The sequence below is a fragment of the Aphis gossypii genome, chromosome 1 (genome assembly GCF_020184175.1).
Source record: "Aphis gossypii isolate Hap1 chromosome 1, ASM2018417v2, whole genome shotgun sequence".
Lineage (NCBI taxonomy): Eukaryota > Metazoa > Arthropoda > Insecta > Hemiptera > Aphididae > Aphis > Aphis gossypii.
This window is the reverse complement of record NC_065530.1, coordinates 81,945,364-82,089,542: the sequence shown is the minus strand read 5'-3', so window position 1 is coordinate 82,089,542 and position 144,179 is coordinate 81,945,364. Positions and strand designations below refer to the sequence as shown.

At 29.1% G+C, this 144,179-nt stretch overlaps 6 protein-coding genes across 8 annotated transcripts; 3 read left to right on the top strand and 3 right to left on the bottom strand.

Annotated features, from left to right (window-relative positions):
* Positions 1–55,516: 55,516 nt before the first annotated feature.
* On the bottom strand, positions 55,517–69,818 carry LOC114130087 (uncharacterized). Its single transcript, XM_027994979.2, has 11 exons — positions 69,523–69,818; positions 64,025–64,219; positions 62,940–63,093; positions 61,795–61,882; positions 61,520–61,632; positions 59,084–59,224; positions 58,744–58,900; positions 58,553–58,661; positions 57,090–57,279; positions 56,477–56,662; positions 55,517–55,678 (listed from the first exon to the last, which is right to left on the bottom strand). The coding sequence occupies exons 1-11, from the start codon at positions 69,655–69,657 to the stop codon at positions 55,578–55,580; spliced, it is 1,569 nt and encodes a 522-aa protein (XP_027850780.2). The 5' UTR covers positions 69,658–69,818; the 3' UTR covers positions 55,517–55,577.
* Positions 69,819–71,001: 1,183 nt separating this feature from the next.
* On the top strand, positions 71,002–72,779 carry LOC114130084 (uncharacterized protein DDB_G0280579-like). The gene is made up of 2 exons (XM_027994977.2): positions 71,002–71,160; positions 71,623–72,779. The coding sequence occupies exons 1-2, from the start codon at positions 71,073–71,075 to the stop codon at positions 72,231–72,233; spliced, it is 699 nt and encodes a 232-aa protein (XP_027850778.1). The 5' UTR covers positions 71,002–71,072; the 3' UTR covers positions 72,234–72,779.
* A 5,175-nt stretch (positions 72,780–77,954) lies between these two features.
* Positions 77,955–83,698, top strand: LOC126549057 (protein starmaker-like). 3 transcript variants are annotated; one of them, XM_050197430.1, is made up of 7 exons: positions 77,955–78,113; positions 79,394–79,519; positions 79,599–79,718; positions 80,370–80,468; positions 81,905–82,006; positions 82,293–82,724; positions 82,851–83,698. In XM_050197430.1, the coding sequence occupies exons 3-7, from the start codon at positions 79,634–79,636 to the stop codon at positions 83,348–83,350; spliced, it is 1,218 nt and encodes a 405-aa protein (XP_050053387.1). In that variant the 5' UTR covers positions 77,955–78,113; positions 79,394–79,519; positions 79,599–79,633; the 3' UTR covers positions 83,351–83,698. The 3 variants fall into 3 exon arrangements, with proteins under 3 accessions (XP_050053387.1, XP_050053385.1, XP_050053386.1); XM_050197428.1 differs by having other exon boundaries at positions 77,956–78,113; positions 82,293–83,694; XM_050197429.1 differs by lacking the exon at positions 79,394–79,519 and having other exon boundaries at positions 77,957–78,113; positions 82,293–83,694.
* Positions 83,699–89,467: 5,769 nt separating this feature from the next.
* Positions 89,468–105,822, top strand: LOC114128332 (protein stoned-B-like). Its single transcript, XM_027992821.2, is given in 13 exon segments — positions 89,468–89,828; positions 96,776–98,667; positions 98,670–100,528; positions 100,591–100,742; positions 100,817–101,128; positions 101,200–101,426; positions 101,518–101,752; positions 101,818–101,986; positions 102,048–102,162; positions 102,247–102,413; positions 102,494–102,645; positions 102,727–102,937; positions 103,106–105,822. Coding segments are annotated over 12 exon segments (5,604 nt in total). The 5' UTR covers positions 89,468–89,828; positions 96,776–96,801; the 3' UTR covers positions 103,245–105,822.
* A 1,765-nt stretch (positions 105,823–107,587) lies between these two features.
* On the bottom strand, positions 107,588–113,000 carry LOC114128328 (uncharacterized protein DDB_G0283697-like). Its single transcript, XM_027992816.2, has 4 exons — positions 112,560–113,000; positions 112,329–112,472; positions 111,373–111,552; positions 107,588–110,341 (listed from the first exon to the last, which is right to left on the bottom strand). Exons 3-4 carry the CDS (start codon positions 111,476–111,478, stop codon positions 107,922–107,924), a joined length of 2,526 nt encoding a protein of 841 aa, XP_027848617.2. The 5' UTR covers positions 111,479–111,552; positions 112,329–112,472; positions 112,560–113,000; the 3' UTR covers positions 107,588–107,921.
* A 2,141-nt stretch (positions 113,001–115,141) lies between these two features.
* On the bottom strand, positions 115,142–127,587 carry LOC114128329 (putative sodium-dependent multivitamin transporter). Its single transcript, XM_027992817.2, has 9 exons — positions 127,194–127,587; positions 124,978–125,199; positions 123,685–123,909; positions 119,985–120,100; positions 119,684–119,926; positions 119,427–119,601; positions 118,830–119,042; positions 116,986–117,167; positions 115,142–115,613 (listed from the first exon to the last, which is right to left on the bottom strand). Exons 1-9 carry the CDS (start codon positions 127,299–127,301, stop codon positions 115,370–115,372), a joined length of 1,728 nt encoding a protein of 575 aa, XP_027848618.2. The 5' UTR covers positions 127,302–127,587; the 3' UTR covers positions 115,142–115,369.
* Positions 127,588–144,179: the final 16,592 nt, after the last annotated feature.

The window sequence follows — 144,179 nt, the reverse complement described above, 5'->3', positions numbered from 1 at the left end:
ATATACTTTAAACAAAATAAACATTAAGTATTATAGTTTCTAAATAGTTTACCACCGCCTATAATCAACTATAATTAATAAATAACTAGCCTATAATAATAATTCTACAGCGACAGCAAAAACTTCTTGTTTTGTACGTGTAACCATGTTTAATATGCATAAAATCATTTCGATCGAGTTATAGATATTATTGATTATAATTGCGTACGTACCGCGACACAAATAAGACGTAGGTCACGTGTACACTCATACTCAAAAACAATATATTATTTATGTTCCATCTCTATTATATTTTGTGTATAGATAAAAGGTAGGCAGGTATCTAATAAGTGTGAGATAGGTACCCGTATAATATTATATACCTATCTCATGCGATCTGCGCGGCGCACTGCACGCGACGACTGCATGTTGGCGGCGACCCGGCGACAGGACGATGGCAATCTGATGCGACGGTATAACAGTGAAAAAAATCCTCAGGTAATTTATCGTTTTATACGTCACGCGCGACAATTATTATTATTATTATGCGATCGATTATCGTGTGTGTTACTCCCGGCAGCTGAACATATATAACGAGAAGAGGAGAAGCAATCGGTAGGCGGAGTATACGTGTCGGTTGGGGGGAGGGTGCAGGTCGAGATGGCTGGGAGGGTAAGGTTTGGTAAAAACGAAGAAATGGCACGCTGAGCCGCAAAAACGTCGGACAAGAATATTCGCTAATATAATAATAATATCTCTGCAGTCGTCCAGACAATAAATAGTAATAAATAACCGCGATAAAACGACCGAAGGTAGGTATATATACCTACACATTATTCACTGGTATACTCTGTACGTGCGACAGCCGACATAAGGTTACTACATCATATTATTATTATAAACACGCGACAGTAGTTAGCTACCATATAATATGTACCTGCTACACGCGCGTGGTTATAACAATAATAATATATGATTATTATAGTTAAACGACGAATTAATACACGTGATGTGTAAATTATATAGGTACAATATTGTTTTTAGATTTTTTTTTTTCATTTTAGAAAAAGCCAATAAACCGGTCGCCGGATATTATTACTAACCTTAATAATCTAACTAGCTTATTGCTGTGAAATTATTTGGGGTGGAAATATTTCGCGTTCCACCATATATTGCAGGTTATTAAGATGTATAAAATAAACTAGCCTCGTGTCCTCGTTAAATTGTTTAGACTATATAATAAATCGTCATAAATTTATTGAGATATTATATATAAAATCGATATTATTAATTGATAATTATTATTGTTTTCTTATTATTATACATATATGTATATATTACAAGTTAGTTATTGTAAAAATATCGTCTGTAGGTATATATGGTATACACCGTTTTAGTGTTTGAGTGTTTCAGAGAAAACCTGGGGACTAGGACGTCAGCGCCCAATATTGTAACATATAGGTAGGTACTAACGTCAGAGATGTTTGCTGGGTAACTGGTAAGTACTTGGTAGGTATGTAGTAAATAACTAAATATTATGATTATAGCTTATAAATAATAATAATAACTACAACAATGTTTAATAATCGTGTTATAGTGATATATTTTATTAAAAAATGTGAGTTTATTATTATTATTTCGAGCAGCTAGTTCTGCGTTATATTTTATATACATATTTTAGCTTAAGCTAAATGATTAATTTATACATTTTAAATTTTTTTTCTACAAATAACCGAGTATTGGATTAATATATTCTGATAATATATGGTTTTAACGCGAAATTCGGTTGTTCCTTAAAAGTTATCTTGAATATGGAATTTGTTTCTGGTTTTTATGAAACGTTGACAGTACCTAGATTATAATGTTATCCTGTTTTATGTTTACCTATTTGTAAACTGAATGGCAGACGTAATGAAGGTTTAGTATTTCTCGTCAGGTATCCATGTGAAATTTTCTTGGGGGGACTAATACCGAGCCTATATTAAAGTGTTACTGAATTATATTATCTATTATTTTTAATGTGTTTAATATTGTTCCGTGTGCGTCATTTAACAACGAATAATCATTTCTCGGTAAACGTATGCAATATGCATATTATACTATGTTTAAAACATATATTATTAATTTAATAACCTGTTGAAGACTGGAGTAATACCTAATATTAATTAGAACTTATACAATTATTACAACCAAACGAAAATCTATTTTAATCATTTTTTATAAATAAATAGAGCGAAGTGTCACAACAAGGACGTATACCCTTAAAAAATGATGACACGCGGCTATGCTAATTTGAGATGCAGAGATTTAAAAAATAAGCGACTAAAATACAGTAGTGAGAAATTCGATCTAGTAAAAAATTTGGTGTCAGAAACATATACATGTATACACGTATGACTTGCAGAAAATGAATAACGTCTGCTGTTGACGTAAAAGAATCACACCTCAGAGGTATCTTTAAGGTATGCAATAGATACAGGTACCACCTCAAACGCGTACGCGGGCGCGTGTTAACGTGTCGCGGTGTGTGTACACGTAGGTATAAGTATAATATTATAATATTGTAACGTCAACGGGGCAGTATAGTAGCTGCAGCCGGTCGTTTAGGTTATTATATTATATTTTTCGGTCGCCGAAAGAATAAGATATTATATATTATTATTATTATTGTAATACGTACGCCGCAGTCGTGATGTCGGCTCGCGACCGCACAAAAGAGCGCGAGGACCCCAAAAACCGACTTCTGCCGCGTCAACTGTATACTACCTATACACAACAGCTCACCGCTCTCGGGCGGCAGCAGCGACAGTCAATCAGCAGCGTTTCGGGTGCGGCGTCGCACACGTTATAACGATTATATTTTTATATATTATTATTATTATTGCCCGCCGCCATTCGCTCGCGGTTCGGATCACATTGTGTTTTCGGTAGGTATATACATAATATATTTTCCGTGCATTATACTATGTATAATATAATATTATATTTTGTGTACGTACAGCAACCCTCGTGTCGAAATACGACGTTTCGTTGCTGCACACACACAAACACGCTGCGAACGAGTGTGTTTTGATACGTCGGTGAAAAGAGAGGAGAAAAAAAAACCACCGAGCAGAAGTCAATTTATTATATTATACGTCGAAAAATGCTTGCGGATTCCTCGGAACGCCGCGGCTTATCTCACACATAATATATGTATGTGTGTGTGTGTATGGTGGTGGCGGCGTCGGTCTTGGTATGTATACAGTTGTTGTTTTCGTTGCACACGCCCTCGTCAGCGCGCCCCGAGATGTGATGGGGTCCGGTTGTCAAAGAGGAAAATAAAATGCCGCTCGGTCCGAAAGAACAACATAATCGCATAAATACAATATATGTATATAATAAATGCGGCGGCATAATATACCGTATATACCGTACATGTGTATACGACGTGCGTATATAATACACGTATCGCGGATACCGAGAACCGCAGAAAAGAGCGCGCCAAAGGCGGCGGCGAGCCACATGTTTCGGTCGTCCGGCTACCGATCAAGACGTCGGCGGCGGCGGCGGCCCCGGGGGATACGCATTGGTGTATATTTAACGTTTATCTGCATCATTCGGCATAATACAATAATATTCGATATAATATTATCGTTATTGTGTGTTGCGGCCATCTCGAGTACGCGTATCATATGGGTGCGACGAATATATTATAATATTATATATACTTAGGAGATAGGATAATAATATGACGTGATGTGTGCTTGTGTGCGTCGTACGCGATATTGTTATAATAATACACCGCTAAACGTAAAACGTGCATATATCATATCATTATTAGTACGTGGACGCGTCGGAACAACGCGAATATGCACAAGATATGTACGTACTACTTAGGCGGTAGTATCTTAAGAATGTAGGTAGGTATATATTCGCTCCCGGTGCCGGAAAAGAAAGTAGTTTTGAGCAACCCAAAAAAAAAAAAACAATTCGTTTGTGTGCACGCGATCGATGAAGTTATATTTTCTCAAGACGATTACGATGTGGCACATCGCGTTTTTAAATATTATTTTTACCATTATTAATGTATATATTTCATTAGATTCAATTCCATATGTCGTAATGAGAGATACTTACACGCGTAAAACCTTATATTTAACTACACTTATTAATGAATACGGCTGATATTCATATTTTTTTTTAAATGGAAGGGGAATGAAATCCTAGCAAAAGGCTCTATTATTATTTTATAACAGGCCCGGTGGTGCCCTCTATTGGTTATTTTGAATCACAAAAAGTCTAATCAAAACTCTTTTTTCCAATGAGCCAATAATTGCATTTCTTCTCTCTATTTATAGGTGTACTATATTATATTGTATGTACTGGATAATATAGATTTCAATGTAATAATTTATAACATTGTATTTTTTTATCGATTTTAATCCATTGTTTTTATTCCATTTCACTTATATTCACTACCCTAATATTATTTAGGTATAGGCACTTATACGGCAATAAGACTACTCTTACTGATTTTGTTCTAGGTTTTTGAAAACTAACTGTAAACGTGTTAATAAGTGCGTATTTATTACCGTGCAGGTTTTGGTTTAATATAACGGCAAAATAAAATGCTTTTACTGAAAATATACCTTTAATTGTTTACTTGGAATATTTCTTAGAGGGTCGTGTCGATGGATATATTAGCTTCAGAATTTGTTTTAAGGGTGATAAATGATAATAACTACGCAGGCTCTGGCGGCTCTGTTTTAGACCGAAAAAGATGTCGCGTCTGTATAACGATTGACAAAAACCATAATTCATAGAATCTTTATGGTTATTTAAGGAAAACATTTTTTTCTCATAAACAATTCCGGTTATTAGTAATATTTTTGTTTATTTTTAAAATGTCTTTTAACCGTTAGAATTTTATGGACGTGTAATTTGTAAAATATTATAAACAACATTTGACATATTATATTATAAACTAAAACAACAATAACTAATAAATTATTGAAAACGTACGCTTGTTCACAAAACGATTTTAAATTAAATATAGGGTAGGTACATATTTTATTCGTAGGTACCTACTATGTATCTATATAGTATTATAGTTAATTTATCATTTATAAAATAAAATATAATAAGTAATAATTATCAAATTAACTATATTGATTATTAAAATGCAGATACTTATTAATTTAATCTTAAAATAAAATAAATTATTTAATTGTATTTAATATTTCTTACATTTATTATATAAATTAGGTGGTAAATTTTACAACCTAATATAATTATTTAAAATACAAAAAATTATTTAACGATTGGTACAATTTACAGTAAGAAAGCAAAAAAACAAAATTCAAAAAAGATTAACGAATGATGATTTACTGTATTATTATTTATTGACTATCTGTATTTAACCTATACCTACAATAAATTGTACATTAATTCATTTAATTAATTTCTCTAGGTACAGTTACTATAAAAATTAAAATAACGTGAATATATGATATTGATCTTAGTCATTCATACCTACATAATATAAATAAATATACTCGTAGCCTATATATATTATATTATGTACATTATATACATATATTATAATTATTAACTACATTAATTACAGTTTTGTTTAACTACACTAAAAATGACGAGTCAGCGTTAAAAAAACTTGCGCTGCAATTTGTTTAAGTGCATATTCGTAGAGGCTCTTCACATATTATTTTTACAAAGAAAATTGGGACATTTTAACATCATTATTATAGTTTTATTTTTTTCATACTATAATTATTTGTGTTCATATAATTCTTTTAATCCTACCATAATATTATTACCTTAAAATTGTTAATTTTTTTTTTATATACGAGTACAATATTGTTAATACTAGAGAAATAATTTTTATGTAATAAAAAATCAAACATGCATTTAAAAATATGTTTCTCGCCCATATACTAGTAGGTATAGGTACTTCACTAAAAATTACATTTTTCTTTAAATATTTTGTTTATTTCAATTAATTTCAATTATTTTATTTTATTTAATTGTCTATGTACTCTCATCGGTATGATCTGTTGTATATTACGTATTATGAGTATTTAAGTTTGTTCCTTTTAAGTGGATACTGCTCAAAATTAGATGTATCAAGTATGTCAAGTTTATATTGTAATGGTTAAAAATATTAATAATTAATACTCATTACAATGTTTCATAAAAAATATATTATTTGAAATATTTTAATGGATAAATTTGACACCATAAACATATTTTATAATTAGGAATTTATAACCAGTGTTAGAGGTTCATAACTGTAGCTGTAGATACAACACTTTTTCATGATTGTAAATTTACATCGTGCAACTATCTGTAAACATATATTACACTGCAGTATATTTTACAGAAGCATCTACCATTGAACACCAAAATGATTTTCAATTTTACTTTTGCAGATTTATGTGAGCAATTTATGAATACATAGTGTAGTGCTACGATCGGCTTGCGACTTAACGAACCTTTTTCCCCTTGTTCATCCGACTCTCAAGTGGTATTTGACCCGACCATCATTACTGGTTTTTTTCTACATTTTATTTTCGTTCGCGTTCAAATCCCCGGTGTATTCAGTAGGCGTCATATTTGCCGTGAGCGTTATATGATTATTATTATTATTTATTGTGTTTATAGTGTTATCTGCCCACACATCATAAGAGTATTGAAAAAATACAATATTATATACACAATTTTTGTCACCGACCGACTCGTATTACTTACACGCCGATAATGAGAGTCGATTTTCACTCTCAAAACACAACTCATATCGCGTATCGTGCGAGTTATTGCGACGTATTTATATTTATTTTAATAACCATATCACACGGCGTGTGTATATAACCGCTACAAAATAATAATACATCTATATACTTATATTGGTTATTTTATATTTTATGTTGTACGACGTTGCATCATTTTTTTATTCACTTTATATATTATTATTATATTCACTCGAGTCATCGCGTTAATTTCTGATTCCGGTCTATTTACGTCAATCTCGAATCTAAAATGTTCGAAAAAAAAACAGTCTATTATATCTACAATAATAGTAAGTATATTTATGTTTGGATTGCGGAAACGATAAACTCATTTCTCGTGGTGTACCACGAGCAATTGCATCGTTACAACCCGGGATAAAGGCTGAAAAGAGACGTGACGGTCAAGTCGGTCTAAAAAATCTTAAACGACAAGATACCGTGTATAACTGTGCAGTAAACGATGACACTTATATCATCGTATATGTACACTGGCCTGTACTTACACATGCACACACACACACACACATACACACACAAATAGATGTATATTTGTATTAACGGCAGACGGCTCGTGTAATAATATGCCGACGCATGCGCCGAGACCACGCGCGCACGATATCCCGACAATAGGGTTTCTACTGACAAGGGTCCGAAGTCGTATTGTTTTGGACGTCCGAAACTGAAAAAAAAAATGATTTCAACCACGACGTGTTAATGCATACATACATAATAGGTATACACGTAAGCACAGACATTATAATATATACATGTAATATATGATATAATAGCACAATGCAAGTGTATAATATTATAATATATATACGCATGCTACCGCTGCTGCTGCTGTGGCTGACCCCGAAATCGTGTCTGACCGCTCTGCAGTACCATGTACGCGATGACTCGAGCCAAATCGTATTTCGTTTTCCTTCTATTATTCTGTAATAATATGTGTGTGTGTGTGTGTAATATTATTATTGAAAAAAAAAAAACTGGGCACTCGTGTGCGCTCGGAAACAAAAACACACTGTGTTATACCAGCGGAGTATCGAGTGGCGATTACAAAAATAAAATAACGACCGTGATACCTGACAGCCGACCTGTAAACAACCGGGCGCGCTTCTCGAACGACCCCGACGGGCTTCTGACGCTTGCTACAGCATCTTTTGGGGCTCGCTACTGCCGCGTCGATATGTAAACACCGTCGCCGATGACTTAAATATTATATACGTGTACGGTATTTAGTTAGGTAGGTACGCCACTTGACGTACGTCGTCGTCGTCGTCGTTGTTGTGTTATTATTATTTTTTTCTTTTATAATAATAATTCGTACTGTGTTCTATATATATATATACATAATAGTTATAATAATAACCTAACCTGGTGTGTGCGGTAGACAGTGTAAGATTTTTTTTTTGTTTCTTTTATTTTTTTTCTCCAACGTCTACAGAGCAAACACGACGCCGTAAGAAAGTTATCAAATCATGCTATTAAATAACACCGTTCGTGCAGAGGACGAATAGGACTACCAGCACTTTCGACAAAAAAATTCAAATTTAGTTTAAAGTCGCGAGACACGTTATGCGAAAACGCATAGCAATCTAATTGTTTGCAGAGTAAAGAATGTGATTAAAAATAAAAGAACTTTTCTATTGCGTTCACGTGTAGAATTTTGTCTATACGAATCGTCCACGTTAAAGTTATTTAATATAAACCCTGTAAAATGTATGACAATTTTTTCCTTTGTGTAAGTAGGTACCTAACATAATCCCTTGTAGGTACCTATACTTTGGGATCGAGGTGATGCCAAAACATGAAAAATAAATGACTTTAAATAGGTCAAGGACCACCATGTAGGATGGCTATTATTGTGTTTACGATTCGCACATATAATAATAATAATATATTGTTGTATGCAATGCGTTATATGTCCTATGAGTCATTGTCAGGTCACAGCTAGGACGCTACAGCATTTGTTAGTGGACAAAAAGAAAAGGTGTTTGTTTACCCATGTTTGGCCCATAGAGTGGTATAAATATAGATCGTTTAGCTTCCACAGAGCGCGTACCTAGACCGTTTTACACACACAATGGAATCGAAAACGGTCAGAAAAAGAACAATTTAGTATTGTATTTAGGTACCTACAAGTATTATAAGAAGAGGCCGAAAAGAGAAAAAAAAGGAAGTCGCCTTAGGTTTTTCTTATACATAATTGTTTATTTTGACAGCGGGCCATATATAATATACTTAAATCGTATCGAAACGAAGAACCGTTAGGGTTAGAACGATCGTAAAAAAAAAAAAATTCGAAAATCTTCAAGTATCTTCACTACGGGTCGCAATGATAATAATAATAATATATTGTGTATGTTATATTATAATATTATATAATATTATGTGTGTGTTTCGTTGATTTCGTGCAGCAGCAGTACGTGTCTCGGACGCGGCTACCGATATTATTATTTGGCAGCGGCAGACGACTATACGGCATCAAGTGGGCACGGCGCCTTTTTGTTTTTCTCAAGAACGGGCGGACGACGTGATAGACAACAGACAACAAACATAATATACATGCACACGTATACATATAGTGCATTCGTACATAATATATATGCATACATACGCTGTGTGTACGCCGACGGGTGCTGCTGTTATACAGACGTAAACATAATTAGGGCGAAACTATAACTACGTTATTCTTTTTTAGTTTTGATTATATCGTTGTAGGAATACAAAAAACAAAAAAAACACATGCCAAACACAAACATTTCGACTCAAGTTTGTATTCGAGATCGGCACCTATATAATGTACGTGTATTTTCGTGTTCTTGTCTTGTTATAAAACATGATGGAATATGTTGGTGTACACATCGTCTTCGAATCCAAACAAAAACCAACTAGACGACGAAGACGTGTGAAACACATTGAGCAAAATAACGAAAAAAAATACGAATTTATTATCTTAAGCCAAATATATCACGCGTAATGCGTATCGTATATATACTCCTATGATATGCAATCGTATATATAATACTCTATTAGCGAATTGTAAACGATGAAAATCCAAGCATATCGTGTTAAGGGGTTATAGTACCTACAATAATATACTGCGGATCGAAAAATTCGTATGTGTAATATGATAGAACTGTATTTTAAGTAAATATGGTTATAAATGAAGCATATTTTTTTTCAACGTACCTAATATTCGTTTGAAATTTGTATTCTTAATCAACATCAATATTATTATTATTTTCATAAGTTCTTAGGGAAGCGGTTAATGTAATGATGTTACAATGATGTGTGTTTTTATACTCGATAAATAATCGACAAGATACTTAAAGATTTCGAGAGTGGTTTTCTAATATTAAATTAAATCTAATTTTTACATTAAAAAAGTTAAAATTAAAAATTTCCAGTATTTTAAAAAAAATCGCATAAAGTTTTTGAAAAAGTCGATTTTATTAATTTTATTTTCTTGGTGTGACTATAACTTAAGAACGATATTATATAATAAAATATTTTGTACAAAATGTGATTTTCATAATATGCAAATTAATTTCAATATATTATTTATTAATAAGATACACGAATCTATTCACATTAGTTTACGCTAATTTATTTAATTTAAGTATTTGCTAAAATAATTAATAGATAATAATAATGATGGGCAGTAGGTACATCTGTATAACATATTATACAATATAAACAGAAGACATAATATAATTACAGCAGTCATCAGTTCATAAGTTAGATTAGTATGTTTACACTGAAATACCATTTACTCCAAACATGTATAGTAATTACCATAAACATAAAACAAGCAATAAATATCTATTTAAATGAAAATGATTAAAAATTGAAGACATATACGTGATACGTGCGTCATGCATTTGACGCAAGCCAGTTGTGGGCTCTTATTTCTGATTTGATTTTGTGAAGCTTTAAGACGTATATATATTTGATAATTTGTTGTTGAATGACATTATGGCAACAAGTGCATGAATAATTACAATAACTTGCTACTAATACAAATATTCTAATTCTAATCGACTTACTGCATAAAATTCATTTAAAATCAAAAAAAAAATCTCTATGTATTACATTTGAATAATAATAGATGTACACTTTCTATAGTTGTATTTTTGACGCATAGTCATAATTGGTCGAAGTGTGCAAGTCCTCCCCATTTCATTTGGTTTACACCAGATAAATTGTGAGTAAGATGGCTTAATTCGTAATTAATTTGAAATGGATTTTTAAAATTTTGTAATTTTATTGATCGAAGATATAAGTAATAAAATAAATTGTGAAAAGTCCAACTTCCAACACTACCTTCTTCTCCCACTATTTTAGGGAAAGGACATAATATGGTTGTTATGAATTTGTTCCTTTAAGTTAATTTCTTGAGAAAACTTGAGAATTCAAAAAATCAAATTACAATTGCTTATTTACAATGATAAAAATAAAATATTAGTAGTTTATATTACTTATAAATTCTAGAGAGTCTCGCGACTATTGAACTTTAGAGTTCTCACAATCCGTCTGGTATTCTCTGAATACAAATAGTGCGCTATACGACTTGACACGTCTAAAAAGGTAAAACGCTTTCGGAAACCTCGTATGAAATCATTTTTAACACAATGTTTTGATCCAAACTCGATCACGGTTACCCGATCAGCACGTCACGTCAAACGCACAGGCAAACGCGTATAATGTAATATTGTGTATTATAATATACATTGTGTGTATACACGGTCGAGATAGTATCGTCAATCGGTTACCCCGTCGATATTTACGCAGAAATAATACTTGCGACCAAACGATTTCCAGGGCATCGGTCTATTGTGCAGTGTTATTATTATACAATACTTTATTATGCGTGTATGCATTATATCGGATACCCATTCCCATACGCGCCGTTTGCGCGTTAAACCCATCAGCTTCTTCGCAATCACGGTCACAACAATAATGTCACATATTTTCTAACGTCGTATACCTGCCAACTGCAGTGTCCGTCGGTATATATAGGTATATAATATAGAGTTATATCGATGATACGTATGGCAAAGGGATCTCAAAAGGATTTCACTTATAAAAATAATAACGTGTATTATGTTATTGTACACATCGTACATAGCTCCTGCTGCCAGCAGCTACTATACATATTATTATGTATTATGTATACAAACGCGTGTGTTATTATAGTGTGCGCGCGTACCCGGCGATCGGCAGCCACCTCGCGGAGACGTTCGGCTGCGGAAGAAGGGATTTCACATAACGCACATTTTATTATGCCGAGCATAATATAGAGGATACCAGTCGAATCCAATCAAAATATCCGTCGATAATAAAAACCAATCTATAGTAAAAATAATAATAATATTATATTGTATACGCGAGCACGGCTGTATAAATCGTATGCATTGTATTATTATGATGCCGGGCCATTGTGCGTCGTGTGTGTTGTCGTAACTTGCAGAAAATCTATAACAACATTCGAAGACGATTTATCAAAAAAAAATATATAAACGAGAATCGGCAACCCAGGGCTCGATTCCGACGATCGTTCGGAAACGTCGGGAGGCCTTGCCTCTGCGCACAGTCGTGTGTGGCAACAACCGGCGGCTACCGATGGAACGTCTTGCGCGCGGAATTCATTATTCAAAACGCACACATGCCTTGCGTGTACAATATGTATCTAAGTATAACGTGTGTGTGTGTGTGTTTGTGACTTCCACGACCTTACACTATATAATGAATATATATAGTGGTCCGGTTGCGCCAATATTGGATGTTTAATTGTGCGCGCGCGTAACACATCGCTGCAGAAGAATCGGCTGATAATAAATGATGTTTGCACCAGCAGCAGCTCCACCGGGCCAAATAAATCGGTAGGAAATAAGGAAGCCCGCGGGGACCCGAACCAGTAGGAGACGGACTTGGAGTAATTATTGTAACATGTATACGCAATATCGTACCGTATTGTGTATAATGTAATAATAATAATATGTGCACTGCGTGGACGGTCCAAAATCGTTATTATTGTATTACATTGTCGCGATCATTATCGTACATAATGCGATCTACACAGCCCTTAATGGAACCGTGCAGCATGCGATACGCGACGACGACGGTGCGTAAAGAATTCAACAAATTTGGCACATTTATCATACGTACTTGCTACGAGCTCAAAAATGTATATTATATAATATGAACTCAAACGATTCCGATGATTTATATATTATAATATTATATAATATTATATCGTTATACGCATGCGAGCGCACCCCGTTTTCGGCTCGGCCCAAGCCCGAAGTATTGAGAGAGTATTATAAAAAAAGTCTAGAAAATTATTACATGGGTTAAAAATATAATATAGCTTTTTGTGTCCTATATCAACATATAGTAATATATATAATGGCTGTGATGTAGAATGCTCACTATATTTGTTTGTCAGTTGCTACAGTCCAATGCTAATATGTATTTGTGTTTCTTTAGAAATAAAACGTTATGGTTGATCTTACATTTTTCCGTAAGTCATTAAGTTAAAAAAAATAAAAAAAATAGTATCAAAACAATTTTACGAAACTTTCAACCATTATGTACTATTATGTACATACTTTTTAAATTTTTTTTGCTTCAATATTTAATAGTTAATAATGTGGTTCATATTTTTTAATCTGTAATAGTTATAAACATCAGTAAATAGTCAAAATCCTGTAGTAGGTAAACGTACAATTATGTTATTACCATATTGCCTAGATATAATGCTTAATATTGGTTATTTTATTTTTCTCGTTAATACTTCTAAACGTATTGTCAATGGCATAAAGGCACTTTCTGACTTACTCCATTATATAATGATTCAACTACCTATATTTGTTCAAATATATGTAACTTCAAACCGTAAAACATATATTTATGCATATTATTAATTATAATTAATGATATTACACTTTTCCTTTAAAATAAGACATTTCTACATAAATATTAGAAAAATAGAAACTTATTGTCACACACCTATAATAAGAAAATATTAGTTCACGATAGTGTATAATACATTTCTTATAAATTATGCATACTGCGTTATATAATATTCTATACAAAAATATTGCTCATAAGTACAGTGACACTGTGAATTAACTAGCTTAGTTACATTTTAAAACATTAAAAATGTCAACTTTTTATTTATATATACATTCTACACCAATTGAAGTCAATAAATATTAGCAATCTAAATAATTGTAATATATTATGCAACAATATATACCTACGTTTTAACTTATAAATTAAATTGTTATTAATGATTAATGGGCATTTGGTTTTATTAGCTACAAACGTACAAATCATTTATTAATAATAAAGTATTATTAATCAAGCTGAATGATGTTTTTTTAATGTTTTTATGTACAGAATTAGATACCTAACGCACATCCTAATAAAACAGAAAAGTTATATTGATTGTTATACAAACAAAATATTGTATTATTATGAGGGTACGTGATATTTTATTTTGAATCAGCCACGAGATAAACATTTTATGGGTACAACCTCAACTTAATCACATTAAATATTTATCATCGTGGCTTAGATAGTTATATTATATTATGCAGCAGTTATAAATTCAGACACGTGCATGTTCAATATTATGTAAACGAAAGTACATATATATTTTGCAGTACTGGTTTGAATAATAATTTAATTTAATTTACGACGCTGAAAGACGAATACGCTTCACTAAGCAGTTTTATAGGGTACGGGACATCGATTCTCACCCTTATAATAACTGTGGTCGCTGTTGAAAACATTTTATAGTTTTTTTTTTCTATAGACTATAACCTCCAAGTAAGCATTCTAATTTCTAATTCTGCATTTCGTTTCACTGATTTAACCCTAAAGCTGATTCGTCTGAAGTACGAATCCAAAACAGTTGGAAATCTACTCATTGTTTCAGTACATAATGACTTTTATAGATAAATACGTCAATTTTGTTTCCTAGATGACTAGGTTCAACTACCCTAATATGTTACCTTAAGGAAATACATCACGTCAAATCGATTCGCGTACACGAAATTCGACGGCCTATTTAATAATATAGGCAATTCTCGGACGGTTCATCGTGATCCAGGGAAGATCGGTACAGTACGGCTGTCCGTCACGAATCTGAAGGACGCGACCTGTTGACGGGAGGGATTGATTTCTGCGAATTTCTGCAAATACCGGTGGTGAATCGCTGCAAGTGTGCGTATACATATTATAATAATAATTTTGACTTTTGACACCGGTTGCCCAACGATGACGACAACGACGCACACGCACAATGCGATCGCATTGTATCGCGTACAAAGGCTATCGGAAATCGAATGAAAGAAAAAAAAAACATCGAAACTCGTCTTTAATAATGTGTGCACACGCTGCTGCTGCTGCATCGTATTCGGTAAGCATAATAATAATAATACATATTACAGTGTACAGCGGTGGTGGAGGTCGTTCGCATATATTGTGTTGGCGTTATTACATATTGCCTTATATATATGTATATATATAGTAGTCGCAACCCGTTCGTTTATATACACGTATATATCATTACAACGGAAGCCCCCGCGGCGGGTGGTGGCGTGTCCGTCGTCCGATTGTCATGTGTTATATTATATTATTGTATAATATCGTCTCGGCCTCTTGTCGACGAGGGGCGGCTATACGAGAAAAAAAACCCCCGACGAAATACGTTTTACACACGACGAGCGGCGTTCGGCGGGTCCTCCCGAATTATAAATAATAATATAATACACATATATATATACATACGTTTTATGGGAAAACTGTGCGAGACTAATCGAAAACCGTCCGCGCTGCCGAGGACACGTCAATATAATATTCGTAAATAACTTCCAACGCGCGTAGCTATTCTTCTTCTTCTTATTATTATTATTTTCTGGTCGTGACGATTATCGGTTCGATATTATAACACATTAAAATGTAACACACGATGATAGGCACTGACAGTCGCCAACGAGGCAGTCCTGGCTTCTGCTCAGAAACGCGTCTTTGCTACCTGCCTTTTTGCGGGCCACACACACGCACACTCTCCGCCGACCGCGCGATTTGACCGTGTTATACTTCACATTATATACACATAATAGCTGTACGTCCGACGTTGGATTGTCTAATATAGCACGCGCAGTGGGAAGCGCAATCGTATATTCACGCCGCATAATATGTGTACAATGTGTACTTGGCCAAAATCGAATCCAAAGCCCGCACTACCGACGTGCTGCTGTTGGCCAGGAGACGTCTTCTTAAATATTGTCGCGTCCATATATCATCGGTGGCGATTCTTCACGCGCCGCGTTCGATTTCACGCCGTTCACCTGTTGTACGCGCACGTATATAATGTAATATATTAATAACGTATACATTTATATTGATACATTTTAGGTGATATTATAGTATATATGAACGACTCGACCCTTGTACGATTGTATATTGTTAGGTTATAATATGGTATATTAGCCGAATCCGGCCGATAAAAATTACCGCGGCCATTCGAAAGCCATTTTTCATTTCTTGCACGCGATGTTACATTAAATCGGCGATTCCGATTTCCAAAGATTGATATACCTGCCCATACACACGACGATTTAAAATCGATTCGATCGTTCCAGTGATACGGCGCATAAAATTATTTATGCATGGTGGAAAAGTCAATCAGTCGTTTCGTCATACAAACGTTTCAGTATACCTGCACCAGTGGCATAGCCTGTAGGGGAGGGGCTGAGGAGGTGCAGCCCCCAACGAAATTTTAAGAAAATTGAAAAATTATTTTAAGGGTCAATGAAAGTCACTACAAAAGTCTTAATCCTAACTGTCATTAGCATATACTCATTTATAAATATGATTAGAAGAGGATGAGTTATTGAATTTAATCGTATATAAAACAATAATCAAGTACTGTTGTCATCGTGGATTAATTAGTTTTCAACGTGATATCTAGTTGGCACAGGTATGTTTGTTGATTTGCCAAGTTAAAATCTGTGAAACCTATAGAGCAGTTTCTATCAAATTACTGATGTTATTCGCTATATAGGCTGTATAGTACAGTATTTAATGCGCCAAAGCCAACGACTTGAGTACTTGACGGTCGTATGTATATATATTATATGTTTGCAGTTGACCAAAGTTTGAATTTTTTCCTCAGCTATTGTAATAGTAAAATTCGTGTGTGTGCGTGTATACAATATATATGTATATTATAAATATAGATTAAACGAGGAGTTGGCCCCTTGGACGCGTTTATGTGTGCATAGATTTCACTCGGTAATGACAATACGGCGTATGCAGCCATTGTTTGTCGTTGTCAGCTCCACGTCCGAGTCCTGTTTCGCGTATAAAATATCATTATCTTCTCCGAGAACAACTACCCTCAAGACTTATATGTGTACAATATAATAATAATAATATCGTATTATGCAGTGTTGGTCGGCGGACTTGGCTATCGGAAAGAGTGTCCTAGACCGTGACGATACGGATAACGGTCGGCGAACAGAGAGAGAGAGAAAATATAAACGCGCGCACACGCCCGGAATCAAACGAATACGCACTTACCCTCTCATGAAAACGACCCGTTTTAAAAAGCTCATCGATGCAGAAGTCAACCCTCATTGTTTACGTTAGACACTGCGTGCGTATACGTTGTGTGTGCTCGTACACATAACGCCGAAACGATGTCCACACGTTATATATACGTATATAACAATACATTATGTGAGTCTATATTATTATTATTATTATGATGTACCGCTCACGCTGTACATATTATATTATACGATTTATAATAATACACCGAAGGCGGATATCACGCGAGTGTGCGTACGCCGAGATTGATATTTTTGTTTATCGGCGCACACGCACACACGCGGACACGCGGACAGACCAGCAACACGTGCTTTTTTAGTATATTCTTATATTATATATATGTATATATTATTTACGTGTATGTATACATTGTAGTTGTTTGCGTCGGCGGAAAGAGGCGCGTGCCTGGTTTTTTCTCTGCAATTATTCACCGCAGGGCGTCCCCCTGCTGCAGCATCGCGCTTCCCGCGCCGATCGCTGTGCTTAAGGGTAAAAATAATAATATATACTCTATGAATTTTATAATATATTGTCAATGTCATCATGATTATGATATAGCTCGAGCCGGTCAAAAAATCCAGACTGTGCGATAGAAACTCACGCGGTACCTATAATAATAATATTTATGTGTGCTGTTAATCGAGAGCTCGACCATATTATAGGTATATAGGTTGCTCGCACCGCCAAACTATAAATTAGCACTCCACGTTATTTTTTTTTCTTCGTTTACCGATTTGATGTTATACAATCGGTTTTAATAGACCTATTATATGATGATGTAAATTATTGGTTAAAATAGTAATTATTCAATATACACAAAATAATAATGTAACGTTACCAATTGAACTCAGTTCGTGTTATGTAATTGTTAATTAAGGGTTTTAAAAATTTAACGAATACGATGACGATGTACAACGTAACCACATAATACTTTGTACTGAGAACGCATCAATAAATAGTATACATTTTTAAAACCGAGATGTGAATACTTATTTTGATTCGACTAAGTAGACTAAAATATACATTAATACATAATTTAAAACGATAAAGAATGAATGAACTATTCAAATTCGTTGAAGTTTATTTTATATGACTTAAAAATATATTAATTAATAATAATATTGAAAATATTATTACGTTTCTAATTAATCTAGGTATATAGGTATACCTGTTTCTAAACTTTATAGATAGGTACATAACAAACTTTATTTGATTCATACAAATCATACAATGTGTACAAATTGATTATAATAATTAATAAACGTAAATGATATTATTCATAGAAAACTGTATAACTTTGCAAAAATCTTCTTTTGGGGAAATCGTCCAATGACGAGTAATGACGACACCTATCTTTTTTAGTGTTTTAGGTAAAAAGGATTACGTGGTTTGTAAATCTCATTACCAGTTTTTTAAGTTTGTATTTACAAAAAATAACTTGAAAAACTTCAGTTATCAACCAATATGTACGTATTATCCTTTAAATATTATAGAAACAATGTTTAAAAACACATACCAAAATCAAAATACAAGTAAATTCCCGACTTAGAATGTATACATTACCCTATTGGCTATTATACATGAAGGGTCGTTCAAATTGTACGTTATAAAAATATCGAGGGCTTAATGAGTATAAGAGTTTCATAACATAATATAATACAGTCCTGTGCATTTATTGAGTAAAATTAAATTTCAATAACCCTGAACCAGGCGCGTACAACTATTGAACTATATTGAACTATATTATGTAAGTATATGGATTTGTTTATTTTCAGGTCCTTCGAGTTGAGAACAATACGACGTGTTTAAAACATATTTCAAAAGCTGTATTTTGAAGTTCATACGGAGTGAGATGTAATATAATATATATATATATATTATTTAGATAATATACTAAAAAAAAAAAATAAACTTATAATATAATAAAAATAAATATAATCAAAAGCATTGTTTATAGTCATTTACTATAAGCAATTAAAAAATGTATTGATATTCATTGTAAATAGGATTATTATGAGCATAATATAAATTTATAATCATTCTAAAAACGAACACAAGTTTCGTGAGTTAATTATTTACAATTTGTTATATATTTCATAAAAGAGTTTTAGTGAACGATACTCTAGTGTTTTTTTACTGTTACGTTTTCAATTTTTTAGTTTCTCTTTTATATATATATTATAATAATACATAGTCTTAGTGGTTTCAAAGGCAAAAACTATATAGTATAGACATATTTTTATATGTATTTTTTAAAATTATATTCAATGACGTGCCAACGAAATCACTCGACTCAGTTATGTGTGACGTATGTGTTGTTTTTACGCGCGTCGGTGGTGATTTAATCGGGAGCAGACGATTTCTCACGCATGACCTGCCCGAGGAAACATAGATAGGACAGGGAGTTGACAATATGTCACGATTTTCAGAGCGGCGAACACATTTCCACCTCGAGGACACATCTCGCGCACACATATGATGATGGGCATATATATAAGACGACCCGGCGTACGTGACTGAAAATACACGAGCCGCCAATTATATTACGATATATCTCCGAAGACTGCGAATTTCCTGTCGGCTTGTATACATTATTGTTATATTATATTATAATAATATATGTATACCCAGCAGATGTCAAGCGGGATAACATTAAGGACTATAGTAAAAAACACTCAAACTACGACTTTGCCGATGTGTTGTTTCATAATATATGTCATATACTATAATATATAATATATAATATATATGTATTATATCTTAATTTATTTTTTTTTAAATTAAAGGTTAAATTAGTAATTACTAAAAAAGCAAACAATAAAATAATATTTCAAATGAATTGATTAGTTTTAACTAATACCTCTAAAGTCGTATATTGATATAAACAGAAAATAGATTGTTTTTTTCTATATATTCATAACTATCGTAATAAGGGCACAAGGCACCTCTTTTTAGTTAGGTTAGTGTTTAAAAATATTATATTATATAATATATATTAATCGAAAGAAAACACAACATAAAAATTAGTTTAAACTTATACACATAGTTTGTTCTTTAGTGAACTTTTGTGACAATAGAGTTTAATTGAATATTTTTGATTTTCGGAGTCAAGTGGCAGATGTGCATCGAATGTGCGTATATTTGGATTATATAATATACTGGAAGTTTTTCAACAATATTTTTTGAGTTGTCACAATATTATTTATCAGTCAGAAATGTTAAAATGTTATCTAATCTAGACGATTGTATAAAATGCCGTAACTATGTATAAGTATTATTATTTAGTAATATACATAGTTAACTTCAGACATTCGTTCGACCTATAACGAGATTAGGTACAAACAAGCACAGTAATATATTTTATTTTGTATTGATGCATTTTTTAAACTATATATTTTAAGAGTATGTCGTAGTCATCGTACTCACGTGTATCGTTCCAATATATCATATACACGTAACAAAGTAAATCTATATACCGTATTACTGTCGATTTATAATACTTAATATCAGCGAAAATTATCAGAGTTATCGAATTCGTAGATGAGAATAATGTAAACAGTGCTCGAGTAAAGAGTGTTTTTTTTTTCATATATGTATATTTTAAAACAAGTAATTTGTATTTTAAACTTTAAAACTATACAAGTATAATAATATTTTTTTTAATACTTTAGTTGATATTTTATAGCATCATAATAATATGATATTATCATTTATTAAAAATCCTATCCTCGAGCGTATAATCAACTATGCAATAATAACAGTCATATGAAAAAACATTCTCCGCTCGAGCACAATTTTATTTATACAATATTATTATAATCCTCTACGAATACGATAACTCTGTCAATTTCCTCTGATATCAACTATATAAACGAATCGTACAAGAACCGGTAAGAACTACTCGGCACGTATATAGAATTTTCACGTTAAAATGCGCGTGTGTAAAACGGAGACGGCACGCTCGGCGTGTCCGACAATGTCCTCTTATAATCGTGAAATACGCGCGTCGTAGAAAAATATAATATAATAATAATATGCTCCGACCGATTCACACGGCATTCATAACACGTCGATTTTCCGGAAGACTTACTCGCCGAGTAAATTACTATACGCTCGGAATCTATCGGCTGTATAATCGATCGGCACAGTATATTATATATTTAATATAATATAGGCGTGCATATTGTATACATTACACCGAGTGTAATAATATGTTATACATACAAGTGTTAAGAACATCGACATAAGTGGGTTCGCACGATAAGTAATAATATAATATAATACATATTAATAATAATACGCGCCTCGCGCATAGGTACATATTACCTATTACCAAGTACGAACTACCCGTCGCGCGGTTCAGCGACCAGGATAAATTTCCTATTCGAAACCACGCGCGTCACCGAATCGAATCGCATTACAATCGTACGCCCTGTAAAAAAGTAAAGTTTCCGCCCATGGGTGGTATGTTTACGGTAGTAGTTACCTATACACATCATACATAATACATTATATTATTATTTTAAAAAAGTGTACGACGACACGCCGCGGCTGTTGTTTTTCTCTCCGGACCCTCTGCGAATCCGAAGCGGGAGTCAAACACACGCTTATAAATCGTACAATAATAATCGGGGCCGCAGTGGTCATTGTTTTTGTTCACCGATGGACCGCAATATAGTTGTTTACGGCCTATTATACCTGAAATATATATTCGTATACGTTATTATAATCATATTATTACACGCACACGCGGTTCACGTGATTTCGTAACGGGCCGGCCGGAGAGTTGCAACGACCATCCTTATGTTTAAAATGTTTCGCTCTCACCGCGGTACGTAATATAATTAAAATTAAAATTAATCATGTTGTAAACGTGTATTCCTACTACAGTACTTCCGTTCTTATATGTAAAATATATGCCGCTAATCTCAACCAAAAGCCACTGCGTTACATCTAAATCATAAGTTTTAAAATAAAAAGGTTTTAGAGATAAGAAGAAGCATATCCGAATATTTAAAGAGGAATCACTCAAACTATACGAGTGTCAATATTTTTATTTTTTTTTTAAAAAACGATAAAAATTGTATTTACTCACTCAAATATTAAGCAGTTGTAACTCAGTCGGTTATGAATTTTAGACCATATTTCTGATGGAAATTAGTTTATAAAAATTGTAAATTCATAGAAATATGACTAATAAGTTGTTATTCAAACAAACCAAGTTGAATATGTGAATGCTCATACTTCATGTAGATTTCAAAAAATCATATAAAATGAATAAAAGTTTACTCCGTCTTACGAGATAATCAACAGTTTTCATGTCAGTATGATTCAAAAAAATTAATTGAATACTGTACCTATATCTATACTAAAGAAACGTATACCTAACACTACCTAGGTATTCGAATTTCGATTAAATATTATTATTATTAAATTTAATAGTATTTTAAGTAATGCTCATCCCTATTTTTCATACATGAATTTATTTGAATTTTGATTTATTGAAATTTTTAAGTATAATAATTATACTTAAGGTTAAATGTGTTATTTAAAGAGTGTTATATCTTTTATAGTGATATGAATTTATTTTATTTTCAAATGAAAAACGAATCGTTTCTACTAAAAATTCTATAAATATTGTAGTTTCTGAATTATCTATTATATATGTAAGTATATAATATGTGCTTACAAAGGATAATAAGGTCCTCAAAGATTATTTTCATTACCTATAAGTTTTATAATATGAAACAGATGTAATTTCCTATCTAGTATTAATTATATTACAAATCATTATTAAAGGAAAACATGAAGGTTTGGTAAATCGCCTCTATCTTTATACTGTTATTATATATATGTATACTATGTAAGCCATCATATTCTCGTTTAACGTAGCCCCGAGCGGAAAAAAATATCACATAAGTTATTGATGGTGGTAGTGCACCTATACTCGTATAAAATCGCATACAATAATAATAACAAGCGCTTGTATGATCGTAACTATACATTATATTATGTTATATGTTGTACGATGTGCTTGGTGAAAATCGCGATCGCGACATCATTAAATCAGACAATATCATCGTCGCGGGACACAAATCGCTCGTCGTATTCACGTGACGGTACGTGGTACTTTTATACTATTATTATTATTATTGTAAGTACTACTACACTTAAACACAAAAGTAACATTCGCGTCGGGCTCAACCGTCGCAGGTGCGTCTCCGTTGCACATATTATATATCATAATGTATAGGTAAGGTGGTCTTGACGGGCTTATTAGCTGCACCTGACGTGCCTCTCTTTCCAGTTTATGTATATATACATTTATAGGTTTAACGCACCACACGAGATTATTTAGTTGATAGGCACATGTTGATGGGTATGTGGGTGGGTGGGTGGCTGCTCGAGTAGGGTACATAATACGCGTATATACCACCACCGTGTCGTAGTTGCGGCGCGAGCGATCGTCGGGGCACGGCGATTTTCCGGACCGAAATCTGACAAACGACCGCGGGGGTACAAATCGTTTCACTTTCGCCCCCGTCCGAAAATTTGTAACCGGCTTTTGTTTTCCGGCCGGCGGGTGGCCCGAGAGAAAGTGCATTTTTATTGCGGACAAATTAATAACACAATGAATTCGCCGAACGATATGACGTCTCCTTTTGTACCACACACATAAATACGCGTTCGCTTTCTACGAGAATTACAAGTACTGGAGTATGCCCCCCTGCCCCCCACGCGCGTTTATACCACATATACATGGACATATGGTATAACAATAATAATAATAATAATAATCATATTATGGTATTATAGTGTAATGTGTTGTGTGTCGTTATACACTATATATCCGTATATATGTATTGGTAAGTCGTCGTAAATCTTCACGCGCGAATCGGTGAAAAAATGTGTCTTAGCCGATTTTTCGGCTTTCTAAAACCGCTCTACACAGCTCGTGTACATTATATAAGTGTAAAACATTTCATTGTTATTATCATCACCCTCGCCCCGTTGCGGTATTTACCACGTGCCGTACGCATTGCGGTGGGTCGACATATCACAATATTATACTTATTTACGTACATGTACCCGGTGAAATTATCTAAGCTCGGCAATAATATTTTTATTTTCACTTTTATTCGGTGATTAAAATAATTTGAACTGCCCAAAAACCGTCCCGAATAATCTTTAGTTTCTATATACAACAATATATTGTGATAATAATTCTAAGGCGTTTAGTGTTTTTTGCACCAGTTTTCATTTTTCACTATAAGCTATTGTAGATAACGTTAAAACATACTGTTATTTTTTGTGTTGTAGAATATAAAACGTATATAGAAGAAATAAAATAGTTTTGTTATTTAGTTTATTTGTATAATCCAAAACATGAAATTATAATAACCTTAGAATTGTTTATAGAAAAAGTATAGTATCTAATTCTTTTTAGTATACAATTAATTATTAGTGCCTATTCAAATAGTATATTGAAATCCCTTGCACATGTATGCCTATAACAACGGAAAAAATTTAATTCTTCATTTTGAATATTTATATACCAATTATACCATCATTTTTATAGAATATGAAAAAATTCTTTTTGGATTAATTAGTCATTATTGAATGCTGATTTAACTAAAAAATATTACTTTTGATCTATTATGACCTTAAAACTTAATTTCCCTTTGTTTTTTTCAAAAGAATCGATATTTAATTCGAATTTATAAATTTTAGCAATAGAACCTTTTGACCAACCCTCAATTAGGCTATGTCATGATTGACTAGTCAATAATGATTGTTCGTTTTAAAAAGTGGATGGATTAAAAAAAAATTTAAATTACGTCATTACAGTCGAACCCAGATTCCATGTCATTGAAGATAATTTAATAGAATGTGTTGCATACAAACTTTCATACATTTTATAAAGTTATAACTGTGTAAAATATTGCCTGCGTGAAAATTTAAACAATTATAATGATTTCTAAATAATTGTACTTACGACAATATTTCTAAATTTCTAATAAGATACTGTAATATTATATTAAATGATATATTACAGTCATTAATCAACAACTAAAGGCATTTTAGATACTTCTCAGGAAATTTATATTATATATATATATATATATATGTATAATGTTTACTTAAATAAAGAATTATAATAATTTATAACCCGAATTATAAATGTCAGTAATATTTAATATTATATTACAAATATTTAATTCCATGAATATCATAAAAGTTTATTATTAAATATTAGTTAGTTACGTACTATGTTGTGCAAAATATTATAAGTAGCCAAGTAAGCAATACGCTACGACGTTTAAGAAAATATTTTATAACGGCCCTTAAAGTCTTATCCACGCGTTATGTAGGTAGGTACTTGTGTTTAAGTCGTATAGGTAATAATAATAAAATAATATACCGTTTAGTACGGACGACTGCTTCGGCAATTACTGCACATTATTTCTCACACCGATCGGTTCGGATTGATTTTTTGTTCTCAAAGCCAGTCGGTGTCATGCGGTTTTAGACTATATTATTAAAAAAACGGCGGATCGTTAGCGTAGTTATAGGACACGAAAAAAAAAACTAAACGGACCAGCTGCGAATAAAAACAGTCGCGCGTAATTCGTCAACATAATATAATGTAATATAAACTGATCACGCGAAGTACTCGCCCGGAGCAAAACGGCCCATTGTTTATTCCTCTTAGAAATCAGCCGTTTCGTTTGGTGTTTTGTACCAGAAAAAATTTAATAATAATGAAAAAAATATCGTAGTGACTTTTTCCGTGATTTTGGAATAAAAAAAATAAATCCCGCAGAGACACCACCCTGTGGCACATATGACATTAAACACGACGCGTACACTGCATTTACCTACATATATATACGAACGCGATGTATAATTTACAATTTGTATTTTAATCAAACGATAAAAAGAGATTCGCGCTGGTCTGATCGATCAGAATCCCGGACCAGCGATCCAAATCCTGGTACATAATATGATGCCAGTCTGCAATAATAACATTTACTCGGCTGGTCCGACTTCCGTCCGTTTATACACAAAGTATACGACGGATTTGGCCCAGGGGCAGTTCACAAATATAATATATATTATACATAATATACAAAAACAGCGTGATTCTACCCCTATATACAATATATGTGACGGTGTATTGCATATTATATAAAACGACGTATAAACTATATACCTACTTCTACAAAAGGCCGTAGCTGCAACAACAATATAATAATAATTACTTTCACTTTGTCGCACGCAGTTTTACCCGCATTTCACGGGAAACATATTATTATTATTATTATTATTATTATTTCATATTATTATACTCAGCAACGATGTGATATTATATTATTATTATTATTATTGTGTTAACGTCCTACGTGCCACATGTCTAATGCAATAAACAGCGCTGATGGCTATTAAAGTGTCGAGCAGGAGATTAAATCTACTCACAATAAGACCTCTGCAGTTGTAGCCTGCATTGACGGACGTTTCTGCAGCCAGAACGCGACCTACCGAACAACGCTCGGCTGCATAACAAAAATATTAGTGCGAGATTAAAATTATTGTTGTTATAGGATCACCACTGCGAGTTGGGTTTAAGAGCATATTATTCGGATCTGTATACACAGACAGACAGTAATACACACTTTGAGAAGTTTTATGAGGCTTACTACTTATTAGTGCCTATACTTGCTTTGTGTACTTGTTTCAACTAACTTATAACATGCAATTACTGTATATTTGTATTGCTATGTATAGGAATTATTAAATTTATTTTAGGTATATAAAACGTCACCAATATTTTTGTATCGACATTTTTAGGCTTTAATTAAATGAAAGATTTTTCGACACAATAACAGTATAAAATCTTTTAACAATAATATTTGAATAGTAAAACACAATAAATTCCTAAGATTTTTTTATCATCCCATTTATATTCCATCTTGAGTACCTACGTGTGTAATACATATATAATGTATAAATATTTGCTGATTAATATAATACGATGGGCATATTCTATCTTCTAAATAATTGTAAAGTACGTACTCAAGAGTCAAGACTGACTCGTCAAGAAGCTATTCACAATGAAATACTGCAGGTAGTTCGTCCGGAGTTAACAATTTAAGGTGAATAATTATTATTTCAATTTCATACTTATAGTAAGTATAGAAATACTTAAGACTAAACAACAAACAATCTCATTAGGCACTGTATGTAGTTGAAATAAGTACAATCAATTAACAACATTATGTAAATATAACTTTGATGGTACCTATGTAATATAATTTTTTTATTTTAGTTGCAAATTAAATGTGAAGTGAATTTTTTATAAAACACGACCTATAAGGCTATAACAGCTATAACACAATTTATTTCGCAATATTAAAAATCACCAATAGTTGTTTCGTATTCGAATGAATGTAATACATAATATTTTTAAACTACAATATAACTACTCTGTATAATAATGTGAGTGTATTCGGTTGATTAAGTTGCAAAAAAAAGACTGACAAAAAAAAATCGTACCTGTGCAAATTTAGTAAATATATACTAATCTATTTATTTAGTAAATTATCTTATCAAAGCTTTCGTATATATATATGTATTATATTTTTATTATAATAGCACAATGTATGTGCATAATAAATATAGTAATTAAAATCATTATTAAAACAAGACGTATGCTATTATTAATGGATCAGCATAAAAGTAAGTATATGTATAATAAAACTGATGTATTATATTCCATATCGTTGAATACCAAACCATGGTTAATCTCAATAAATTTGAATTTATATTTTACATATTAGTGGGTTCGTGTTACGTCAGTACCCGTGATATCGTGTTGTTATATTTTTTAGGTTATAATGTATTATTCGAACTGACATGATCACTGTAAAAAATCAGAATGCTATATGACGTTCAATCTCGAATATCGTGATCTAGCTATGAAGTGCAAATATACAATATAGTAGTACAAAGCGCATTGGATACAATCAGCTACAATATGTGGTATTACAAAAAAATATTGTTGATGTAATGAGTGTGATTTCTAAACAAAAATATTGCAGTTTAATAGATGAATACAAAGGTTATAGACTGAAGGTCGGAAAGAAAACTCGGAAGGCATCATAATATATAGTAGGAATAATAACACTTACATCGGGCGGAGTTGGCATCAGCGCGTGGGGTGAATGGAATTAATAAAGTTTGTCGGCGTATAAGTGGTGCAACGTAGATGTATATAATGTATAGTGATGGAGTTTGTAGACACGCAATCCGGAACGTGCCTGAAACAACAAAAGCGCATAAGACCGTGTTAGGTATGTAATATGTTATATTATGATAAATATTAATATAATATACAATATTAAACGTAGAGAACATGTTTTGTAGATTGTAGCTATATATTCACCTCGCACGTAAATGTGCACGGCGTGCTTAATGGGCTTTAAACTATATAATATATATATTATATTATTATAATATAGACTATACGGTCGACGCAGTTTTCACACTCAATTATGTATTCGCTAGACCGATTTGCATTTAGGACGCAACGACGGACACACGCTCGTCCAAGCTATACACACAATAATAATAACAATAATAACTATAACAACAAATAAACTTTAAGTGCTCATTCGAGTGAAACGCTGTTCGTCCGCGGGTAAAAGGCTCGTCGTTTTCGCTAACGATCGTTTCGAGACGGGACTGCTGCGACGGCCGCCACGGGTACGACGCGTACGCGCCAAAGGACAAAACAATCGTGTCCAGTACTCCAGTGAAGATGCTACTCAAAATAATGATTGGTTCGTCTATACATATAGGTTAGGTACGCACGAGACTGGTAGCGAAGTGGTCCCTCGTCGTCGCCGACGGGCGTGGATAGAAGCGACCGACCGACGAGGAGAGAGCGCTTACCTACATCTATGTGTATGTATATATATTATAAAGATAAGTATATATCGAAAGAGGGGAAAAAGTGTTTGTAAGCAAAAAAAAAAAAAAAAATGAAAGAAACAAATCCACTTTACTCCTCCCCCCACGGTCATACTTCTTTAGATTTCATTATAATATTATTCTTCGACAAAAGACGAGCGTATATCCTGGTGATATATATAAGTATTAAGTATATAGAGCCGGTTAACAAGTGGAATTTTAGATTATTATTTATATTATTTTTTGTCGTACTGCAAATGATTTTTCGTACACGTACTACTACACACAGATACATAATATTTTATGTACAAGAGAAACGACGGACTGTTGACAGACACGTTTAACGGCGGCGATCAAGACCCCCTAGAAACGTCGAAAAATTAACTCCAGAACGTATCATCGCATTCATGCGATCACCGCGTGGACATGTGTCACACACTCCAGCGAACATGAAGACCTGCCAAACGTGTGACGTGCGCATTGCACCGAACCCTAAACAGAAGATTCGGTATATATATTATATTATGTAGGTATATATATAATAGGTGGTATAATGTATAATAACGTGTACAAGATTTTCGCAGACGTGCAACATATATATTACTACGGTGCAAACGGTGAAAAAGATCCGAAATCGTTGGTTCGAGATACGAGCCATATATAATATGAGTGCGAGTGATATGATACTGTTTTTTCACTAATTTCTATTCTTCGTTTGTAATAGGTTTATTTGCACCAACTCTAGTGGAAAACTTTCGATTTGACGGCGCTGCAACACATTATACAGCTGACATTCATTTTTACTCTTTAGGCGAGACGTGGTTTTTGTACTATATGGAGACATATATATATATATATATATACGTACAATGTATATTATACATATAATATAATACCTATGATACTGCTACACGATAACAATAATAATATTATCATTATTATATTTGATTCCTGTGTGACGTGTGGGCATGGACCAGTTGCGCCTAAATCAAAATTTATATTTTAGGATAGGTATGCGAATTGCACTCTTTAGATTTTATAGTTTTATCTTTGAGCACGAAAATTATGTTTTTGTCCAATCTAATTCTACACAATTTTGAATTATCACATGTATAAACCATGCGCATATTATAATACATCGAAATTAATGAAAAATAAAAATGTTCATATTGATCAATTGATTACGAAACGCGGTTGAATATTTTTTGTTTTTTAAAATAACAAATATCCTTGCATTTAAAAAGATAATAGATAATTTGTAGCCAATATTCTATGATAGTTTCAGTGTTTAACGTATATCGTATATGATACGTAATAATGTTTGAATTATACTTATAAAAAATAGACAAAAATAATTTTTCATCATTTTTGTTCGTTGTACTGCACAATACTGCCCACTATGCAATATAATACTACGGAATAATTAATGAAGTTATTTTGTGATGGAACAATAGAAGTTAGTGGTTACATAACGTTGCTTTTATAGTATGTAAACTCTTGGCATCAGATCCATTGGACAATATATATATATATATATATTACATCATGTTATGTATGAAGTGGTGGATTTGTTAAAGTTGTTAATTTTGTATATACTATAATGTACATGAAACTTAAATTAGTTTGAACAGTCCAGTTTATTGGAGGAAAGCGATTATGTTGGGGACCGTCAGGTTTGGTCCTAGCTAGGATTTCAAACAAGTCTTCCGATACCTACCTGCCGCCGACTATTTTTTTAATATTTATAGTAATATGCGTTCATTACTGCGTGTTATTATTGTAAGTAAGGTACCTAATTAAAGTCCATCAACACCGAATATATAATGTGCTCGACCGAGCCCGAAGATATATTGGGCTACCGATCGGAAAAGTTTAGAGGGAAATCGGTAGAAGTATAGAAAAAGGGCATTTTAAGCGTAAAATAATATTGATAAACTCCTTTACGCGCTGACCGCCTTCTACTCGTCTCGTTTGCCGGTTTTCTGTTCAAAGGGTTTTTCGATCTCGCTATATTATAATATATATTATAACAAACGAGTTTCGTCGCAGCGTCGTATTAATACGTCGGCCGAGGTGTATTATAATATACACACTAAAATATTATATTAAGTAGCCGTCGCACGCATATTATCAATTAGGCATATACCTATGCGTACAACGGCCGAATACGGTCAACCCGTGACGCCCGCCACAGGACACCTACGGCTAGGCATAACAATGTAATCTTATTCGTCTTCGCCGACGACTAGTGACCGGGTGCAGTGCAGTAAAAACGGTTAGACCGCCGTTGACGGGCGCGTTATATTATTTCCATGCCCACCTCCTACATATTATTATTATTATTATAATATAATAATAAATTCTGTAGAGCGGGTTGTGGGGCGAAGGGAAACGAAACGTAATAATATATATAAAAAAAAAGTATTTATATGTATTATAATATAATATTATGTTATATGGGCGGAGACGTAGGACCCGCTAAGAGTGCGACGACGTTCTCGGAACGAGGAGCACGCACGTCGGGCGGACACGGTGGCGGAAAGGCCGTGCGAGTTTTTCGTGACGCGCAAACAATGGCCGCCGCTTAAAGTCAATCGGTTCCGCAGGGCGGCGACGTGCCCGGGGGTGCGGTAACCGGTAACCGGTAAGTGCCTCTGCGTATACGAGCGTAATAATTGTATAAATCGTATGACACGAAGACGATATAATAACATAATACAAACGGCGTAAACGCTTTTTACTTTCTCGGGATATACAGCAGTACATTATTGTTTCACCCCGGCCGGTGGTCTCCGACCGACGCGGAGGGGTTATTTGACTTTGCCGCCGCCGTCGATTTTTATTACATGTGGGAAATAGAGTTTTGCTGTTATATGTAGTGTCTATATAATATACCGCCGCTGTGCAGGTCTCGCGCGGCTTATTAATTCCGGGGCGTGTTTGCAGGTCGCCTCCGTCCGATTTTCGTTTTCGACACCTATTTATATATATTTCATGATTATTATTTTTCGTTTCTCTCCTCTCGTCATCACTATACGACTACCTATATTATATTATATCGAACGAGTTAATTTGATACAGTTGCCCCCGCGGTGCGGCTCTTGGTGTGCAGTTCGCCGAAAGCGAGCGGTAGATTTTTTTTATGATATTTCCAACAGTTATGGCTTACGATATACCTATCGACGTATAAAGAATACGTTCATACCGTACCGCGGCCAGCCAGGTATGCGCCTCGACCCAAAAACGGCGACGACATAATAATATTTTCCAACGCGCGGCAAGGCTTGTGTTCGACACATTCTTTTAGACCGACAACAACGATGGCTTACTCAATTTGTTTTTTAGACTATCATCGGCTTTATAGCGCGTAAAAAATATTTTAAAAATAATTGAAAAAAAAACAATAATTAATTTTCCATCAGAATAAATTATTTGAAGGATTCAAAGTAAATGTTTAAGTTAAACTTCTGTTCTATGTTCTATAGTATAGCCCTTCGGCCTTCAATGTAATCTCTTAAAAAAAAAAAAATGATTAAATATAAACATAACAATACGTAATGATCACGATGTAATAATAACTTAAAGTCTTAAAATGCATAACTACTGAAGTTTGCCATTTTTTTCAAGCTATCAAATCACCAATTGATATTTTAATCAGCAAATCAACATATGTAGTTTTAGACACTACTTTAACAAGTCTAATAAATTACATAATATTATAAGTGATTGAAGTTTTATGTAATAATTACAATGTATTGTGTAATGACTATCGACTAAATAAAAAGTTTTGATTAGTTTCTCTTATACCACTAATAAGAGGTCTTCCTCAGTAATGAACGAGGTCAAAATTATTGTTTCATTATATAAAATAAATCAAAAAATGTTTATAATACTACCTTGACCGAAATAAATAATTATTGTTATATTATAATAAACAAATATTGTAAAACACTTACACTTAATTATATTAAAACTAAATTAATCAGGGGTTAATTTGTCTTTAACTGTTAACAGTGCTTTATCGTCAACATCGAGATATGTCTTGATTATATTATTATTCCTTTCATATTTTATTATTATTATTAAAGCTATTTTATAGGCTTTCACGGAAACCGTTTATCGGCAAACAGTTTTTTTAAAGTCAAATTAATAAGTGTGAATTTCATAATAATTTACAATGTCATAATGTTCGCGTTAAAAAGCGCAGTGCTGTTGACCCTATCATTATTAGTATTGTGTAATAAAATCTTAAAAGTAGATATATAAAACAATAAACGTAATTGAAGTCGAAGGTCATAAAATAAAATATATCGTAAACTATCCATATACCTACTATATAGGAATAGGAACATACTATAAGATATTATATAAATAAATTGTTATTAAAGTCGTGACGATATGTTTCAATAAAAAATAAAATAAAAACAATTGGCAAACATTTTATACGATATTAACTGCAATTTACCTGCGTTGAAGCAGTAGTACTTAAATATGTGTTATGTATGTACATGAACCGTGTTATTATTTGTAAAGCTATGATATAAGTACTTCATATAAAAGAAAATTGTGTATAGTTTATTCTCGTGCCCTATACACAATATGTATGTATATCATATTGTTATTGTTATAATATCATTCGACGATGAATGGTATTGTTCTTCTTTGCTTCATTTCGAATTGTGATTTATAAATATATATATATATATATATTGGACGCTCGTTCGTACTTTATCCGATGATATTAAAACGCGACATTTGCTAGCGAAAATATAAGTGTGATAAGAAAAAGAGCGTCTCACTCGTCGCCACCCCCTAAAAAAAAAAAAAACAATGGTTTATTATTATTTTCCGCTGCAGATCCGTCCGTTTGAGCGGTTCGTGCCTAATCTTCGGGATCCGTTGTAGCACTTTCGCAATGTACCTATACACTGTATAATATATATATACTGTATAGTATAATAATATGTACATATATATACACTCGCGTGTATTGTAATACGTATAGTGTGCGTGTAACAAAACGATTCGACGGCCACTACGCGCGAGAGCTAACAAAAAAGCGAATAAAAAAAAAAAGCTTTGTGTAAAGTACACACAGAAGCCTTAAAGTGTGTAGGAAGGTGAGGCGGGCGGCGAGGGCGGTGCGAAAGGGACGCGGCGCTAAACAATGGGATGCTGTGACGGTGGAGGAGAACGCATCCGTGACCGTAATAATAGACCCGGTCCGCCGGCACTCAATTACACCAATGTTGGGATCAACATGATCGGCTTTTCGTTATTATTATTAGTGACAGACTGCTCTCTTGTCATGCGACGAGACACTCGACTGTAAAACAACAGCCCCGTACCGGCTTCGGAGGCAATATATTATATAATATACGATACATATACCGCGTGCATGTGTTTATTATACGTTTATACATACATTGTTATATGTATATGTAGACTATATTATGTACATCGCCAGCACATTTTTACGATAAGAGCTTTTTGTCCCGTTCTTATTAAGCACTTACGCCCGCAGAAAATATTATATTTTTGACCAAACAACGACGATGATGACGCATATTGGTGTAAAAAGAACATTATTAGGTATATGCTATAAGTTATATACTTTTAAAAATTACTACAAATATATATTTTTTAATTTTATTTATTTTAGCATAACGATAATATAGCTTATTTTTCAATGAAACGTATACCAGCTGAGATAAACTCGTAACTGGTACACCGCAGAGTTAATAGATTAATATAAATAATAGTATACAACATTTCTTATACAGTTGAAAAGTTAACTATACAGTACAGCATATTGATTAAATTATACTAATGATATTAACACTGAAGTTTCTTTAAATATTTATGTTTACACATTATATGACACATCGAATTTTTGAGGGAATTTGAAATACCCATTATATTTTCATCAAGGTTTTAGTTCTTGTAGTTTTGATAAACGTTTCTTAATAAAATGTAACAACTGTACTTTACGTGATCATAAATAAGATGAAAACACTGATAGGTAGAGAAGAAAGTTTAACAAAGAACTAATTGAAGAAACAGGAATGACTCCAGTTAAATATACAATAAGATGCCAGGAAATCCAATGGTTGGGGCACATTATGCGTGGAAATGATGATAAAATAATAAAGATAGTACTGTCTTGGAAACCAGCTGGTAAGAGACCACAAGGGCACCCAAGGAAAAGATGGATGGACGTGGTCGAAGAAGATTTAAAAAGGGTAGGAGTAAATGATTGGAGAAATATAATTCATGATTGAGAGAAGTGGCTAGAAGTTGTGATGGCGGCAAAAACTCTTTTAGAGTAAATAAAGCCAGAAGAAGAAAAAGAAGAATTTCACATGAATTTTTAGTAGACTCTTTACATAATCATCTAAATTGTTGAATATAATCTTTATCATGCAATGGGGGGGGGGGGGAGTTTCTTTAATTATAGTTAAATATAATTGTTTAATGTGAATTTATGTGCCTTCTTATTCCCTTATGTATGTAGAATTATTTCTATATCATTTTGAAATATTGCTTATATAATAATTTGCTGAATGTATAATTTTTTGGTTCATAAACAATAAGTTTTTATAGTTAAATAACTACACTAACTATTTTATACACGTAGTTCCTCTATATCTCCCACGACTCAACTCATCTTATATTTTCTAGGTTTATATACTTTATAATTTCTATCTTTTTCATGAAATTTACTTTAAAATTGTTTTCAAATCAGACGGACATTTATAACCACTAAACTTTACCACTTCGTACAGTTAATAAATTGGCTTGTTTATTATTAAATAAATAATAGCCTTATTTGGAAGTATATCACATCCGGATCTTTTGTCATTAATGATCACATCCGCCATCTCAACCAGGTAGGTATATTGTTAAATGTAAAGAATGTATTGATGCTAAATAGGAGTCACATTAGCACATATTAGGGTCTGTCGCCACCATACTGATTACATTCACTAACATATCTAATTGATCAAATCTTATACATTAATAATACACGTCGATCATTGTACTGTTGTCTGTTACTGAATTGGCATGTTTATTATTAAATCAATAATAGCCTTATTTAGAAGTGTATCACATCCTGATCTTTTGTCATTAATGATCACATCTGCCATCTCAACCAGGTAGGTACATTGTTAAATGTAAAGAATGTATTGATGCTAAATAGGAGACACATTAGCACATATTAGGGTCTGTCGCCATCATAATAATCACATTCACCAACATGTATAATTTATTGAATCTTATAAATTAATAATACACGTCGATCATTGTACTGTTGTCTGTTACTGAATTGGCATGTTTATTATTAAATCAATAATAGCCTTATTTAGAAGTGTATCACATCCTGATCTTTTGTCATTAATGACCACATCTGCTATCTCAACCAGGTAGGTATATTGTTAAATGTAAAGAATGTATTGATGCTAAATAGGAGACACATTAGCACATATTAGGATCTGCCGCCACCATACTGTATTTAGTTAGAAATAAGATGGATGAGATTGCATCTAAACATTTATTTCTTCAGTTGTGTGTCTTTAACTCTTCACTTTATGAGATATATTATTGGGGATGGGTACGAGAGTTTTTCTTTCCAAGTGGTAGTAATGTACGAAGAATATTTATTATGTATATTTTTCACTTGCCTTTCGAATAAATTGTGGTCCTAAGCTATATCTTGCCCGACTTGATATCGTAAATATTGAATAACTAAAAGAGAAAGATGTATATTGAAGTACCTATAGTATTAAAAAAATCGAAGGGTATAGTTACAGAAAATTAAATTTATTAAATTTATAAAAATGAACAGAAAATTGAATAACTATTCACTATTGTGTAGATGTTAGATGAGCGATTGACCTTTGTGTTGATTGTCGTATTCATTTTTATAGATGTTGATAAGCCGCCTTTGTAACCGAATTTGCAGATAGCGGCCTTAATCTTTCGGGTGTTGCTATTGTTATAATATGACTATTATTATAATAGTTTATAACAACTTCAAAGATTATTAATTTTCTTGTATCTAAAAATAACTTAATCAATAATAATTATTTTTGTCAATTGATATTTGTATAGCTGAACAGATAATATTCTATTTAATTTTCTTAAATCTAAATAATGATATATTATAATGTATATATTATTAAAATACTACATACATCCGCCAAAATTGGACAATAGTGCTTAATTATATTGATAATTTTGATAATTCCTTCTGTTAATACGTTTTTAAGAGACTCATTAAGATATCTATTAATAATGATATATTTAATACATTACTACTTTTTGATGGATATTGCTAAAATCTAGCATTTTAATGCCGCATTTCTAGAATCAGTCTTCTCTAGACACCCGTACCCGTGCATACGCATTTTGTTCCCTCAGTGTTTTACACTAGGTGTTTTCTCAGTGCTTAATTTTTATAAATTACAAGTCATGTTTAAATGTGAACAGTGCCCTTCAATATTTACGTACAAAGAAAATTTGATTGCCCACCAAAAGATGCATGCCGGAGGTAATTATCCGTGCACTATATGTCCTACATCTTTCACCAAAAAATCAAACTTGGATGGACATATCAAAAACAACCATGGTATGTCATTTATTTTTAATTTCATTATTATTTTTAATATTTAATTTAATATTTATTTTATAAGCTGTAACGCGCATTAAGCCAGTGTTACAACCTGGTGAAATTGAGATCGCCCCGAATATTATAGTACCAGATCAGGCAGCAGGTCCATCAAATCAAATTCATATAATATGCAATTCAAATAATATACCCAACGAACCTTTTGACGATGATGGGTATGATGAAATGTGTGTTGAAGTATTGGATCGTGCTGAAAATGCCGGACTATGCGGTCCATCAAATGAAATTCCAAATTCAAATAATATATCCAACGAACCTTTTGACGATGATGGGTATGATGAAATGTGTGTTGAAGTGTTGGATCGTGCTGAAAATGCCGGACTATGCGGTCCATCAAATGAAATTCCAAATTCAAATAATATATCCAACGAACCTTTTGACGATGATGGGTATGATGAAATGTGTGTTGAAGTGTTGGATCGTGCTGAAAATGCCGGACTATGCGGTCCATCAAATGAAATTCCAAATTCAAATAATATATCCAACGAACCTTTTGACGATGATGGGTATGATGAAATGTGTGTTGAAGTGTTGGATCGTGCTGAAAATGCCGGACTATGCGGTTTATCAAATGAAATTCCAAATTCAAGTAATATATCCAACGAACCTTTTTATAATGATGGGTATGATGAAATGTGTGTTGAAGTGTTAGATCGTGCTGAAAATGCCGGACTATGTGATAAACCTGGTAAGATTTTTTAATTATTTATTTTAAATATAATCTTATATGACTATTGATTATGGTAGGAGAAAAGCGAGTACACGTAGACAATACACCACCACCATCACCTATGTCTTGTGTTATGGCTCCGAAAAAATTAAAAACAACGTCACCTCAATATGTCCATAAAAACGATACTCAGCTCACAATCAGGAATATAGCACCACGACATTTATTCTCGCCGTTTTTTTTCGATGGTGAATGTTCACAAATAAACCTTACTCCAGCGACATGGGTACCAGTGAATAAAGCTGTAGGTATTATAACATTTTTATGTTGAATATATATTTATTGATAACTTAATATTTTGTATAGTCAAATGATCAGAACAACGGACCATTACATTTCAACCAACTGCCAAGGCAGGAATAATAACCAGAGTTCAGTTCAATCGAAGATGAAACACTGTTAAGCTGATTTTTATTAATATATGCGAAAAATAAAATTCAAAATGATATTCAAAATCAAGTTTTTTTATTTATTAATATTAAGGTTCACAAATAAATAGTTACTAAATATATATTTATAAATTACAAGGTAAAAAATATTTTACAATTTTCTAACATACACCGCTAAACGGTTATAAGGGATAATCTGGTCATGTATTATTAAACAATAAGCTGAAGTGTTGTTAGGAATAATTGTATCTGTTTCAAATTTTGTTCGTAGGTCTATAATAGATGATTTAACGTTATCGTTCTGATACGACAAATCGACAATGACGATTAGAACATAGGTTTGAAAAATAAAATAAATATATACCTACCTAGTTGAGATGGTGGATGTGATACACTTCCAAATAAGGTTATTATTGATTTAATAATAAACATGCCAATTTATTAACAGTGCGATGATCGACATATATTATTTATGTATAAGATTCGACCACTTGGACATGTTGGTGGATGTATGCAGTATGATGGCGGCAGACCCTAATATGTGCTAATGTGTCTCCTATTTAGCATCAATACATTCTTTACATTTAACAATATACCTACCTAGTTGAGATAGCAGATGTGGTCATTTATGACAAAAAATGCGGATGTGATACACTTCCAAATAAGGCTATTATTGATTTAATAACAAAAATGCCAATTCAGTAACAGGCAACAGTACAATGATCGACGTGTATTATTAATGTATAAGATTTGATCAATTAGATATGTTAGTGAATGTAATCAGTATGGTGGCGACAGACCCTAATATGTGCTAATGTGTCTCCTATTTAGCATCAATACATTCTTTACATTTAACAATATACCTACCTGGTTGAGATGGCGGATGTGATCATTAATGACAAAAGATCAGGATGTGATACACTTCTAAATAAGGCTATTATTGATTTAATAATAAACATGCCAATTCAGTAACAGACAACAGTACAATGATCGACGTGTATTATTAGTGTATAAGATTCGATAAATTATACATGTTGGTGAATGTGATTAGTATGGTGGCGACAGACCCTAATATGTGATAATGTGTCTCCTATTTAGCATCAATACATTCTTTACATTTAACAATATACCTACCTGGTTGAGATGCGGTTGTGGTCATTTATGACAAAAGATCCGGATGTGATATACTTCCAAATAAGGCTATTATTTATTTAATAATAAACATGCCAATTTATTAACAGTGCGATGATCGACGTATATTATTTTTGTATAAGATTCAACCACTTGGACATGTTGTTGGATGTGTGCAGTATGGCGGCGGCAGATTCTAATATGTGCTAATGTGTCTGCTATTATAAGTATCAATACATTCTTTTTATTATTGCTAACAAAAATATGTAGGTACATTAATTGTTAATAATAATGTAAAACTAATGGCATTATACTATGTTCGTTTTTATATTGGTTTTTATACTCGTTTTTTTTTTGTATTGTCATTTAATATTTTAGGTTAATATGAGAAAATACAATTTCCTTGAGTATAACAGGTTCTATTTATAATGTTCAATGAGATAGAGTGAGATCGAGGTGGGTTAAGACGTCTTCATTTACAACGGATGTATCCAGTTCGACTCTAACTGGCTAAGGGAGTTGGGTGGGCGATGGTGGCTAATGAAGTATGGCGTAGAGAGTAGAGTAAAAGTGATAAGTCTTAGAAACATTCACTTAGGGGATACAAGACTTTTGTTTAGAATAAATTACACTTATTTAATGTTTCATATGCTCAACTGAGGACATAATCAATGGGGTTATTATAGCCATACGATGTATAGTGGATACAGGATTGGAATTGAGAATGTATAGGTGTGTAGGACAAGAGTGAGGGATCATAAGTATTTTGAGACATGAAATTAAGTGATCGTATAAGTTTAGATGTTTGGACATAAAATATACATCAGCAGATGACTGCAATATTATAAACCTGCGTCTATCGGCAAGAGATTTTAAATTAAGAGTAGCCTAAATGGTTGATCGAGGTATTTAAGGTAGATAAAAGTTAAAAATGTCTCTGCCTTGTATACTTAATGAGACCTTCGAATCATATTGACTTGTATCGAACTATTTAACCAAGTGTACAGTACGACTGGTTATGATTTTTTATATCTGTTAAAAACATATTATTTTAAGATAAAACCATTCAAACGTGTACCAGTGAAAAATTGTTTAATAAGGATATACAATAAAATACGCCCTGTATAAGTCTATCGGACGTTTAAAATACATTTCGTATATATGTATATACATTATGCACTGCAGTGAATCAAAAACGTGATCGAGTTTCGTACGGGGAACTACATTAAATAATGTCATCTCGTATAATATTATATTTCATCAACGTCAATCTCCAGAAGCGCAGCTGCGTGATCGACAACCGACTGCTTATTTAATATATTATAATAATATACACTGTTAACCGTATAATGTATATTATTGTGTACGACAATATGACAACAACGCTCCAGTAAGCGGCTGGAATTAAAATACCATTTACTTAATAATCGCTCTATGTCATATATACCTACTCTACTCGTTCAAGACGATGACGCACTCTTATATTATAATATACTTTATATTATCCTATAATAGTATATAATATTATAATTTGTATCATATACGTAGTTGATTAGGTGACACTTGCGTCATCTATTTAATTATTTTAATATGTTTAATTGAAGACGGTGTTCAGACTGTATAGCGATATAAACGAGATGCGCTTATAAGATGGTACCTATTTATGAATGCTTACATAGAACGCCTGTATATAATATAACATACGTATCTTTATTGACTTTAAGGACTCTCCGTAGTATATATAATACTAAAATGTAAGAAAATTCCATTAGGTAAATGTAAAATAACAATCAGTGGGCTATGGGGTAACTAATAGTCAAAATATGTATTAGAATTTTGTTATTTAGCGCCTAATACGATGATACCGTTATATTTCATAAATACTTATTTATTGTTTTTTTTCGTTTTCTCGATAATTTTAATTTGGAATAATTAATAATTAACAATACATTTTATTTACAAGTCGATTATAGGTGCTTATTGACTATCAGCGATCACGCATTTTGTTACACATAAGAAATTAATTAATTTTTCTTCGAAATTGTTTTCATTTTATAATTTTAAAAGCGTATTTAATTGACTTATACTATTTACCAATTCTCATTCCTCACGTGTGTCGGATAAAAATAGTATCAATTTTTGTTTTTAAACGTTATACTTATAACCTTTTAATTTGTAATTAACCTTTAGAAAAAGAATATTAATTTTGAATACGTAGACGTTAGGACATTATACAGTTTAAAAATTCCTAATGGGTCACGTGATTTATTTAAAAGTAAAAAAAAGAATTGATCGTACCTACTCTGGAAAAAATATTTTTGGAATACGATACGTCGGAATTTCTTGTAAGTACACCTTGAAAAAAGAAAACGTGAAAAACAATACCAGTGATATAATTAATATTGTGTGTGCACGTCCAGTTGGAAGGCTGCAAGTGTACGACGAATGGAGCGCTCCTTGTCATCCCGCTTAATAAGACCGTACCACCGGATACCGACCTTAATAATTTGTCCACCCCGCTGTAGTAAATACATATTTTGTACATATAGTTACAATAACTTTTAATACTATTATAATGTGTACCCATAATGGTGCAATGGTATAACACATACGGTTGTCGTGTCGCGTTTCGGGAGCACGCGGCCGTCATTAGCGTCGTATTATATATACACAGTGTCGTCGGACGGGGGTGCGGCATAATATCATCATTATAACGACGCGTCGTTGAGAGCGATTTTTCTGGTCGCGGTATGGCCGGTTGACAGTAAACGTGACTAAATATGTATATATAATATTACATCATCCTCTTGTATACATTATTATTATTATTATTATTATTATAATCATCGTACCAGCAAGAAACGCGCCGCTCTTGCAAACCGAATATTGCTGACAGGTTGTTAAATTCTCTCGAGAAAACAGGAAAAACTGTCAATTACCGCTGCGATGGCGAAAAGCGACGGCAGTACTCCGTAATGTCTGCGCAGTACAGCGTCGTATCTATATGTACATACCGTCTATGATTATTATTATTATTGTATGACACCGCTGTAGGTATATGTATAGGTACTATTCGATTGCTGTGACAATGACGACGTCAATGATTCTTATATCTGAGGTACAGAAATTATGTTGTATTATACCTATAATAATATTGTACAGGGTGATATAACAAACATGCTAACTATATTCACCGATGTTATTGGAAAAATTGCAAGTATATATTGTATTACGACATTTTTATACCATTTAAGGAGTGTATACATATAACTAGCGATAATTTTTTTTTTATAAATTACAATCACTAAATCTTATTGTAAAATTTATATTTTGAATAAATTGATTATCTAAATCAAAATGCGAATAATTAATTTTTGAGTAATTGAAGTCTGTGTAGTATAATAGAGTAACTATCTAATAATCCTGAGTAATAGTTTCACAATATAAAATATGTAATATTCAGTTTATTACTTAATATATTGTAACGATTTTTTCAAAAATAAGATGCTAATATATATTAATTCTATCGATTTACGAATCATAATAGCTCCATATATCTTTAACCCTATTATCGATGAATATAATCCTTATATTTATGTATATCAACATTTACATAAAAATATGACTTAAAAAATGTACTTAATTTTTTTCAGTTTAACATTGATTTCAAATATTTAAAACAAATGTATTTATATCTATGCAGTCAAGTCAGTAAACCCTTCAATAAAAATATTTAAAAATTCTAAATAACTGAATTTAAATATAAATTTCTTACTGAAAAATAATGGGAGTTAGTTTATTTGAAAAACCACCCTATATTATATTATACGTTCGATTCACATTATTATATCGTGAATTTTTTAATGTTGTCAAATCACGTGAAATGTTGATGTAAGCATTTTTACTTTACTCAATAGTTTGACATAAATATTATTGTACATTTGTACGTGCTTAGCTATTATACACTATACAGGGTTTTATATGTTTTTCATATCACAATATAATAACGAAAACTTTCCTACACCTGAACGTAAAAAATAAGACTATAAGAAGCGTTGTTTGCGATTTATTTGGGATTATATATGAACATTCATTTTACCCGCGACTAATAGATTTTAATCATAGCTATGATTTAACTATTTGATAAATTTAATATAATACTTTTTTTTGTTACCCTCTTTAAAAAAAGGCCATTGTGTTTATGAAAAATTATTTGCAATATAAAAATATACAAAAAAAGATAATAAAAAACTTTTACAGTCATTACTTTTAAATTTTATTTATTAACTTTGAAGTATTGATGAATCCGACTACTATTTAATTTGAAAGTTGTTCAGTGTTGAGTAGATATGCTCTGAAAAATTGAAATTTTTCCAAATTCTTCATATATAAGATATTCCGTTGTGTTAGTATATGATCGATTCATATGTAGACTCAGCTTGAAGATGGATCTTCTTTGTTTATTAAAAGCTCTGGGATAATTAAGAATAACCGATGCAAAAATATAATACTGCTTACATATATATTATAATTTGTGTATGTAAAATTATTTAATATATAAACTAATGTGTTAAAAATGAATTACCTAATAAAATAGGGAATATTTTGAAAATTACTACGACACAGTAGAACTATCGACTAAAGTAAAGACTCACCAATTTTTCCAACCTATAGAGTAATGAATAATTATATTTTAATACTTATTTCCTAAATTTATATAACAATATTTTAATTCATGTTGTGAAAACGAAAAATTCTAATAAAATAAGAATACATTTTTAGATTAGACTTCTCAACGAAAAATTTTCTCGTTACACTACTTTGACGACATAATAGCTTTACATCAATTCATCGGGGTCACCGAGTATTTTATAGATTTCGATTTGAAAATGTTTCTTTATAAATTAAATAATTATAATATAGTCGTATAATAATGTGGGCATGCCTACTTATATTGTGTTACGTATAATATATTGAATCACAATAGACGTAAACACAACGATGTTAGTACTTGTATAATATGTAATCAGTACTACGAACAGTACGCGTTGTCCATAATGTTATGTATATTGTTATTATAAAAGCACAATATGACGTTGGCCAGGGGTAATTGAGACGTATTTTCATACACTGTGTCGTGTGCTTTGACGAACGGGACAACGGACATCGAAAATATACAATCAGATAAAAAAGAAAAAAAAATTAAAAACGTAAAAAGAAAAAACAAGCCAGCCCTGTCATTACGAAGGACACCTACCGCGAGGTGAAAAACGCCCGCTGTATTAATGTACGGAAAACGCGTGTCTCTGCAATAATAATGACTGGTGTAACTAAAAATCCAACGCAGCGGGTCGCCATTAATAATAACAGAAACAAAATCATTGTTTGTATAGCTTCGTAAATACGCAGCGTACGCCTGCAGACGGCCTCCTGGGCAAAAAAAAAAAAATAAATAAATACAGAGAAAGAAATACACGAACCCGCCCCGTTAAAAAAAAAAAAACCTTCGTAATACAGTTGTAACATTGGCCGCCGTCATTTGACTTTAATTTATCGTTATCCAGTAATGATTCATTAGAAGATAACTGCGAAATTTATGTCGTTACGAGTGCAAATTATTAGCGAGTACTCCCGTCTTACAGGTGCCCATAATAATTGAATACACGAGCGCCGGAATAAGATTTAGCCTGCTGTGGTCCCTGCAGAATACGATTGCATTATTATATTTGTTACGAGAATTGTATTCGCGTTAAAATATTCAAGTCAAACGAAAATTAATGGTTTTAAGTTTGGAAATAAATTAATATTTGGTTCCGGTGAAACATGATTTGATGTATGTATTGCAATAATATAAGTACTTAAAACCAATTTTTAAGTATCGATTTTGATATGTATACTGTATAGGTACACATTTTAAACTTTATTTGAGTATTCATATTATGTTTTATTCGATTTAAGCGAATATTATTTATTATTAAACTGACTTTGTTTAATGGTGTACTTTATTTTTGCATCATATTTGTATTATAGGACGATCGTGTCGAACTCTGGTTGTCTGCAGCAGAGGAGCCGTTTTCACTGTTTTCTCAGTCAGTTAGCACAGTATAGTCAGATGAAAATAAACGGACCATTTAATAAAATGTCAGTTACGAATTTCTTCTGTGTTTTTATATTAATAATATGACAAACATCATAATGAAAGCGTCAATACTGTTTCCACGTGTATATAACTACGGTAAGTATATATATTCTGTGCCGGATCTAGGACATTTGACGCCCAGGACTTAAACATATAACAAAATATTTAAATACAAATCAAAAAGAACATCTTTGTATCAGATATTTTTACTGAAACCATTATCTTCATATATTAATATCGAAATTATAAAATGTTTTGGTAATTAAAAATCTCTTTATTTTAATTTGATAAAAAAATGTGCTTCCGAAAAATTGGAAGTTTAAATTTTTTATATCCGTTGATAACATTTCGATTTTACATTAAAATATTAAATAATTATCGTCGGTCTTCAACCGATAAACTAATATCGACTTGGAAACTTTATAAAAGACTTCGACACAGGTCAAAAATAATTTAAAGATAAACATTAGGTATATTGTTTTAAATAAGTAATGCGTCATATTATTTTATTTCTTGATAGAAATTTGGAAGTATACGTCATAATTAATATTTATTTTATATTCTTGGCTTTTTTTATTTTTCATAAGCTCGAAAGATCCTTTATACCTACAGTGCCAAAGGCAAGGATACCCACTTAGCCCCCCTTCATATATCTGGCACTATATATATATTATATATTCTTAACTGCAGTACACACTGCAGCGGTGATCGAAAGACGACACTATATATTCTTCGATCGGACATATAGCAGAAAAATAAAACACGTCAAATCTTCTTCTTATCATAGTTTATATTCACAGAGGGTGGTATAACATTATGGAGATATTATGCTCGTGAATAATCTCCTTTTTAGGGACAGTCGTAGTCCCCGCTATAATATATGATATCACGCTTACACGGATTGCACGTGTTATTTAACGACTACCGCGAAGTGTATCGAACTCTCCGGCTTATAAAATTATTATATTATTAAACAGTACTCGCGTATGTATAATAATGTATAATAATATTATTTGGCGTATAGCGGCGTATCCGGTGTGCGTATTAAGTGTCTCGAGAGCGGGGTATACGCGCCCAGATAACAATATAAGAGATTATATTTATATTATTATTATGTCGTCGCTTTAACGAAGTGGTCGGTGTCGCCCTCTCGCCGCCGGTCGGTCCGCGGTTTCTTTTTTGCTCTCCGCGTTTAAACGTCTATCTCGTAGCTCGTACGTGCTTTAGTGGACGGAAACCCGAACAAGAACACACACACATACACACTAAGTATTACTTTTTATATTATACGCGTTCGACTATACGATTTGTCGGACGACGGTGGTTCGTGCGCGCTGTATAAAATCTCTATGCGATGACGTATAATGCCGACGCGGTGTACGAGAGGCACGACGTTTGTACAGACTCGTTCAATTTGCTCTAATCAAGTGGTCGGCTGCAGCGCCTTTATTATTACATCATCTCGCGTGTGCGTATACAACGCGTACTACAATACGATATTATATCGTAGCGCACTTTCATAAAAAAAATAATAATAACAATAACGACGGCGTATAATTTTATTATATAGGTACGCGTACATACGAGACCGCGGCGGCGGCGATCGCTTCGTGTTGTTGCGCGCGTTTAAATCGTATTGTACAAGGCACGTCCGCCGAAACGTGCGCCGTCATTTCCACGTCGGAGCTATTATAGTGCGACGCGTATACCTATACAGTCTACGACGGCCCGTCCTGCGCTCCTGCAGGACCAGCACATCGTTTTTGTAACGACTCACACTATATATATATACTGCACACACTCGTTATTGTGTTTAATATCGTAATACGACGGTCATATATATATTTGTGTGTGTGTGTACGACCAGCGGATGTGTCATCGGATTGCCTTGTCTCTGTATACGCACCCTATACGATGTGTATATACAACATAATATATTATAATATTATGTTATATTGTACACGGTGATCTACAACAATATACTATGTTATTAGAGATAGACGATATATTTGTATTCGGTTCTTATTCGGTACTATGATGTTTACTTTTTTCGATTTTGATGTTTTACGAGTTAAATATTATATGTACAATGTTGTTGTGATGATGCGGTAGTATAGTAATCGTAATTTTTCATATACGTTTTCTCTACGTCATATTTTAGATTCTAAACGAAGTGATAAATGTATATTGATTTTACAATGATGTATTGATGTGTGTGTGTGTGTGTGTGTGTTTTTTTTTTTGTTTCTGTTTTTACTGAACTTATTAAAAGGATCATCTCGCCGCAGAAATAAATCATTACTCGATATTGATAATATGGTGGTTGATTATCATTAAACAAACGAGAATTTTTCCACCAAACAACTAAACTTAATGGTCGAAAATAAAAGTAAAAATATTTTTTTGGAAGTAATTAATATTTAATTTCACTAATTATGTCTTTGATTAATTTTTGAAGGTATACGTGGGTATGTATATACTGTATATTATACCCTCCAATTGCTTTATAACATATTGGGTTTGAAGGAAAAAGCTTTTTATTAAATAATACGTAGTATGTCTAATAAATACAAGAATTTTTAAAATATAACTTATAGAAAAATAATTTTTGTATACAAATTTGTTTCAATTAATATTTAAGATGATGGATGTATTTTTTTCTTTGAAGCAATGATGAAACAAATTCAAGCACCCGCAATTGCCGGCAAAACTTAGCTATTGTACATCAATATTTCATCGTGTATTACCATTATATAGTCCACATAGTCCCAAACGATAAAGTAACAACAAGCTTGTAATAATATAATATCACGAAAATATTAGGAAATTTTATATAAAATAAATAGTTTATAAAATATCTTTTATGAGTATTATTATAGCAGTCTCTTATCGTAAATTAAAACTAGGAATGTTCTTAAATTCACTGACTGTTGTCGAGCGATTTCGTTTTAGAAATATTATTTATAATCATGGGATGTGTTTCTTATGCTCCGGAAGTATTACGTTAATTATACGCGTGTATACACACTCTATAACCGGATGACACACGTCTTCCCGCAGTGATCTCTAATCTCCATAGATGCATTATTATATTTTATGCATGTACACAATATAGTATACATATTTCTTTTAAGATCACTATAATGCTATCTAGACAAACATCGTATTATACGTTTACGAGTTACGATATAATAATAATAATAATAATAATAATGTTTTGTTGAATAATATAATATGTATACATTACTTATGTGAGCTACGAAGTACATAAAATTATTTCTATAGTGTTATTATTTTGAATCATATTATATTATATACAATATATTTTTTTTCAGATCAAACATAAAGAAAAAAAAACAATTGTTCACAAAGCTGATCAATTTTCTAATACCTAATTTATAGGTACCTATATAGTTTTCACTGCCAAAACTTAGAATGTACCTTCTACAAAACTTCACTAAATAAGCTATTATTATAGTATCTACCGGAAATTGAATTAAAAAAAAAAAAAAAAAACAGTTATATATATTACATTATTATAATAACTAATAAATATATACTTAAATGTGATGTTTTCAGGTTTTCAGAAAAAATTATTTCAAATTCCCATTCTTCAACGGCCAATGATAATTTATTATTAAATTCAAGTATAATACATCCATTACTGTAAGCTACTCTGCAATGGCTCGGTGAAATCAAATCGACATTTACTGTGTACTTTGTAGCAGGCAATATTACTTACTTTCCTGCTATTTTTTTTTTTTTTTGTAGTAGTAATTTATTTCTACGTCAACATTTGTCAACTAATGGGTGATTGATGTCAATTAAAAAAAAAAAAAAAAACATTGAACAATTCGATCTCAAGAAACATCAAAATACGTCACACGAATTCACAGATCTTTATCCGACACAAAAAAAACTAAATACCTATTATCTATTTATTATTATTGTAGCTCGAGACAAACTGTGCAAAGTCTTCTGCCATGTATAATCATGTATAACTTAACTCCTACACCGACACCCTTAAAAACACAACACACGCAGTACTTACCTGTACAATATTATAAATGACAGAAGGTATGTACCGTGTGTGTATAAAGCAAGATAATCTACGCTATTTATCGTTGTGTGGGTGTGCGCTATGCATATATATCACGTATAAATATTATATTATTATATGTACTCGCGGTGTATATTATAGACAACACACAAACACGTAGTAAAATATTTTGTTCGGGACCGCGCGGGTTTCGGCAAAAGGGATGAGGCAGACGAATAAGCTTCGTAACGGTATCGTCACGGACCTCTTTTCCGGCGAAATAACAACATGAGCAATTATTGTCCACGCGGCGGCGTCGGATGTGTATTATATATATTATGTGAAAACGTTGACGGCGGCAGCGGTGACGACAACGGAAACGGACACGAAACGGTCTCGTTATTATTATTGTATTATTTTTCGCCGCCGCCGTAAGCCTTTTGTTGTTGTCGGGCAAAAACAAGGGATTGAAAACTAATTGATTCAATCGAACGTAAAACACGCCGCCGACGACGTGGACTCGGCTACGCGAACCCGCTCCCTCCCCACGCACGCTTAAAGCTCCCTTTTCAATCGTATAAAATGTATACTAGAAATAATATTGTACAATCGTATAATATAATATAATAAATACGTTTGGCGGCGGTCGCTCGTCTGCGCCGTTAGGCCTTTTCTTCTCCTTATTTTATTTTATTTTTTCACCTCCGCCGTCCGCGCCTTTTACACGCCCGGCTCGGTATTAGTGTATTTTGTGTTTTCGCACCACAATAAAAATGTTATACATCACGGTGTGTACTCCTGTCACGCAGACGTCTGCCGAGTTGCAGTTTTTCCGACATCATTCTATGTCATCGGTGCAAACGATACAGGATATCGTGTTATTTTAATAAAATACCTATAGGTACCTACACCGTCTTATTTCCAGCACGACTTTATTTTTTATGGTTCGTCATTTTAAACATGTAAATGTTTTTTATAATTTACTATTTTTAATTTCCAACGAATAAAATATGGTTATAGGTTTAGTTTGGTGATTTCCTTTAAATAATACACGAATAGCAGGAGTTAGATATTCGATTTTTTTCGCGTTCTATAGATTTTGGGGAGCAGTTACAATAGCTATGCGTTTGTGACCGTCATAGTCCTGAAAATTATTTCAGTATTGACACACTATTTTACACCATTTATTTTGTTCTAAGCTATATAATTATTTCAATTTATAAAATTGTTATTATTTCAAAATAGCGGGATAGTGACTTTATTATTATTATTTTTTTTTTTTTGTAGTCAATAAACAAGATAGGTAAGTGACATTTGGTTTTCTTTTGTATTACGTTGATGATGTAAAAGTTTACTGGAATTAAGTCGTCTGTGTATGTGAAGGTTATGATGGGGTGAGTTCCGTTTTATATTTTGTCATTTCAAACACAGTGAAAATTAAGATTTAAGAAAAATAATGTTTACAATTTATTATTTTTGTTTAAAGAACCGTTTATTATCAATAAATACATGCAGCGGACGTCGTGGAGCGTTATATACAGTTAAACCCGCCACACACAGTAATTTAATTCGATTCGTGAAAGAGTGCAAACATGTGTGGTCTGATTCCCTTATTCAATATTAAGCTAGGACACTAGGTTCCATATTCTAGTAGGAATATCAAACTGAGTTATGCATAACTCATTTTGAAAAAGATGGATAGACGGTATTATGCATATAAACTGATTCATACGTATATAACATTTGATAACTATATTAATAGAGATCTCGGTGTCGTTTCAATGAACAAAAATTAGAAAAAAATATTCTACACAAATAATAGAATTATGTCAAAATCAAAAACTGAATCAACGGAATTTATCAATATTAACTTATATTAATGACTTAGAGTCATTATAGTAATAGTTTTGGTATAAAATTAAATCTTTAGATGACTAATTCTTAAGGTAATTATAATTAGGGTACCCTAATCTCTCGAATATTATTATTTCACTCTCCTTTTCTAATTGAACTTATCTATAAATCTCGCTTTATCACATATTATGACAATCAAAGGATAATTGGTTATCCGGTATCCGCCACTATTCTAGTAATATTCTATTGAAAATGAAATAAATGTGATTCAATTACAGTTATGAAATCGTCGATATTAACACATTATCTCCCCATTGGTATAATTATTATATGTGACTATTGAACATAGTATCATCTATTTTCTATACTTAATGGTCAATGATGCGTATTTAAGTGTTTATCTATTATAAAATACGTCGTATAGGCACTTTAAAAAAATCCGATTGTTTAATTTTAATATTTGTTTAGAATTAAAAAATGTTCAAACATTAAATTGCATTTGTATACTTCGATTGCCGTAATATGTTATTCTCATAATTTGAAGAAATTTACTGCAGTATACTACGTTTTTGTAAATAAATTACTTTTAATGAGTTCTTGGGTTAATGTTTAAAGAGTGTCTGCGGATAATACAAGTGACGCAGCTCTACAACCTTCAATTTATCAGATTATTTGCTGTTGTTACAGGGATAACCTTTTCCAGCACATTCCACGCCATTTCAAGTACGGTATGTACTTGATTTCTAGACCACCGCCGGTGGCTGCTGTCGTATATATGTTCAGAAAATATCTCTTTCGACAGTACGGTTAAAATAAGATTATTCATTTGAAAATCATAATTCGCAGGCCCAATTTTTTGACACCGTTATTTTTAAATTCACGAGTCAGTTCAGAGATTTCATTAATATAATATTGTACCTATAGTTATTTAAGAAAAATAATATTTTATGTACATTGTAATATTTTCAATCTAACGACGTTAGTAGTTTAATTGAATATTGATTTTTGACACATTTTTATTTTTAATAACCAAGAATAAATTGACTATGTCTATAGGCAAAAATGTAGAAACACATAACTATTTTATTTAAACTACGTGAAATAATTTTTATTTTTTCGTACTAATGACAACTACTAATAGCTGTATCTATGTCTTAAATTAATTAGTAAGTAAATTATCAATTTGTTTGTTTAAAAATTCGTATTGCTTCGCATTATAACTATAATTTAAGATTACGCGTACAATTAATAATATTTAATAAAATTAGTAAAATAATTATGTGAAATCACTTTGAAAAATAAAATACAGATTTGACTAGTTCGTATGACGTATAAACAAAATGTAGATACTATTTATTTATATATTTTTATGTTATTCAATTTAAGAGACTAATTGGCGATTGCCTTTGTCGGATCACTTAAAAAATTGAAAAATTATAATAAAAAAAAAGATCAATTTCCAAAGATGATATTGAATAAAAATTAAACTTATAATATACTAAATATTGTTTATGTGTCTATGTACTTATAATTTTAACGTTATTTATTTAAATTAAAATTCGTATATTGATATTGAATACAGGTATCTAATCCATTAGAAAATTATATAATGTTTTAAAAACTATCCAGTATCCAACATAAACAATTCTACCTCCAACAACTAAATAACCTATGATATATATTTTTTTCATTTTAGTAGGTATGATATATAACTTATGCTACGCTTGAATAAAATTGTAAAAACAATATTATGATGATTGAATATTGTACTTTACAATTTATTTTATACATTGTATCATTTGTATCAGACTGTATGTTAATAGTGTCTGATTAGTATTTTGCAAACTGGTGTTATCCGTTTCCACCAAAATTAAATCTTCCCCTTTTCTCGTATTTACCAATTTACCCATATAAAAATAAATAACATAATTTTTCTATTTAACTTTCAAATATTTATGCTCACTGCTTATAGACATCTAACAACTTGAGAATAATATGGTCATACAAATTAATTTTATTCATAAATTTCTTGAAGTTTAACTGTAAAATTCACAAATAAAATTTTTACAACTATATAGTTTTTGTTTACACAATATGTGCAGTAAACGTAAATTTATTGAGTCACTACCGTCTACAACTAGCATTTACTATTATGAACATAAATAATATTTTACGACTAAATATAGTGTTGTGGCTCTCTCTAGCGGATAATATTAGAAAACTCGATTGTTTACACAACTTATCATAGATCTCGCAATCATTTATAAAACTACTAATATTACTCAAGCATTAAATTTCTCTGGACTTGATAGATATTATAATTATAATTTTCATAAATATTATTGATTTTTATTGAAATTTGAAAAATCCAAACTTTATTTATATCAGTGAAATGTTGATTTAGACAAAGTATTAGTCACTTACCAATTTGCCAATCTATACATCTTAGCTTTCTCATCTTAGGTATACTCTCATCTAATCCATTTTGTTGTGTACGTTTTTTTATTTTAGAAATTAAAAAAAAATGTATTTAGGTACTTATATATATATCTATTTTTATGGCCCGCATATATTTTAACATGATTATCTTTATGTGATCTGCATTTTACAAGATTTTTTTTTATATCAGTTCAACATTAATGTAATTTTAAAGTGTACTTTTTATGAACGTATTATAATAATTAGTAATATTATTATGAATGTCACGTTGTACCTAAAAAATTATGTAAATCGACTAAAATAATATTATACATTAATTTTTTATTGAGGGGTTTTGAATATTTAAATATAAATATTAATAAATACAAAAAAAAAATATTAAAAAAAAAATAAATATTTATATTTATATTTTATATTTTTTATAAATCTTCAGTTTAGTAATTATTATAGAAATGACTGAAATTTAATTTATACTGTAACTTTAACATTTTTTTTATTCATTTTCTAAATTTTCTAATATTAATTTATTAGTAAATCATATATACAGTATTAAAAATTATCATTAAATTCATGTCTATAATTTTTTTTTTTTTACTTTGTAATTTGTTGAATCTTAAATATTGATCAATGTTGTAGGTATATTGTGTTTTGCGCTTTCTATACTTTTAAAGCATGATAAACGTAATTTTTTGTTCAGTATGATGCATAGATAAAAGCAATATAATAGCATAATATAAATTATAATACAACAATTGAATACGTATAATTAAGTAGTAAGTACTAAGATTACAGGCGTATGTTTTAATTATAATATCTGAAGACTTTTCTCTTCCCTAATAACATGATAAATATAATACTCAATAACCCAGCTATAAAAGTGATGACATGCAACCAGTTCAAATCTAAAAACAAAAAAAAAAGAGTAATATAAATGATGATAATTTATTAGAGTTATAATATGGTATAATCTTAAATTTTATTTAAATGAAAACATTTTTAAGATGTTGCATGTGGAACTTTAAAATATTTTTCATGCGTCGTACATCAGAGAATTAATATTAATTCGTTATAGCCCGTTGTAAGTAATTGTTAAAGTTATTAACAAAAAAAGAGTAATAAATAATAAATAAATATCCATATACCCATTGTGTCCTTTGAATTTTGAGTAGACTTGATACATTTCTAACGCTATAATTTATTATTCTTTTAGGTCACTTATTACTCGACAAATTAAACTTTCAACGACTTTAATAATAATAATAATAATAATAATAATAATTAATTCCCAAACGATATCTAAAGGGCACCGAGTACAAAAAAGTTTTCAGACGTCTTAAAACCGGGTAAAAGATGTCAAAGTACTGCAGCAATGTTATAAATTATTATTAAACATTATGGATATTCATCACAAGAAAATAATACCGGGACAGAATAAACTGCGAACAACCAATCATTAATACGCGAATTCAAAATATTTATTCAACTGCAGGAATATGAAAGTTAATAATTAATGGAATAATATATAGGTTTGTTTTGCTTTTTTGTATTTTTACTTTCTACTTTTTATGTCATGGATGTTTTGATTTTGAATAATTTTTCCATAAGCATTTTACAATGGATATGAACGCATGTATCCGATTCGAGTATTATTTCCTCGGAAATTACCTTTGTTAATAAATTAATATTATGTGTAGACTTACGGAGTTTAGGAAAAGCGTACAGTAGAAAGTACATACAATTTTCACACAACGTTTCCAACAGGCAGATAAGACCAACGGCCATGTTTTCGGGCAGCGGATGTGCATAGTCCGCGGCAAGTTCATATAGTAAACTCTGCGTGGTCCACGACAACGGGAACGCAAACATGATGCTAAACACCAGGGACTCTGTAAAGCGATTAACTTTTAAATTATCATAAATTCATAACCCAAATAAAAATCAATATATATCCAGGAGTCATTCGCTCACAAATGCGCGATTAAAACGTTCTAAGCATGTAGGAAGAAACTATTCAATATTATACATTAACAGTTCTATATTATCTTTAGAAAATAAATCGCGTGAAAACGAGTGTTTTTATTGTTATCAAACATTATATCTATATAGCTCACGCAGTGCAATAACTCGATAATATTCAATTGAACAGTATCGGCGTAACGTTTATATTTCTGATCTATCTAGACCAGATAATTATTAGTAGGCGATGAAAAAATGAGTGGTGACATTTTTGAAACGTTTATACATTTATGTATTGTACATAGTATTAAATAATATAGTGTATATGCCATCCTTTCCTTTTAAACGGCGTCTTACTCGTTGTCCTGCGAAAACTTTTGACGCACAACGCCAACACGACTTGTACCATAAAGACCGCTGAAAGACAGTGGCACAAAATAACAAAACGTTTGTTGGATCCGACTAGCCGATCGGCCAACCAGCAAACCGACAGCGTGAGTGCGCACGTGTGAATGATTAACCACAATCGGCAGTCCTTACCGACACTCTACATCAAACAATATTTATTTAAAAATAATAATAATATGAATTAATAACGATTTAATTTAATCAATGTACTTATTGTGATCTACACATTTGAATCAAAAGCTATCTATAAAATAAATCTAAAAAAAAAAAATGTTTTATATAATTTTAATAATTGTCTTAAAAAATTAACCGATTTATTTTTAAAAATAATGTATATTATGTAGGGCGTAGGTATATAATTTTGATGATGCATTGTTATATACTTTATAAAAGTAGACGACTATAAAATCATTAAGATCCCAAATGAATAGACGATTTGTATTATTATTGCAGAATATAATATGATAGTTGTGTCAAACTCTAACATAAGAATAAATATTTTGTAGTCGGTTAAAAAAAAAAATATTAAAAAGATGTGAAATTGAGTTTTTCAAATTTATAAAAATGTTAATAATATATGGTAATTTTATTACATAAAAAGTTTTAAATTGCTTTACAAAATCAAAAACTCTATAAGAGTCCATTAATACTTTATAATTTATATTGAAATCATTTATGCTTAAAAATCCATTCACAGTATTATTAAAAGCATTGTTTTATACATTATAAACGAAAACGCATCAAATCTTAATGGTAAAAAAGGGTTTTTTTATTATCGAGTAAGTATACCTTGAAAAAAGGTTGTATCGTGTACGAGGGCTTCATTACAGAGTACGACAAGATAGTGTATTAGGATAAAGCTTGACAAAGCACTGTAAAGTCGAATGGGTAATAAACGCGTTAGTGTGTTATAAAAACAACGAGGCCATTAAAATCAATGCGATGAAGATAGTTGTGTTTTAGTGTTTATTGCGTAAAGGTAGCGTTCTGTATTAATAATCAAGTGTAGCCTTATTTTATAAAGATTCATTAAATGATTAAATAGGTATTTTAATATAGGCATACCTATATAATATATTTTATAATTAATTAAGAAATATTACGTCTAATGCGAACGGTAATACACCTCAAATGATAACAGAATTTTCCAATTAAATTCAAAGAAAACGTTTTGATGTAGATTTTTTTTTTTACTAAAACCATGATTAATATTTAACTAATATAAATTTATAATAATTTTTTTTTGTTAAGTTTGGATCGAATTATTGATGACGTAACTATGAGCTATTTCTTATTAGAACGACTCGTAGATTACATCTTTAAAGTTTATATAAACGTGGGTGCCTGTCTTGTGCATTTTATTATGTAGTTTTGTAGTAATGTGCGGGGTTGACAATAATGACAATAATTACCTGAGAAAAGCCAACTTTCAAATACGTGATGTCGATCATTTGATACCAAGGCCAAGAGACCGCATTGGAACAGGCGTACGAAAGGGCGATGTAGACCAGATCAGAGTTTCTGTAAAATTGAGAATTATTTTCGTTAGTAAGACATTTTTATATTTTTATAAGTTTTTTGTAATAATAAGTTAGATAGGTACTGTATCGATTTAAGAACTGTCTGCAGCAGAAACGATACGGAATGCATATCGTATTTTTGCTTCGTGTCCGACGATTGATCGCAATACTTCCTCTTATTGGGTTCGTGCGGAAACATATAATACGTGAGTAGCACGCATACAAGGTTTGCAAAAAAGCCTAAAGGGATAAAAAAATCATAAAAACAGTATAATACGTATATGATGCAATATGGTGACCAAAATATTGGCGCTCGGTGCACAGCAATTATGATAAAATCATATTAAAATCCTACAACATCGATCTAAATCGACCGATTTATTTTAAAATCCATAATGATTGAACGAAATAGTATGCACTTACATAGGTATAAGATGATGACCTCATTGATGTGAATTTCGTTACTGATTACTGCGGGCTGAGAATGTGGCTGTTCTTGTCGCAAGATCGACTTCACTAGGAGACCGGCTGCTGCGCCGGCCATCGAAGCACAAGTCAGAAATCCTAAATATAATTAGGATGTGATAAAAACTTATATAATTAAATATTTACTTTAATATTATGTATCTAAGATCGGTTGTTCTAATAATATTTTTTTTCACACGTATAATTAATAATATAATATTATAATATATATTAATAATTATTAAGTACATTGAATTGTATTAGGGTTCAAGAAGATAATTTTTAAATAATTGCAAGTATTCCAATCATTACATAAAACTTGTATTGTTTTTAAAAAAAATCAAGTCTGCTACTTACGAAACTCGGATAAGTAATTTTTATTTTAGATTCTAAACGGAGGAAAGAATGTATTGATTTTACAATAATGTGTGAATGTTTTTTTTATGTGTACACGATAAGTATTCGATAAAATTCTTTTATTTTAAATGTTGAGGGAGGTTTTAGATAGAAAATCGGATGTATTTTATACTTTGTAAAAGATATTCTTGTATTTTTTTTTTTATATATAATGGGGAATAATAAAAAAAAATTTAAGGAAAAAGCGAATTTTTATATAAATCCAACTTTTGATATATTTTTAGATTTTGTTTTTTTTTTTTTTTTGTATAATTTAAAAACAAATAATTTTTAATACTTTAACTTCACTAAATGTTTGTATTATTTTTTTATATTTCCCATCAAATTTTCAAAATATTTTGACTAGTTTTAAGCTATTTATAGGCATAACAAATTTTATTTTTTTTTATAAATGTTGATAAAAAAAACATTCGTTGGGTTAAATTTTTGAAAATAAAATTTAACAAGATTCCACGAATGTTTTTATTATATTTGTAAAAAAAATATTAAAAATACATAAACATATTTTTTTTAAGTGCGCAATTAATTAAATTGTAAAATATTTAGTAGTTAAAAATTTACCTTCCGTTTTATGTTTAAATTTTAAAAATTGAATAAAAGATTTCTCACAAGTAGCTCATACTGAAGCCATAAAACCTTATAAATTTAGACAGTTAATTATTTTATATAGATATTTTAAGTTCAACTTTGAACGAAATTACTTATTTAAATTTAGTATAAATAAGCATGTTAATTATTTTGTTAAAATTTAAAACTATTATTTAAGGGAACTTATAACTTTTATATAAATTATATTATTATGAACTTAGCTATACGCAATGACATTATTGATTTATTTTAAAATATTATCTATTTATACTATTTTACGTTACCTATTTACAAAATGCTCTTATTATTTTTTGAGTTGTATAAGTTTTTATTAACCTATAATATATTCAAAATATATATTATTATTATAATAATTAAATACTAATAATATTTTTAAATGCTAATTTTTGGGAAAAAAAAATAAATCAACTTATCGTAGTACCTATTAAAAGTAAAATAAATGACTTTAATACCTATCAATGCGTACTATCAAAAAACACTATGAAATATAATCTGTGATATTTTTTGATAGATCGTCTCCGCTCAGAATCGTTTACCGTATACAATGGTGACCCACTCGGGTCACTTGACACCTAAACATACAGAAGAGTGATATCCACTTAATACCTTTTTAATATCTAAAATATATTATTTTTATTATAATAAATAAATAAAGCAACTATAATTTATAAAGAATAATATGTTAATTTTTTGAAAAATTTTGTTTTTGTTTTAAGTAGGTATATATAAAAAATAAATTACTTATCACATTATTATTCTGCTATTTTTTACTTTGAAATTGTCTTCATTAGCTAACAGAAAAATTAAAGGCAATAATATAGGATATCTTATCAATTAACTATTTGTTAAAATGTATTCTTTGGCTCGCTTTCTTTAAATATACGAATATAAGACGTTCATATCCTTTCGTTGCACCTGCAGTATGGCAGTATACATACTAACTATTAATCGACCCCTAGTAGTATAATGATGCAACATGCAAATTGGCAATACATTACCATTTCTGACTATACTTCTGATAGTTTTTAATATCGTTCCTATCTACTTAATTATTTTATAATGTTTAATTTTAGTTTTTTTCTTGATGCTTATTTATGATACGTAAATTTATTAATAATGTTGTTGTAATTATCTAACATTGGACTATCCGATTATCGTCTATCAGCTTTCCGTAATTTTATGCATAAAATAAATTATAGCATTCCATTTGATTCCTCTGTTGCGTTTACGTACTGTATATTATATGTGTAATATAATTAAAAAAGGAAACTAACTGAGTAGGTAGTTACTAACTGAGTAACTCATTATTTACCTGTGTGGTAATACCAAGTTTTTTAATTTAAAAAAAAATAGTTTTCGATTTTTTACCTGTTGCCATGTTTCTTTCGCCGGTCAGGAAACAACAAGTGGACACGGTGACCGTCAAAGGTTTCACGACGATCGAAGCACTCGACAGAAACAAGGCAGACACGTGCAATATACTGTATTATATAATCATATTATTAGGTACGATACTCGTGCAGTATACATGTTACTGTATAGATAAATATAATAAAATGTGTATTAACTATTAATAAGTCACTTTAGATTATAAAGAAGTTAATAAATAATAATTATATTGTTTTCTTTTTTTTTTTACTCACAAAGCCGAATCGCCGATTATTGACAGACACCGTACGCCCACTCCCAATGACGACAACGCACAAGAATACAACAGACAGGTCCGGATGCCTAATGTTTGTACAAACTTATGATTAAACATTGTTTAAAAAGATAGGATGGAATATATATATAATTGAGGACGGAAGGCTTTTTATTTAACTCGATATGTACCGTTAGGTCAAGCACGTATCCATGATACATTTTCGAGGGGGGGGGGGGGGTTGAACCCCTAACCACCCTTGTATACGGTCCTGCGTTGGGTGTCTGGAGGTAAGTTATTTCGGACATTTATAGAGGTGTATTTTGCTCAAAATGTTAATTCCAGATCTCTTATTTACAAAGGTTGATGAATGGTTATTAAAAACAACTAGGATAATTATGATTTATTTTTAAAAACCCCCAATTTTTCGTCAAATTTAATTAAATTAAGTTTAACACCAATGGACACTATACCTACATGTAATTCAACATATTATCTAAGTTAAACAAGTATATTTTTAGTTTATTCCTTTGTCATTAAAAAAATTTAATTTCAAAAAATAAAGATCACCGGGTTATGCAACAGTCGTGTCGAATGTCGATACATAACATATACGTACAACATAATATCGCATGTGCGATTTGCAGAAACACTTCAGATGTACATCTATTTATATATAATTTTAATGACAAGTTATATAATACTTTACATTTAAAATGATGTAATATACTAACAAATATAATAAGTTATAATATGTAAGCATAATAAGGTAAAATCCGTGAGATTAGAGAAGTTGATGCAGGGTTGACACATGCCCCCCTACGCCTTAAATATTGAGCTCTATTTTTTTTTTATACAAAACGCATAAATTTTACATTAAAATCACTTTAACAATTGGTATAATAGCTTGATTTTGAGAAGACTCTAGACTTAAAATTCTATATTTAAAAATAATAATATAAATAAATACTTTTTTAAAAAAAATCGAGTTTAAACTTTCCATTTTCCCCCTTCTGATTGAAATCCTAGATTTGCTCGTGATTAATTATTATATTGTTATTCGTTATTCATGTATAATTTAATCGTTAAATTTATTTATATACATTAATTTACTGATTTTTTGATTAAATTGCATCATAAACTCACCATACTTGTTGATGAACATGCAAGCTGGAACCGTTAAAAATACTCCCACGACTATATTACAAATAGGGAACAGCGATAATGGAGTCTGCAACCGTTGTGATAGATCAATTGAAGTCGGTTCAAAAAATGTTATACAAAAGTCGCGTGAAAACATCTGCAAAATTTATTTTATTATTTTTTTTTTCCCAAGCGTATTTTGAATTATCGTAGTTATAAGTTTTTGTATTTAAATTCGGTGATTTAGGTACAAACAATAAAACAAACGAAAATGTGCAACTACTTATTATTATGATTATAAACAATAATTCACTGCAGTAGGTACTTAAAACGTTTAGACTTTAAAAGTTTAAAACAACTTTTTACCATAATTTATGAGAATTGTGCTATAATACACATTTTATTGCTTTATACATTATTATTAGTTTTAGTTTCTTCAAAGCGAATTCGAGTCATATTTTATTTATATATAAAAGAATCGATATCGTAATATTATACGTTACTACTCTTATATTATATTCCAATGCATCCGACGCAATCGCATTATTTTGGTGCGGTTATACCCATTCGTTTATATATATTTTTTTTATTTCCAATAAGTAATATTAGGTTTTAGTTTTTTAGTGTTATGCTTTTATACAATGATTAGATAAATAATAATTAGTTTAATATTATCTTCTATTATAAGATTTAAACTTATACTGTAATAATTAAAAAATGTTTAAATGTGTTCATATTTTGTTGGAACTTAACGATTAATGAAAGCCCTTAACTATAAAGTTGTTTGCACCTTTGTCGCCTAAATAAATATTTTGTTTGACACCTAAATTTCTGTATAAAAAATTACTACTCGTTTATATATTTTTATTGTCACTATATAAGTATTCGAGAACTTAAAATAAAAATATTTTCAATATGCAATGAAGGTTTGTGTTAAAAATTCTCACTTAAGTTTATACGCTTTAATGAGATAGTATTTAACTATCTAACCTTGATATAACCGTAATTTTTCACGATTTTCAGTCAGAGATGCTGCAAAGATGAAAGTATAGGCAAGAGACATTGAATTGTAATTTGAATTTGCTTACCTGTGAGAAGAATGTGATTGACAGTAAAATGACAACGTACACTCTACGTTCGCGTTCCGGAATGTTTGCCGGAAGTTTAACCAAATGTTCAAAAGACAATTCCGAATAACACGGCGTAGACTGGATGTCAAAAGAATCGTTTTTGTCATCGGCACCAGCCGATAAATTCAGCGTTTCCGTTTTTTGGTACACTTCCTTTGAAATAGATTATCATTGTGTGAGATATTATTGCATTGTATCAATGCATTTATTATGTTCAAGTCAACATTTGTACATATATTATTGATTTTTCGATAAACCACAAACATTTAACTATAAATGTGAAAAGCAAAAATGACACGAAATTTAATTTAATTATTGTCACGGATATGAAGAAAACGTGTGTATATGATACAATACATATTATTAAATACTAAAATGTACTATATATATACTTGTAAAATAGACCGCTTTTGAGACCAAAGAAAACTAGCCTTTTCGCGGGCGTAACGTAAGATTAGGCAACATATAATATAATATTTATTTTAATATAATATAACGGGCCTTACTGTAAGAATAATTTTATTTATATTACGAGTACTAAACAATAGCATAAAAACAATTTGAAAATTAAAGTTTGATAGTTAAAAAGAAACATATAGTGTTTCTATTTAGACATGTGGAGACTTAGAAGCTATATTTAGCTATAGTAAAAAAGTGCATTAATAGAATTAGAAATTAATTTTCAAATTAAAAATAAATAGTTTACCGTGGGACAGCGATCGTCAAGATTAGAAAAATCAAAAACATTGACGTGTAGTTATAGGGAAGAAGCAGTTCGAAAAAAATATTCTCTGAACATATTAAGTCATAACATAGTCAAAATAAGTATACAAATATCAAATTGTAAAGTACAGATTTATTATCAAGTATAGACCTAAAAGAGAGAAATAGATAGGTTTTATAAAGTTATTTTAATATTATACATTTTCTTTTTATAGAAGTGCTCTAAGGACTGGAAAATCACAACCACAAAATCATCATAATATGATTCATACATCAAAGAATATAGAAATAAAGCTTTTATTTTACATATTCATGTTTTAACTTTTCAATGAAAAAAAAACTTTTAAAAAAAATAATGTTCTTTATCTTAAAATAATATCTGAGTTTTCTACATCATTTTTTTTATTATTAATAGTGTGTATAATATTAAAACTCCTAACTTATTTCTATTTTAGATAACGTCAATTAAGAACCGTTATCTTTAGTAAACATAATATAAAATCCAACATTTCATTTAAAACTTTTTATACAACTTAAATCTTTTTTTTTGGAATTTTTGAATATTAAAGATTAAAAACCACTCTACTTAAGGAAGGTACCGCTGTAGTGCTCTACTGTACATTAGGACTCAAATGGGTAATTGTTATATTGATGTGTTAAATTTTAATCCAATAATATGAATTATGATATACTTGCCATTTAATATTTAAAAACTATTGTTGAGTGGAAATTTTCTGTCATTTTATATCACTATATTCTATAATTATATTTCGTGATATGTTTATGATATAAGTATACAACTATTATATTAATTTATTTTACTATTAGTTTTATGGTAGAATGATATAATTTTCTCCGAAAACATTGTGTTTAATTATTATAAAAATATATATGTATACCATATTATTATTGACTTTTAAATTAATAACGCCTTACTATAAATAGCATATAACAATGTGAATATAGCAATACTATTATTACATAATAGGTATGTTAAAATAAATCGATATTTTTTGAAAATGTCATTAAAATTTATAATATTATACGTAAAAATTTTAAGTCACCACGAATAATGTTTTTGAATAATTTTTAAATAGAAAAATAATGAATATTATACTACAATGCATTGTTAAAATACAATATCTTATCTAAATATGAATTTCAAACATTTATTAGAAACAATAATGTTTAAATTATATATTTAATATATTTTAGTTTTAATGTGTAGTAATCATAAACGAAATTGTATTAAATATTTTATAAACTTTTTAAACTGCAAATACATATAAAATAAAATTGTGCTAAATATATCAGAAGTAACTTTATAGCTTTATATAGATATAAGAATAACTTAATATGTAATAACTTAATATATATTTTAAAGAATTTTTACACAACAATTAATAATTTTTTATCGACAACTATAAAAAAAAAAATTAAAAAAAAATCTTTAATAATAATTATTATTACACAGTTGAATACACAATGCCATAAAAATTTTTATTTTCAAACGATTATAAAAGATCTTTATTTTATGTTTTAATTTGTTTTTTAATGTAGGTTGCAATTTTTGTAAATAATTTTCTATTAAACTGTCAAATCTTAGGTATTTAGGAATAAATAAAACATTTTTTTTTTTTTTATAGTTTTTGATCTTTAAAATAATTTGTAATTTTCAAGATTTTGATAAAACTCTAACTTCAATTGCTAATAGAAAAAATATTAAGTTTAGCAATTTTCGATTTTTTTTTTTTTTATCGTAAAATTAATAACTTATAAAAAAACGTGTATTTAATTTATTTAATTTCAGGTATCAAACATTTCTACCACTTACATATTTTTTATTGGTATTTGTAAAAGAAATAAAACTTAAATTGTCTATTAATAGTTAAAAAAGTTAAAATAATTTAAATAAAAACATAACACACATAATTTAAAATCAATACCTACATTCATTGCTCAGCTCAGAATCTAAAATATTTATGTATATTTTTCTCCTAGTTCTTATTTACTAATTTAAGGTTAAATTTAATTCTTAAATATTATTTTTAGATACTAGTAGGAACAAGAGTAAATATTCTTTTTAATATTTTCTTGAAAAAAAAAAAATGTATTTAACAATAATTTTGACTTGAAAGAATTTTTATAAAATATTTAATAACGTGCTTAGGACTGCCCTAGGTATTATAAATGCATTATAAAACCAATAAATACCATTTAATATATTATTATCATTTTGTTATGATTTAAATACCCGGTTGCTTGATATGATTATTTAATTATACTTGAGTCTTTAAAATTTTAATACTTTAATACGATTGGATTTAAAAATTATTCTAAGATAATTTATAGTATCATCGCATGGCTTGACTGTCGAGCTGTGGATTACCTACTGTCTCAGTGGTTAATTTGTAATAAATACTTATTAATTATATTTATTGATCGTCATTGGACGATGCAGTCCACTCCTAACAAAACAGTTCGATGAAGATGCTGCATGTATATTGTATACACTACAGTTAATTGGGTTTTAACATCGAAATAGGGAACGTCTCGTCACCATAAAAACATATGGCGGTATATTGCTGACGTTACCCCTTAACTCCACCCCAAGTTTATATACATATAACATATGATAGACAAGTGTAATTCTCAAAAAATAGTCTTCTATACTATTGACTTTTGTATAGTGTCGTTAATAAAATATCTCAATTTTTTCGTCGACTTAAAAGACTTGTATATTTTTGGTTATATAACTGTATATGTACTATGTATAGTATACAAAACTGAACAAGTCAAAGTGACTACTTTGTAATTTCTATGTAAAGTAAGTTGATTGCAAACCAATTAACAGTGAACAGTTTTATAATTTCTCATTAAAAAAATGTTATTAGAACTCAGAAAAATACTTTAATTAATCATTTCTTCTTTAGCTATAAAATAAAATTATAATGTAAAACATAATAAATGGTAAGTGTTTTAAATTAAATTAAAGGACAAAGAAGTTAACCAATTGGTTGTACTATAGGTAGCTGCCGAGTGTACAGAGTAATGGAGTAGGGCACTATTATGGATGTATTAAATTTAAATTCAATGAAAAACAATTTTGAGCGAAAATGTTCTATTAGTTTATATTACTGAGTAAATTGTTTATCATTTTTTTTATTTTTTTTTTCATTGCTAATAAAGTAATTCATTATTTTATTTGTTTATTTTATTGAACTTTTTTTTTACTTATTATAATATATTTTGTATTGTTATGTAGTGTTATATTAAATTCATTGAAATATTAAACTGTTGTGTTAAAAATCCAAAAGGCGTAAAATGTATGAAACAAACTTTATATACCTACCTAAAAAAATAAATACATATTTATTACATACTAAGTTATTTATTTTCACGTTCATTTTTTTTTTTTAAGTTTTTGACAAAGCAAAAGATTGTTATCAAGATTCATGAAAAAACAACTAAAAATATCATAAATGGTCTAAAAATACAGCTTAACTTTTTCATAACCAAGGCTACCAAACAATTATATTTTAATAATAATATTAAACTTTTTATAAATGTTTGTATTTTTGCCTAACATTTTTATTTTTAAAAGTATCTACTGAGAATTTTTAATTTTGACTTAATAAAAGAACCAAATAATTCTAATTTGTTATTAGAAATCAACTACTAAAAGAAGTTTCCTTAAACATGAAAATAAAAATAATGAATATCTACAAAATATCATTAGAATTTAGAACATCATTATATAATCAATAAATTTATAGCTGAGCTCAGAATCTTGAAAACAGGTTTAAATAAAAAATGATAACATATTTTGTTTTCTTTATATGGCTCGCACACAGCAGACAAAATGTATTCATTTTCTTTACAATAACGTTTTTTATTTTTTAATTCAAATACTAATAAAATATAAAAACCGATATATCAAATCTTCAAAAATGTTATTTTTTGTTTCATTAACAGATGATTCTTTCTAAGAGCAATATTTTTTTGATGTTGCGCATGGGTCTGAGAAAGAAAATAAATATTGTACTGCATCATCTTAATAAATATTACCTACAGTCTAAATTTCACAGAATTATTAATTTTTTTAACAACGTATTAGATGTTCTATAATATTGTTAAATAACTCGCCAAGTTTCACATTAAATTATATTAAAAACCTCTTCAAGTAACTTTATAGTTGGTTTAGTATCGATACACGTAATATATTATAGTAACTTCAAAAGTTGTGGAAACCGTTATTTTTACAACTGAAGTATATCAGAAATTTTAAGCTCGTTAACACCCTATACCTCGGAATTTATTATAAGTTGGTAAGATCAAACAAACGTAACTTCTCCGTATTTTGTACCGGTACCGCTTATATAGTGTATTAATGCCGTAAACATATCGGATGGAATACCAGAGATAATAATAATATGATGAACTATTTTTTATATCATTTTATAGCTAAATATCCTTTCTACAACGCCGTGTTATCAAAAATTATTTATCGTTAAAATGTTAAATTTTATTGAACACTGGTTTGATTTTCCGTGATGAAGATTAAATGTATTCGTTTTGCAATTTAACGGATGCTTAAAACTATTTATATTCTAAGAATAAGATGTTTTATATAAGTTAAACGAATTATCATTATTGACAGACTCGACGTCTTCGATTTAACAAGTATGAAAAATCATCCATCTACAGCCCAACATCGGTGATTAAAATATTACCTGAGCTTTTTTGTAAATTTTATGTGCGTGAGCAGCCAGATTAAATTCCGTCGACGCACTTTTTAAGTCGTCTGAAGAAGAGTAAACAAAGTTACTGTCAACATCGGACCATTCATATATCCTCTCGGAGTCCATTATTCGTATGGATTGGCTTTTGATTTTTTTTTTTCATCAGATTCAAAAAGTTCAGATTTGGTAATAATATTCGCACACAACGGTTGTTAACGCAACATAATTCATCGTAAGATAATATACTACTCGTGAGTTCGTTGAGTTTGGTTGCAACGTTCACGTTTGTAAACAACATAACCTATAGCAATTATTTGAGTTGTTTGTTTTTTCTATACGCGCGCAACTTATCACAATCAGCTGAACCAAACGGTAAACATTAAAAATTTCCCCACAACTTATTGTAACTATAATTGTGTATAAATTCAAAAAACTCCATTTCATTATTAAATGAATGCTCTCGACAGTCCTTGTAAATAAATAATTATCGATAAATTATGGGGCCATCAAGGTTTGTTGTTCGACATAAACTATTACTCGCGGTAGTAGACATACCAATCGTATAATTAGTGATTTTTTTTTAGCTATAAAGTAATATCATTATTATTTGTTGATTTATAAAAATATGCCCCTAAAGTAAACGTGTATTTTATATACGTTTATAATAACCCTGCAATACAAGACTTCTGAAAAATAAACACAATAATATTACAATTTCTATTGAATTTCGGAAGCATAAATTATAGAGATGTTAGCTGCGGTCTGTTTAATGGAATATATTATGCACATAAAACACATCGAATACATAATCCTGCAGACCGCAGACATGTCTATGGTAAACCTCGTGGCTTAAAATGGATATATAGATAATGAACTCTAAATATAGGCACCATAACAGTATATTCGTAATAGTATAATAATACAATATTATAATTATGATTACGCGATGCCGGATCACTCGACTGGACTTGAACACGACATTTGAGCTTAACGGTCATTATCAGTGAAGTCGCACCGACTGCTGAAACTATAATATATATAAATAGTGTTTGATTGACTTTGATCTTTCAATAACTACTGTTATTAATGCATTATAAATTGTGGGTTTAAACTGGAAATAAGCTATCAGACACACTCAACACTTACGGGTTTGACCGTTTTTGTTTTTTGATTACCTACTCACACAAATATTAAGCGAAATCACTGAACTGAACTAAACTTATTAGTAAAACTGCTGGTAACGTAAAACCGTTACAAACCTAGAGTATTTTCATAAAAATTAATTTTGAAAAAAAAAATACAGTTACACGTGAACTTGTTTTTATCATTGAAAACAAACATCGTCAATTGTATTATTTTACACATGTACGTCATGTTATTGTAACAATACGAAGAGAGAACAATTAGTAAAATAATAATTAACTAAAAAACTTCCGCTATGGTTTTAAATGAGAAAAAAATATCGGTAGCAGTTAATTTCATAGTTAAAGTATGAGTATTTTTTTATACCACATATCATAAACACCTACACTTTTGTACCAATGGATGGACGGTGCGTTTATTTATTTTTATCCATTTTCATCATAAATTTATTGTCTGTAACAAATTGCAAAAAATTATACATTAAAGGTAAGTTATATATAGTTTATAAATATTATATGCAAATAATTATCACAAAAAAATAAAAAATATATAATAATTTCGATAAAGATAGAACTTTTTTATTAGATTTGATACTATAGATTGTTCGTTGTTTGACGCTTTTGACTATAGATAAAATAATACCTATCAAACCATTTTCATAAAATTTGTTACAAATATTTGTTTATTACAATTACCAAGTTGGTTTTTTAAAATATTATTTAATAATATAAAAGTATAGAACTGAAACAACAATACACTTACTTACATTTAATCAAAAATGTATACGAGTGACTACTGATTATTAATATTATTCGAGTTAGTGAATTAAGTAGGTATTTATAGATTGCTAATTTTTCACCTTTAGTTCATGCAGGTTTAAATCACCAAATCAAAATTACTTATATTACATATAACATTCAGTATTTAAAATATAAATCTATATTTCAGATTCTTTTAAGGTTAAACCATTTGATGATCGCCTCCAGTCAAAAAAACTAGAAAAAATTGTTGTAGATGTATTGACTTCGAGGTATAATAAACGGAAGATGATCGATGTACCTAGACCTTTTCATAAATTGTATATGTCATGGAGAGGAATAAGAACTTTTTTTGCTGAAAAAATGTTATATATTTTTTGCCCAACGCTATTAAATGAGTTGAAAGCTGTAAGAGCACTTAAAGAAATGGTTTCTAGTAATAAAAGAATTCAAAAGCAATTAAATCTTACTCTTCCGTTCAAAAAATCAAAATCGTCAAAATCAAATATAAAAATTAAAAAAGGCAAAAAGGATAGTGCTAGTGATGAAGAAAGCTACGAAGAAAGTGACGAAGAAAGCGATGAAAAAAACGATGAAGATAGCGATGAAGAAAGCAGTGAAGATAGCGATGAAAAGGATAAAAAGAAAAAGAAAAAACCTGTTAAAAAAGGGGAAAAAAGTAAAACTAAAGATGACGATGATGACAATGATGATAGTGATAGTTATAGTGACGAAGACAGTAGCGAAGAAAAAGGAAAAAAGAAGAAAAGAAAAAAGAATCTAGATGATTTATTTGAGTAATTAAAATCAAAAAAATAAAAAAAATTATTTAAGATATAAGAGTAGGAATTTAAAAGTATAAACAGATGTAAGATTATAATAAATTATGTTACTATAAATCTCACGAAAATCTAATAAATCTGTTTTCAACAGTCACTAAAATTAAAAAATACTTTTTTTTAGTTTAGATCAATTTCATTAATCGTTGAAAATATTAACAAATACTCACGTAAAATATGTATAGTAGAACGGAGATTCTCAGATGATAATACGTCAATACTAACAGATATAATAACTATAAGTATCTACGAAACGACAGAGTTCAAACACTTCAAACAAAGTTCAACTTGCTATAGGTTAGGAACGTCATTTGGTGGGAATTTCAAGAGGAATGTTTGATAACTACCAGAAATATCAAAAAATTCATGGTAATTAATTACTTTTACTGATAATTATGTATAAAAATAATCAAACTAATTTCAACATACGCAATAAAACAACATTTAACAAAAATAAAGTTATAACTCCTTGTTATGTGAACAAAATTAAAATAAAAGATATTAAATATCCTAGTATAAACCTTAATATATTTATACTATTTCTCTATGTATATTTATATTAGAAAGAAAATAATATGATTTGTGATTTATACTTTGTTTATTATAAAAAAAAAAAAATAATTTAATAACTAAACGAAAGATTTTGGGAATAATATATACTATCTTCGTAGTCCTATGGTAAAGTGAAGTGATGTAAATTTTTATAAACGTTTTCAAGAAGTTGAAAATTATGAAAATTTTATTATTTCTCATCAAATAAATCCTTTGATATTATTCAGTTATAGTATTTTTAACCTTTATAAATATATTTAAAACTATGTAGTTTTATTATCATTTACCTATTTTAATATAATTTAATTGAACACAATAATATATGAATATACTCGTATTATATTATAGCAAATCCTAAATCTAACAAATAACTATATATTTATATAAATCAGTATATAAATTTATCTCGGTAATAAATGTTGAGTCTTGAGTGTAAAAACATTGACAATTTATTATGTGAATAAAAATACATTAAGTTAACATTTTCAAATAAAAAAAAAAATTCAAGTTTACATTTCTAGTAATATTTATGGAAATTTCAAAAATTGCTAAATCTAAGTGGTAATAAACTAGTAAATAAAACAACAATAGTTTTTAATTTGTTATATCATATTAACTATATAACAGAATTTGGTAATTTATAAATATTTAATTATTTGAATTGAATATTGAATGTATTAAATTTAAAATTAATTTTTCAATATATCATATCAGATGATATTCATTCTATTATTACGTTAATTAATACACTGGATTTACTCGTAGTTTTACTGACGTAGATTAACTGTAGCGACAAAATTTTTCAAACTAAGTTTAGATTAATAATTGTGTATAAACTTTTAACATCTAAATACGTTTAATTTAATATGTTCATAATATTAGAGATCACGAGTAGATATTATAAAACTTTTATAATATTTAAAGTGTTCTGTGTACCTATCCAATTTTTAAAATAGTACCTTATTATAATTGATAAAACAAAACACTATAAAAAGTACCAATAAATAGTTCAAACAATATACACTAGGTTCTATAATCCATAGATAATTATGACTAATAATTACAAAAAATATTAGTTTTATATAACTTAATACCTCGGATTTGACTTTTTAAAGTTTTTTTTGTCTGTATCTTCTCATGACAGAATATAGATGAAATAAAAATAAAGACATTAGAAACAAGCATATACGTATAATGCTACATAAAGTATTATTCACATTTAATTTTTGCTTCAAAATATTATAATAATTTCTAAATAAAAAACAATATCATGCCTTTTGTAAGAATATAAATAATTACTCAATGTTCTTTATTAAAAAACCAAAGTAGGTACTCATAATTTTTATCAAAAGTATGTTGAATGTAAAATACGTTTGAAAATCTATTAAATGGAATACAAACAGACAACTATAAAAAACCGACAGAGTCGACTGAAAAATGCATTGAGAAATGGAAATATTATTAGGTATAATAATAATAAAGTTTAGAATTGTTTATAATTTCACAAGCAACATATGGTACCTGTTGAACTCTTATTACACTAATAAATTATATTTTAGGTAATTCAATTTTTTTTCATAATATCATCGTACCATATGACTCGGCTATATATGTATATTTTTGTGTGTACTACTGTTTTAATGGTTCTCATTTTCAATAATATAACTATAAAATCAAGAAATCGTTAATAATCGTAGTAGGTACCTATTCTAAAAGTTGAATTCGATTATATGTTGACGAATTGCATTATTATAACCAACTCTTTAATTATTCATCCATCAAACTATCGGCAATTTTGTAAAATATTTCATTTTAAGTTCTTTATTCAAATGCAATGGAGATTAACATATGCTGAAAAAAATTTTTTTTTAAATAATAATTAAGTCTTTAGTTTTTACTCAAAATTCAAAATAATCATTTAAATATTAAAGTTAATGTTTATAAATAAATTTAAATATTTATCTTTATCTTTAAAATGAAATTTTTTTATTAAAAATATTAAAATATAAATTTAATTATTAAAAATAATATCGAAAATACAAGAATGCATAAAAAGAAAAAGTATATTGAGAGTATATTTTATTATAGTATTACAGTTTAACTCCAATTACATATTTATAATACTTAAAGCAATTAACATTATTATTGGTAAATTATCTATTACGATATACGTAGCTGCTTATTGTTATTTTTAGCTTAATTGTCTCAATTATTTTATCGACAAGCATTAACAATTTTTTTTATCCATTACTTTTCAAAACCTCAACAAATAAAATCCAAATTTCATAAGTATGTAATGTAAAAGTATGCAATTTATATGTATAAACTATAAAAAAAAATAAACTGAAAAACAAAATTGTACCGCTTTGATAACTATATTTTTATATACAATAAAATAACATAAAAGATTGAAAAAATGGAAGGAATAATCGACTTTTTTCTAATAGAAAAGATCGCATAAATAATATAGCGCCTTCAATTAAATTTGATTGGCAACCAGATATGTTTAACTGACATAGATGGTCATCTCGATCACCTGAAACTTGAAAATGAGTACTTGCCTAATAAATTGCTTACATCAGTTATGGGCTTATGGCACATTAAACGTGATTAAAAGAATAATTAGACAATCCATTGTAAAATTCTTGATTTTACATACTTTATTACTAACTGAAATAGGTATTTCTTATTTTAATCATCTATATTATTTTAAAAATTTAAAAAAAAAACAAAATTATATTTTTTTACAAGTTAGTTTAGCCAAGTTGTATAATGTATGCAATTTTCATACTATTTATATTTACTTTTGTATTAATATAATACCTATGACCATTATTTGAAACGAAAATTATACTTATCTAGTTATCTTATCTAATCCAGATAAGTCCAAACTTATCTAATCCTTGTACCATAAAAATAAAATCAGAAAAGTCATTATAATAGACTGATATGGCTGTTGTATCAACTTTTGGATTTCTTTTGTTTTATTTTATTCCGTAAGAAAATTCATTTCTGAAAAAAGAGGACTTCTTTAGTTTTTATATTAAACCTCTCATCTGAGATTCTTCATCAGATGGTTTGAAACACCACAAAGCTAAAAATGTAGTGAACCGCGGTATGTTATAATATTATGTAATATCTAAGTAGTATATTAATTTTGTATTTTTATATCTAGTATGTTTTGTTGTACATTCAGCGTTTTTCAATAGTAGGAATACTGGACTAGTTAAGTCAAACCAACCGATTGATGTTTTCAGAGTGCTCACCCGTGTTGAACAGGGTGGATATAGTGTTAGTACTTAGTGCCACTACAGTGTATGTTCCAAGTATACCTAAGTCATAATCACATTAGCTATACATAAATATAGTATTTAATGTGAATCGATATAATAATATATTTCCGTACGAAATATTGTTCAATAGGTATATTTAATTTTTACTGTAATAATTGTCGTAGCATTGATCAATCGTGGAATAATGTTGTTGTTAGACATATATATATATTTTTTTTTATTGTGTCTGCCGTCTGGCTTACATACGGGTAATGACATTTTCGAGCCAATCAATTTGTTTATTCGATGATGGTGGTGTGCGCTCGTTGTCCGTAAAATAATATAAAAACGTAGTAGCAATGCGCATGTTGCTGAGGAATCACGTAATTTACGATATACAGGGTGAGTCGTTGTACCCTAGTCTTGAACTAAAATCTGTTTTCTCAAAATACGAAATGACAAGGCGAAAACGCTGAAATCGTCCACCTTGTATTTAATTTATATTATCATATAATACCCGATGTTATACTTTAATATAATTTTTTATTATAGTGGGATCTATTATTGTTACGATAAGTGATATGATTGAGTTCAACATTGAGTGACACAATGCATATATTGGTATGTTATTTAAACGCAGTTTTGAATAGGTAAATTTAAAAGTGCTTTTATACTCGTATATAGATGGTCATATGAATAGTAATCAATTATACAGGTCGCAGAACACTTAAACCTACCAGAGAGAATATAATTTATTCTATTCTATATTTATATTTCTTATTTAATCGAGTATTAAAAATTATGAATAAATGGTAAAATTGGCACCAGATCATTTAAGAATAAATATGACTGTCTTTAGATAAATATTGCAACGATTTGTGAATCATAATTTATTGCTTTCAAGGGAAAATTAATAATACAAAAATAACTTAAGTATAGTTGATAAGTTATGTTATGTTATAGTTAGTAGAACGTAGTTTTAATATTTTGGGTATCAAGATTTTAAATTTCAATAAAATATTGTAGTATTCGTATCTAGCAATTTCGATATTTAAATCACAAAAAAAAATAATAATAATAAAATAATGCGTTTCATAAATATTTACTAATAAATTAGTTGTAAGAATTTTTGTTGTAATTTGAAAAATTTCTCAAAATTACAGATCAAGATCAACCAAATGACAATAATATTTCTTGGCTAATATTGGTATTATCAGCTTAAAAATGAAATAAATTATTTGATTTTTTAAACCTTGCAAAAATAGTAGAGATGAGAAATATCACAGATTATTTTTGTCTCATTTATTCTTTATATAATGTATAAATAAAGCTTGAATAATAAAGTGTCATATCGTTTTAATGCAATAATTAATCACTACTTTCAAATTAATAACGGTACGTAATAAAAATAATAATACTATTTAATATTGGATCGTACCAAAATTAGCTAAACAAGACTATTGTCCAGTATAATATTTTTTTTTCATCCATACAGTTTTTTTAAATTAATTGTTAACCATATAGTTTTTACTTTAAGAGGTACTATTTTTTAAAATGCGTTTAACAGTGCAACTCATGAGTTTATTGTATATATATATATATATATATTATACCCATTGTTTATTTATGAGTGAATTCACCAAATCGTATGTTAGGTATAATTGTGTTGGTTTGAAGGCAAATATTTATTTTGCCGATGTTCTTTGACACAGTCAATGATTTTCATCACTAAATGGATTGAAGTTGTGGTGTATAAACCGGTGGTAAATAAACTAAAATGTAAATTTTATGTTTGCATTTAAAATAATAAATATGCTTCTAACGGAAATTAGATAGACGATGACGGTAGTTGATATTGATGCATTAGAGACTGTCGAGGTACATCGGTTGTGTGATACGTTGGATCAATAATGTATATTATACATATTTTCCGAATCTCTCAACGAGTGCAACATCGAATTATTATAATTATATCCGCAAAAATATCCAAACATTACGACAAAATTATTTAATCGTAGGTATGTATTGTAAATAACCTTACAATATTTAAATAATGCTTGTAATTTAAAATCAAATCGCAACAGTCATCGAGGATTGGCTAAAAAAAAAATCTGTATTTGTATTATGCATACGAGTGTACTAACCACGAATCATAAGAAGAATATTATTTAATCGTTGTAATAAAATTCGAATAATATCAATACCAAATCACACCACAACGGCACAGCTACTTTATTAGTTATATAACATATACTTAAGTATTATATATTTATATTTTATATATCCATTATAATATTCAACTTTTTCTATTACTATTGGTTATCGCCCTGAGGGAAAGTGCCCATTGGGTTCGATTTACGATTAATGTTAATTATATATATAATATGAATATATAATAATTTACTAAAAAATTATACGACAGCAGTATATAAACAGTAAAGAGATAAGTTTAATTCAGTAGATTTATGGCAACGATGAATTTCATAGTACCAGAGGACAGAGATGTACATTTAGATATATTAAATTATTTTATTATTAACATCAAACAAACAAAATAATCCCTGTAGGCTTCTAACATCATGGATACAATTTAAAATTGTTTTTTTTTTAATCTACTGTTTTATCGCGTGCTCCGCCGTCGTTTATTGATTTTTATTTACATTTTGAGCTTACTAGCTTTTAATTTAAGGCAGTCGGAGCTGGCTATCCAGCTATTTATTAATTAGCAAACAATTTATGCAATTTATAGTTACGTAGCGTGATGATAACCTTTATCACAAATCACTGAATAGTCGAATTTTGATCATATATATTTTATTTAAAGAGGAAATCTATGTTTAAAATTTAAATAGTATTAGATTATGCATTTTAAACAAACTTTAATAACGCTAAAAATTAATTTCAAAATATATGATACATATCCGTTTATTATGGGTACTTCTAAAAATAGAGTTTTTAAAATCTAAGTAAAACCTGGCTTACATAAATCCTTAATCCTATAAATAAAATAAAATTATCAAAATCTAAATATTTTACGAGTTGCTAGAGATTTTCTATGAGTCAAGTTTTTATACTAAAAATGTATTTGTTTCAATATCCTTGAATCCATTTAAAAAAACACTTAATAAATAAAAACGATGATAATAAAAATGTTAGCTTAATAGTTAACTTACAACTACACCTGCACATAAATGTAATGTTCATATTATTTCATTAAATGTCTATAAAAACGATTAATATAACCTATAACCAATTTAATTGTATACTTTTCTATAATTTGACAATTTGTTGTGTAAAGGCATAATGATCTATTTCGTGTGAACATAACAACCACACATCTGCAATCGTCACTTTTCATTAACAGCGCTACTACAATGCATTTTATAACAAATAAAACATTTCGCAAATTTAACTCAAACTTATGGTAATCACATTTTTTGTGTTAAACAAAACTCGGTATTAATAATAATAATAATTTTAACTTTTTCGGTTAAATGTTGCAGTTGTATCCAAACAGAGCAAATACATACTCGTTGCAATGACGTGCTCGTCAATCAAAATAATTTATTTAACAATATTATGGACATTAACCTGTCCGTTGCTACACTGTTTCTCTTTGTTGAGTAAGTATAATAATTCATCGTTTACATAATATACAGTTTACAAGATCAGAATATATCAGCTGTTATGCTTAATGAATGTTGTCAAAAAATATGTTGCATTTTTTATTCATAAAATAATATTACACAAAACCATACTTTAAAATGTATCATGAGAAGGCATACGCCATACTGCAGTTATACGTCTTCAAAAAATATAACTTTATAATAGTAAAAATATTGAAGTATTACAAAGGTAACTTAGTATTGTTTATGCCTCAATATTTAAAAATAATTAAATTATTAGTTAACTGTACGTTTTATACTATGATTCACTACTGATGTCGAAATTATAATAATGAGTATAAATATAGTATTATTTAAAGTACAAATCGGTTTTAAAAAAATTCTAAAACAATACTATACTCAATATTTATTATATTATAGTTTATATAATTAATGGTAATCTTAATTGTGGAAAAATAAACTCAAATTTACACGAAATAAAGTTTAAAAAATACAGTTAATAGTAATTGCAGACAAGAGGAAAAGATTTTTGTTACGATTATACGATTATGTTGGCTATGGTAGATTACGTAGTTAGAATAGTTATTTTATTATAATGTCAATTTTCGAATAATTTTACTTATTTTTTTATTATTGAAATGTTTTTAGACCCAAGTTATATAGTTCTTTTGACGAGCATCCAAACACTTCAAACTGCATCTTTGACATTATCAGTGCCTGAAGAAAATTACGACAAAATAACCAAAAGTATAATTTAAAAATATATATAGTAATTCTAGTACCTAATCATTTATTTCAGATTATAAATTATTATTTACAAAAATTTTAATTAGTTATGTGATTAATATGGGATGACATTATAGCTATTAAAAAACGGTGCTATTACTTATTACTTATTATTATTATTTTCTAATAAATATAATATACCATAGGCATATTCAGTAATTTGTTAAAAGGTGGGAGGAGGGGTTTAATACTGAATAATTAATACTTTTTTTATTTTGTATCCACTTTTCACATAAAATAGTAGGTATATGTTTAGTTAACTTCATAACTAATACATAACTTATAAACATGTTACATGTAAATAAAAAGATAACAAATCACAAATGCATGTAATAAATCCCAACTTATTGGGTAGGTGAGTAATATTTTAGAAATATTAAAGCAATGTTTTGTATATACTTACTCAAATTATAATTGTTAAAAAAAAGTATCTATTGCAACACTAATATTTATCGTTTGATAATAAATCCTAGTTGGTAGATACATTATACTATGGTTTTAGTTATATTAATTTATTATAGAACTTTGTATTAGTTGTATATACTATTTCTGTCTTACTAACGTAGGTATACTATTACGTTAATTTTACGTTTAGAGTAATCAATTTTTTTTTACACTGCTTAGTTGTAATGTTTAGTATTAGAGTGAATAAGGTGACTTAATATTAAATTAAACATTAAGAATATTATCTAAGGCCCCGCGAATGTGTTATTTAGATATTTTAATATTTATTGTGTGACAAGTTAGATCATTTTAGAATTGTAAATTTATATCATTATATTATTAAATTTATATGTACTCGTGCAGTGTGTTACCTACTGTAAAATCTTATCTAACTAACCAATCAAAAAAACTTTACTGTATTTTATTTATTAAAATTTATCCACCTAAAACTTACTTAATTTATTGCTGATAAATGATGATCATCGTTGTCAAATATCTTATAATATTGTTATAAGTCATAGGTTACTTTTACATCATCCCAGAAAACTTCTAATAAGTCGTGTTGCGTATTAATGAACCACTACCATTCTTCATCAATTATTATTATAACGGCTATTTCGTTAGAATTTTGTATAACTGTTATAATATGTTATTTATCTTAATCACTCAAGGTTAGGTTTCCCTCAATAAAATTAAAGGACATAAAAATAACTACGATAGGTAACATACAATACGTATATAGTTTTTTGGTTAGTAACATGCATACGAGTACCGATTTTTCCAATTTTTGCTGATGAGAAAGATCCGAACCCGAACCTCGTATGACTTACGAATTTAATATGATATATACACGTAGATAACTATGATAGGTATTCATTAGTATGTAAAAAAGTATATGTACATAATTACATACTTATCTATTTAATTACATGTAAAATATTTAACTTTTTCAGTTCTTAAAAAAAATCCAAGTCTGTTAAATAAATTAATTGAACAAGCTGAAAATCCAAAGCCAAAAATTGCATTGGTACCTCAAGGTGGTCGGCTTACTAATGGTAAATAATAATATAAACATAATAATAAAAACTATTTCAAATTTAAAAAATAATTAAAAAATGTATAATACATATTATGTTTAGAATGCAATTTAGACAAATAAATATTATATTATATTATACTCTATATGTGAATAAAATAAGTTGGTAAATGTTAAAAGAAAAATAGTTTTTAATAATACGATGTACATTTCAAAATATTTTATTATTCATTTAATACGATTATAATTAACTACCTGATCAATATTTTAACCGTTTATCGAGTAAAATGTATGAATTGTTTCAGGACTTTCAAGTTTTTTATCTCGCCCTTATTCTGGCTTATCAACCATTAATAATCCTGTAGCTGTAGCACTACCGACAGAAACCATGATTGGTGGTCAAAAATTTGTATTGACTAATAGAGCAAGTTTATATGGAAATTTATTAAAAAAATTAGGCTCAGCAATAGTATCGCCAGTAACAAAATCATTTAATTATTTTAAAAATTTGGGAGAAACTCAAGAAATTACAAAAAATGCACTAAAATTTATTTCAAATAAAGTTAAGAATAACGATAGAAATCAATTTGAAGAAGAAGAAGAAGAAGAAGAAGAAAAACCAAAAAAATCTAAAAATAAAAATGCTAAAAAAGGCAAGAAAAAAAAGAGTTCTGAGAGCAATGAGGACGATGCATCGAGTGATGAAGACGAGAAACCAAAGGACAAACGTAAGAAAGGTGAAAATAAAAAAGATAATAAAAATAAAAATAACAGTCCAGAAAAAAGCAGTGAAGAAAAAGATAGTGATGAGGACAATAAATCGAGTGACGAAGACGAGAAACCAAAGGACAAACGTAAGAAAGGTGAAAATAAAAAAGATGATAAAAATAAAAATAACAGTCCAGAAAAAAGCAGTGAAGAAAAAGATAGTGATGAGGACAATAAATCGAGTGACGAAGGGGAAGAAAATCCAGGCAGAAAAAAAGATCCGAAAAAAAAGAAAAATGATGATAAAAATAAAAATAACAGTCCAGAAAAAAGCAGTGAAGAAAAAGATAGTGATGAGGACAATAAATCGAGTGACGAAGACGAGAAACCAAAGGACAAACGTAAGAAAGGTGAAAATAAAAAAGATGATAAAAATAAAAATAACAGTCCAGAAAAAAGCAGTGAAGAAAAAGATAGTGATGAGGACAATAAATCGAGTGACGAAGGGGAAGAAAATCCAGGCAGAAAAAAAGATCCGAAAAAAAAGAAAAATGATGGTGGTAATAGTAAAAGCAATGATGATAAAAGTGGTGATACTGATGATGATAACAGTGGTGATACCGATGATGATAATAGTGGAAGTAGTAGTAAGTAACATTAAGGATACTGAAGATTAGCTATATATGACTTATGAATATTGAAAAAATAAAAGTCATGAAGATAATAATTAAAATCAAAATGATATACTAGCTGTGAATAAAACGTAAACAAAATGATAAAACATATTATAATATAATGTAGGTAATTTATTAAAAATATTATTGTTAATAAATGAATAATATTAATCCATAATAATAAAATATATGTCTTAACTTTTGATGCGAAATAAATTTTGTCATAAAAAGAACGGCTTTCGTATTAAACTATATACTATATAATCACAATCAAATGTTCAAAACATTTTGTAACAAATTCAAAATTATGTAATATAATTTTCTAATACCTTGATTATACTTAAATAGTGTCTGTAATTCTGTATAGATATATCTTTTAAAGTAATCTTTAATTTATATAAAAAATAAAAATAAATGTAATGACTTTTAAGCAGAATGGGCTTATCAAAAAATTGTATACCTACCTATTGTAAATTTGTAAATAATTTATATTTTGAGAATCTTACCAATATGATACATGTTTAAAGAGGTAATTTTTTGATTTTTATAAATACCAGTAAAAAGTAAAGTCTATACCAGTTGTATACTAACAATCATCAAAAAACGTTAAAAAAAAGCATCAGCAAATTATTATCGTTTCAAAAACTGGATTCCAAATTACACGATTTGTTATTGTTCTTAATTTTTTATTACCCACGGTATCCGATGCTTAAGACTTTATATTACCTAAAAGGACATTAATTCAGCATGTTTAATCTTATTTTACTGTTTTACGTAGGAACTATTTTCATCTGGACCGTGTCTACTGTGTGTTTAACATCTATGTAACTGGTTAATATTATATTCATATTAACACGTTAAATAAGTGCCGAGTACTAAATATAAGACATTTAAACACTATAATCTATACTCGTCACGCACGTCACGCCACGTCAAGTCAAAATAGCTTATAGGTAGTTAGTTGCAGATAGTTTCACATTTTTATAGTTTCATGTAAAATACTAAATGTCAAAAATTGAACGATTAATATTTTTAAAGCGTATGATACAAAGTAGTAAAAAAGAAAATGTTTTTTATACTTGTTACACTTTTTTGTCTCTATAAAACAAATTGTCATAAGTCCTCAGAGGATTTACATAAAATGATTATATTATAATACATTATTTTACCATAGTTATCATATAAAATATAATAATAACAAAAAAATGATTAAAATATAGTTTTATTTTAACATTATAATGTATATTATATTTTTGATATTTTGTCATTTAATTCTTACATACTTACCACATGGTTTTTTTCATATATTTTATATTATCCTTATACAATTTATGAATTTTCTTATTAGAGGAGCATTTAATAATCCCAATTAAAAACTTTTGTCAGTTCTCATTAACATAGGTTTAATTATGAAAATTATATAGTTATTTTCTGTATCATAGTAATTACTGTATATTCTAATATTTACATTGTTTTAATTAAAAGTTGTGAGTAATAAGCGATGAACAGTTTACTCATTACCAAATACAAGACATCATATTATAATTTATATCAAATCAAATATTTGATCTTTATTTCTTTGTCCGTATTTATTATAGTTTATCGATTAATACATTACTCACACAATTACATAATATTTACATATAGACCATAAACTAAAATATTTAGTGTAATTATTGATAAAGTTATTAAATACTATTATTATTATTGTTTGAGTAAACTAAACTCTACGAGTATAGTCATGTGGGCGATAACATTAATTCTGATTTTGTTTTTAAAAAACACGGCGTGTCTTATCACAGGTAGCGATTTTTTAAGTTTATGAGTATTTTTTTTTGTCGGGAGGATTGATTAGTATACAAAAAGTTATATTGGTATTTTATTTGCATGTTCTATTATTCAATATGTCTATTTGGATCACATCATAAAATATATGTAGTTTTGTGCATTAGGATGTAAATATATTGATTTTTCACCCGTATAATTGAAAACCATAATTTAAAACAATATTCAACTGAGCATAAAAATAATAATAATAATATATATCACATTAATATAAACGGGACATTTTTAGTACAGAAATATAGCATTTTGGACTATGATATTCGAGAAAGAGAGATGTGTTTGAATTTAATTTCTCGTCTCGTATTCAGTGTTACAGACTTAACGACTGTATAGAGTATAACATACAACAAATATTATTATTATTATATGCTTTCCAAATATCGATTGACCTATTGTTATATTTTGAGTTATAGGCTATAATATGTATATGAAATATTGTATTTTGTGTCAATACGATTATTAATATTTATTAATAATACGCACGTCGCACATCAACGACCGGTTATTGCTTTATATTGGATATTTTCGCAAAACAGACCTTTGAATCTCGAAACCACATCTCAAAATACGATTTATAACGTGCCACTAAAAATCAATACTCGAGCTGAGCAATCGTGATTTTTGCTTTAAATTGATGCGGGGGGGGGGCGTCCACTATTAGTTTATCGTGTATTAAACGCAACTACATATAATGATATTATATTAAATCTTCGTGTAAAAAAATATTATTATAATTTTTTAATAACCGCAAAACTTTAATACGCTAAATTCCTGAAGCAATTTGCTCGAGGGCGACCAGGAATTTTCATTTCGTCTATGTCTTCTCTTCTTTCTATGCATTTCACGTTTCTACAGGATACAGGATGAATGAGTGATCTTCTCCGGCCCACGACTGGGACCATCTTACGATGATCACGTCCGACGACACTGGTATACTTCTTGTTGTAATATTTTGGCAAATTACATGTTGCTACTGTTTGTCAAGAAAACCACGGTGAACGACCTAACCGTGGGTAATATAATGATATTTTCTGTTCGTGTTATGACTATAAAATATAAATAATTTTCTCAGTAGGTAATTACCAGATTCGAACACAATTTTAGTAATTAAAATTAATAAATAGACACCTATTATAATTGGCTACTATTCTTTTCATTATTATTATCATTATTTGAATCATACCAATTATTAATTTTTATTTATTATTATAATGATTCATCATAAGAACCTACTTGGAAAAATTACAGAAACTTTTATGTTCTCTATGTTCAAATTTGAAAAATTATTATTGTTTTATAAAATATTATTGCAGTATAACATCATCAATCAATTTTTATTTTTATTTTTATTATATTTACGTTTAATAAAAAAACCTTTAAAATGCTTTTTTCACCATCTCATTTTAATATTTTAGGCTTATTATTTTATTATTTTATTTAAATAAAAAATAAAATCTCCGTAGTTTGAAATGTCCATAAAAGTAATTTTTCATATTAAATGTACATTCTGTAAAGCGTTATCGTGATAATTAGTTTTAATTGAATCTAAAATACTGTTTTTAATCTAACAATAAACACTTCGTAATATTATATTTGATTATTCATCAATAGAATCATAACAAAATACTATCACTGTGAGTGGTTGCAATAAAAATTATTTTTCACTAAGTGTTAATATTTTTTGGAGTTAAAATAGTAAAATTCAGTTAAGGTTAAATGTACAATATTACACAATAAAACTTATTACAAACAATGGCATATTTAATATTATGCTTATTAATAATAATTATTTTTTTTTTTAAAATACAAAATACTGAATAATAGAGATAAATTAATATTTTTAATCCAATACGCCTTTATGTTATTTTATTTACTTGAAAATAAGTGATACCTAACTCATAATTTAATAATAATTAATATTAATTAAATATATTATATAAAAATGTAAATGATTAAAAACAATATTTAAATTTATCATTGATAGGTGTTTTTATGTGTACACACTTATCTGTTTTTAGTTTTTACCACCCAAATCACGTACATTGAAACACCTTACCACGCAGAACAAATACCTAACACTAATAATTACTACTTATATCATATTATAATACTCAATATAAGTTTAAGGATTTTATCCAAATTATCCTTTTACTTAACACATATATTTCCTATTAACTAATTCGAATAAATGAATCAATACTGTAATATAATACTATTTAAAATTAAATATAATTATATGCAATGATTTTAACTCTTCAAGCCGATTACTAGTTTAAAAACTGTGATAAAATTAAATCTTTGTGCAGGTTATGTAATATTTTTTGTGCTATGAATAATTGTGATATTTATATTCATTTAAACTAGGTATATACAAGTTTTACTGATTATAAAATAACATATAAAACCAAAACGTAAAAGTCCTTATTTTCTACCTACTTAACCTATATTTTGAAGTTGTAATAAAATCGTACTAAGGATACTTATAATTTCTGCGGTATTAGTATGTACTTAGCAACATTTTGGACACACAAAATACTTAACTCAGATTTTATTTATCTTTTTACAATTGTGTTTAATATTTTAAATTTAAATTTCTATATTTGTACGATTTATTTTAAATTTAGTTTGGATATTTTTTCTAAATATTATTCAATAAGGTACAATAATTTATTATTTCGATTGGATTAGATTATACTTAATTTATTATTGAACTAATCAAATGTGTAATAACTGATAATTCAAAACACATAAATAAGTACGTCTAAAAATATTTCATTAAAAATATTTCAAAGATTTCCAACTTTTTGTATTTCTTGAATGCAAGAAAAATTAATTAAAATTGTTTTCACTTATATTGGTAGTATAGATATGACGTAATAACGATCTTTCATGTGTAAAATCATTAATAATAATCAATTTAGTAACTACATAAAACAATATAATATTTTTCAGCAGCTTATTTATGTACATACACTTACAGATTTTACTCAAATTTATATTTTTACTTCTTTCTTTATGTTACATAACATTTTTTTAACGATGTCAACTTGAGTTATTTTTATAATTTATACGTAGTTAGTTTTAGTCACTAGCAGGCTAGTTTTATTAATCATTACTCATTACACAATATTGCATTGTTTGTCTGTTTAGTAACCAATATTGTAATAAATATATAACAAATACATATTTTATTAGAATCATTAATTCAGATCAAGTCCATTTTCGAGAAAGATGATTTTTAAAAAAGTAAAGAATCTTTCCGTGAAAAGTGAACAGCCATTTCAGATACGATGATGGTAATTTGTAATAATTTTACGTCAAATATAACAGAAGAACAGCTATAAATTACTGGTAGAAAAAGTTTAAAACGATTTCGTTTGCATGCGAAACGAGTTAGTCAAGTTCTTCTTTGATGTTTCGGAGTCAAAATCACGAGTTCGTGACTTTTGCCGTGACAAAAAGATAAAACAAAGTTCAGACCCTTTGATACAGTTCACAGAGTATAGTGGCCAGCGTGTGCGGACTAATCGTTCGGTCGTTTCGAAGCGAAACTTTCGAATTGAATCTCAACGGATGTCGAAGTCATGGTGCCGCTCGACCTTTCCGCGATCAATAAATAGGCAAATTCACAGAATGAAATTTTTATTATATATATTATATTATATTATCGTCTGTTCACTTCAATGCGTATATTTTTCAAAACCTTTCGTGATGACGTTTTTTTTTTTATTATTGTATGTTACGCATTTGCTAAGGGTCGCGTATGAAGAATGACTCACAATTAATATACAGTGTTATAGCGCTTCGAGGTTTGGCCAACGACTGTACTCAGGTACTAAATATGATATTATGCACTATATACGGTGCAGGCGATTATACCTGCGACGATACACCGCCACCAACCCTCGCTTTTCGAAAAAACATTTTCCGGAACGGACTCAACGTTTGTGCGTAACATCACACACACACGCACGCACGCACCCACGCACTCGGTTGCTCGGAAATCAATATACCCACACGCCAAACATACATATTTTACTCTTGCGTCACGTTGTTCTGTTCGGGGTAGGACAATCGATATACCCACATCGTCCAGCGGTGGCGAGGAATCGGTGGAAGCCGGCGGAAAACGAACGGCACAGCGGAAAAGTAGTCGGCAGCGGAGGGGCGTCCTCGGTCGCGGGAGGCGCCCCGTAGCGGCCGCCGCCCAAGTCGGTATATAGTCTGAGCGGAAAAATCGACCGCCACCGCCACCGCCGCCGTCGGGAAAACCGGGCAGTGTGCGCGATAAAATTCACGGCGTTCCCTCGTCCAAGCTCGTCGCCGTCGTCCGCGCTCGACAACCGTCGCGCGCAACGTTCCCCATTTCATACAGAGGTGTTCACCGACGGCCGTCTTCCGCGAGTCTCTTATCGTAGTATAAGGCGTCGTCGTTGGGTTTCACGTTTACCGTAGTTTTCGACCCCGCCGCCGTCGTCGTCATCCCCGACGAGACGTCGTTTTCGAGTTTCGACATCGATCTTGGGTTCGTTTATTATTGTTTTTTTTTTCTTGTCACTGCGAGACCCGATGTCGTTGGGCCGAGTCCAGTACACCGCAAATGCCACGGCACAAGTAAGAACCGTATATACGATCTTAATGTTAATATTATATAGTATATAGCTTGTAGATTTGTTTTATTACCAGCTAGTATTGTTATTATTATATGATTATCTGTATATATACTTTACGCGTGTCGCGATGCATAATATGACCGATGTCGGTTCGCCCGGGTTGTCGATCCGCGGTATATAGTAGACGAGAGAATAAAAACGGTTTTCCGGATATAGTTCGGAGCGTTTGTGAGACGCGGAAAACGCGAAAAATAATATCGCGGAAAGGACGCCGCCGCCGCCGCCGCCGTCGATGTCTACCGCGGACCGTATATAGGTCACTGGGCAAGGCGTGAACACACGCACACATATACATATATATATATATATATATATATACACATAATATTGTACTTAATATAACGAGACGACGCGACGCGACGCGCGCCCGCGCATCACGCACAAACTCACGACCTTCACTTTGTATTTGATTATATCGTCCGGGTTTTTAAATTCGAATGAAATACTTGTGATAATCGCACTTTGACAAACTTTCGTCGTGCATTATACCTATGGATTTATACGCGTATTTTTATATACGATTATGCGTGTGGTTGTGTGAACTGGACGGCTGGAAGAGTGGAACATTAACTAAAATTACGGTTTATATTATTGTCCGTCTCCGCTAAAAAAAAGATAGATAACAATGTGCACACACACACGCGCGCGCACGCGAGCCCACCTTTATTATTCATCATCGATGATGTAAATACGATTTTATATTGTATTTTTAAATGTAATATAATTCGGATCGTTGAGTTTCTAAACGGATGACTACGTTTCCGATACGAGCCGAAAAACGAATAATTGTTGCAGGATTCGTATAATGTATTGTCATATTATGTACATTCGGTCGACTGGCCACTGTACAATCATCATAATGGTTTATGATGTATAACGTATAGCATATCAGCGTATGCGAGTGTTATCGACAGCTCGTAACAGTAACGAGTATCGTATTATTATTGTTATTTGGATCGTTTATGAAATCGATTACCCGTCGTCCGCAGTTTACCATTCCACTCACATTATTATACAGCATTACAGCTATATACACTTAATATAGTATAGGTCAGGCACTTTGGCGTATAGTCTTTTACTACATAATATCGAAAAGAAATAAATCTTAACTTCTCGATTTCTCAGAAAATAAACGATGAAAATATGTTCAAGCTTTTAAGCCGTTGAATCGGTCTCTTTCCGGAATCGTCTATTCAGACGTTATACTGTTTATTGTACCTATAAAAGTTATTATCAATGCCATACTTTACGGTACAGGCACTTATACAGAAAATCGCATCGATGTTGACGAAATCTTTATCATTTTAACTAATACCTATGGATATAATAACCTTGGTGTGTACATTGACAGACCGATCACTATTGGAATTTATATGTTATTATTCTTAATTTAAAAAGTTTCGAAACATTAAATTTTTTCCTTACATTTCTGAATAAAAATGTATTTAATCCTCATTAGTACGTAGGCCATGTGCTAACAATGACAATGCATAATAATAATATAATCACTCGGAGAATTTAATACATTTTGTATGCGTCTGTTGAGAACTTGGGGACAAATGCCTTTGATTAGCAGATTGTAATTATTGATAGCTTCTCCGGAGTTTATGCTTAACCTTAAACGCGTAGTTTTTATTATATTATATTCTCATATACGTTTAGGTCAAATAGAATAAACACGCATCATGTATGTATGTGTTTGTGTCGTGTGAGTGTCAATCATTATTTAAACGCACGTTATTATAATATTATATCAATATTTTGACTGAACAATATTATGATAATATATCAAACGTTTTAGTACCTTCCACCGATTGATTATATTTGCGTATAAACAAAACAATGTGTCAAGTTTTACAATGCAAATAGCTTTAAGCTCCCAACAAAATAAAATCGATTTACTCTCGCGTAAGAAACAGCCACCAAAGTCTAAAAGTATTTATTTTTTTCTCCGTCATTGTTGTTTTTGTCCGGTAATTTTTTACTCACTATTCTACTGTCTGTCATTTACACGCATCTACCGTAGAGTGATTGATCCCAAACCAAACTTTTCCACGGGTCTTTTAGGTCTTGCGTGTTACGGACCCCTTCTCGTAGACTGCTTTAATTTCGAATAATTATAATTGATTAGAAGTAGGTACTTACTATCTTTATTTTGTATGCATAATTCAAGGATTTTAAGAACACGCTATATGAATATAATATAATATGAGGATTTTTTTAGTGTGAAATTGTATTATATTTAAAGCTCTTAAATGAAATGAGATTCTGCATTCGCTTTAATAGTCGTATACATTTTAATATTAATATTAAGGATTTAACGAAGTATACAATGTGCCCGTACAAATGAAAATTGATGATTTTTTAACTTGAACAAGGCGTTGAACTATTATATTATGAATAAATAGTACTCATTTAATACATAATAATATAATATAGTATCATTAATTTATACATGAAACTAGCTGTATTATCCAACTTTGCCCGGATTAAAACTATATCTATATCGTTTTCTGTTTTGCTTTGATTGAAGTATAATATATAATACAAACACAGTTACAATTATTGATTTTATGATTTCCACTCTTAATTTCGGATATATTGATGTAAACATAAAAACTGTGGATAGGTTCAACTAATAATGCTTTTAAACCGACGTAAATGTAATGTAATTAAAATTGATATTCGTCTTTACGTGTTGAGGTACAAGGAAAATATATCGAAAATTAGAAAAAGTTAATTAATTATGGTCATAAATCATAAAAATATAAACATGGTTATATCATGATCATAATTAATATATTTGATTTTTTTTTTATATATAGGTACCTAATATTATAAACATTTCTATATACCGTAATTTTATTAATTGTTATAATAGTAGAATAAACTGTAACCAGTAGAAACCATACAAGTTATTGAAAACTATCCACCAGCTATGAGTCTAAAAAAGACAAACAACAAATATTCGTTTTAATACATTTAGATAATAATATAATGCACCTCTAATGTTTACTCACTATTAAGCTTCGCATTTGTACTAAGTATCAACGTAAGAGGTATATTGTTACACTATATAAATTTAATCAAATTCAATGTGTTGCACAACTGTCAATTATTATTAAGTTATTCTTACATTCTTCCGAATGATATTTAGTTAAGGGTTTATAACTCGAGGATATTTTAGAGATGTAATATTATTTTTGCGAGCGTTTTTATCGAAATACCCTATTTTCCTATACAGTAGAAAATAATGGCTCAAATCCCTATACAAATTAAAAATAAAACCTATTTCGAGCAGATGTAACTGTTGTTGTTGGTTTGAACAAATTCGTATTTCGTTTCTAGCAAACATAGCAGCCAAGGTAAATACAATTTTCATTCATGTTTCTTTTCGTCGATTTATCGTAGTATACACTTCTCGTACTATTTACACTCGTGGTGCGTTTTTCCATAATAATAACAGCCGACAGCACAGTGGTAAATAATTTTTTAATGATCACTTTTAATTTTAATTTTCCTACTAACGATCGCGGTTGCCCGACGAGACAACGTTTTCTCCGATTTCTGGGTCATCGTCGTTAAGTCCGCGTTATCTTTCGAGCACACGCCATCGTCACCACTGGTAGGAGCAGTTTATCATGTCATAGTAATATTATAACGATTCGACAATAAAAATTAATCGCCGTACTGGCCGTTATCGGACATGTTCGTATTACGACATTACATTATACGTACGCAATGCGCAATCGACTGCCGTTCAATAATGATCGTCGTAATACGCAGTCGGTCAATGAGATAAACCGTAATATATAATATAAATCATAATAATATAATATATTAATGTTCTCCAAACGTTTTATTAAAATACTTTTGTATCATAAACGCACATAATACACCAAATTTATTACATAATATTGGGCACGCATTTGTTGTCTATTAGAATTCGGACCGTCGACCGCGGTACATTTCTCATATAATACGTCTATATATATACGTCGTGTTGTACGATGTATCCCTCCTGTTGGTGATTTTTTTATTTTTCTACTCGCCACGTGTTCTATTTTGGGATCCCGTCGTGAGATCGGTCAATTGGTGAACAAAACACAGTAGTGCGACGACGGCAGAAGCAGCAGCAGCAGCAGCAGCATCGCGTCCGTCGATCTTGTCCACAATAATAATATAATACTTTATAGTAATATATTATAAAATGTCGTAACGATACGTCATGCTCAACGCGCAGCGACAGTTCCGCTAAACGCGCGCACGACAGATGATCGATAATAATTTAATACACAATAATACATCATCGTAAACCGCAAGTCGTCATCCGTCCGACGGCGTCGACGTGACGTTTCGTATACCTGGGAGGTGTTTTTTTTTTTTTGTTACGTTCGCTAAAGCCCTTTTTTTGCCGCACCGCCGGTTAGTACTTTCCGGCAATAAAGGATCGTGGTACACCTCGTTGACGGCACAGGACTAGAAGAAATCGTGTAGCTATATTAGAACATATTTTGCGCGGTCGCCGATCGATTTTTTTCGAATTACGGTACGTAAACACGCTCGCGCACGCAACAACAATTATTGTATTGTCATATTAATATATTATTATCACTTATTATCACGACCGATTTAAATGCGTCGAGTGCCGCCAACTGTGATGCACGGGTGTACGTACACTCAGTGGTGGCATAGTTCGAACTGCACTAAAAACTCACGAAAACTCATCGGTCGGTAGCGAATCCGGGTAGACTAATGTCCATCACAATTCGATCCGTAAACTCGTCACTATGACATTATATTATTTGTTTTAATCGATAAAATATTTTTTCAATCCATACTTTGCTACACACACAATATCACACACTAACAGTTACTGCTTACTGCTACTAGGCGCCTACTCTTTTTGCAAAATATAAGCGTGAACTTAGGACAATAATACGACGCGGACGATTTATTAATCGCTTGGCACACGACGGCCAGTGGCGTAGTTATAAGGAGGGGGATATGGGGATAGATCCCCCCCCAGAGCCTTTTTTTTAATGTTTAATGCATCGACTTATTGAGCCCCCCACTTTATGTCTAACCAATAAATTATATATCCCCCCCAGAACAAAATCATAACTACGCCACTAACGACGGTAACGCGTTATTTTATCGTTTTTCAAAATTTTAGTGAACGCATCGCAATATATTATTCGTTATGTTAGTATATCGCATCAAATAAATATGTAAAACGTAGATCAATATTATTTATTCGAAAAGCGTTCACGTTGCTGTGATTTATACAATAGATTATTGCAGTCGATGTACGCTACATCCGACAAATGTACAATGATTCACAATTCGAACCGATTCAAATGCACCCTGCAGAGCTGGCGGACTTTTCTCCTCGACAATATTATCAGTTGTGACCGTATCCGTTAACTGTTTGTGTCCGTTGTAGGTTTATCAATCAATTATTTTCGACCGACGTCATATCTGTATGACATGAATAGTTTTCGTAGAGCTCACTGCTTATACAACGGGTTAATTACCTATAAGATAATATTTATATAAAACAAGACAAACACAACAAAAAACATTTTTACTTTATTATGAAAGAAGTCACTATTTTAACTACTGTATTATTCGTATATGTGACGAGTAAACGTGGGGAAAAGACTTTATTATAGAAGATTAATTTTTATGACATGACAAATTTTTAACCAAAGTACTTACATTATATATACCTAATTATATTATAGTACGTACTGTCACCTTTTAATTATTATTTACTTTTTACACGATAAGATGGATAATAGGAACAAATATATAAAATCCTAATAAGATAATAGGTATTTAGAAATTATAGCCGTGTCATGTATAAACATTAAATTAATTGTAGATTCATAGGAAATAAAATGAATATTTAATCATATTTTAATATTCTGAGTACCTACATTTATTGACAGCTACATAATTATTTAAATTGTAGTTATTTTACTTATTGAAGTGTGTGTAAACGTGCAATTATCTAATGAATTATTACTTTAACTTTAAAAAGCAAAAATAAAACACAGTATTTTAAAATAATTAATTTTGAATGAGCTTCTTTTTATAATAAAATACTAAATATTATTTGTTGATGCCAATATTCTTGGCTTCTTTATTAATGTATTAAAAACAAAGATCAAAAGTCATCTAATTTATTGTTCTTGATTTTAACATTTTGCGTCATAGTGATTATTATAATTCAATTAACAAACAATATGAAAATAATGTGTTCACATATAATTGTATATTAATATGTGTAGTAAAATGCGCAAAATGTTCCATTAGAAAAATAAACAAATATAAACACTATATGGGTACGTAGTTCGTGTAACACAGTTTTAATTTACTTCGCCCAGATTCACTAGCAAATAGGAGGCGGTGCACTTTGCTTTGAAAACTAATTCGACTGGAAAGGGATAATTCACCTTTGGCAAATTCAATATAGTATTTGATATATTTTCAAACATGGTTAAAGCTTATCTACACTTTTTTTATATACTTAAAATCATTTAAAAAACTCATCAAAATCTGTTAATAGGTATATATAGGTATTTATAAATACCTATAGAGAAGATTATATTTAAGAAGCTTCCTGTAAAGCAACCTTTATGAATTAAAATCGAAATAACTAATATTCCCAGAGACTCGAGATTAGGTTATTAAATAGTTTCCAAAATTACCTTATACATAATTAATTTTATGAAGAAAGATAAAAATCAAGTTCAAAGAAAGTTAATTTTATAATAAGCATATGGTTATGCTATACACATAAAAGTAGACATGTTGTACTTATCTAATAGTTTTTATTATAAATATTCTATAAATAACAGCAATATTTTTATTTTTGTTTAGAATTATCAATCAATCACTTACAGAACATGCTGAAAATACACAAAGGACTAAAAAAAAAGAAGAAAAATAAGAAAAATAAACATAAAGAAGAAGAACTTTTTAACGAAGAAGAACTTGAAAAATATCGTCGAGAACATCAAGAGGGAAAAGTAGCTGAAAGTGAAACAGAGGGCCAAGAAGAGTGGCAGAAATTTAAAGCAATAACTGCAGGAATTGATGACGTCTTAAAAAAAACACAAGGAGATCTTGATCGTATCAAGACAAACAGTTTCTTTCAAAGAAAACCTACACAGACTGAACTCAAAGCCGTCGAAGATAAACTAGAAGCGGAAAAAAGAGCAAGATTAAAAGAAGAAGCAAGACTTCAAGCTGAAGCAGAGGCTCTAACAGCTGCTAAAGCAAAAGAAGAAGCAGCAGCTTGTGCACCGGCTGAAGAAGAATCATCAGAAGAAGAATCAGATAATGGTGAAGATATATTTGATACTTCTTATGTCGATGTTATAACAAGTGGAGAAGTAAAGCTTGCATACATTCCAGAAAGTCCCACTGAAGAGAGCACAGAGTTTGATCCCTTTGATACATCTATAGTAGACAAAGTTATCCAACCTAATCCATCTAAGAAGAACAAAAGATATATAAGTCTTGGATGTGCGGTTGAAGTTCTTTCCGGAAAGGAAGTTGATATAAATCCAGAGGTATTTAGGTCAAGTGCTGTGCGCAAGAGACCTAAACCTGTAAATTTATTATTGGAGAGTTTTGAAGAAAGTAGTTCAATCCCAAAACTTGCTGATGACAAACCATTAAAAACATTACTTGACGACGATCCAGATTTACCTACCGACGCATTACCGTTAACAATAGTTACTCCTATTGAGATAAAACCACAGCCAATTAAAAAAGAAAATACTAAGACTCCCGAACAAGATATCAGTCAAATTATCAACGAGTTTGATTCACCACTTATTTTATCTGAAACTACAAATACACAATTACAGCTTGATGACGATATTGATGATGAGTTTGCTGCATTAGCTGCTGAATCATTGTCAAAATCTCCTTTACCCGAAGACGTTGATCCTTTTGATACATCATTTGCAGATCATCTTGTGCCTGCAATAAATAATCTCACCATTGAAAGTGAACAAGACAACCAACACACTAACGATAAAGTAGCGGAAAAAGAATTTTTTGAAACCGTCAGACCCCTTACTCTTGAACACAGAGATTTATTGGGTGGAAGTACTACTGATTTATCAGTTATTGGACATAATCCAATTGAGCCCCATAATCCGACATCTGAAACTACTCATATTGATCCATTTGATACATCTATTGCAGAAAGTTTGTTACCTGGAAAAGGAGAATTAAAATTACTCGAAAAAGAATTATTAGAAGATTCTAAAACTATTTGTAAAAAAATAATTATTGAAGAAGACGACGATTTTGATCCAAGAGCTGAAGATATTGTTCGACCAGCTGAACTTAATCTAAAAGAGAAGAGAGTAAGTATACCAAAGGTTACATTTGCCTTAGAAAAGGATTTGTTAACTGACGACCATCACGGTGAGCTGCATGTAGCAAAACCATTGACTCCGTATTACCCCCAGGATCAACTAAACGAAGACAATTTTGAAATTGATCCATTTGACACGTCATATGTGAAACACGCGCCGGGAGAAGTTGAATTAAAATTGTTAGAAAGTGAATTAGTTGAAACTGAACCCAAGAGTACAGATATACTGACTGAAGAAGAATTTATTCCTCATATTCTTCATACACCTGTTGAACCAGAAATTGCTGTTCCTGAAGAAATCGATCCTTTTGATACTTCATTTGCAAACGACGCTGTACCAAGTCAAACGGAAATAAAATTATTAGAATCTGAGTTTATACATAAGTAAACATGGCAAATCCATTTTTAATTGATGACGCAGCATCTGCTTTCAACGAAAGTAGTAATACTTTTAATCCATTCTTAACTAATACATCAGCTGAATCAGAACCACATAATGATAATCCTTTCTTTTCGACATTTGGTGCATCAAACGCCGTTCCAGACAATACAAATCCCTTTTTGGCGTTTACACAAAATCCTGAACCACCTCAGGCGGTGGTTGACCTTTTGGGTATCAATGATAGTAATGATACTTCCCAAACTACTCTAATAGATGACGCATCCAAAATGAAACCTCCACCACCAAGACCGGCTCCACCAAAAAGACCACCTCCAAGACCAACACCGCCACCTCCGCCTTCACACGAAGCCAAAGAACTTATTCTCAGTGTAACAGGAGAGATGGATGCTACTTCATCACATTTATTGGACAGATTGGGCAAAACTCCCAGTCCTACTCCAATGCGAGACTTACTATCTCCTAGCCCTACACCCACAGCTGACCTATTAGGGTGCGAAGATCTTCAACCTCCGATAAACTCTCAAACGTCGAGTGTTTTTGATCAATCTAATATTAATGACCTTCCTTCGGGATCAAAACCAGAAAGACCGAAATTTCCTCCAAAAATTGATTTCCTTATGGATGATTTATTAGAAGATGTTCCAATCCAGGAAGGCATACAGCCTGAAGAATGTTTAGTAAAAAGTAGAACACCGTCAATCACAGAAAATCCACCATTACCTGTGGGATCAAAACCATCTTCAAGAAAATCTTCTAATGAATTTATTCTGCCAGTAAGAAGATTATCTCATGACGTAACAGAATCCAGAAAAATAATGCCCGATTTAAGTAAAATAGCAGATCGTAGAAAGTCAGACATAGGGCATTTCGCGCCAATATTACCATCAAGAAAGCCAACCAGCCAAAGTGATCAGTCTCTACTAGAAAGTAAATCTGAAAACATTATTCAAGAAATTAATGAACCTGAAGATAAATCTTGTAATGAAATAATTAAAAATAGTCCGGACTCTAATTTAGTACCCACTGAAGAAATTCCAGATCAAAAATTAAAAGAAGAAATTATTTCTGTAATACCTAAAGAGATAAACAGTCAGTGGGATGAAGAAAAAAATGGATTAGATTTTGATTCTCAACAACAAATAGATTCTTCTCACCAAATCGAAACAGAGACTTCGTCAAATGACACAAAATTAACACCATCTGCTACAGATCTTTCACCATTAGAATTGACCGAGAAAGAAAATTTATCTTTTAATGCATTTTATGTAAATACAACTTTGCCGACATCTGAATCATTTCCTTCAGTTACTGATGGAGATGGAATAGGAGAACACGTAGATATTGATGCATACGATACAAAACCGATACCACCTGTACCTGATCCATCGCCTTTCCAAGAAGTCCCCACTCAAGAATCTTCATTCAACACAGTATTTGAAGTGTCTGAGCCAACAACGAATACTCCGTTCGAAGTTCAAACACCACAACAATTAGATAATGCGGAACCGACTGTAACTACAACTGTACCTGAGCCATTCCCTGAAAATACCTCTGTTAATACAGAGACTGAAAAACACGATGCATTTGATGCTTTTGCTGCAAAGTTTGATGACTCTCAAAACGATTGTAATGCTTCCGGAGGGGCATTCGATGCATTTGGAAGTGTTTCGGGAGGAGCTTTTGACGATTCAGCAATGGGTTTTGGAAACGATGATAACTTTGATTCATTCTTATCAACACACCAAATCCCTTCTGCGCCACAATCAACACCAGCTAAGGTTACGAGAAATAACTCCGGTGAATCTTTAGACGAAAATGATTTCAACGTTTTTATAAGGTACCTACAATTATAAATTGCAATTATATATTGTTTTAATAAAAAATATTTTATATTTTCAGACCTAAAACAGAATCTGATAATACCGACCAATCTGCCGTGCCTTCAATAGCTCCTCCACCAAAAGTACCTACAAGTTTATTTCAAGAAGGAGCACCTTCTAGATTTAATCCATTTGATCAAGAGCCTAGTGAAACGAATTATAAAAACCAAGGTATTAAAATTAAAAATATTTAACTATAGCATTCATAAAATTATAATATGTATTATATACATTTTCTCTATTAGTTACATATACTCCTCAACCTATTCCTCAACGAACTGATTCTCAAGAGACGCCTCCAAGTCCATTGTTCGATGAAGATGTCTCTCAACCCCTTGAAGAATTTCCAAGAGTCAATTACAATGGTGATGGCTGGGCAATGGAATTAAGACAGCCAAACAAGAAAAAAATCACTGCTCACCGATTCTGGAAAAAAATATTTGTTAAAATCACATACCAGGGAGAAAATCCTGTCCTACAATTGTATAATACTAAAGATGATAAAGATCCATTCCAAGAATTACCATTACAGCCTAGTTATTCCGTATCTGATATTGGTAAGTTACTATTAAAATATAGTATATAAAAATATTATCAAAAGATAATCGTTAATGTTAATTATTTTTAGGGGCCCAACAATATGATCAATATGGTAAAATATTTACCGTCAAACTGTTATACATATTCTATAAAGAGAAAGCAGGATTTAGACCAGGTCAAGTTACAAAAGCCGAAAGACTAACTAACAAACTGAGTCAATTTGCAGCTTATGCTATTCAGGGTGATTATCAAGGTGTAAAAGAATTTGGTAGTGATTTGAAGAAATTAGGATTGCCCGTTGAACACGGAGCTCAAGTAAGAAATTACAAACATTTCAATGTTTAAGTATTCTATAGTAATATATATATATATATATATTATATACTTATCAATAATTGTTATACAGACAACGACATTGTTAAAATTGGGAAGTCATAATTTTGAAGACATGAAACAGTTTAGTATTTGTATCGAAGAAGCCTTATTTAAACTTTCTGCTCATCGTGATAGAGCTTTGAATTATAAAGTAGAAGATGTGCAAATAACTGCTATTGATGAACTATTTGTTGATCAAAATTCACAAGGATCGGTACTTAAACAAATCGCTCGAGTCCGTTTGTTCTTCTTAGCATTTATGTGTGGTAAGTGTTCAGATGAATTTTTCAGTTTAATATTATGTTTCTATTTGTTATTGGTGATATTTTAGGAATGCCTGATGTTGAGTTGGGTGTAAATGATTTAGTTCGACAAGGCAAAGAAGTGGTCGGCCGTCACGACATCATCCCGGTAGTAACTGAAGAATGGATTCGATTGGAAGGGGTTGAATTCCACAATTGTGTTCAACAAGATGAATACGAGAGAACAAGAACTATAAAGTAATATTTTACATTAAATTTAATACCTATATTTTATTTATTATCTATTTCAATTTTATAGGTTTAAGCCTCCAGACGCTTGTTACATCGAATTAATGAGATTTAGAGTCAGGCCACCCAAAAATCGTGAACTTCCGTTACAACTAAAAACAACCATGTGCATAACGGGAAATAAAGTACTTACCTTATTTTATCCAAAAATATAACTTATTTTTTTTTGATAATATGAACTAGGAAGTTAACATAATCAATAATTTTAGGTAGAATTAAAAGGAGATGTTCTCGTACCAGGATTCACAAGCAGGAAATTAGGACAAGTGCCTTGCGAAGATGTAGCTATAAGGTTTCCCATACCGGAATGTTGGATATACCTATTCAGAGTAGAGAAACACTTCAGATATGGATCTGTGAAATCTGCACACAGAAGGTATTTATAAAAATAAAATAAAACCCTTTAAAAAAAACTATTTACCAATGTACCTATCTGTTGATTTATTATTTTAACAGGACGGGCAAAGTGAAAGGTATCGATCGATTTCTCGGTACAATGGACAATCTCGAACCCCATTTGATTGAAGTGACATCTGGCGAGGCCAAGTACGAACATCATCACAGAGCTGTAGTATGGAGAATGCCGAGATTGCCAAAAGAAGGACAGGGTATAATATTGCAACATTCAATACCTACTGTAGTATTGTGTGTGTACTGAGCAGTATGATATCTCGCATTTTTCTTTTCAGGCGCGTACACAACACACAACCTGGTATGCCGCATGACATTAACGTCGTACGACCAAGTTCCCGAGGAACTGGATAAATATTGTTATGTTGAGTTCACGATGCCGACGACTCAGGTTTCGCACACCACTGTTAGGTCGGTATCGATTGTAAACAGCGAAAAAGATTCACCACCTGAAAAATATTTGAGACTGATGGCCAGGCATGAGTACAGGTAAATTATTATTTATACATTATTTATTAAATTTCTGGTACAAATAATAAAGTGCACAATACGTAAGCGTGCTGAATAGTTAGGTAGGTTATAGTCCTAAGCTTTTTCATCAAATATCGCTTTGCTGTATTTACAATTATTGAATTTTTCATTACCCATTTTTCGCAGGGTGGAAATCGAACATATACACGGGCAGATCGAAGAAAACCCATACCTAGCAGCGACTGCAATGCCCAGAGCTACACAACAGTCGTCTGAAGCTAAATTACCACCACCGCCTGCATCTGACAGCGACTCTTCCTCTTAAATAATATACCATTTAAATAATGAAAGCTGTAATGCTATAATATAATTGTTATAATTTGTTGACATTCAATTTTAGATTGTGATCTCTTCCTCTAAAGTTAGATTAACTCAACAATTGTTAATAATATATACTTCATACAATGTACATAATAAATTTAGTTTAGATTTAACGTATTATCGAATACTTTAATAAGATATTATCACGATAAGCACATTAAATAAAAATATAAAAATCCACGCTCGAGCTGAAAAAATCGCTTCTTATTGCAAGAAATATATTTATACTTTAACTTTCTGTTGAAAGCCAAACTTTAATAAATATGTGGTACTATGCAAATGAGAAGTAAGATGCTTTCGTGATTTACTTTTTAGTAGACATTTTTTTTTGTTAGTGGGCTTTTCTGTATCGGGATTATAAGATGACAATAATACACGTCGATATCGTTTTACGATATCTTCCTAAAACATTTTTTATGCTCATTTAAAATGCTTGGGATGTCTCATTAATTTTTCTAGTCACTTTTTGTATTAGCTATAACGAATACGTTTTTGTTTTTCATATTCTGCCCGTGTCATACATGTGCCATAATAATTATAATGTCATAGGTTTTACGTAGGGAACAATAAAACATAAAAACCTATACTTATGTTTACATAAAATATCCATATTGTATATTGAGTAAACAATAATTATTATTCATTACCTATATATACCTAGTGTATTATTATTACTGTTATTATTATTATTTTTTTTTTTTTTAACGGAGTGACATATTTATTTGATTTTTGGTCATATTATTCCTGTGTAAATAATTTAATTGAATATTCCGTAAATAACTATAAGCCACACTTACACGACTATATAATTTAGCGACTACGAATTATGTGTTAATAATATTATACATTCGTTGTACATACATGTCATAGACTAGCATAAGCGACTTACTGTTGTTTAGATAGATTTGAAATAAATAATAATAATTACCATAAGAATATTATACCCATAAGTACTTACCGGCTGTAATCGAAAACATAATGAAAAAAAAAACAATGTTATCCAGAATTACCGTAAGTCAACTGATATTATATGCAGACCACGCGTGGCTATAATATTAAATAATATAATGCAATAAAATTAAAAACGAAACTATTTATCAACTTGTCTACGTATAGGATCGTTAAAAAATAATTTTTTTTTCCTTTTGGTTGTAGGGATATTGTGTATCATTATTGAACTTCGCCGACTCGCGTGACAACTGCAATTTAAATTCGGGTCGCGCAATATCGCCTTTGCGACTTGCTTGTCTTTCGTCTTAACATTTCATACTATACATTCCGACGGTGATTTTACTATGCAATTTAGAATTTTATATCTTTCGATCAGCAATATATAATTAATATTATTCGTAACAATCACTGTACTAATTACAGTGGTGTAAATATAAGTACAATACTGACTTTATTTTTAATTACCATAATGTCTTACCATGCTGTAAAATGTATTGATCGTTTTTGTTGCATATCATGAAGATACCGAAAACTTTTGAACGTGTTATTTGTTATTTTTACTTTGTAAGACGTAAAATATATATTATTGTAATAACATAAACTATTAATATTACATTTAAAAAATATTAACTATTTATATTGTTATTATATAGCTTTGATTGTTATAGTTAAGATTGAAAAGACATAATACATGGCCGTACGTCTTATCGTATCTAAATATTTAGATACACTGAGAAAAAAGATAAGTACCTACCCAGGTATTTATTTGGAATACCAAATTAACGCATATATATATTAGTTGGACTATATTCATTATCAAATACCTACCGGTTATATTACGGTGTAGTGATCTTTAAAAAAATAACTTATTAGAAATTTGTCCCAAATGTGGAAGACATAACTCGACATTCCGCGTTAAAGTCAATATCGACGTATTTCATGTTAAAATATTTATATTATTATTATTATTATTATTATACGTACAAGTATGTATCCTCAAAAATGTATTGTGATAAAACATTTTAGACGTTCCGTTATTAGAGTATATTATTTGTTTGCGTTATTATTTTGTTATTCTTGACGAAATTACGTTTGATCGATTGCTGAAGAAGTTATTTATGTTTTCGATTAAATTAATAAAAAATTATATTGAAATCTTTCTAATGTTCATCTATTCCATCATGTTATTTTGTTTGCGGCATACGAACACCTACGTATTTTATTTATGTTGTATTTGAATGTTTTTGTTTTTTATTAGTGTTTAAAAATGTTTGGATGTTCGTTATTATTTACCAATTTACCTAACTATTATTATACCTATCTATATTATTATTATCATCATCATCGTACGAATCATTTGATTCCTATCACATGTAAGAAACATTTTATTGTAAAGTATATTTTTATTTAGTTCAGTATGTTTGTTATAATAATAAGTACACATAACAATACATTAATTAAGTGTTTATAATTATATTATGTATAAACGAGTATACAATATATTCAGTATTCAGTGTATAACTATACAACACATTTAAGACTATAAATATAAAAATAATTTCAAAACTAACTATTATTTTGTGTTTTTTTTTTATCCGAACATCAGTAATCTAAAGTATTTAATAATAAAACTGGTAAATATAATAAAAATGCGAAATTCTGTAAATTCATATTAATAATTAAGTATTTAAAGTTTAAACATTCATAATCTATTCATATACTTAGAGTTATAAGTTACATACATATACCTACCGCATGAGGGTAGGAAAAGTAATAAAGACTAAAGATAGTATAATAAATTATAAACTACTGAAGTTATGATAATAAACGGAAATAGGAATCATTATTTTTTTATATATATACCATACCCATACGAGCAATGATAAATTTAAAAAAAAATGCATAGTTAACAATTTTTATAATTTTTAAATTATAGGTTTTAAGCTTATCCACTTAAATTTTAATTATAGTTTTCTTTTCTTCCCAATACTGGGCTACCGTCAGTGCAACAACTGAATAATGGATATTATATAATATTCTTAAGAATTAAATAATTTGATAAATATAACAAGGTAAGTACAAAAAAGAAAACACGATAAAAAAAAGCTAAATTAAAATGTCTTTCAGTATTTCGTTCTTTGAAAATTAAGCTTGATTATTTATTCAAAATTATAAGTATCCAAAAAAATATTTAAAAAAAAATATTACATAGTCAATATTATAGCACTGGTTCATATTACTTATACTCAATAGGAATATAAATACCCACTATCCCTACCTATCCTTAGTATTCTTTTTGAAATTTTTCATAATTGGTTACAAAATTATACAAGAACCATACGTTTTGAAAATAATTTATGTTTAATTAAATTTTCCAGCATAATAATTATAGGTAATATTATAAAAATGCTATGTGTAGATTTTTGAAGTTTTACCATCCCGAATACCGTTGAACAAAAACAGAAAATATTCAAGTTACTGAAAACATTGTTCTATTCCTAGAATTAATAAATAAAAATTGCCCACCTCACATTTCATTTCGATAATCTATCCACTTATTTATATATTAACCATTTATCTTAAGAGGACATTAAACCAGCATATTGTGTTGTCTTTGTTTTATAAACGTACAACATTGGCAATTATTCTTCAGTACAACCAATAATAACTTAAATATTAGAGTGAAATGACCTATTATCGAACTTAAAATAAGAACATTATCTATGTTTTTTCGTTGGTTTCTTACAGTATTTTAATTTCTACGAGACTTATGAGTATGATGTAAAATATTTATATTTAAAAATGGTCATAACTCACTTAAAAATTAAAATACCGTAAAAACCAACGAAAGAACAAATGTTCTTATTTTAAGTTCGATAATAGGTTATTTCATTAATATTTAAGCTAAAAACACATAAAATTGGTTGTACTAAATGAAAATTTACCACGTACGTTTGTAAGATGAAGACAACACATGCGGGTTTGGAGTTCTCTTAAATAATATTTATTCAAACCATATTATAAATTATAATATAAAATTAAATAATATCTTTATCATATAAACTACTAAAATCGACTATATATTATTAATAATACTTTTATATGATTACATATTTTTAACAATATAATTTGATTTATTATTATTATAGCTCATTGCTATAAATATTTATAATTTAATTTTAGAGTCGAAAAAACTACGAAAGAAAACTTTACAACATAATATATACATTAATTTCATAAAATATAAGTGAGGGTTCAATAAAAATAAATAAGAATAATGTAAACATAATTATTATGTTTCAAAATATTTTAGTATATATTCAAGTCTTTAATAACTCAGTAAGTATAATATTAATTGTTATTAAACAATGTAATATACATTTTATATAATTCACGTTCCACATTTTAATGAAATAATTACTTATAAGCAAAAATTTCAAGTCAATTACCAAATTTAAATATGCTTTTCAGTTTTTTTTTCCAAACTTCAATTTAGTTTACATTAATCATTTTTTTATATATTTAATTATGGTATTCTTATAATGCAATACCTACCTAGTAAAAACTAATCGGGTTTTTTATTTGATTTATTATATACTATAAGTTTTTTGACTTCTTGCTTATGAGTTAATTTTTTTTATGACAATTTTGACAACGTTCTACTTTGTTTTTAATTTGAATGTTTTTTTGATTTATCTGGAGATCTATCCTTATGTGTTACATAACGATTAGAGTAATACTTATTTTGAGTAACTTCTATTAAGTCATCCGATTTATCTTCTTGTAAGTCATTATTTGATTTATTTCTCAAAGATTCTTTTAGTTTATTATTTCTCTTCTTTGTTTTAGTATTCTTTTTTTGTTTTGATTGCTGACTTAAGGAGCCATCATGTTTGCCAATAACAGACTCATTGATTGTTTCTATATTTATTGTGTCAGATGAATTCTCGTCCAATTTATTATTTAAATTGTCTTTGGATGTTTTACCTTTCTTTTTCTTTTCAGTCTCAAACTTTTTTCTTGACTTCTTACTTAGAGATCCCTGCAAATCATTGTTCAATTTACCGCTTGATTCTTTATTTGTTGAATTATGTGATTTTTTTTTTGATTTTTCTTTTAATTTATGAATTGATTTTTTGCCTACTTTACTATTTGATTTTTGATGTTGATTTTTATTTTTTAAATTATTTGCAGATTCATTAGATTCATTACTATGTTCGTTATTTATTAAATTTTTCAATTCCTCATCTGATTCTCCGCTCAATTCTTCTTTTAACTTATTATTTGAACTTGTATCTGATTTTTTATTCAATTTCTTTTTTTTATGGTTATTTTTTAAATTTGTACTATGTTTGTTGGATAAATCACTATTATCATCATCTATTAAATTATCTGATTCCTCATCTGATTCATCACTTGATTCTTCTATCAATGTATTACCTTCTTTACTATTTGATTTTTGACGCTGATTTTTATTTTTTAAGCTGTTAGCATGCTTATTAGATTTTTCTCTGTGTTTATTCTTTGTAGAATTATTTAATTCTTTATCTGATTCGGCATTCAATTTCTTTTTTAATTTATTATTTGATCTTTTACCTACTTTTTTATCAGATTTCTTTTTTTTATGGTTATTTTTTGAATTTTTGGCACGTTTGTTAGACACATCATTATTTATTGAATCATTTAATACCTCATCTGATTCCTCACTGAATTCTTCTACCGATTTATTACCTTCATTAACATTTGATTTTTGGTGCTGATTTTTATTTTTTAAATTCTTTACATCTTCATTAGATTCGTCGCTATCATCATTGGTTTCTAGATCATTTGATTCATCGTCTGATTCGCCTCCTCTTAATTCTTCTTTTAATGTGTTACTAGAATTTTTATCCACTTTATTACTTAATTTTTGTTTTGTATATTTATCTTCCAAGTCACCATTATCTTTATCTGATTCATGATTAGACGCTTTTTTTAATTTATTGCTTGAATTTTTTCTATTATTACCACTTGTTTTTTGTGTTGCATTACTATGTTCAATGTCTGTTGAATCGCTTAAATCTTCATCAAATTCACTATTTGGTTTTGATTTTAATTTTTTATTAGATTTTTGCTTATGATTTTTATTATTCAAATCATTAGAGCGCTTGTTTGATTGGTTGGTTTCGTTTTCTTTATTACTTAGTTTTTTATCTATTTTTTTACCACTTGACCCATGTCGTTGTGGTTTATTTTTTGATATCTTTTCTGATTTTTTATTTGAATTTTTACTAGAATGGCTTTTTGATAAGTGTTGTAAATCTTCATCGGAATCGCTTGAATCATCTAAGCTAGAATCAGTTATTTTACTCATTTTTTTATCTGATTCATTTGACTCCTTCTTTGACTGTTTATTTAACTCTTTCTTTAACTCCTTCTTTACCTCTTTCTTTTCCTCTTTCTTTGCCACTTTCTTTGCCTCTTTCCTTGCCTCTTTCTTTAACTCTTTCTTTGACATTTCTATTGTTTTATCAATTATTTTTTTTTTTGAATTCCTGTGTATATCATGAGATGATTTTTTATAAGATTGCTTATTTGTTAAACCATGTGTAATAGATTCTTCACTTGATTCATCTTCTAATTTGTTACTGGTATCAGTTTTCTTCATTGATTTATGCTTTAATAATTTTTCATTATGGTGTTGATCCTTATGTATTTTTATGTGTGTATTTTTGTTAAAATTATGATCATTATGTTTACTTGATTCCAGTTGAGATTTATGATGTGATTTTTTATGAGTTACATCTCTAGATTTTCGTAAGTGATTATGATGAGTTTTTTCTTTTCCGTATTTATTGGAATATTTTTTTTTATGTTTTCGGCCATCGACATCAATTACCCAATAAAATGGAATTTCCATGCTGCGTTGTAGATCGTTACTATGATTCATATAATCATATTTATTAACATTATTTGAGTCCATTGTATCTGCTAAAGCTAAATTATATGTATCCATTGTATTCTTCTTTTCCATTTCTTCTTTAGTTTTAGGTGTACCATGATAATGAACAAATGGTAAATCACTTCTTTTTGATATGTTGTAGTCAAAATCTAAGTTTAATAAAAAACGGACAAATACAAACGATTAATAATGTGATAATTATTTAAAAGTAAATTTGATACAAATAAAATATAATATAATATATTATTTGGGATAATTTTTATTAGTTGATTCATAATTAAAGTAAATTGTATAAAGACTTTTTTAATATAATTTATGAAAATAGTGATAATATTAATTACTAATTCTATTTTATTGTAGACATTTTCAAAATAAGATGTATTGTTAAGCTTAGACTAATCGACAAAGCTTCTTCGTTAAACATTATAGATAAATTTATGTTTATGTAAACTAATGTTTTTAATTAGTTATTATTTAAATTAATTCATTAAATATTTAGATAGGTCTTTTTCGAATTAATCGCAGCCAGGCTTTGTATGTGACGTTGTAGAAAATTATTTTACAGTTTATTAATTTTTATTTCAGATTTTAATATTAATTGTTTTTAAATTTATTTATCTAATGAAGTATGACTAGTTTTTTACTTCAAATAATCATATATGTCGTCCTTTTTTTCTTTCTATTATCACATATATGTCTTATTGTGCTAGTAAGTTTATACCATACAATAATATATAATACTAAGTACAGATTGTGTAAAACTTAATATAAATAAAAATAAATAAATTTATCTATCTTTCATAAAGTGTATTTTTTAAACTGTGATCTTTAATCAAATCATTCATTCATACTTGTGACTATCGTCCATGTTTTTAGATTAACCAGCTTAAAAATTGTTTAAGTTTAACATAAAATGTTAAAAATCAAATCAAATGAATTTATTATGTATTACATTTTAAGGTAATATTTTATAAACGACGTTTTTCTGAGTGTTTTATTATTAATTATATTTTATTGACTAAATAAACATAACTTCTATGAAAATATAATTTATAATTAGTAGCTTAGTTATTAGTTGATGTTTTAATTCAAACAGATTTAATAATTCAATTTTAAATACCTATACCTGACCCGAAAATTATATTAATTATATTATTCCTTATCAAATAAATTTACTTACGGTGTGAAGTAACTGAAGATCTATATAGAATTTTTTGTAATATAATAATCCATAAGATATACTCGTGAGTTATAAAGAATACGATAAAATTCTGGTAGAAATTCATTTTTATCTTATAGGTATTTGGTATATTTCTGAAAACTTTGAATGAATAACATAACTATGAAACATTATTCTCAACTAGAAAACGAAATATAATTTTGTTAATAGGAGTATATGTTCATAATAATTAATAACATATGTTTGAATAATTTATTATAATATATTCATAACATACAGCATAATCACATGTTTTTTTTTTAAATACTAATTTTAAGTTATAATTTTTAATTCTTTGAATTATAAATAATATATTATTATAAAGATTAAATATATCCAATTTAATGTTTATTTTATTGAGAACAATAAAACAACAAATAATTAATATTAATTAGTTTATGGTCGACTATAAAATTTGTATATCCATTGATAATATGAAATAATTAATTAAAAAATGTTATTTTAAAACACCTTCCTCGAGATTACATTATATATATTTTATTCTTAAGTATCATGAAACCATAATAATTTCTAATGAAATTATAAATTTTAATCGAATATCTTGAAAATTTAAGCTTTACTTCTATACAATTAAAGTTCTATAAATAAAAATATTTAATTTAAAAAAATATTGTATTTTAATATAAAAAAAAAAATATTTTTTTTATTTAATTAATTTGGTTATAAGTTATATTTTTAATTATATTTATTTTACTTAGTTTTACCATAAGAGATTTTAACATAATATTATTTTATTTAAATATTATTTTTATTATGCACATTGAGTTATGTGCTATTATAATATTGTGTTTAAAGTGTACCACAATGTCACAATTATTACAATTTACTATATTATATCAACGATTTTGTACAATTATAAATTTGAAAGAAAAATGTTTCATTGTCAATTTCGTTACCTTAATGACTAACGGAAACCATTCTCATTATAACAATATTAAAAATGTTGTTAGTTGTTATTATGTCCCGTCGTTGTGTAATAAATCATAGTCACGAAAGGACTGATGCATAAACATCCCAAGATAGTCAAATATTGTAGTTTCCTACAATAGTTTATTTCCAAAATATTATTTTAGTTCATTTATATTTACATCCAAAAACATTAAGATACTTATTATTTTTTTTATTACCTTTCCGAATATTCTATACACGTGCGGCCGCGTGTTTTATCTTTCCAATTCCATTATTTTCTTTAACAGTATTACATAACGGTGTATTTGATATTTTTGAACATTCGAAGAATAAAAAAATGTTCTACTGACGAATCGTAAATTTATATTTTATTCACTTGATATTTGATACCAAACCGTTGTGCTAATATAATATCGTTCAGTATTGCAAACCATTATAAATACCTAATTTATGTAAAAGTGGTTGTATCGATATTCTTGTTGTTAGTATTAAATTAAAATATTTAATAAATTATCAAAGTTATAATACCTACACCTCAATATAGGTATAGGTGTATTTTTTATGTTCGATATATTTAAATTTAATTATACATTAATTTTTTTCTGATTAATCAGAATAAAAATTGAAAACGTAAATAAAAAAAAAATACAAAAATGTTAAGCTACAAAAGCTTTTTTAATTTTCAAATGTATATAGAAAATACACTACGAATTTAATTAAAAGTGAAATTATAATTTAATAATTTCTAACAATAACACCGTAGTCATAGTTTGAATGTATATGCCATTAGTTCTTATAAACATTAAAATATGTGCCAACAACTCGATTATTTAAAACTTAATGGTTTAAAATTTTTCACGAATAATTTTAATTAATTTTTTTGATTCATTATTTTAACCTAGTTTTAATTGAATTATTTTTTAATAATATCACTTGTCATAGTAATATATTTTTAACTTTTAAATCTATAATAATATATATATTTTATTAATTTTATTTGTGAACACTGAACAGTAATGATTCTATATTTAATTTTATAGATAAAGCTAATAAGTACAGTATGTAGATAGGTACTATATTAATCAATTACTTAGTATATAAGCTTGTAAGATTTTTTTAAATAATGCTCAAAATCTAATTATAAATATAGTTCAACAGGGTTTGTTGTAACATAACTTAATTCAGAGGTTCCCAATCTTTTTTGATTCACGGCACCCTTAGTCATTTTCTAAAAATCCGGAAGCCTAACCGTTTTATTTACCAGTGGCTAGTGCATAAGTATAAACAAAAGTAGTAAAATGTAGATATATAGTATATTGTATATACACATATTATATTTTATAAAACTAATTGTTATATTGAACATTAACTATATATTTTTATTTTTAATTATTATTGTATAAATAATATTATAATAAAAAATATATTTAAAATAATTTCGCGGAACCCTAAATAAAGTTCCCGGCACCCCGGTTGAGGATCTCTGACTTAACTAGTTTTACATAAAGTTTTCATTATATACATGCTTAACTATTATGTATATTATTTAAAAAAAATTCTCAACTAATTTATAGTTTTATTTTACTGCTGTTGCATTTCGTAGATAATATTTAAGTTATTAATATTATTGTAATAATGAATGTTATAATTAATGTATAGGTATTCGTAAAATATGTTACGGTTAAGTTATAACCTAGTAAACTTAACCATAATGATAATATACTGAGTTGAAAATTATGTACATAGCAGTAGGGTCTAATTATTAGTATACTCTATATGAGTATCGTGCAGGTACCTAATCAATATATGCAACGTTAACCAAGTATTCTTGAGTATAGAGTTTCAAATAAGAGTAGTATTTCCTATAAATATTAATACGAATTATTAATAATATTACAATTTACATTAAAATCTATTTAAAATAAAAATAAATCTTGAATCTAATATCTTTTACATCATTTATTTGTATATTTTTTACCCAATAACCGATATTTAAATACATCTTTTCATGCATACAACTGCCCATTTCTATTGAAATATAATTCTCAGACACTATAATACAATGTTTACCAGTAGTTAAAGCTTTTTTCTTGCAAAACACATTATTATAATATGAATAGATTAAAATATTCATTTTCTGTTTTTTTTTTTTTTTATGGCTGTTAAAACAAATGTAATGTTGATCAATTTATGATGATTCACACATGAAGTTCATTTAATCCTTGTTCTTCTATATTTACTCTGGAGTTGTAATAATTCAACAGAACTCTTATCGTAGTATTAATAGGTACCTAATCTAATATTAAAATGAAGAATAAAACTGACACTGGTATCATATGTAGAATGTATATACAACCAAATGTGAATGACACTAATCGTAGTCATAAACTCACAAATCATAATAATCATAATCCATGTCAATGGCAATATTATATGACAAATTGACAACATAATATAACTTTTTAAACGTTTCTAGATAAAAGAAATTCGGAATTAAATTATTTTTATAAAACGCGTGTTACGATTCAATTTCGTATAAAGTCATTTTTTTTTATTCATAAAATCATATTGTAACGTTTCTACGTTAACTAAATAAAATTAATGTTACACTATACATTATATTAACTTTGTCACTTTGATTTATTTAATATTTTGTATCGTAATCGATGACCTCAGGGACAACTACAGAAAATGAATATAGTGAAAACAAAAAAATCCTCATCTCACCACTGCTTACACAGCCAACTTCTTATATTCATAAGATAAATTTGTATTGATAAATTTCTATTAAAAAAAAATATATATATATATAATATATTATTATTATAACAATTTTTACTTAAAAATATCATAGAAATCTATTATACAGTAAAAATAGAAAACACACATAGATACATCATACTCAACAAATACATATAAATAAATAATTCACTTTCGTAGTTACAATGATTGAAATCAAACAAAAATACATATTGTCAAAAATTAAACTATTAATATTAGTAACAGTAATAATAAACAACGATAATTTTCACGAATTAATGGAAAACGTGACGGTTTTTGAAACAGTAGAAAGTCTTTTTTGTCTTGTTTCAACTTGTCTTTCTACACTTTCTGGACTAGTTGAAAAAAATAATTTCGGATTTAGTGATTCGACATTGGATTCGAAGAACAAGCTTGCCACCAAACTCAATAATACGGTAGTCGCGAAACCAATGACTATATAGTACATGTAACTTATCTTATACAAATACATGTAACTTTCTTCATGAACCCTAAAACGATAATATTAAATTAAATAAACTGTAAGATAGGATACAATACTACACTTCATGTGAAAATATAAATGTATATAGATAGTGATGCAGTAGGATATCATCTTAAGTATCGATATCATTTCGTATTATCAAAAATATATTTATTGCTGATATTTTATCACACTGTTAATAAAATATTGTTATTACACTTATACAATAAAATAAACATTAAAATAAATAATATTAATTATTTAATTAAAAAAAAACATTTTGCTACTTTTATCTGCTTCTGTATAACTTCTTTTATACAGTGTAATCACGATTTATGTTAACATTAAATATTTTGTTCAGATAATCTTTTTTTTTAATGCATAAAAGACTTAATATTAGGTAAATTACTGTAATTTAAGAATATTATTTGTGGGTACTTTTAATATATTTTATATAAGCAATGACATTTTCAAATTCAATGTTTTTAGTTGAATTTACGGTTATAGTATTTAGAAAAGTAAAATAAATTACTTAAATAGCAATACAAATATATATAATAAAATATAAATCTTAGTAACATTGGTGAAAGTATTCGGTTAAAATCGTTTTTTGTTTGCATTCAAATCGTTGAATTCAAATTTGACACACGTATTACTTCTCAATAGTAAAATTCATTCAACACCTGTCGGATATTAGAACGGTTACTTACTTTCTCATCTATACCCTTTTTTCGCATGAGAGTATTATATCAAACGTTTTTACGCCCTTCTCCCTTTAAGTTAAAATCTATATTATTAGACAATTTTTTTTTTTTTAGATAATTTGGACTTGTATGTATTCTCTATCTTAATGTTCTAGTAATGGAGAACAAGTTAAAAATCATATGAATCGGTACAAATCGTAGGAATTTGAAAGGAACTTCATATTATACGGTAAAACTAAATAATATAATAATACGTGTTTTTTTCTAAATATTATTTTATTTTATTTTTATTTATTTTTTTATTCGACTTCCATACGATTCATACGATTATTTTATACTGATTCCTTTGATTTCACTCAATTTCTAAGATTAAAAAAAAATCGAACTCAAAAAGATGATTTATATTTGTTTTGGTTTAGTGAAAAAACAATCTAAATTTTTTCAAAAATAAGTATAGTATAAAGTCTCCCTTATGTTGCAAATAATCCAAATCGAATTAAGTCATTCGGCCAAAATACTAAGTATTTTAGAATTTTATCTCTGATTAATCATAATCACACCGTATGTATTTAAATCTAAAAGAAACTATATTTATAGGGATAACATCATTTAAATTTTAAGTGAAACCACACATATAGACTAAGAAAATTAATTTGTTATAGTAAAGGATGTACAATGTGTATGCTTTATACTCACACTTGTGTTGTCGTGGACGCTAGCAGTTGAGTAGTAGACAAGACGTTTACATCAAAGTTACTAAACGAGTCCGGCGAACATCCGTTGGTGTAGGTGGGCAAATTGTTCACTGGTGGTTTGGGTCCTCCTAGTCCCAAGACAAATGAAAAGATGAGACCCACGACGAGACCCACCATAGCACCCTGTATTCATAATACATAATATGTACCATTATAATAATATAACAGTCACAATAACTGGTCGAACGCAATAAAAAAATAAATAGATATTTGTATTATTATCTTGTGTTGAAATTGGTTTTCAAAACTTACAGTTAAAAGTTACGACATTCGTGTAACAATTGATAAATAACTATCATAATATAATATTATTGTTAGTTATTAGAGATCATCAAAAGTTTAATATAAAATAAATCAAATTTTCGAATAACAATGCATTCAAAAATACAATTCTAGTCATTGATCAGTGTAATTAAATTAAATTTAAACTTCATTGATAATATTACTATCGAAATTCAACATATCTACATAATCATAAAAAATTGTATAAAAGGGAGTGTTTAAAAAAGAAGTGCATTATATACATGAGTAAATGAGAATTGCAGATGAGTAAAAAAATATTCTGTTTTCAATTTTTAAAAATGGTTATTTTTTGCATATTTTCTTATTGTATTTTTTCCGATTCCCAGATAATTATAAAAAATGAAAATGAAAATATATTACACTACGTTAAGGTACATAGTATTTAAACCTAAAATCTTTTGTTACATAACATTGCTGTCATTTTCAGCACCATTATAATGCTCGCTAGTGCTGAAAATATTAAAAAAGTGTCACACATCACTAAAGCGTAAAATTGTTTATTCAAGCACATGCTTTTATTTATTTTTTTAAACAGAGTTGTAAGCTTAAAAAATTAATTTAGAAAATGATTCTTTGATGTATTATTTTATCAAAATATAATTTCCCAAACCTATTTTTTTAATTTAAAATTGAATAATACAAAAAAAAAAAACAAAAAGCACTACTCAGCACTAGCTAAAGTATTGAAAGATGATATCCTAAAAAAATGTATGTGTTGAAGTATTTTAAATTCTTAGAGGAGCGTTGAATGTACCTATTGTTTTTACAATATTGTATGTGTTTTTTTTTTGCTGTCATATCACCTATTGGTGCAGTAAAAATGCTTTTGAAACTGGTGGTAGTTTCTAGTAGAAAATTGAATTTAATTGATATTTTGGAGGATAAAATTTAAAAATTCCAATATTTTTCAAAACAACTAAAAAACAAATAAAATGGATTTTCACTTAAATATGGCATTCGACAATACCTAGTGTATAGTAGAGTGGTACCCATATTCCTATATTCTTTTTATTAAATTTTTTACAGTAAAAATATTTTTTGGATATGCGTTACTATTACTCACTAATAACTTAAATATATCCGATCGTGTTATTTTCTACTAAGACAGCGATACATATGCATTTATACAGTGCGCTACTAAATATAATTAGTTATAGGTGCCTTATGGTCTGTAAGCCTGCTGCATATCGGGAAAAATATTGTTCCATTTTTTTTAGGAAAAAATTCATAACAGCTAATAATAACAAAAAAAAAAACATAATACCAACGCATATTATTTTAAACGCTTAAATGTTAAATGTTTCCCAAACATTTTGTAGGCGTTGAAACCCCCTCTTCCCCTCCTCATACGCTTGCAATATTCTATAGTCCATTCACTACCATTATACTTTTTTTTTAGACACCCTACATACTATTTTAATAAGTAGGTACGGTATATACACGTTATCGTGAGCACTAAGACTAATCACGTTTGATAGTTACCTTTTGGTTTACATACGGCACAAGTATGCCGACAGTAAACACCGCCAACATGGGTCCTCCGATAATGCCCAAAATCGTCATTGACGCCTGCAGCAGCGGTCCCACAAAATGCGCACAAAACGCTAACACTATCGATAGGATCCCGTAGACGACGACAATGACTTTGAGCCACAACACACGTTTCTCATCGGGTATGTCGACGTTTGCCAGTGGCTATATATTATATACATCCGAAATACATTCCAATAATATTATCATTTCACACCGCCTTAATAATAATAATAATAATAATAATATTTAGGATGATCACTACTATGTACTCTATACAAGTACAAAGATATAATATAATATAAATAACATATATATAATACATACATATATGTTATACTTTTAGGGATCAAATTACAAAAATATTTCAGACCGCGATTTAAAGTCTTATATAAAGTGTGTATCATATCAAATAGTATATTTTATAGTATTATGCGTCTTCCCTTAAGGTCTTTATCGACCGCCTTTCATCACTTCGAGAGATAAATTAACGATAACTTTTGCAAAAGAAACTACGGTTGTTACGATAATATAAATGTAAAATATTACTGTAATATAATCCTCAAGTGTAACGGCTGCTAAGGAGTTGAGAGCTGCCGACACGGAACACAATGCGGATGAGCATACACCCGCCAAAAACAAACCAGTTAATCCGGGAATATTGGCCATCGTGTCCAACACGAACAGGGGCATTAGCTGATCGCCACTAGTTATTCTACCTTCCCTGAATACATACAAACACACGCGAACGGAAACTCATTAGTAATGTCATTCTTGAGACGAACGCAAATTCGAGGAGTACCAACTTGATCGGATCGCAGTCTCGGTACTTAGAGAATATGGCCAGTCCTGCGAAGCACATGGACACCGACATGAAAGCGGTTACCGGCCAGCTGAACCACAGGGTCCTGACCGCGGTTTTATAGTCCTTCATGGTCAGGTAACGCTGCACTTGCACCTGGTTGACACCGTACACCGAGACGTACGTGAACATTCCACCCAGCATCAGTGACCACCAGCTGTGCCTGACCGTCGGGTCGATCTGAAAGCTGTCGGGACGTTTTTGTACATTAATAACGAAGAACTTACTCACTCGTTTCAACGCACTTTAACAGTTCCACACGACCGTAATCGTAGGCAATTCTCCAGATCTCTGTCAGTCCACCGACGTTGACCGCTGCCACTCCAATGACCACAAAAACAGACCCGAACATGAGCAACGACTGCACAAATTAAAAAATGGAGTTAAGTTGGTTCGCCTATGTTAAAATATTATCAGCGTGTTCTAATTGAGACGTGTTGTTTTAATATCATGTCAATTTTAGATTTCGCATTTCGCACACTTTTCGAATCCCATTACTGTGCATATTATTGCGAAGACAGTAAATAGTTTTAAGCGAATAAAAACTTATTTTTATAGCCAAGTTTTTCGAGAAAATTGCAATCAAAATGATTACAAAGTTAGAACACCAAATGGCCTAATCAATTTTCAATTCAAAATATTAAACCATATTATATGGAAAAAAAATTAAATAAGGTAATATGTATTTTTCTTGACATCATTCTTCTATAATTGTTTTATTTACAATGTCAAACCTTTATTAAATAAATATCAATTTAAATCAAATAAAAAATCACATAGCAATCGGTGTTAGGTAATCGGCTCAGAAAAATACTAACATAATTTAATTTAAATAATCGTTAGTTTTATACTACATGCGTGAAAAATTGTATATTTATTATACGTTTCGATTAGTAAACCAACAATTTCTCATGTTGGTATATTATTTATATCAAAGTATAAAATCATATATTTATTATAATGCATTGTTTTTATCTATAATTTTGAAATTGATAACAATAATACAATATGAAAAAATAATTTAAATAATTAAAGTGATAATGTTATGCTATATTGTTTTAGTTTCCAAGCATGTTTACTAAACATTGTTTTGTTTAAGACCGAAGCTTATTCACCGTGGATGAAAACGCCACGTATCAAATCCATCATGTATAACTACTTCAGACTAAACAATGAATTTTGAATTAGATGTAAAACGCTATGTGTCGGTTCGGATTAAAGCACAATGTCAATATAGACTTAAAACTAAGACCATGTTCTAGAAATCAATTTCTTGAGAATAAATACTTTTATAAGTTTTATATATTATAGTATACTGTCCATTGTCTAAAACAATAAGTTATTTAACTTTTTTTTATTTATTAATCTTTTGTAAAATAATGATAGCTCAACAATTAGATATAGGTAAATAGATGTGCAGTGACTTAAATAGGTATAACTACTAATACGAATAATGTAGTAATTACTTTTTTTTAAATAATCTAATAGTAATTAAGATAATTATAAAATAGATAAAGTTGAGTTTAAATTATTTAAAACTATCATTAGTAACTTAATTAATGGATATAGAATAATTTTCGGCCGGAAAACAGTTCATATCTTTGAAACATTTTCTCGAGAGGTATTCTTCACCGCATTTGACACAGCGAGGTTTGTGTGAGAAGTATGTATATATTATATATGTCTGTATGTCTGACGATTTATTATGATTTATGACATTGAGGTGGACCAATATAAGATTCATGTGATTTTTCAACTTCGACGGAGATATGCGATAGCATAGTAGTATAAAAGATATCTAAATTATTGTTTTTGGTATTTAGACCTACAAAAAATAACGGCAGAGATAATTTATTATTTTGATATTTCCTACATCTCTAACCAAATAGCCAAATTTAGTTAGAGCATCAGAAATATCAAAACTTAGAGTTGTATAGTGTAAGTTTCTGATTACGACCCTAAGTGGTCGTGAGTTAGGAGGGCAAAATGTGTAGAAATCTGTGTCTGAGCTTTTCAAGTAATCGAGTATTATTTTTGCATTTCACAGCCCCTTAGACCGAACAATAAGATAGGATGACACATAGTCTTGCAAGTGAACTCATTAATATGCGTGAGTTACATTAACTTGACTTATGTTTGAATAGGTATAGTGAAATTTGTTACTTTTTGTCACGTAAATAGGTTGAGAATGGGGTGTAGTTTTTGTGATGTTGGTTCGAGACTGAATCTCATGGGCTACAGTTTATCACAAGGTAGAAAAAATACACTCTCATCTGAATTATTGTGGATTTGTAAAACCTCTAATCGGATCGAGGAAACAAATATTTTGACTTCTTGTCTACTGATCTAGGGGAAATAGACAAAGAAGGTAGATTTAATTTACCCAGAGAGCCATGATCGTGAGCGAATTGCCTTCCAGTACCCACGAACCAAACTCATTGTAAAGCATGGCTCATTACGGTAATGAGATAAGAACAGACCTTGAACTGTACATCACAGAAAGTGTATATCGCGAGCGATGGACGTGCGCCACTCAATGACCGATAAGCCCAGACTGATTAAATAATTTATTAATAGAGAACAAACTTTGAAACAAATTAATCAATGTTTTCTGAGTCTGTTAAATAACCTGGTATGTTAAGCCGTTGACAAAATTAAACCAAGAATTACTTATTACGTCATTCCAAAGCCTCAAAAATAGTAAGTAATTTGTTCAATGATGATTTGAAAATGTAATTTGAACTCTGGGACAAATGATAGAAAAACTAATAATCATTTGATTGTTTGATGTAATGTATTATTTCCTTTAATTTAGTTGATGAAATATTTTTTGGTTCTAATATTCCGTGTGTATCGATTACTTATACCTTTATAAAAGTTGAATATTGTTAATAGACATTTTAAAACTGTATAGTTTATATTCAAATATTGATAATAGCTGTGTAGATTTTATTTATTATAATGAACGAGTATCGTAAAATAATTTCAAAATTGTTTCAGAAAATTATATTTTCAATAAAAGGTCATCGATTTTAATTACAAAGTTTTGTTACTCTTTATAGGTAATATATTATCATTAACATAGTCAAAGAGACAAAGACAAAAATATTGTATAGCAAGTATCATAAAAATTGAATATGAACACAATAGGGTACTATTTTATATTGCTTATAACATTTGAGATATCGGAGTCGAATTAAAACTTTTCCTGTAATCGGATTCGAATTATGACAACTAAATTGTATTTCAATAAGTACTTCAGAAAATGATTGTATTATATAGGTATTTACGTTTCATTGGCATTATGAAAATAATTTCAACATTAAGTTATACATTTCAACAGACAGTTCAGTAAATTTAAATTTTAAACTATCTATTATATTATAATTTAATAATACATATAACATTCAATTACATTATACATGATATTTTAAGTACATTTATTGAAATATTAATGCACTTGTCGTTATAAACCAAATGGACAGAGTATAGAAAATTGGAAAATATTACTAAGCAATGAAGTTAAAATAAAATACAATATAAAAGGTTATATTATGTAGTAGGTAATAGTTATTCATCGTTCGTACATAAACGTCTTAATTCAACTTCTGTTACTTGTAAAGTTTTATCATTTATAAATTATAATCGAATACGCATTTTTTCATACCGTAGATGGGAAGCCATGATCAAACCGTTTACAATAATTGTAATTCACAAAACATTAATATAAGAAACAACAAAGAACAATTTGATGAATTATTATTTTGAGAATACTTATGTCCATTACATTACTCAAATGGATACTTACTGTTACCATTTGAACGAAAATTATATTATAATATAAAATATTATAATAACCATCGTCGTAAAACCGTTGCAATTTAATTATGTATAAAAGCGCTTTAAATCGATAATCGAAATTTAAAAACTTAACCCATAGCTGACCTGAAACAAATCGGTGACGATTACGGCTTTGATGCCTCCGACGGTAGAATAAAAAGTACACAACATGCCAACGACCATCATGGACGCGGTCGGTGAAAATCCAGCGATGGCATTCAAAGCCAATGAGGCCGCGTACAGTACTAGTGCAGTACGCAGTACCGTTTGGATACTAAAAGCCAAAGACGCAACGATTCTAGTCGACTTGCCGAAACGTTCTTCCAAATACTGCAATAATAATAATGATTTATTTTGTAATTCTAATTCATTTCTATTTTTAAAGAATTTATTTATACACTCATAACGCGTGTTTTTGTGATATAAAATATTAAATAATAAAGGTACTATCTGGTAGGAAGTTGAGGTTCCATTTAAGTATTATAATAAATGCTCGTCAACACACTGTAATGTGTGATTGACAGGTTGTTTTCTTATCGTTTGTTTTTCGGATTCATTTAAGCCATCTATTCATTTCCCAATCACTCTTGAATGACGTAGTTTAATTACACGGTTCGTAAGAAATGTACTAAAGAAACATTATATAGTTACACAAACTTCGAACGGGCGAATTCGATTGAAAATTACTAGCCGACCGAACTTTAGCAAAAAGTCTGAAAGGGCTAAAATCGAACTACTGTGAAAACAACAGTGGTATAAATATATTATTCTACAGTTAGTAGTGATCAATAATAAAATAAGTGTTCCGAAAATAACACCAAATGAACTATATTATTTAACATGATACGTGATATTAAATAGTCAATCATTTTAAACTAAAATAAATAATGCGTTAATATAATATAATAGGTATAATATATTGATATTGATATTAGTATAAAAAAATATAAAAAAATGCATAAAAATAACAAAGAAAATTGTATAAAATATATTTAACTACCATGATAATATTATATCGGAGACATAATAATATCTTACAGACATTTACTTAGTTTCCTGTCTTTATTTTTAACAGTGTACGCATAGGTATTTCAAAATATCGACTAGATAAAGGTATTTTTTATTAGCTTACATCATAGCAAAATTAATGATAATTTAAAAAATTGTGTATCTTTTGTAAAAATCAAAAAAAAAAGGAAAAGATCAAAGGAAAAAAGTAATCATGAAATACCTATAACTATACCTACGTAAAATGTTAAATATTTATCAGAAGTCTAAAATATTAAATTATTATAATTTATAATCACTTATTTTATAGGCATCTTACTACAAAGTTTTCCACAGATATTGTAATACAAAAAATTAATAAAATTTTATTTTTACATACTACTCATTTACCTGGTAAACGGATAAATATCCGAGCTTATAAAATACTGGTAGAAAAACATAGGCGACAATAGGTGTACCGATAATATTGGATGCATTAATGGTCATGAATTGTGTTCCTCTCAAATAGTTTTCAGCGCTTAACCCAAACATGGCTGTGGCGCACATAAAACTGGCCATTAACGAAAATCCCACAGGTATAATGGACAATTTCTTGTCTCCCAGCATATATTCCTGAAATATAATGTTTAATACTATACATTTGTGTGTGTGTGAACATAAACATGTAATTTAAAATCATCCGTACAATACACCATTAGCAAATGAACAGAAAATAACAATTAATTACAACCAAGAAATGTTTTTTGGAGAACCCAGGATTAAAAATGTATAAATATTTTATTTTTTTTTTTTGTTATTAATTTGTTTTTATTTCTGGTAACGGATTATTTCGTATTTGTTTGCATTTATTATTTCTACCCAAACAACTATTTATTTTTTTATACATGTTTAAAAGAAAATTCCACGACAATTATAGCCACATTGGCTTACAGACAACAACAAAAAATCGTTTTTTAAGAATACTTGACACATTGCATAGCATCAACTATAATATTTTTATTAAACATATTAAAAACATTTTTAAATTAATTCAATTATTTGTTTATATGTGTGATGGTCAGTAAGTTTTTTACAGACAGAAAATATGAACCCTAATTATTCGACTATAATAGATGATAGCAATTTATTATATTATTTTATATTTATCCCGTCAAAAGTATAATTTTAATTTCCCAATTTCACAAACAACAAGATAATATTATATTATAAATTATAATTTATAATATATTTCATTGTTTGTTTACACCCGATGATTGTGTAATCATTATCATTATTTTGGTTAGTTAATAAAATCTTTCATTCATTAATTCTGATAATATTATGATATATCATTCATATTCTTATTTTTAGTGTGGAATAATTAGCAACCATATTCTCCTTCTACAAAAAACTTACTGATCTTCATGAAAGTAAAAAAATTATTAAATCAAATTTAAAATATTTTTAATGTATTTTAATAATAATATTATTGTTAATGTTGTATAATATGTCAAGTATTCTTAAAAACACGATTTTTTTTTGTTGTCTGTGAGCCAATGTGGCTGTAATTTTCGTGGGTTTTTTATTTAAATATCTATAAAATAATAAATGCAAACAAATACGAAATCCGTCACTAAAAATAAAGCAAATTAATAAAAAAAAATAAGAAGAAAAATTAATAAGAATTAATTTCTGAATGTATTTGATAATTAAAAACAAATTACACTAGTAAATTTTATGTTTTATATTTAAAGACATTATTTTCAAATGATTAGATATTTGGCGATTCTAGGCATATTTGTGCCGTTGGAACTATAATAGTACAAATTTCTCACACTCAAATGAGAACCCTTTTTATCTACTAAAAATTCATATAAATTAAAACTCAAAGAGAAGCCTTACTAAAATACTTACTAAAAAATATAATAGTCCTTAATAATAGTTTTAAATAAAATATAAAATGTAAATACTAATTTTATTTAAAAAAAAAAAAACAAAAATAGGTGGGTACTAATTATACTTGGACAGATTTTACAAATAAAAAATTTTAATAAACCCAATTTTCAAATTACTATATCTACTTGTATTATCATGATTATTATTCTTTATAATTAAATATTTCATTACTCAAGAGAATTACTCGGTAGAATTGCGATTCATATATGTCGGCAATCTAATTAGTTTATTTGAAAAATGTATTGATATAATATGAAGAAATCGTATCGACACATTCTTATGGTTGTCCCTATTAACATATATAACAAATATACGTTTTTAAAAACTAGGTAGGTAGTTTAAAATTTCCGAAACTCGGAATTTCAATCAACTCATAATTGAAAGAAAAATCGATGTAACACGCTCTACGAACCACCCGGTATAAAGCTACTGAATTTTATGCACTGGCACATTGCCCAATTTTCCCAGGTACACCTCTATAGTACGTTACACCGAGCTAGTTCAAATAATTTAAATAAATGTTTTGAATGTTCGTATATGGTCGTTCAAAAGAATGACCGTCGAGCAGCGGTCATAGGTACTACCAGTGGGCACATTAAGTAAACTATCGTCATGCCGTGTACAATACGCGTGCATATCATTATATAATTATTATTATTATTATGTTTCACCTTTGTCGTTTGCTGTTTGCCACCGGTGAGCCGGTAATACACTCCGATCGCGGCGGACGCGAATAACGTGACCGTAAGCACGACATAATCGAAAGCGCCCAGAGCCATGTATCACTGCGTATTAATATTATATCGATATATTTGAATAATTCGAAATTAACACGACGTAAAATACACGTATAATATTACCGTACAATAATATATATACGCGTACGGAATGGACTTAAAACATTATATTCGTATGACAACGTGTAACGGTTTGAATATAATAATGATAATAATTATTAAAATATCGCGACGTGCGCGTTTAACGACAAAATAATATGCTATCGACACTAATCATTTACATTCGAGTTTATAATCTTCATCTGATACAATCGCGCATTATACTAAAGCCAACGTATATTGTATGTTATATACAGTACCGTCCAAATGTCGAGTTAGTTATCACGAAAACCGGTGGGGATAACGATATCTCAAACGTATATTATGTTAAGTATTAATGTTTGATGTGCATATATGTGACGCATATTTGGTAGACTAAATTATGGTGCACAATATAACTTTATGTCGAATGCATAGTTACGCGTGTAACTATATTATATGTGTGTAGAAATTGTACAACTCTTTTATATTATACATTAATATAATAATTATTAAATACGTAAAGTCGAGTAAATTTTGATTGACTCGGTTGATTTTTATTGGTATCAACTTAGTAAATAACGAACTATACTTTCGGTTAAATTCGAGTTGTGTTTGTTTATAAATGATTAATGACAGTAGACGACAGGAAATTAAAAATGTAATTCATAAATTTACTTATCGTTTTGTTGCCATTAGTCATAATTATTCAATAAAAATATATTACCTATATTAGGTATCTACCATTTAGTATATTATACTGCTATTTGTGAAAAATTATGCTAAAAATTAATGCATGCATACAAAAATAAATACTAAAAAATATAAAATATAAAATATTATTATCATTATATAGTAAATATATTGCCTGCGTTCAGTGATATTTGTCTATTATTTTAAACTACATCTATTTGATATTTACGTATTCCATACAACTCGACTCAGTTAAAAAGTATCATTAGCTTGCTCAACCTTGGCTGATATATTTTAATACCTATGATATAATAATAGCTCAGATTATCTCATTTCACGCCATATAATTAACATGATAGGCGTAGTCGCTTTGTCTATACTATTATACTTAGGTATTCCGAAAATCGGTGATTATAATACTTAAATATATAACATCGCTGTGACATGTAAATGAACGAATTATATTATGTTCCTCGTTTGGTCATACTTTAAAATATAATATGATTTATCGATATCGTAATCAATTAGCTTCGATTTTATTACACCTCGAGTGGTTTGACTATTAATATTATTATATGTTATGACATTAGTAGGCAATCATTTAAGATGGTTTCAGCGAGATCGTTATTCATACTTACATCATACGAACCCTACCGTATGATTGAACGTACACAATTTATTGCAACATATACAGCTTGTATGCATTTTATTATTTTCAATACAATATTATATTAGTATAATCAATAATGCGACCAAAAGTATTGCATTTGATGGAACAGTATTGATTTTCAAGCATACTTCTCAATAAATTGTATGACTGTAAAAATGTAAAAAAAATACCTTAACTACATAAACATCTCTATTTTGTCTCGATTTTTTACAAATTGTAATTTTTTTACAGTTAAATCCAATTACGTTATGTAATATGTATTGACTATTTTTTTGACTTAACATTGATTTATTCATTATGTTGTATAATTTAATAATACTCTTTTAATATCATTATTATAATGTTTTTTTATAATGGTACCTCCTGAATAAACTTTTAGGGAGGAAAACTAATTTACCAGTTTAGGTTTGTTCTAATAAAACTTAATTCGAATCATAAAAAAAGATTAGATTGATTATCCTCCTTGGATAAACTTTCAGTTCTTTATACTATTTGTACAGGTCTATTTACTTAAAGTCAAGTTATATAACAGATACGACGTATACCTACAGTTATTATAATTTATAATTATGTTGTATGGATTTTTTTTTCGTGGTAAAACGACTGAGAAATTTTATATTATTATTGTAATATGTCACGTATAATAATAAACGAACGGTCCCGTCGACGATACACACGTGACGACTTTTCATGTATTTATTTATTTATTAATTTTTAGCATTTCGTTCATAAATATATATATAATATATTATATACTATATACAATAATAACACGCAAGACTATACACCGGAATCGGATTACTAAATAATTTAATAAATATTGGCTTTGCATGCGTCAAACGACTTTAGTGGAAAAAACAATTTCGAAAAATAAAACGTCTGAGGAACACAAAATGAAAGTTTTCGTCCACTATGGCGGGTTTAATATGTAAACACGAGGTCGACCCGAACCGACCACCGACAACTGCTACACTCCTCACCGGCAGCCGGTGAAATTCAAATATTGAATGTTGCTCATACAGTATACTATATTGTTATTGTATATTATATAGATAACGACCGGTCGAGCTATAACTTTAGAAGTCTAAAATAAATGCTAAACGAATCGAAAATCTTACTACGGCGCACTGAGACGTTATGGAAAAATCGGATGTTGGTGTACATATACTACACGTGTTAAATCGACAATAATAATATATTTTATAGTTTCGACCTTTACGCGTCAAATTATCGTATCTATAATAAATAGGATGTACGACTGAAAGATCTGTCAGTTTTACACCGACATTACATTCAAACACGTTATAGGTCATATTATCGTAACGAAATATACACTCCAAATACGCACTCTGTACATGAATATAAATTATACATCGATTTATGCGTGTATTCGTCGTTCAATAATTTTTGTTGTAATCGAATAGTGATTTAATTAACGGTACCGATTAGAACGTCGTGATAATTATACGATGTCTTGCGGTTTATAATAATTTATACTCGTCAATAACGCCGCAGATATCGAATTATTGCTGCAGTGATACGATATGATATATTATTATACGAATAGTCATTATAACACTCGAGTGTGACACTTATTAACCGTTCCGTCGAGGCTGAACTATATTACAATGCACATTCAATTCGTTCTCTATATTATACAGTAACGTATGATACACTGATACAGCAGCTGCACGCACACTGTAATGCGTGTAATAATAATCGCAAACGATAATGATTGTAGCCGAAAATATTGTTTTCGTAGGATTCAAAAGATTTTGTTTGCCGAATTTATTCCTTTTTGTTTTTTCGATTTACCGCGGTCGCTACGTACTTCGTTCACGTCTTATTTCGAATTCATGCTAAATGCTAATACCATTATTTTAATAATATTAAAGGGTTTCGTCGGGCCCGCGTTGTTTGCAGGCCACCCGTTCGAATTATGGCGTAAAGAACGATTCCGTCCTCTCTTGCCGGGTTACTGTCGTCGTCAGTTACGGTGGCAAACTATTGATCCCACACCCCATCCGTCGGGAAAAACTTTTTTCGGTGCCGCCACCGTATATAAAATATATATGTATACACAGTGCGTATCGTATAATGTATATCAACGACGTCTAAATACGAAATTCTGTTCGGCGGCACCAGTGACCGAACGGGGTCAGAAACATAAGTTTAAAAAGCTACGGTGTGACGTCCCCGGGTCACGGGAATTTCGATTTTGCAGTGTGCGAGTGCGTCGCGCGTATTATTATGACTTGACGGTCAGACACAAAGGTCGCGAGTAGTTGTTCTGAAACTAGACCCGAAACGAATAATTTAACACGGGACGGTCTGAATTTATATTCGAAAACGGTTTACCGTTTTACATACGCACATCAACCAGTATATACGAATAATAAAACTAAACGAAAAGCAATTCAGATGCTCGATCATTGAAATAATCTGATTTCAATTTAGATTATAACAGTATTATTATGTGTTAGACATGCAATGATTGATCACTGAAAAATATCCGAAAAACTCTTATTGTTTGCACATTTTGTTATTGCCTATATCGCTCATGATATTTACTCACCATACTTTTAAAACAATAATCGAACCGTATTTTCCCGGTACTGAAACACTGACTGAAAATGTTATTTAAAACGTATGTATATTAATATTATATTATATCTTAATAATCTCTTTGTAGTGTACAATATATAATACATGTACTATATTTTAAATTGTTTTTATACCGCATAAAACTGGTACGAATATAAGATTACTTTTTTTTTTAAAACATCTTAAAAGTTTGAAATATCTATAAACAAGAGGTACATTTAATATTATACGGTATATTTTCATTTTTATTATGTTCGATACTAAAATAACAACTGTTAAACCAAATAGTTTATGCTCAATGTTCCCATAAACTCAACACTGCACATTATTATATCTGTACCGGCTCGCATATCAAACGTTTTATTAAAAATATAATTTAATTATTAAAGTACCCATTTTCAATTTTTATTTATACTTTATTGACCTTAAAAGTAAACTAACCACTCGTTAAAACATATAATAAACTATAACTCTGTAATGCATGCATATATGTGTACTTTCGTGTGGTATTGTGCGTGTATATTTTGGCCTACAATGAATAAATCATGGGGCTAACCGTAGAAATCAAAATTAAGAGTGTTTTCGAGCGCTTGCCGATTTGATAGTTTGCCAAGTCTCTGATGGATTTATGTTACAAAATTACAATCGATAAAATAAACGCCCTCTATCCTCCCCCTCATAGTCATGACTCGTACTATACATCACGACTTTAGAACCAGGTATAGGTATATATGTATATAAATATATATAAGCTCATCCAAAATAATTCGTAATAATTGGTATAACGCGTAAAACTAACTTACGTTTATTTCAACCCCTTACTTCAGTTTTTACGCAATAATTATAAATAATTTATTTTTGATTTAAATTTCGAACCCTTTGTCCGTACGCTCGTCTGTTTCGTGGTAGTTTTTATTTCGCCGTCCGTAAAAAAGACAACCCACATGTGCTGCAAATTATACATAAGACTGCACCTTAACCGCTGTTTAATCTCATTAAAAACAAAATTAAAATAAAGCACGCAGGTCAATTCGCATTGCATCGGTCAATGAGAAATGTCGTTACGTGCCGTTTATTATAATAATATGGAAATGTTAAAACATTTCAAATAAACCGTTTCTGGTATCTGCCGATACGATAACAGTATAATATATTTTACTTTCGTAAAATACGAACGCGATGAAAAAATAAAAAAAATGTTATAATAATTTAATGCGATTGAAGTGACAGTTTTAGTAGCGTCAAAAAAAAAACATCCGTCCATTTCGTTAAAGGACAAAAATATTTTATTTTTATAAAAGCTGATTATATTAGTCGTTATATATATGTATTATATTTTGTATAGAGTATACACAATATAATTTATATTGTACATAAAATTTTCATTTTGGTATGTGCGGCATGTTAAGATAGGTACGGATATAATGCAAACATTTACAAGTAAATTAGAAATATTCTCGTGTTTAACTACGTTAACTAATATTATAGTAATACTGTACCATTATAAAACGTAACAATATTTATTACAGTCTTTTTTAAATACATTTTTTGAGACATTCAAATAGTTCCAGTAATCAGTATTATAGTTTTAAGTAAATAAATTGTTTAATCAAAATACAAGTCTTATTATACATTCATGAGAACAAACAAATAAATAATATCACATTATTCTTACTATAGTGAAGTGGATAAGGTATTATTTTGGAGAAAATTGCTATTTCAAAATTGTTGAAGAAGGGTGGTACTCCCTGCCATAAAATACCTAGGTATGTCATATAAATATACTATGTATACATGCATGTGTCATGTTTGTGTAACTTACTGCATAAAATGTTGTTACTTGTAATTAAATTAATTAATTTAAGTAGGTATATATAAAAATTGTTGTTAAGATGAATTCAATGCCACTAAGATGGTTAAGTGTGGTGGATACTTTTTGTGTACATTTTTGCTGCTCACTAAAAATTAGTTCAACACTCCACTGTATTTATTGAATTGAAAATGTAATATTGTTCATCAATAAATTATCAGCCGACTGCTCAAATAGTCATAATATTCTTAATCAAAAAATAAAAATAATAATGATTCATAATTTTGTGATATTACTGTCGGAACAAAATCTACATGATTAAATCATATTCTATTTATTATCAATTATACTAACTAACTTAACACATATCAGATAAAAATATAAAGTTTTGTTGAGATTGGGAAAGCACTTATTAAACTATCATTTAAATATTAATAAAACATATTATATTATAATAATATATTACATATTATATTCTTTTTAAACAGTTAGGTTAACAAAATATACTACTTATGATGAATAATAAATAATAACTATGATAATATTATTCATTTTTTTTTTTTTTTTTTTTTTTTTAATGATGTTATCAGAATATTTAATTGATTGTGCCAAGATTAATTTTTCTAGCCTTTAACTAATTAAGTAAGTACTCAAGATTTATAATCATAACAAATAATAAATAACTTTATAATATTATTGTAATAAATACTGGAAAACTTTATTTTTTTAATTATATTTATATACCTATTTAGTAAAATTAACTTGCATAATTTACTCGTATTGTGTATAAGAAAAATAAACAATAATGGTTTATTTTAGAGTATAAATAATATATCTTTTTTTTCTATCAGCTGTCAAGTTAAATCCCATCAAACTTTATCATGTTAAGTTTCCAGTTATTGAACATCCGTGAATTTTGAAATATGACATTTTTAAGTAATTTCAATATCTAATATAGTTTTTTTTTTTAATCGATAAAATATTATGATGGACATTAAATTTATTAATATTTATAATTTAACATAATTTTTAATGTGTTCGAGTAATAATGTATTTAGAGACTTTGCAAACTATGTCTCTTTAATATCGTAAAATTATTACTTGTTATTACTTTGTATTTTAATTTTAATTATATTCTTAGCAAGATAAAGTAAATACATATAAAATATCCTCATTATTTTAATCAGATTTGAACAAATTATTTTTCAATGAACCATATAGTTGAAATTATAAAGTAAATTATAATATTTTATGAAAAACACGATGTTACGGTAATCTATTAAATACGCTTAAACTGTATTTAAGAAAAAAAATATATGATTTTTAAAAATGTATTTTTTGTGGATAAAATTTAAAATGTAATTATGTAAATAACACGAACAATATAAGTGTAGTCTTATAGGTAAATTTTTGAATATGGCACGAGATTACATTCCTGGTTGTAAGATTAGTGACTTTTAGAACTTAAAAGCTTTTTAAAACAAGAATCCCATTTTGTGAACAATGGTCTATATAAAAATACTCGATGGTTAAAAAAATGGTTTATTAAGCCAACGACCCGGTTTACACGATCCTTTTTGTAGCACATTATATGCACATTAAATATATAAATGTACATTGCACATGAGTACGCCTGTTTTTCCAGGTCACGTACTTTACGCGTCACAATAGGTCTTATGAAGTATGAAGTACGAATAGTATTCGTCACTGGTGCCAATCGCCATAAAATATCTTATAATCACATATCATGTAATATTGCACAATGTACATTATGTACACAATATGTTATTGTAACATATTATTGTAATATTGCTTGTATATAAATATTCTCAGATAGGACTAGTGCCAAGATGAAATAATAAAAAGATTTTTTGCTCTAACGAAAACGTAATATTCTTTAGTTTTTTAACTTCAGCGTTCATAAATATTACTATATAAGCTAAATCAAAGAAAAATACAAAACTAAAATATTGATTAACAAAATGTTTAAGTATTATGACTTATGAGTACTTATCAGCTTGGGAAATTATGTAAATACTCTAGTTACTGAACTTTGATATAAATCCAATATTTTGATTCATAAAGATTATAATACGCATTTCTTGAAAATCACTGTAAATGTTTAAAATAAAATACTTATTATTAGTTGTAGGTATACAAAAATTAATTAAATTCTATCCAAGTTTCCGCATATCTATCACGTAAGCTTACTTTTACCCGATTTCTAATGAACTTCATCTAACTCTTACCTATACTGACAGCCATTATCCTCTATCGTCTGCCAAAGTGCGAAATGCTGTTCATTTTCTTTTTTCAAAGCTTATAAATCGTTTTTATTTCAAAACCCATGAATATGAAATCATCGATACTCATTATATTCTGTTCTCTATAGGTATACTTACACAACGAGTCGGAGACATGCTGTGATTTCCAAAGATTTTATAAAATTGTATTACTGGTTTAACTTTACCTCTACAGTGTATATTCCTATAGAAAGTTGAAATATTCCAGTAATCTCTCAAATTCCCTTACTTATTAAATCAATAAATTGGTCAAAATTAAGTTCAGAATGTTGTTACAACATATAAAATTCATACTACACATTTTATTTATTTTTCGATTTGAACATAAATTATTTTTTCACAAAAATAAATAGAAAAACTTGTTATTTTTAGATTAAGCTAATAAAAGATTTGTTTTGTTATTAACACAAATAAATAACAAAAGCACGAATAATTGTTCTTTTATTTTATTTTTGAAAACTCAAAGATTATGAAAAAGAATTGCATAAATTGTGTAATTTGTTTGAAGAACAATATTTATTATCAACGACGACAATATTTATGTTCTCTTTGAATGAAAGTTTTTGGGTCAACAGGCAGTCACTTAAGAAATGTAAACATCAAAGGAAAAGTATTTTTCCGAGAATTGTGAATAGTATGTATTCTATGGAAACTTTTCTTTAACTTTTTAAACGTTATCTGTATTGTGATTTTTCAAATAAAACAAAGTTGAACCGATGTATTAAAAATAGCACTTTTTTACTAATATTGTATTTATATAGAATTAATTATATATTTATTATGTACAAATCTATGATTTTCAAATAAAACCTAACCTAACGAAATAAAAAATCAATTTTTGATGACCTGAAAAAATGTATGAAAAATAAAAGCAATTTTATTACATTGATACTTAAAGTTGTTCATTATTTTTGTATCGAAATTAATTAATGTACAAATTTAATTTTAAAAAAAAATCCAATAAATTTGCTTTACTCTATAGTACGTATCAAATGTACCTCGTCATCAAGTAGGTAACTTAGATGATAAATCATTGTACACGAAAAGGGATTTTTATAGGGGGTGCGGTCTATCAGCCAACATTTCTAAGGATATTTTTATAAATGTTTATATATATATTGCTATTAGTAATTTATTGCTTTAATAAAATAAGTTGAATACATTTTTGAAGAATACATCGAATTTGAGTATTATATTATTAGTAATTATAACCGTATGATTGTTTGTTTTTAAATTTATATTAGGAATAAAATAATATTTTTAATTTATATAAGACTAATTTTATACATTTATTACTAAAATAATAATAACCATAATATTATTTCATATTTTATTATAAGCTTTATTAATTAATAAATCAATCATATAGACAATAATATACTATAGACCAACGTGAATTTTTTACAGTATAAATTAACTTATAATTAATCTAAATATTTTCAAAGTATCATAGGTTGTAATAACAATAATATACTTATTATATATTGACAAAAAGTTTCAAATTCTTGCGAACAGTAGCGTATTTTGTTGAAAAATAACAAAATAATGTAATAATTTCTTAAAATATTCAATTTTTTCAGATTAACTTTGAAATATTATTAAAAAAAAATAATTGATTTTATTGGTTATCATTTTATTTTATTTTTTGAAATAATATTTATAGGTACATCTTTTGTATAAAATAAAAAATTTTAACGACAGTATAATTTACTTATTTTTATAAATAAGAAATTTAAACACACATTAACAAAAGCGAATGTTTTTTTTTTTAATTATACAAAGAAAAATATATGAGAAACAATGTACCTACCTAAATTTTAAGCTAAGCTTTATTATAAAATTAACAAACAAAACTTGTATTAAACATTTTATTTTCAAATATTTATTATATAATCTAATCTAATATTTCATATGAAAATGTTTTTATGAGATATGTATATTAAAGATAATATATAGAAGTGTTATTGAATAACTGCAATCATGAAGAGAGAATCCATCCAGTTGATGGAAATTCACAATATTTTTCATGTATCGAAAAAACCAATAAAAGTCGAAAATGTTATGTCTTTAATAAATATTATAAGAAGCCAAAATTCCTTTGTAGCATATCATGTCAAGAAACTTTCTTTTTAATATTTAAATGAAAATGTATGTTTCAATGTTTATTCTTTTTGAATTACATTAAAAAAAAAAAGAAAATGCATTTTGACATTTTGTCAAAAAAAAGTTTTGCGTAAAAAATGTCCTAAAACTCAGAAATTCGTACTTGTAAAATATTCTTTAATTGTTAACTTTTTTTTTTTATGGTTGAGAAATTCGTATTGCTCTAAAACCAAAATGGTTAGATGATAATCTTAAAAATAAATTCAAAACACACACACATTATAAAACCAATACATTCAATGTCTCGCACAGAATTAATAATTTGATCAATAATTTAAATGTTGACTAGGTACATTCATTAATGATATCCTCGTGGAAAACTCAATATTTCTTTTTATTCACGATACATCCTATAGATTTATTATAACAAGTACCTATACTTCGAGTTATATAAAAAATAGACGCACACGTTGACTGTGAAAATCAATATTTTATGTTAAAAAGAAAAAAACACCAAGTACTTACCGATATTGTATATATTACTATCGTGAGCAACGGCCTGATTTCTGTCTTATGCTGTTTCCTATTCCCATTCAATCTCAATCGCACAGATTATATCTGTGTTTCGCAGCATTCAGACTCATCCGCCCGTCTACCGCCAATGCTTGTTCACTATTTCCTTGCAATCGCAATACCAATCATTCGTCTTCGCTTGCCCCCTAAGCCCTGTATACATATACATATATAGTCGTTGGTATAATATGTAAATGGATAGGACGTGCATTGTATTCGAGTACGGTCGAAGAGCACACTACATAGTATTAATAAATAAAAAATACTGTTCTTTCTTTGATTTTTGAGATTAGAAAAAAACCGAATTCATATTATAATTTCGTCACGGGCGTTCGTCGGCCAACCCTCGCGTGCAGTGAGTATCGATGATGTGTATTCGTCGTTTATTGTTACACTATACGGTATTGTTATAGGTAACAAGACAAAAAAGCAAATAAAAAAAAAATAATTCTTAAGAGTCGATTCGACCTTTACTAGAGGTGATAATAGCGTATACCTCTAACACGATTTTCCAAACTCGTTTGAAATTACTATAATAATTTTATACCCGCGTGATTACGAAATTATACGAGTAGGTAGCCAGGTAGGTATTTAATATTATTTAAAAGCATTTTGCATAACCTTTTGCACAATATAAACTTTAGAATAATAATATACCGTAAACACAAAACCTAAAGCCATTTTTCGTGAGAAACTCCTCGAAACTGGTGAAAAAACAACATGAAAAACCGGTGAAGTCACTCTGCTATTTATTAATGTATCTTTTCATTTATATAGTAAATTATTGTAATGACTAATGGATATTGTGTTAAATTTGAATTTAATGATAAATCATTGTAAACAAAAAATTATTCCGAGTGAAAACTATTGTTCCTTATTTTATACCTACCAATATAGTAAGTACTATAATACAATAATAAAAAAATGTATTACATTTATTCAAGAGAAGCGAGATAAATTTGTTTTTATTTTTGGGTAAATGTGAACCAAAAATATTTAGGAACCTCTGCTATATTTTGTTTTTCTATCAGTATAAGTAAGTATAATGGATTTAACTAATTTTATTCGAAATCAAATATTACATTATAATAAACATTGTAATATTATGTAATTTTTATTAAGTAACTCTCAAGTCAATACCATATTATAAAATTAATTTAATTAATTTTAATTACAATAAAATATCGTTATACTGTCATGGTAGGTATATAAGCATTTTAAATGTACCTATGTTAATATAACTAAAAATTAATTTTGAAAACAACAATGAGTTTTGTAAATTATAATATACATATAAGTGAAAAGTTTCAACTGTTCCAAGTCATTGTGAATAATATTTCTTAAATTAAAATAAAATAACTTAAATCATTATTTTTTTTATTTAAATATATACAATGTTTTTAATTTTTTCAACTTTTAATGTGTAAAAAAATACATTTTTATTTTTGAGATTTTTAAATTTCTGTGAGAACATCTTGAAAATAACCTTATTGTATTCGATTTTCAAGGATTTTATTTCCCAAACCATAGCATTATCATCAATAAATACTAAAATAGTAGACAATTTTAAATGTCTATAAATAAGAGGTATTAGAATAGCCAAAGTATTTTGAAATGAATACCACTTAAGAAAATACTTATATAAATATTTGGAGAAAACTCTAGTGTCTATATGGTTAGGTTCTTTTTGACAAAAAACAAAATCGATTTTTTCGTAAACGGGCTTTAGGTAATATGGCTTTTTCCTTAAGTTTTTTTTTTTTGTTTTTTCAATTTTTATAAAATGTGCTGGGTATCCAACTTGTTATCGGATAACGCTTATAAAGTTGAATATCTTATTATTTTTAGCACTCCAAAAAGTGATGACAAACACAGAAAAGAAAATAAAAACATTTAATTGTAAAATCAATACATTCATCGCTCTACTCAAAATCTAAAATACGCCTACGTCCAGTTAAATAAATTAAACAAAACATCACTACAACTTATTGTAGTCCCTTAAATATTTCATTACTTACGTACGTCACTCCTTTACTCCCCCCAGTGACTTATCAATTTATACATAATGTTTCAGTCAGTAGCGATTTTGAAATGTCTAATATATGTCATTCACAACTTAAAAACCACATAGATACAGAATTATTTAGACCAAATTGAATGATTTCGTGACGTTTCATTGCCACGCTTGGTCACTTTGCCAATTTGTAGTCCAAGATCGCTTGTTATTTAATTCTATCAAATAAAAATAGCCACCTTCCAATACACTATTCACAATTGGAGACTACAAGTCATACAATTTTTTAAACACAAAAAATATATTAATATTTTTTCCCAATAATATTATTTGAATTGTAATATATAATATAATATATACATTATAGTATACACTATACAATTATGTTACTTGTAAAATAGTTCATTTTATTATATTAATATCATTTCAATTTTTGTTTTAATCAAATAACCTACACAAAAATACTTTCCTAAATTATAAATTAAAATATACCTAATTCATAATCTTAATATTCAATATCTTATATTTTGAAATTATCAACCAAATAAACAAATTTAAGAAAAGCGACATTTTTATAAGTATTTAATTTAGTACTCCGTCATTTTAATATACTAATATACATATTATTTTCAAATTCAAACTTTTAAAGCTTTTATCTAAAAACTATTAATTTAAATGATTTTGTTGTACCTACCAAGTGTAAAATTCTTAACACTAAAATGCTAGAATAATTATTTTACGTAGGATGAAATTTATAAGATACTTTCACATTGGATATCTTATAAGTATATCATCTTACGTATAAAATGACCACTTTGTGTAAATAATGTCTAATAAAGTATCATAGCGTGCAAACTATAGATAAGAGTAGGTAGTAACAAGAAAGTTTATTATACCTAAGATTTAAGAATACCTACTAAAATACAAAAATATTATAATACTAAAACTTTAAAATGTGTATAGGTATACTGTAAACTAAATAAAGTTAAATTTCATCTAATGGAAGTTACCTACGTAAAATAATGATTTTTTGTACGAAACACATAAAAATTTCGTATAAAAATCGTAAATAACGATGTACCTACTGCAAAATCTTTACCGCCACAATTTAACCTTTTGGATTATAAAATTATTTCTCCTCCCATTCTGGAATTATTCCAATGTTATTCATAAAGTCAAAGCATGATTGTAGTAATATTGGTTATTTAGTGAAACTTTTCTGATAAAACCTAAATATCTTATTAAACAGGTAATAAAAATCTTTCTGGACCAAAAAGTTCTATAGATATCACTTTTTTATTCTTTAACATATTTTACTCAATAATGAATAAAAGAATAATTATTTGATTACTCTTCAAGTAGTATAGAAATATTACAACGCACCTTATATAAAAAAAATTTTTAATTATATCATTTAAATCCTCTTTAACAATAATATTATTAGCACGTATTTTCCTAACTAATGAATGTTTTTTTATTCTATATTATACATAACATAATGAAATTCTTCACAGTGGTTTTAGCTAATGTCATTAGCACGTGTGTAATAAAGTATTTAAATGTATTCTACCCTAATTTTAAACTTATATTATATTCTTATTTTACTTAAAATAGAAATACGGCTTGTAAAAAAATATTTAAAGTTAAGTAAATGTACTTGTACAGCGTTTGGTCGTATTGAAAACGAAATAGCCCTCAATATGTATACCCGATAAAAAAAGTCATAAACAACGTTCTGTGTTTTTTTTTTAAATGCTATTCTGGAAATGGTTCAATAATTCGTTAGGTTTTACAGCCGCGATCGTTGAGTATAAGTTTAGCTCGAGCCCTCCTGTTCTCTAGGGGAAAAACAAATATACTTATTTGCGCATATTTTAAAATCGAAAATGAAATGCAAATCGGACGTTGTCGTAAAAACTGAAAATATTATTTTTTAACGACACTTTACGCTTACTATTTAAAATAATATAATTAAAATAAAATTATTTTCAAAGAAGTAATAAAACTTTGGTGATAAATCATGCATTCAAATATTCAATATCTGGTATTATTTTATGATATTTATTAGTTTTTTTTTTTAATTTTAGCTTGTATTAGGTATACTTTATACGTTTATGTAACAAGCCACATCCGGACGAGAATTTGTACCTGAGCAATCAAAATTTAAAAATTCAACATCATATTTGTTTGTCCGACTTTCATAGTAAAAACCATTTTTAAAAGGTGGCATTTTTCGCATACAAAAGTTTTTCGAAAAGTTATTGCGTGTCAGTTGTAGTGATTTACTGACCGTAAAGCAGTTTGTAGGACGATAGCCTTCGCCAAATGGCCATCCCTAACTGGACCGTCGAAAACCACCGCGCTGTATAATACATTAATAAACGCACGCAAGCGTAAACTCTGGTATTCGAGGAAAGCGCTTGTTAATTTAATCGAATAAATTAGTATATTTCTGTACGTCCGACACGTATAGAATTTCCGAATAATGACCAACGAATTTCACAGCTGTGACTCTATAATTAGAAATAATAGTACGTGTATTATAATTAAACCAATCAATACGAAAACAAAGAACAACAACGTCTTTCTAGTTTCGACACATCGACGCTTAAGTGCTGTTTCAATCCGACGACAACATTAAAAATCATTGTCAAGAACCTTAAGAATGAAAACGGTTAATTGGACATTAACATAGCGAATCTGCGTTAAGCAGTACCGTTTATGTGCTGTAAGCTTTAACGTTAAACACAATGCACATGACATAATAAACCTTAATGGCAAGAATTTTATCCGCCATACCTCGGAGACTTTTATTGACGCTTTGATTTTAAATTGAGCGTGTAAAACTGTCTAAAATATTTCAATTTTAAAACACTCAAAGCTAACATAAAAATTGAAATATTTATAAAAAATCTATGATGCATTCTGTACAGTATACTTCAATACTTAATTTTAAATTTAATACTAAGTCAATTCACTTTAATGTACCGTACTATAGATAACATCAAAGCTAAAAACACAAAATCGGTTCGACTAAACGCAGATCTACCATGTTTTCTATATTATGGAATAATACATTTTAATTAGATATCTAATTCACACTTAAGTGTTTATTGCTCTTGGTTTTTATATGACTGATTAACTGTTTTTTTATTATTATTATTTATGACCATTAATGATCTTTTTATGTAGGTATTTTAATTTTCTAGAAATAGTATCAAATTTTATTTGAAAAATCGTTTTGTGACCGTTTATACACCTAATTAGTAATTAATAACCATATTGCTATTTATCTTGATCAATTATTAAATTTAAAATATATATGTGTACAGAATATGCCAAAACATAATAGATAAATCATAAAGATATAATGATTTTTTATAAAATCCTATCGTTGCTATAATTACACGCAAAAGTTTTCAAACCGTTCGAGACGCTCGCGGTGGACTTTTTCATTAGGCTTAGCATTAGACACCAAAACCTTGCCACCGACAATGCCAGTGACTATTGATTTCGAAAATGGACCGTGGCGGGGTGGCGATCAATAATATACTTATATACACTTACCCTATACACCACATCAAGATCGTTTTTACAAACAACGTGTGGAAAACCAGAAACCCGATTTTACGAGCATACTGCTTTTCCGGACTTTTGATTGTATTGCTTCACACCTCGCCACCAGCCATTTCGTTTTATATCCGGATGTCACAGATCCGTATATATATACATTTCATTACCACGGCAGTTTGTATTCAGTTTGAACATTTATATTAAGCGGCACGTGCGCAAACATTTACACGGAACTAATTGATTTTATTCGAGTAAAATCTTAAAATGTATTAAACCGTATACACGTGATTCATCCATATAATAATATGATTTCGACACTTAAATTCTGATATTGTACTGCACAACGAGAACAAATTATGAAATTAATTACGATTTGGCTCCGAAGTTTGATGGTTTACTAGACAACTATAATCAATTTTAAAGTTTTAAGTAATTAATCACCAAAGAGTTGTGTGGTATAAAACTGTTGAGACCTATCCAAAAGTAAACTGAAAATCTA

Excerpts from the sequence above, each read along its gene's own strand:
- LOC126549057 (XM_050197428.1), top strand. The coding sequence starts at position 79,634 with ATGACGTGCTCGTCAATCAAAATAATTTATTTAACAATATTATGGACA. Across the intron at positions 80,469-81,904 it reads TTACGACAAAATAACCAAAA|TTCTTAAAAAAAATCCAAGT; the intron begins GTATAATTTAAA and ends TAACTTTTTCAG. Across the intron at positions 82,007-82,292 it reads AGGTGGTCGGCTTACTAATG|GACTTTCAAGTTTTTTATCT; the intron begins GTAAATAATAAT and ends GAATTGTTTCAG.
- LOC114128329 (XM_027992817.2), bottom strand. The coding sequence starts at position 127,301 with ATGGCTCTGGGCGCTTTCGATTATGTCGTGCTTACGGTCACGTTATTC. Across the intron at positions 123,910-124,977 it reads GATATTTATCCGTTTACCAG|TATTTGGAAGAACGTTTCGG; the intron begins GTAAATGAGTAG and ends TTATTATTGCAG. Across the intron at positions 119,927-119,984 it reads GGTCGTGTGGAACTGTTAAA|CTTTCAGATCGACCCGACGG; the intron begins GTGCGTTGAAAC and ends ACGTCCCGACAG.
- LOC114128328 (XM_027992816.2), bottom strand. The coding sequence starts at position 111,478 with ATGAATTTCTACCAGAATTTTATCGTATTCTTTATAACTCACGAGTAT. Across the intron at positions 110,342-111,372 it reads ATCTTCAGTTACTTCACACC|ATTTTGACTACAACATATCA; the intron begins GTAAGTAAATTT and ends TATTAAACTTAG.
- LOC114130087 (XM_027994979.2), bottom strand. The coding sequence starts at position 69,657 with ATGGACTCCGAGAGGATATATGAATGGTCCGATGTTGACAGTAACTTT. Across the intron at positions 63,094-64,024 it reads CAATCACATTCTTCTCACAG|ATGTTTTCACGCGACTTTTG; the intron begins GTAAGCAAATTC and ends TAAATTTTGCAG. Across the intron at positions 61,883-62,939 it reads CATGTTCATCAACAAGTATG|GCATCCGGACCTGTCTGTTG; the intron begins GTGAGTTTATGA and ends TACAAACATTAG.
- LOC114130084 (XM_027994977.2), top strand. The coding sequence starts at position 71,073 with ATGGATGGACGGTGCGTTTATTTATTTTTATCCATTTTCATCATAAAT. Across the intron at positions 71,161-71,622 it reads CAAAAAATTATACATTAAAG|ATTCTTTTAAGGTTAAACCA; the intron begins GTAAGTTATATA and ends TCTATATTTCAG.